The sequence below is a fragment of the Humulus lupulus genome, chromosome 6, assembly GCF_963169125.1.
Source record: "Humulus lupulus chromosome 6, drHumLupu1.1, whole genome shotgun sequence".
Taxonomy (NCBI): domain Eukaryota; kingdom Viridiplantae; phylum Streptophyta; class Magnoliopsida; order Rosales; family Cannabaceae; genus Humulus; species Humulus lupulus.
This window is the reverse complement of record NC_084798.1, coordinates 14,041,544-14,185,722: the sequence shown is the minus strand read 5'-3', so window position 1 is coordinate 14,185,722 and position 144,179 is coordinate 14,041,544. Positions and strand designations below refer to the sequence as shown.

The 144,179-nt window shown below is 36.6% G+C and overlaps 6 protein-coding genes across 13 annotated transcripts in view; 2 read left to right on the top strand and 4 right to left on the bottom strand.

The window, feature by feature from the left end:
* Window positions 1-44,236: 44,236 nt before the first annotated feature.
* Window positions 44,237-75,362, bottom strand: LOC133781702 (uncharacterized). 6 transcript variants are annotated; one of them, XR_009870232.1, is made up of 5 exons: window positions 75,150-75,357; window positions 73,539-73,681; window positions 73,205-73,267; window positions 45,923-45,987; window positions 44,237-44,711 (listed from the first exon to the last, which is right to left on the bottom strand). XR_009870232.1 is itself a non-coding variant. In XM_062220768.1 (5 exons), the coding sequence occupies exons 2-5, from the start codon at window positions 73,665-73,667 to the stop codon at window positions 44,577-44,579; spliced, it is 366 nt and encodes a 121-aa protein (XP_062076752.1). In that variant the 5' UTR covers window positions 73,668-73,681; window positions 75,150-75,362; the 3' UTR covers window positions 44,237-44,576. The 6 variants fall into 6 exon arrangements, 3 of the variants coding, with proteins under 3 accessions (XP_062076752.1, XP_062076754.1, XP_062076753.1); XM_062220768.1 differs by having other exon boundaries at window positions 45,923-45,956; window positions 73,534-73,681; window positions 75,150-75,362; XM_062220770.1 differs by having other exon boundaries at window positions 73,534-73,681; window positions 75,150-75,358.
* A 3,601-nt stretch (window positions 75,363-78,963) lies between these two features.
* Window positions 78,964-80,611, bottom strand: LOC133781701 (probable carbohydrate esterase At4g34215). Its single transcript, XM_062220766.1, has 3 exons — window positions 80,465-80,611; window positions 79,436-80,139; window positions 78,964-79,351 (listed from the first exon to the last, which is right to left on the bottom strand). The coding sequence occupies exons 2-3, from the start codon at window positions 80,000-80,002 to the stop codon at window positions 79,145-79,147; spliced, it is 774 nt and encodes a 257-aa protein (XP_062076750.1). The 5' UTR covers window positions 80,003-80,139; window positions 80,465-80,611; the 3' UTR covers window positions 78,964-79,144.
* Window positions 80,612-91,382: 10,771 nt separating this feature from the next.
* Window positions 91,383-91,775, bottom strand: LOC133784724 (uncharacterized). Its single transcript, XM_062224003.1, has one exon. It carries the CDS (start codon window positions 91,773-91,775, stop codon window positions 91,383-91,385), a length of 393 nt encoding a protein of 130 aa, XP_062079987.1.
* A 15,114-nt stretch (window positions 91,776-106,889) lies between these two features.
* On the top strand, window positions 106,890-115,326 carry LOC133781700 (uncharacterized). Of its 3 annotated transcripts, none has more exons than XM_062220764.1 (3): window positions 106,890-107,091; window positions 113,071-113,226; window positions 113,322-115,326. In XM_062220764.1, exon 3 carries the CDS (start codon window positions 113,593-113,595, stop codon window positions 114,946-114,948), a length of 1,356 nt encoding a protein of 451 aa, XP_062076748.1. In that variant the 5' UTR covers window positions 106,890-107,091; window positions 113,071-113,226; window positions 113,322-113,592; the 3' UTR covers window positions 114,949-115,326. The 3 variants fall into 3 exon arrangements, with proteins under 3 accessions (XP_062076748.1, XP_062076749.1, XP_062076747.1); XM_062220765.1 differs by having other exon boundaries at window positions 113,028-113,226; XM_062220763.1 differs by having other exon boundaries at window positions 112,997-113,226.
* Window positions 115,327-117,779: 2,453 nt separating this feature from the next.
* Window positions 117,780-118,677, bottom strand: LOC133783817 (dirigent protein 22-like). The gene has a single exon (XM_062223435.1). The coding sequence runs from the start codon at window positions 118,547-118,549 to the stop codon at window positions 117,962-117,964; it is 588 nt and encodes a 195-aa protein (XP_062079419.1). The 5' UTR covers window positions 118,550-118,677; the 3' UTR covers window positions 117,780-117,961.
* A 25,447-nt stretch (window positions 118,678-144,124) lies between these two features.
* LOC133783816 (uncharacterized) overlaps window positions 144,125-144,179 on the top strand; it is a 2,418-nt gene continuing 2,363 nt past the window's right edge. The window contains exon 1 of the mRNA XM_062223433.1: window positions 144,125-144,179. This exon is cut by the window's right edge and continues 316 nt beyond it. The gene's annotated coding sequence lies outside the window, so the exon portion shown is untranslated.

Below are 144,179 nucleotides of genomic sequence, written 5' to 3'. Positions count from 1 at the left end.
TTTTTCCATCCAAATTTGGAGAGAAAATTGAAGTGAAAAGTTTTATAATATACTTATAAATTAAAATTACCTATTTGCCCTCATTTATACTTCAAAATAATTTATATAATTTTATTAAATTGTAATTTTACTTTTATCATTTTTTCTTTCATCCCTCCATAGCAAACAATTTAAGAGAAATCAATTTTCTTTTCTTTATCTTCTATTTTCTATCCCTCATTATTTTTCTTTCCTTTCAACCAAACATAGGTTAGTGTATGGTGTCTTGCATAGAAAATATTTGAGAATATTAAATCATATATAAATAACATGAATCACTCTATTAATTGTCAATTGGTTCATTAGATGGAACCTCATTATTCTTAACATGACATGATGAGTCTTAACCCAAACAAGTATTATCCAATCCAAATCAGTCCAAATAGTGAGCCAAATTATAGAAAATAGTAATAATAAAAAAAGAATAAGTAAGCTGCTTGAGATTCCATTAGTGCAAAAAAAAAAAAAAACACTTGAGATCCAAAAATAATTAGCTAAAAAACACTACTTGTAATCTGATAATTCAATATTGATGAGCAACAACAACCACAATCATGAAGATATATTAGAGTATGATGTCAAACATGAGTTAATTTACTTATTTTAAAAACAAAAAAAAAGAAGAGATCAAAGAATGATCTACTCTCAAATAGATTGAGAGTTGTCACTTATAGCGGAGGAAAATCATCGAATACAAACAAACACAACAAAAGTAACATAATTCTTTTGAGTTACTTTCCTAATAACCAATTGATTTTTATATAGAATCCCATAATTTTTAACACACACCTACACACATGGGAAGAAGAGAACATCACTTTGAGCTTCTAGCTCAAATTTTGACTAACTTCAACCATTTTTTGGTTGGGGTGACTAACTCCCCCAAATATTAATCCAAACAACCTTAGATGTATTTCCAATTCAGCTATTGAAATTGTGAATGGTTTAAAAAACGATTCAAACTCACCCAACCGTCGTAAGTAATTTTCTAACTTTTATATATACTTTTTATAATAGAAAAATTAAAATATTAACACCCATATTATTAAATAAAAATATAAATTATCAACTTCTCTTCTCTTTCAAATATATATTTATTTTTATTTAATTTATTATCATTTAAAGAAATCATTTTTTTTTCTTTTAAAAATTCGCTCATGATCAACCTTCTTATCATGCTAGGATGCTTATCAAGATACATAACCAATATTATGTTCCACACTCGTCAAATTTACTTATTAACACACATAACTCCAATAAATAGACTCCTGAAAGGTTACCACCAACCAAGTGGCTTAGCGATAAAGTAGCATGCCCGAGGTCCTACAGGTTAGGGTTTTGAATCTGGGTGACTGCCTCTAACAGTGTGGAGTGACAGTCTAAAGAGTCTTAAATGTGAACACTTTGTGTGCCATCCTAATCACCCTTGGCAAAAGATCTTTTGCCTTAGGATCCCTTTAGCGCTAGTAGTTGGATGGGATCAGGTGACGCACTCTATCGTAGGTGGAGGCGACCTGTTAAGTAGGATCTTGACGAACATTTCTTGGTAGGATTGGAGATCTTATGGTAATGCCCCGAGAGGGGAGCCACACTAGTAGCCCCCCCTCCCCTTTCTTATTCTTCTTCAAAAAAAAAAAAACAAAACAAAAATAAAAGCCTAGTGAAAGGCTAGTCCTCGTATCATTTCCATTTCTCTACTCTTAATAAATTTTGATAAACGCCAATGAAAATGTTATATTATATTATAATAATGTTTTGGGTGACTATATATTATTCTATTAGTGTATTGGGCTAGTTCAATTTAAACTATTCAAACATATGACATAATCAAAATTAGCCTTTACAAATACAACACAATATATATTATACTAGATACAAGCACAACGTCCAATATGCACGTTTGCTTAGTTTTATTTATGAAATTTATTAATTATTTTTATTAAATTTATATTAATGTCATAAATTTTGAAATAAATGTCCTATTTTAATTAAATAAATTATTTATTTATTTTTGTTTAAGTTTATGTTTGTTCTAATTTTTTAATTTGGGAGTGACAATAAGAGATTATATACTATATGTTTAATGTATGTAATATTAAATATTATACGTGGATTTTAAATTTAAGTTTCTTTGCTAGTTTTAAAAAAAACAATTTGTTGCTAATTCATAGTAGATTATATTATATGGTTAATATGATATTATTCTAATAAGTGAGTTTAAGTTTAATTAAATTTTATTTAAGTTATAAAATGTATGATTTTATTATTTTTAAATAAATTTCATTGTAAAATATCTTAAAAATATCATATTTTAATTTGTTTAATTATTTATTATTTTAAAATAATTATCATTGTAAAATATCTAAAAAATAACTTATTTTAATTTGTTTAATTATTTATTATTTTAAATTATTCAAAATATTTTATTTTAATTTTTTTAATTATTTTATTTTATTTAAGTTTAAAGGTTTACAAACTACCGTTAAATATAAGAATATTCTGTTAAATATAAGTATATTCTGTTAAAGTTAACATTAAGAAAATAAAAAAACTCTTAAAATTAAAAAATTTCGTTATCTACACACTTATTATATAAAAGATATATATATATATATAACATTCCTAAATGACAAATTATGCATAGGATTACAAATTTTAAGAATTAATGAAGTGTAATTTCAAACCCAATATCATGCATATTCAATCTTTTCCATTCAGGAAATTAAGTTTAAGATCATCTATAAGAAGAAGGAGACACATATAATTACAGAAGAGGCTTCAAAACATGCTACAACTATGATAAAAATTGGACTACCTTCATACTTGATTTATCCAACATATTTGTCAATGACTATCCTTTCAATCCCTTGTACCCAAGGCTTTGCTGATAACTTTATCAATGGTTGCTTTCCATAACCAATAATCATATTTGTTCATCTATTTCTAATTTTTCCTCCCTCATCAATTCTTCCCAAGTCGGTTTCGCTAAGCGCCTACTAATCAAAACAAAAACCAATCTCTACACCTAAATTTCTTTGTTTGCCTAGCCTTTTGAGACAGCTTAAACACATTAAGCATCAACTGCTTGCCTTTTCAATCTACTTCCTTATCTCCTTATCTTGTATCTCTTCCTCCACCACATCCTCTTTAACCCTTTTGTTCTTCGACCTAATAAACCGACCATCGGTGATCGTTTCCACCTTGCATTTCCCAGTCTCATCCAACTACGTGCATGTTGAATATGGGAAATGTGGCTCATTACAATTCCAGTCATTTTTGTTTAACAAGCAAATTGTTCTTTAGCAATGTTGTTTATAACAGATGTGTTGTTTATATTTGCCATTACTAAGTCAAGCAAGTACTAATAACAAAGCATACAAAGTATATATATATATATATATAATTATTGTTAAATTGACACTCAAAAAACATATAATTACAGAAGAGGCTTCAAAACATGCTACAACTATGATAAAAATTGGACTATCTTCATACTTGATTTATCCAACATATTTGTTAATGACTATCCTTACAATCCCTTGTACCCAAGGCTTTGCTGATAACTTTATCAATGGTTGCTTTCCATAACCAATAATCATATTTGTTCATCTATTTCTAATTTTTCCTCCCTCATCAATTCTTCCTAAGTCGGTTTCGCTAAGCGCCTACTAATCAAAACAAAAACCAATCTTTACACCACTCTCATATACTTAAATTTCTTTGTTTGCCTAGCCTTAAACACATTAAGCATCAACTGCTTACCTTTTCAATCTACTTCCTTATCTCCTTATCTTGTATCTCTTCCTCCACCCCATCTTCTTTAACCCTTTTGTTCTTCGACCTAATAAACCGACCATCGGTGATCGTTTCCACCTTGCATTTCCCAGTCTCATCCAACTACGTGCATGTTGAATATGGGAAATGTGGCTCATTACAATTCCAGTCATTTTTGTTTAACAAGCAAATTGTTCTTTAGCAATGTTGTTTATAACAGATGTGTTGTTTATATTTGCCATTACTAAGCCAAGCAAGTACTAATAACAAAGCATACAAAGAAGACTAAATCAATATTATAGATAAATTTATATATATATAATTATTGTTAAATTGACACTCAAAAAATAAAAATAACCAGATCAATGTTCATGTGAGACAACAAGAAGGACAAAATCTCAAGAATAGCAATTTAAGTTTGTGAAAAGCATAGAAGATAAGCATACATGTCATTTTGAATTGGATTGATTATGTTTGGTTTCGCTAACAGCTTCCACAGGAGGCAGTGTCTGCAAGAAAAAGACGAAAGAGAAACTTAGAAAAGTGCCAACACTAAAGAAGTGACCACATATTGTCCAATGGCTACATTTCAACAAACAATCTAATTTCATTAAGGAAACTAAAGGGACCCAATTTCAAAAGTTGATTCAGCTTCAGAACATTAACTTTAAGTAGTTGAAATAATGCTAGGAAGAGATTAATGTCTTTGAGACATTTTATCAAACACGTTACATGCAATGATTAAATTTGAGATAGTTGGAGAAGAACGAACGAACGAACTTACAAGATCAGGCTTGTAGATATTGTGGACAACAGAGGCCCCGGCAAGAAGAGAGACGACAACGACTACGGACGACATTGCCAGCGAAGGAGTTCCCGTCGGCCGCTTTCCTCCCCCAAATTTGTGATTCATCTCTGCTAACACTCCTGTGGACCAACCAAACAATGGTTATACATTTAATTCAATTATAGAAAAATAACAAAAGATAATTGTTGAAATTGAAATTTCCTTTGCTTTATCAGTTCTTCAGCAACCTGGGGCTACCTGTCTCTAAACTAAAAGCCTTTTATGGCTGAAGATGTTGTCTTTAGATTAAAAGTAAAAAGTCCTCCCTTTAAATAAAAAATGAATATTTTTTTTAGTTTTTTACTCTTGAATAAATACCAAATTTGTTTTATTGTTTTTCGAATTTCTATGCTTCATTTCAACATTAACATTTTTTAAAAAAAGATTTTATAATACTGGAAAAAATATTATTTTATTAGCTATTATTTAAAATAAGAATGTCTCAAAATTTGTTAATAGCTAATATGTTCAAATAAGAAAAAACCATATTTTTATCGCACTAAATTATTTAAAATTTCCTAAAAAAATTAAAAGTGATTTGCTATAATTACAATATATATGTATTGATAAGTTCTTTCATGCCTGAATGTAAAGTAAATTTTACAGTCTTTAAATACATATGGCTTTAAATATATATATGGAAGACTTTTCAATGATTACTACCTCCTACTAACAATTATGATGATGTGGCAACATAGTAACTTAATATAGCAAATTACTAATATGTAAATATTTTTTTTCTACATTAATTTTGAATTTAATTATTTTTTGTTTACCATAATTAATAGTGTTTCCAACTAATGAGAAATACTAGATATATTTAGAAATTGACATGCATTTAAAAAAATAAAAAATTTACAATATTATATTTTCATAATAAATAAACTTTTTTCATCAGTTAATCCTACCAAAAATTTGAAAAAATCAAAATTTACTTTTAGAAATATTAATTAACAACTATCAATATGAACTATTGATCTTAGTTCAATAATTAATATTAAAGTAAATATATATGTTTAGTAACATTGTATGGAAAATATTACTCAATAATATATTCACGTGGATTATAATATTGTATGGAAAATATATAGATTATTTTAATTATTATATTCAAAATTTTAATTAATATGAAAATGTGTAGATATTATACTTAATTAATTATTTAAAAATTACAGTCTATCGTATTAGTAATTAGTGACTTATATTTTTTTCCTTATTAATAAAGCATTCATATATATATATATATTATATTGGATTCAATTATACAAATTACTCCGAAATTTAGAACTTTCTTTTACTAAAACTCAAGAGTTAAGCTCTGATACTAAATTTGTTATAGGTTTTATTTAAGTCAAACTTTCGACAATATTAGTATCATAATTATTTATTGTATTAGATTCATTAATTTGTAAAGTCGTCAATGAATTGGTGGGCCTAGTTATTATACCGTGTTAATTATTGCATGCAGAATATTAAGAAGATATGCTCAGAATGGTAGGAGATTGTTAATTAAAATGAAAATTATGTAGATCCCACTAAGAGTCTCATTTTATTTAGTGGGAAAAATCATGTTAATCTCGAACGAGATGCATTATGAGGCTAACATGTATATTTTTTTTATTGGTTGCTGACATCTTGATGTAGCGTTTAAAAATTAAATATCATTTGGACTATGCGAGTGTTTCGAGTGTGTTTATTTAATTATTTTTATGTTGACTATAAAAAAATAATCAATAAAGTATTTATACCACTATTCTCTTTAATGGCTTTTACGTTGAACTATGAAAAGACAAAAATAATTAAGAAAGTATTTCTAATTAGATAGTATTTTATTTATTATCAATAAAATTGTTAAATTGCTTAATAATGCTACGTATACTTTATTGATTAAAAAATTATCATATTTTACATTTTATAAATATCTTAAAAATTATTGTATTTAAATTTTTAAAAAATATTATTTTATTTTTAGAAATAAAACTCCATTCCAAAACTATTTAAAAATGATAAATATTATTTTGTCTCATGTGTTATGCAAAAGTTAACAATCGAACCCTCTGGTTTGATAAATGATAATTTGGACTATGTGTATTTACAAAATCGAACAAAATAATAGCCTGTGCTCGATTTTGGTCAAACTTTTTTTAAAATATGACCAAAATACCCTGGAATGGCATTGATAAATCCTTCTAACATAAAATTGTGGTGTCCTAACATAATTAGTTCTGAACATATTGAAGAATATCTACACTATTTAGTTCAAAGAAGAGGAAATCAAATTATTTAATGTATCGGTGTATTATTGATGAATGCATATAAATAAGAAATTAAATTAAAAATTGACTTGAAAGAAAGCATTAATATATAATTCATTAGAGTTTTTTATATGTTAATATATAAGAACTGATTCAAATTTTGGTTGGGGAGATGCATTCTTCATTTTTTTTCATAACAATTTCTTGGTTGATCCAAATTTGTACCTATAAGTCTTGTCTTTGCTTTCACTTCCACATGGCTTCCCGGATCCAAAATTCTCATTTTTTCTAATACTAAAATCTTTAAATACATGTTAATTGTTAGAGTATTATAATTTTGTTTAGACATGTGGCCCTTCTTTATTAAAGATGTTAAAAAAATTGTTATAATAATTGTTGGGACTGTTTAACCCAAATTTGGATATGGTGACATGGTATTTGAAGATGATACGTGTCAGTCAACGACATCAAATTTCGAGAGCTGGTCGAGATAAGATATCAACTCAAGTAGGTTTCACTAGCATAAAGAACTCTAGCCTGATTTGCCCAAGGTTGAAAACTCATCAAGTATGTTGCTCGAATAGAAGAAAATTGGTAACATCCTATGAAGTTGCTCGAGGAGATGCCTAACTCAAACGACAAGTCATTTAACCCCGATTATCTGGATTTCACGAGATATTACGAAATATCTCAAGATATTTATGTAACTGATATTTGAATGTATTTTTCCAATATTATTTGAATTTGTAATTAGTTGTAACAAATACACATGATCTCTAAAAATGAACACGCAAGTGTACAAGGTCCAATGAAGTAATATATGTTAAGTAAAGTGTCGATCCCACGAAAACTGCTATTAATTACCAATAATTAACCTCTAATTCTAATTGATTTAAATAATAATTTCAGATTTATAAATAAGATAATTATTACTAAAAATTAAGAAAACTATCAACACTTCAAGAAATGCAGAGATGAAATTTGATTTAATTCAACGGATGTAAAAGTTAGGGCTTTGGTTTCATCAACCATCCACTTATGATTTCTAACCAATTCTCAATATTTCTTAATTCTATTGTGGTATCAGATTACAATTATATATTATAGTCTTGTTAGGATCTATAATTCTCTACAATATATTATTTCCTACGTTTCTGTGGTAAATCAATATATTGCAGGCTTTAAACACATATTCCCTAAACTACACAATTCATAGAAGTACTTTCGTCTAATATAAAATTATGATTATTTACCTATAGCATAATTATCCTTCTCTTTTCAGAGTATAGGTTAAAATAATATAAATATGCAAATGATGATCAAGCATTCACAAGCATTAAGCATAAGATAAATAATCCACAGCAGAAGAAAGGAATTCAGGAAAATTTCATTAAGAAATCAAAAGTTTCAAGAAGAATCCACTAATGCCCTAATAACAAGATTAGTTCAAAGCAAACATAATGGAATCAATCAAATTAAATATAAACATAAACTCCAGAAAAAAAAAATACAGAAGAAGTTAAGAAATCAAACTCTAGGTCTTCAATGTTCTCCTCAGTCTCTAATAACTTCTCCACACCTCTAATCATGAATGAATGCCCCAATTAACTCCTAAAACGTATTTAAAATAAAAAACCTAAAATATCTAACAATTTTTCCCTTCTGCAGGCCACGTACAGACACACGCGCCGCGGCCCTAGCATTCAAGTACCGCGGCGTGCCTCTTTGGATTTGCGCAGCCTGCTCTCTGTTTTCAGCAAGCGCCGCGACCCTTCCTACATGCGCCACGGCCCTTCAAAACTTCAGAAAATGGCCCTCTCTGCTTTCTTCTTGCGCTGCAGCTCTTCATTCAAGCACCGCAACCTCTCTAATTTTTCCAAAAACTTGTTCCCGAACTCCAAAACGAACAATTATCTCCGCAAATGAAGCTTCAACTTTCTTCTTGTCAACTTTTAGCATAAATTTCCCAATTTAAGCTGATTTTCCAGTCATTTCCCAAACTTCACGTTTCCTTCTCCTATTTCCTACAAACATACAAAACACAAGCATAATGCCGCATAACACTCCACCAAAATGACTCAAACTTACCCTAAACACATGTTAAAAACTATGCTAAAAACAGACTCATCAACACACCACAAGTGTAGGGCCTAGATCATATTTTGTAGGGCTCATAGCCCACTAAGAGAATCTATAAATAGGGATCTCTCACTGTCATTATTTTCATAAGCTCAATACGCACTTTACATGCAAATCACTGTCGAATTGTATTCTTTCTCGGGCTTGGGAAACTCAGTTGAATCTTGTTCTTCTTGATCTTGAGTCTGAGACTTTCTTGATTAACTCTTAGGTCGAACCACTATAAATTCATTGTGTCTTTTATGTAATTTCATTCGTTTAATTAATTCTTGTCGTTTATATTGACTAAATATCGCTGACCAAAACACTGATCAACAAAGAGCATTCATGTATTTCAATAGTCTATGTCATAAAAAATTAATTGTGATAAATTATTGAATAACAAAAGAATATTTAATCATATTTTTTGTTTCTTAATAAGGTATCAAAGTCATTTGATCAACCATTTTTTTTTCGTTGACTCCTTTCGTATTTTGATGGTGTCTATGTCGTTTTCTCTTATTTCGATTACTCATCCAATTTTGGACAAGCTTGATGACCAAAACATTCTCCTCTGTAAACAACACATCTATGATGTTATCCATGTTCACATGCTTCAAAGCTATGTTGGTAGTTCTATTGCACCAAATAAGGTTTCTTTATGACGCTAATGCTTAGCTTGGTAAGATTAATCTTGTATTACTTAGTTGGAATCACAATGGTCAACTTATTTTTTCTTGATTACTTTCTTTTATGACTTGGTTTGTCATGTGTGCAATCTTCTATATTAAATCTGGTTTATGCTCGAAATTTATTGAACTTCAATTTGACTTACCAATAAAAAGTATCCAATCAAATTGGAACAATACAAAACTTTTTATTGAATTTCTTAATCAAATAAAGTTGTTTGCAAACCTTTTTATCCTACCACCCATGAACAAAAAATGGGATATTCGATTAACAAAGTTCAGTTTGAGGTTGATATTTAGGCTGCTAAATTACTAGACTTTGAGTTTTGGCAAGGTCATGTGCCAGAGATAGGTGAAGCCCAAGACAAATAAAGAAAAAAAAAAATTAATTTTTATACATAAAATGATATTTTTCTAAAATTTAAGAATTTTTTTTAAGTAAAAAATTATATTTTTCTAAAATTTGGGGGCCATTAGAGTTAGGGCCCTAGATTTGGACCTAGCCCACCTATACTCTTGCACGACCTTAAATTTTGGTTAGTAGAATAAATATAATTTTTTAAAATATTATATTGTATAAGTTGATGATATGCTTATTACTACCAAAAACAAGTCTAAAATATGTTTTTTTTAAGAAAAAATATTAAAAAAATTAGTAAAATGGTCCTTACTTGTAATTTATATTTATTACTTATTTTAAATAACAAGTAATTTTTTACAAATATTTTATTTGAGAATTCTTATATGTGATATTGATCTATCCATATATAAGCTTTACTTTCTTCGTATTTTTTTTTTAATTTAATATACGAATATTACAATTTCTTAACATTATATTACATTAGTATTTTGAATGGAACATTTTTTTTTTTTGAGAATGAAACATTTTCAATATTTCTATACATTATGGTGAATAAATTTTTCTTGAGGGTGTATAAAATAATTAAAAAAAACAAATTAAGTCATGATAAACTTAAATTTTTTACAAAATAAAAAATAATGAATTAATTGATTTAGTGTTAAAATTCAAACACTTGATTACTTCTTTTTTCAAATATTAAATTGTAATAACGAAAAATTAGATGATATAAAAATATTTTTAAAAAAGTACTTTCAGAAATGTCATCCACAAATTGCTATGTTTCAATTAGAAAAAAATATTATTTTTTTTATAATTAAAATAAGACTTTTGATTTTAACATTACCATTTATACATAATCATAAAAATATATTTGACACTTACATTTCCATTATAAAAGGGATTATAAATAGACCTCACATCATTATAAATATTACAATTTAAATTATTCAAAATAAAATATTATATTTTATAAATATATTGTAAAAAAATATAAACAAATACAATAACAACACGATAAAAGGCAAGAACGGTGTAGTCATAAGGGTGACCTTGAGGAGGTAATTCCTCACAGGTTCGAATCCCCACTGAGCCAATATTCCGTAAGGGGCCACTGGGGCTTTCTCCGGCTGAAGCGATGTGGCGGGTCCAATGGAGTGTGGCAACATCAAAAATTGGTGCGCCTCCGGGCTTTGTCGACATCGTTCAAGTGGTGGTAATACCGCTTGGCACCAGGGCCTCCAGGGATTAGTGGAGGTGGGGCCCCTGATACCCTGGGTATCAAAAAAAAAAAAAAGGTGGGGAGCTTGAGCCCCCAATTTTTTTAAATTATTTATATATTTTATATATTAAATTAATAAAAAATATATTTTAATATAAATTTTTTAAAAAAATTAGCAATCAAGCCCCCCAATTTTTTTTACTTACAGTTTGCCCCCCAAAAAAATTTCTGCCTCCGTCCCTGAATTAAAAGGTACAACAAAAATAACACAACACAAACATGTTATGTACAATAAATGTTACTAATTGTCTCTCTAAATCAACATTGAATGAGTACCCATCAACCAACACAATAATCTATACTAAACATGACTTTTTTTTTTTGAAAAAAGAAGGAATTTTATTAGCAACTGTCCTTCAAAATAACATCAAGAATAGCAGGAGGGAAATCACCTCCCCTAAAAGTACAGTCAGCAACATGACAGGAAGCTCTAGCAAGAACATGAGCAACACTGTTCGCAGACCGCTTAACAAATAAAATTTTTATATTCTTTACATCATTCCACAAACCCTTACACTCAGTAATTAGACTCCCAAAATAAGAGTCCATAGAAATTGAACTACGAAGGGCCTGAACAACCGTGAGGCAATCAGTCTCAATAGTCACCTTATCCCAAGCTTTCTTCTTGATCCAGCTTAAGGCCTCACGCATCCCCATAGCTTCTACTAGTTCAGGAGACACCACCCCGTTCCGACAACATGATATAGCTTCCAGGGTATGACCCTGATCATTCCTAGCCACACAAGCAAAACTATATGATGATGATTCAGAAAACAGTGCTGCATCAACATTAATCTTGATAGTACCAGCAGCCGGCCTACTCCAAATAGCAGCTCCATCTTCCTCAGTCAAAAATGCTACAGTTGGCACCTCAAATTTATCTTGAGCTTTAGTCCATTGATATAGTGTGTTTTTAGCCAAATTTGTCACAGTTGCCACCCTAGCAACTTTTCCGTTCCACACACAATCATTTCTCACCCTCCAAAGGGCCCAACATGTCATAGCTACAATTTTCCTCTGCTCATCATCCAAGGTGTAGAATAAAGACTCCAACCAAGCAGAGAAAGACCCTTCCACACTAGTGCACACACCGATGCCTGTACGAGCCCAACTGGCTCGCGCAAAGGGGCATTCCACTAAGCAATGGTTGATAGATTCCCTACTAACCTGGCACACCGGACATGTAGGGTCGATATCCACATGTTTAAGACGAAGATGAACCTTAGTGGGCAGACAATTAGAAGATGCTCTCCATAGCAAATCTTTAACTTTTGGGGGTACCCGAAGCTTCCATAGATTGTTCCAAAAACTCGATCTGTCGATCCGAGACCCATCATCCTTGATCTGCTGCAAATATCGATATGCGCTCTTCACAGTATGTCGACCTGAGGACTCAATAACATGACTTGGTTGCACAACTCAATAACCATAAATAAATCTTACTAAATAACAAATTACTACTTCAAAAAGCAAGCATGTGACAATAAAAGCCATTAAGACGAGTGACCAAGAACCAAATAATTCAAACAAATAGACTTAATCCAAGAGCAACAAAATGAAACTTAAATCGAAGAAACAAAACAAACAACCGAAAATTGCATGACGATCCCCATGATAGTAACTAGATCCATCTTTCGACAACCAAGGCATATCTTAACCACCCTCACAAAGGAGAGCCGCCCCTTCTCCACTGCCCGCCACCATTTCAACCACCCTTCTCGTTGCTACACTTTGTCAGAGTCTATAAGCCCACGAGTCACAACCCATCAGATAGGCGGCGACCCACCCAACAAACCACAATCCACAAGAATGAATCCCAGAACCATGCATCTCTACCACCACCATAGGCGAACCATGTTATGCCTAGGGTGGGCTCTCATTTTAAAAAAAAAAAGTTTAATATATTATTTATAATTTAATATCTTGACATTTATTTTTATATCCTTTAAAATTTTGCAATTTAATTATTTTTATATATATTTTGACATTTACATCCTTTTAAATTTTACAATAATTTAATTTTTTTATGTATATTTTTCTATTTATGCTCTTTTATTTATTTTTTAAAATTTTCGCCCTAGGTGAATAAATTTTTTGAGTCCGCCACTGACCACCACCAACTAAATCTAGAGTGTCGTGGAGGAACTAGGCGCACAACCAATGTCAGGCTAGGATTCTTAGACGAAGAAAGAAGAAAACCAATTAAGTTACCAAAGGAGCATTATAATGGAGTAACAGTACACTAGGTTTACATCAAGCAATGCTATAAACCATGGTCCTTTAGACTAGAGCACCACAAACATTCATAGAGACACGACGACAATGCCCCAACTGAGAAGAAAATAAAACCCTTAGGGCTTTTCTCCGAGGAAGTTAAAAATTTATACATTGTTATTATATTTGGATAGAAGAAATCTAATCTATTTGTAATATTTTTTTCATTTCAATTTATATTTATTATAATAGTGACCCCCAATAGCGGTATGCTACCTACTTGTGGTGCAATCCAATATCGAGTCTCACTTATTTGAATTTAATAAATATTATGAGGTATCGCTAACCAATCATGAGGTGTCACCTCATGTGGTGTTAGACTTCTTAAGGTGCCAAATAACCACACTCCATAAAAAAAACATATAATCTTTATCTATAACTAGAAATAATATAGGTAAAACATAAGCAATAAGATCAGAATCAAACTACAAAAGAGACACTTTTAAGTTTGTCTCCCCATATCTAGCTTAGCTCCCTAGCTAGAGTAGTGTTTACAACTATGTCTTCACCATGAAAGAGATATGCTAACAACTTGATTTTTAACTTTATATATGCAAGATAAGATAAGAGAATGAGACCAACTTGATTTGTTACCTCATCTTCTCCCCAATATATCTCAAAAAAGAGAGAATCCAGATGAGTCTATGAAAGGAAATAAAATATTATGACATATTTTACCTCAATGGAAAATTCGAACAACTTTTCAAAATCAAAATATAAAAGCACAGTTAAGTAATTACATAGTTCTTGGCCTACATTAGGACCAAAACAGAATTAGAAACAAAATGAAACTAAACTAAAGATTTTCTCTCTATTTACCATAATTAAACCTTTCTAATCATCTTCTTCTCTTGGAGAAGACCATGAAAAACTCTCCATGATCTTCTTTCTTTTATTACTAACTCACATTCCCACATAACCAAACAAAACCCAGTAACCAAAGTCTATTACTTCCATGAAAAGGGAATATGTGAACGGTAAGCATTTAAAAGGGTCTTTCCCATGATAGTAGACTAGTACTACTTTTACTTCCACGTAAATTAATATTGTAAAATAGAATAAAGAAGATTTGGAGTCATTTCAGAACGAAAAAGGATAAAGATGGTGTATCTTTTTGTCTATGGGCAGGTATAGTCAAAATTGACTTGGTCTTAGATGAAAAGAAAGGACTGCTTCACTTTTCGGGAATAGATAGATCGATTTGGTGATACAAAGTAATAGGACACAACTACTCTTCATCATTTTCTTAAATTCAAATTCAATCAGCATAGAAAGATGTATGACTTATTCAATTGCTTAGTTACGAAATTCAATCAGTAAACTTTTCTTTTCAGGTCAAACCAAACCCGCCAAATGCAAGCCCGCCCATCTTTGCCCTGTCTTTAAAACTTTCGAGCAGGGCCGAAACAAGTAGAACTCGCCGTATTTACATCCTTAGCAGTAACTATGCACAAGAGAAAGCGAGTGGTAGAAAGGAAGAAAGATGTGGGGATAGGAAAAAACTCTTTACTTTTAACTTTACTGTAAAACTATTTTCTCTTAAGAATATATTTCTAATTAGAGATGTTAACGAGTCAAGAAATACATTTTTTGTCCTTGTCCCTATCCTCGTGATCTTGTTTCATATTCTATCTCTGCCCCTATCCTTTTGTATTCCTCGCATGAGGTGGAATGTGGAATTCCCGCTAGGAGGGAATCCCCATAAAACTTGGTTTAGTTAAGTAAAAAGATATGATAATTTTATATCTAAAAATAGAAAAATACCAGTTTAGCCATTGTGTTTTGTTCGAATACTCGATCGACCCATGTATTTTATTAAATAACAATTCAGACTTTGTATTTTGCAAAACATATCAAAATAATACATTGAGCATAATTTTGGTCAAAATATTTTCAAATATAACCAAAATACTCTTACTTTTATAAATAAATTAATTGAATACAAAAGAAAAACAACTAAAACCCTAAATTACTTAATTAAATACAAAAGAAAAACAAGTAAAACCCTAAATTAAATTATATTAATTAATTAAAAATTTAAATTTTTTTAAAACTTAATTAATTACAAATAGAAAAATATAAAAGAAACAATAGACATTTATTTTTTCTCTCTCCTATATCTTCGCTTTCATCTGGTTCTCTCTCTCTCCTCCGTTCCCTTTATCCCTGAACAATTACCCCAAAACCTAGCATCTTCACCATCATCTTTTCTACCTATAAGAAACCCATTTTGTCTCTATACCAAAATGCCCATATCTCTCTTCGTTAGTCAACAACAATGGTTGGGCGAGGACCACGTAGTTGACCCCGTGGACTGGATCTGGGCAAAAAGGTGATGACGATAAGGGTTGGGCGAGATTTTATGGTTGAAATGTAACACCCTGGATAGCCAAGACCGCTACATTGTGTGATTATAAAGGTGCAAGACTCGCTAATCAAGTCATTTTAATCAAACATGTCATTAATTGAGGTGTTCTAGGGTTAAAAGATATTTTGGCCTCAAAAGATACATTTTATAAAGCATAAACCATTTACAGCAGGGATCCCCAAAAAATTTCAGTGTTTACAAGCTGATTTACAAAAGTTCGAAAGTCAAAGACAACATTGGCCCTACTAAGGAAAAACAGGTGATTCTGGTCCTCCCGTCCCTGTAACTTCCTCAACCGTGGCAGTTGAGCGGCCTGACATGTACATTCACCCTGCAGAGCTCTCCAATTAGGACTGATCGATCTTGCCTTTGCCTTTACCTGCACCACGCAGCACCCGTGAGCCAAGGCCCAGCAAGAAAACAACATACACAACATATACAATATTATCAAACAAATATTCTAATAAGCATGTTCAAATATTCAATCCATAGCATATAAGCATACTTCAAGGTACAAATAACCTCATCTATACTTAGATTACTCAACAATCTCATTAATCACATTCGTGGCCAAATATAATAATCAATTAACAAAAATACTAGGGCCGACACCTTAGGTCGCACCCTCTGTTTAACCCACTGACTCCGGCCCGCTTAAACGAGCTCAGTGCATAATGAGCTGTCCTCGGATGCTAGTGTCCGAGTCGTGCCAATTGCACAAGTTAACCGTGGCACGCTTAAGCCGTTGGTTTACAATTTACATGGCATAATACCATTCTTTCAATCATAAATATTAGGTAGCCCTTAGTCCCGTTCAAATATTCAACCGGGTGTAGTTTTCTTACATTTGGCTTTCAAATGAACAAGTTATGGGTGATGCTCCTTGAGTGCGATCCGATCCCTGAGCCCTAGCTTAGCACCTAGTCACAACCATGATAAAGGATACCATTAACAATCTTAAATGAGTTTCCAAACCAAGTTATAGTCCCCGGAACATTGAACTTCACCAAATATGGTAAAAGATTCAATCCCGAGCACCTTAGGTTAAATTCCCAAGCCTAAAATCTCAAAATCTCAAAATCCCTTAAGGGCCCCGGCATAGGCCACCCATGCCGCAGCATGGCCCTAGACAGAGCCCTCCTAAGGCACAAAAACAGGTAAGGGTCGCGGCCCTACATGGACCATGCCGCGGTCCGCCCCCCTTCCTCAGCACATCTCAGCTTCCAAGGGCCGCGGCTCACCAAGAACTATGTCGCGGCCCGACCCTTCGAACCCAGAAAAACCCACCATTTTCAACCTCTAAACCTCACTTTAGGCCATCCCAAAGCTCCCAACTCAAAACCAATTAATAACAACATCATTAGAATGATTTAAACAACATATTTCAACTAAGAATCCAGCCTAACACTCACCAAAATCCCTTTCCCAATTTCTAAAATTTCAAACCCAAAAACTCAAAACCAGCCATGGAAACTCTAAAATTCAACCATCAAACTTTGAATTGAACCTTACCTCAGCTGTAGAATCGTTTCTCCAAGGATCCCCTGGCCTATCTTCAGAGTTTTAAGCCTCAACTCCACCTTGAATATCAAAATCACAACTATTACAAACTCATCCATTTTTCTTGAATTTCTAACCTCAGAAATGAAAATTAATGCTTACCTTGGCTCTAATTCAACCCTTGATTAGTTCCTTGAACTAATCCTCTGGTTCAGCCCTTCAATTCCCCCAAGTTTCAGTTAATTCCCCCCTTGAAAATCAGGGTTTTTCCTTTGCTAAGAGAGAGAAGGAGAGAAAGGTCGGTTTAAACTTGTGTCTACTGTTTTCTAAGTCTTTCCAAGTATATCCCTAGGTCTCTCCTTAAGTTATCAGACTAATCCCAAAGCTCGGGGTACTGGAAACGTCCCCGAGGGCAAAATAGTAAAATTCCCAAGTATTCCCGCTTAAACATCCTAACCTCAAATATATCTCAAATTATTTATTTTCATCACCCGATAGTCTAAATCACTACCCGATACCTAAAATACCCCTGACTTGTCCAAAGTCAATTATAATGCCCCGTTGTGACTTTTCCCGCTATCTAGTCCTAGGATCGCCTCGAGTCGCTGGCTACAGAATTATCCACATAATAATGTGGTTCTCATATATATAACATATTTATTTCATATTATCACATAATATCATCAATTATCATATAATATCATTTAAGCACTATTAATCACATAATTTCACATTCAAATAAGTACTTTTCATTTTAATCCCATTTATGTCCTCCCAGAACACTAATCAAGGCCCTTAAGCCTTATTAGCGAATTTGGGTTCGTTACATGAAATCTATGTCATTTATCTCTATCTTCAGCCACAGATGGAGGTCAACTGGGATGAAGCTGCCACCAAGGTCAAGCTTTCAGAACAAAGATCTACCACTGGTTAGGGGTGAACACGGGTCGGGTTTTCGGGTGCACTGGGTTTAGGTTTTGAGAATTTTGGGTGGGGAAATGTGGTACCGAAGTTGCCCGAATTTTTCTAATTTTTGGGTAATTTTGGGTTTCGGGTTAGGTTGGGCTGAAAATGGATTTTGGGCCGTTTATGGGTCTTGGTTACAAATTTTTTAAAAATACTATTTTTTGACACTTATTTATTTTAAATTTTGACATGTTTTCTTGCCAAAAAAAGATAGAAAAATTACAAATAAAAATATAAATTATTTTTAACAAGCTTTTTTATTTCATTAAAAAATTATGAAAAATGCATAATTTCTAAAGTCTAAATTCTAAAGGTTTGATTAGTTGATTTTATAAGAAAAATCACGAAACATAAGTTAAAGAAATGAAATGTTGTGATTTTAATACATTTCAATAAACAAACTACAAAAGAAATATAGTAAAAAATATAAACTTAAACATATTTAAATTTATTTTTTTAAATATATATGTTCGGATTTGGGTTACACCCATATGCATTACATTTTAGAACCCAAACTTGACCTGACACCTGTCGGGTTCGGATCGGGTGAGACCCAAATTAGACGTGTTTTGTGAAAAAATGGATCTTCGGGTTGTGGGTTGAGCAGGTTGTGCGGGTTTTCGGGTTTTGCAGGTCAAATGTTCACCCCTACCACTAGTCACCATCAAAACACCATGGAAGGCAGAGGAAGTGCTTGCCGAAGCCGTGAGACTTAAGCCTTGCAATCTATTGTCTTCTTAGTGGGCAACCATTCTTTTCAATGTAGAAACCAAGGTATCTTCTCCTTTTAATTAGTTCTCTTTCAGATCTGCTATTGTTTTTATTGATCTTAGTAGACAATCGTGATCTCTCTTACCTATGGTTTTGGTGCAGCATTTCCCAAGCTCAAAAACTTGAATCTTGTGATTGGTTTTCTGGAGTTAGGGCCATCTGCGAGAGAAAGATGATTTGAATTTGATTTTTTTTATTAGATTTTATAATTAATTCTATTAATGTTTAAGTTTATGGATTAAAGATACATTTGGTTTAAGTTTAATTTTTATTTTTGTATGTTATATTTATTTCAAAAAATATAATTAATTAAAATATAATTTTTCTATTATTTTTAAAATTTATATCAATTTTTTATTGATTTTAAATTTAATAATATTTTACTTTAAATTATTAAATTAACTAATTCATGAAAACAAGGGCATTTTAGTTGCATTGAAAAATTGTTTGACCAAAATTAGGCTCAAGGTCTTTTTTTGATATATTTTGCAAAACACAAGGTGTGAATTGTCATTTAACAAAACAGATGAACCGATCAAGTATTCAGGCAAAACACAAGAACCAAACTGATATTTTCCCATAAAAAAACATACAATTATAATCTAAACTAAATAAATTATACATATATTTCACGATCCAAATAATAAATATTATCTCAAAATAAAACGAAAATTCTTATCAATTATCACCATATTCATACTTTAGAATCTAATTTACTATATATAAACATAATTAATTATTAATAATTTATATTAAATATTAAAAAATAATAAATAGGACCCTACACGTAATGCCATCCCCGCCCCGTCCCCGCCCTCACCCCGAAATAATCCATGTCCTTCCCTTGTTAGGGTGGCGAAAAATTGCCATCCATAGATGTAATCCTCCACTCTTCTTTTGTCACTTGATTGTAATTGCAAAAATTTCTTTAATTTCGTATCTCTCAATTAAATCTAAAAAATTACCACTACATTTATTCAAATTTTTTAGATTTTATATTATTTCATCTTTGTTATACCCAGATTTCGAGCCTTGAGAATTGTGATCTCGAAAGCTGGATTCGTCAGGTGTAAGCTCGCAATATCTAGAATACGTGTTCGCGACCTAGGCGCCGAACTTTCAAAATAGATGGCAACCTCGAAATGACGGTCTCGAAGCCTTTGCAAGCTCGGAAGACAGAACATCGTGATACGTCATTGTCGTGTGACCTCGGATCAAGTGGCCCGAGCTTGGCTTAAGTGTGAGCTCGGTATTTCATTCTGAGTTGATTTTGAGAAAATAATACAACTCGAAAGTCACTCAGAGACCTGGGATGGTACGATGTTGACGATGTTGATTGCCAACTTCGAACATCTTAGTGAGTCACTTGGAGAGACGCGGTCTACATTTATTGTTGTAACTTCCCTATAATAAGGGGATATTTATTAGTCAATTATACGCCCCCTGGTCTTCAGGGGACGTTTCCTTGAATATAGGAGTTACAGGCTTTTAAAGCCATTAAATTTATTAATGTAAAATATAACTTCCCAGGACGTGTGGGATGGTATTATGAGACTTCCTCTATAAATAGAGAAGTCATGCACCTTTGTAAAGGACCGAAATTTTGTGATCTTGAAAGAAACTCTGGAGAATTCATCCTTGAAGAATTTCCAGAAATTTCCTAAGTTCTAATAACAAAGACTCGTGGACTAGGCAGAGTTAACTGCTGAACCACGTAAAAAATCCTCCTTGTTTTATTGTATTTTCTGGCCCTAAATATTTACTGTTTACGTGCTCTACATTTCAAGTTGACGAAAAACGACGTCAACAATCTTAAAAGAAATCCCATATTGAGATTTCACTATGAATTCAAGCCAATATATGCAAGATTCCACATGGTAATTTGTATAAAAGTCGTGCATATCACTCTTTTGCTGGACAAAACCTGACAAACATGTCACAATTGAACCTTACCAAAAGTGTAAACAAGGAAGACCTAATGTAGCACTTGAAAAGATAAAATAAATCCTTCACTAACTAAATCAAATCTTTTATTTTTTGAACTTCATATGCTTCTTCTGGAAGTTCTATTTCTAAAAATTCTCTACAAATTTTTTTTACATTAGCTTTTTTTCTAAAATCTTGTCTAGTAACAGGTTTGCCATCGATTGACAAACCTGTTATATAGATAGCATCTTCCGAACTAAATATTAATCTATCACTACCTACATTAAAACTAAACGTATCACAATCAAATAAAGCAGAAAAGGCCGACAAAAAGTGAAGAGAGATCCGAGTACTATCTACGGATTTCAATACATTCATTAAATACCTAAAACTAGTTTTCTCAACGATTCTTTGTACTCTAGTATCTAGCGGCCAATCGTGGATTATATTGGGATGCTGCACTGCTTTACTCTACAAAAAATAAACATTATTATTATTATTATTAAGAATAACAATACCATACCAGCAATATATAGTCCGAAGCACTCATTTCTTCACACCAATCAAGAGATGCGAACGGCAATGTGCAGAGAGAGAGAGGGAGGCAAAGGGAAGGGAAGAGACGAACTGCTCGGGAAGAGATCACTGAAATTTTTTAATAAAAGTTCTTAAAATCTTCAATCATACCACATTGTACTATAAGCTACTATAAGACATCACTGAAATTTTTTACTAGAAGTAAAATGATAATAGAAATCGCATATGGATTTTTCAAAAGATAAACAAAAATGATAATAGAAAGTTACGAACCTAGGTTTTGCGATTGAACAGAGTGAACCTAGGTCTTGCTCATGTATCTCTGGTTGCCGTCGATGCCGGCACTGCTTGGGAAGAGAAGGAATCGGCAGAGAGAAAGACGAACGGAAATGTGCAGAGAGAGAGACGAACGTCAATGTGCAGAGAAGGAATCGGCAGAGAGAAGGAGAGGAGAGGGAAAGTCAAAAGAAAATATAATAATCGGCAGAGAGAAAGAGAGGAGAGGGAAAGTCTAAAGAAATTCAAAATAAAATATAATTATAGGGAAAGTCAAAAGAAATTCATTGTTTAAAAAATGATACGTGGTAGAGAGTGAGTCAAGTATACATAAATAAGTATACAGAAAACAAAGAACACCCCTGGTGGCTTACTTCAATATTATTTTTAAAAATGATACGTGGCAGAGAGTGAGTAAATGGATAAACATGTTTTTTTTTTGACTTATTTTTTGTTTTTTTAGTTTATATTGGGATTTCTTCATTAGAGCGACCGCGCCAGTACAGGGCGCAACCGCTCTCACAGATAGCCAGGTTTCATTACGCTATCAGAGTGACCGCTCCATAGGGGGCGCGACCGCGCTCACAGATATCCAGGCTAAAAGAGTGCATTAGAGCGACCGCGCCAAGAGTTTTAAAAACAACCAAACACGATTTTTTTTACCCTTTCTTCAATTTTCTTCTCTTCTCTTTCAATTTTTTCTCTTCTTCTCAGTTTTCACTCCCCTTCCCCGAGCTTCACACCAAGGTCACAGCAAGGTATGTTTTCTTAATCAATCTCTCTTATTTGCAAACGATAAATGTAGAACTTGCCACTTTAAACAAAAGATTAAGTACACCCCCGGTGGTATACTTTAATATTAAGATTATTATTTTTTCCCCTGTGGTTTAGTCAAAGTTTAGTGCGGACTTTGATTTTGCTGTTAAATAACCGTATAATAGTGTAGAATTTGCCACATTAAGCATTAAATAATGTATACCCCCGTCTATGTCTCTTGTTTTGAAATATAGAAATTTGAGTATAAGCCTTTTTAAAGAACATCCCCGGCGACATACTATCATATTAAGCTTATTATTTTTTCACTTGCTTTAGTCAAAGTTTAGAATTCAAGCTAAATAAGTGCGGATTTTGATTTCACTATTAAATGTTGTTATTTCTGAAATTATACTCCACCACACATATAACAATACTATATTAAGTTCCATAATTAATACATTAATATAAATCAAATTGGCCCTTCAAGCGACTAGTGTAGAACTTGCTACTTTAAACGATACATGAGGTACACCCCCGTCAATATACTGTGTTTTAAAGTATACATAAACAAGTATACAGAAAACATTGTTGATTTCGCAGTTAAATTACCGTATAATTTAGTATAGATCTTGCCGCAGCACATTTATCCGGAAGCTCTCACAGCGTCAAGGCAAAGAATCACTCCTTTTGATTAACGTCCTTCAAAGAGCGTATTCTATTCGGTATATCTCCTTCCTTGACTCTTAGCTGGTGATAACCAGAACGTAGGTCAATCTTCGAGAACACTGCCTTACCCTGCAATTGATCGAACAGATCATCAATCCTCGGTAAGGGATACCTGTTCTTGATCGTTAGTTTGTTCAATTCTCTATAATCGATACACATCCTTAGAGAGCCGTCCTTCTTCTTCACAAACAAAATCGGCGCACCCCACAGCGAAAAGCTCGGCCTAATGAAACCCAGATCAAGCAACTCCTGCAATTTTATCTTCAACTCCTTTAACTTAGCAGGAGCCATCCTGTACGGCGCTTTAGACACTGGCTCGGTTCCCGGTGCTAGCTCGATGACGAACTCAATCACACGATGCAGCGGCAACCCCGGTAACTCCTCTGGAAATACGTCCAGGAACTCGCAGACTACACGGGTGTCCTCTGGTTTAACTGGAACGACCTGAGTGGTATCAACCACGCTGGCTAAGAATCCAATGCAGCCCTGACGCATCAATTCTCTAGCTCTCAACGCTGAAATCATTGGCAATCTTGGCCCGTGCCCAGAACCAACAAAGACAAACGGTTCCTCGCCCTCGGGCTTGAAGGTAACCATCTTCCGTCTGCAATCCTGCTAGCAACAAAGGAATGCGTAGCACCCAAATCAATCAAAACATGATAATAAGTCCCAGCACTGAGAAGCTGGCCTGTGACCACCGATGGTAACGCCTCAGCCTCGCCTTGCGTCAGCGTGAACACATGAGTCGGGATCAGACTGTCAGACTGCTTCGGTTCCTCTCTCTGGCCCTTGGGGCAATCCCTCTTCAGGTGACCGACCTCTCTGCAGGAAAAGCAAGCCCAAGCCCTGCACTCACCTAGATGGTGCCTCTTGCATCTGGGACACTCAGGATAGGTCTTCCCGGAATCACGGCCACTCTGTAGTCCCCCAGGGTTACCTCGGGACCTCTTGTTGGAACTGGGACTCTGAATAGAGTCTCAACTCTTCCTCTTGGAATCTCCAGGGCCTCCGCCCTTACTTGAACCTGCAGCTGGAGGAGCTGATCTCCTGAAGTCTCTCCTGGCGGCATCCTCTCGCCAAATCTGGTTCTCCGAACTCTCAGCTATCAACGCCCTCTTAACAACCTGGGCATAGGTGGCAGTCCTCTAAGGTAAAGTGATGCGCACATTACGCGGCACTCAATCCCGTATCAAATCTCTCCTTTGCTCCAGAAATCCTCAAGAAATTGATGAAGGAAGCTTAAACCGACCTTAGAAGACTCTCTCTGTTTTTCTCCCTTTCTTTTTCCTTCCTTTTTCTTCTTTTCTCTCTTTCAGACTTCTACACTTCTCTACACTTCCCACTAGCATAAAGTCTCAGTAATTCCATCCTTAGAAAGCCAAATGACCCTAATGCCCTCCCCTTTATTCCTAACCCTATAATCCACTTAAGGGCATTCTAGTCATTTTACCCAATTCCCGCTAACTCCTCGAGTGTCTCTAATATTTCTCGCTTAATTCCCGATACCTAATTAGTCACCAATAATATTCCTCAATGTCAAGATAGACTCCAGTATATTCGCTAAATTTCCATTTATACCTCGAAGCTCACCCCGAGCTGGGTATAAATCCCCGCTATGACTTTTTCGCTACTTTGCTCACTAGGATCGTCTCGAGTCACAGATCACCGATATATCCACATAATAATGTGGTCTCGACAACTATCACATATATCAAAGCAGTCATGCCCATAATGGCCAAAATTACGATTATGGCCTTCTAATCTAATCAGGGCCTACATACATACTAATACACATAGTCATGCATCTCAAATATTCAAATAGTCATATAACATGCTTTAAATCATAATCATGCATCTTACTCATTAAAACCACACATAACTCCCATTATGCCCTCCAGGCACACTAATCAAGGCCCTTAAGCCTTATTAGCGAACCTGGGTCGTTACACAAATACCTCTTTCTGTGTTTTAGTTAATTCCATCTCTAAGTGTGTAAATGCTTTCTCCAAGGCATGATATCTCCCAACTGCATCAGAAATTCTATTGCGGATGCCTTTTAACTTTTCAACCATGGTAGAGAGCTCCTTCTCAGCACTTGCAATAGCTTCTGCAGACACACCAAGGGGAACCGGTTCTTCTTGCTCTTTAATGCATTCCTACAACATATCAATTGTCATCACCATATCCTGTAATAGTAATGAAAAAACTTTAACTAAAATGTACATCAATAAAACACGAACTTGTTCCACTTTATGAGCATCCAATTCTTCACTCAAAATCAATCACACATGTTCTGAGCATATCCTCCAATACCTGGACCGTCCTCTCAGACTGTCCATCAGTCTGAGGATGAAAGGCTGTACTGAACTTCAGCTGGGTCCCCAAATCCTTCTGCAAACCGCCCTAAAACTTGGAAGTGAAAATAGGATCCCGGTCTGACACTATAGACTTAGGAACCCCATGGAGACGTACGATCTCCCTCACATACAACTCAGCATATTGATCCACAGTATATGTTGACCTCACTGGAAGGAAATGGGCTGACTTGGTGTATCTATCCACTATCACCCACACCGAGTCATGAAGTCCTACTGTCCTGGGTAAACCTCCCACAAAATCCCTAAACCCTAAACCCTAAACTTCTTAAACTTAGCGTACAACTGATGCTCCCTCAACCTCTGAAGAACTTATCGAAGATGAAACTCGTGCTCTGCCTCTGAACTGGAATACACCAAGATGTCGTCGATGAAAACAATAACGAACTGATCCATAAAATCCTTGAACACCCTATTCATTAAATCCATAAAGGCTGCTGGGGCATTGGTCAAACCAAAAGACATGACCAAGAACTCATAGTGCCCATACCGCGTTCGGAAGGCCGTCTTAGGTATGTCCTCATCCTTGATCCTTAGCTGGTGATAACCAGATCGAAGATCAATCTTTGAGAACATCGTCTTACCCTACAGCTGATCGAACAAGTCATCAATCCTCGGTAGGGGGTACTTATTCTTATTGGTTAACTTGTTCAATTCTCGATAGTCAATACACATCCTCAAAGTCCCGTCCTTCTTCTTAACAAACAAAACTGGAGCACCCCATGGCGAGTAGCTAGGTCTGATGAACCCCAAATCTAGAAGCTCCTGCAGCTGTATCTTTAATTCTTTCAATTCCGCCGGTGCCATTCTATATGGTGCCCTTGACACTGGTTCTGTCCCTGGTGCCAACTCAATAACAAACTGAATCTCTCTACGCGGTGGCAACCCCAGCAAATCCTCAAGAAACACATCCAAGAACTCGCAAACCAATCTGGTGTCCTCCGGTCCTACTGGTGAAACTCTGGTGGTATCCACCACACTAGCCAGAAAACCTATACAACCACCCTGTAACAAGTCTCTGGCTCTCAATGCAGATATTCTGGGTACGCGGGGTCCATGCACCGCTCCTACAAAAACAAAGGGATCCTCGCCCTCTGGCTCAAAAGTTACCATCTTCTTCCTACAGACGATGGTAGCTCCATATCTAACCAGCCAATCCATACCTAAAATCATATCAAAGTCCTCCATACTCAACTCAATCAAATCTACTGATAACTCCCTACCATCAACTATCATTGGCAGTGCTCTAATCCACCTCCTAGATACTACCAGTTCTCCTGTAGGCAATATAGTCCCAAACCCTGAAGCACTATACTCACTAGGTCTACACAGTCTATCAATCACCTTATCAGATACAAATGAATGCGTAGCACCAGAATCAATCAAAACAGTAAAGGGAGTGCCAACACTAGAAAGCTGACATGTCACTACCGAGGGACTAGCCTCGGCCTCCGCCTGCGTCAGGGTGAACACTCGAGCTGGAGTCAAGCTGTCCACCTTTCCTGTCTCTCCCTTCTTCACTGTCGGGCAATCCTTCCTGAGGTGTCCCACCACCCCGCACACATAGCAGGCCTTAGCCCGACACTCGCCTGGATGGCGTCTCTTGCACCTTGTGCACTCTGAATAAGTCCTCCACGAATCACCGCCTCCCTGACGGCCACCCTGAGTACCCCGACCTCTCCTATCAGGACCAGGAGCGATCAGAGCATCAAGAGTCTTTCTCTTCAAGTCACTGGGGCCTCCGCCCCTACCAGAACCAGAATATGGAGGCACCGCCCTGCGGCCCTCCCTTCTCACAGCACTCTCCCTCCATATCTTATTCTCCGCTTCCTCAGCGGTAAGAGCCTTCTCCACAGCCTGGGCATAAGTTGTCCCTCCAGGAACTGTGGTAATTCTTACATATCGGGCTATCATAGCATTCAGCCTTCTAATAAATTTGTCCTGCCTAGCTGCATCAGTAGGCACAAGATCTGGTGCGAACTTCGCAAGTCTGTCGAATTTCAGGGCATATTCTGTAACTGTCATACCATCCTGAACCAGCCCCACGAACTCATTCACTTTCGCTGCCCTGATGGCAACATTATAATACTTCTGATTAAACAGGTCCTTAAACCCTTCCCAAGTCAATGCAGCAATATCTCTAGTCTGTGATGCCACCTCCCACCAGATTCGGGCATCATCCCTCAGCATATAAGTGGCACAGACCACCCTGTCATGTCCTTCCACTCTCATAAAATCAAGTATGGTAGTGATCATAGTCATCCACTGCTCGGCCTTCAGTGGATCTGGTCCTCCCTCAAAGATCGGGGGCTGTTGCTTTCTGAACCGCTCATACAACGGTTCCCACTTGTTCCCAACATCAACTGGTTGTACCACATGTACCATTGCCGGTGGCACAACAGGGGCAACACTCCCAGATGGAGCCTGCTGCAGAATTCGAATCTGTTCATCTTGGCTCTGAAGCCGGGCCTGCATGTCGGCCATTAACTGCTGCCAGTTCTCAGGGACTGGCGGAGGGGTCGGGCCCTGGTCATCATCTCTAGCCCCAGACCTACCGGCTAGTCGTGTGGATTTCCTTGAACGCATAACTATTCAAGTCAATCTGCAATCAACGACTCGGCAATTAGGCTATGATGACAGGGTAATAATCCTTTCATAATCCATCATAGGAACTCCAATCATTCACAAGCAATCAAAGTATAGCAATTTATCCAAATATTCATTCACATGCACAGCAGTGCTAATAAGCACGCCTCAATAACATCATGCAATAGTCAAGGGCCAGGCCCTATCAGTATCTCATGCTCCTTATTCATCAAATAGATATCAGCAATTATGTCTCACTCAAATCACTTAAGCACATAATCATGTATACACAATTACCAAATCCTGAGTTGAGCTTGTCTCTTGCGGCGAATGTACATATCCAGTCAGTCTTCAGGACCCATAAACCTAGGACACTCTGATACCAAGTTGTAACGCCTTGGATAGCCAAGACCGTTACACTGTGTGTTTATAAAGTGCCAGCCTTGCTAATTAAGTCATTTAATTAAAAATGTGTTATGAAACTATAAAGAAGCTAGGGTTAAAATGTTTTGGTCTCAAAAGCCACATTTTCATCAAGAAACATCATCTGTTTACACGGGATCCCAAAAATATTAAGTTCAAAGACCGTTTACAAAAGACACAAGGTTTATATACAATATCAAGCCATACTAAGGCAAAACAGACAGTTAGGCAGTCCCTGTCCTGACCCACTCCTCGACCATGGCGATCGAACATCTGGCTATGCACATTTAACCCCGCAGCTCTCCACCTCAGGATTGGTCCAATTTGCCCTTGACTTTACCTGCACCATGTAGCACCCGTGAGCTAAGGCCCAGCAAGAAAACACAACAACAGTGCATAAGCAACCAACAGAAAAATCAGCATCCCATACAACATCACATAATCAAGTATTCAACAAGCTAAACATATCAACTCATATCATATATCAATTCACAAATGATAACTAAGGCTAGCGCTCTCAGGCTGCTCCCTCCGTTATCCCACTGACTCCGGCCCGCTTAAACCGAGCTCAATGAATATTAAGCTGTCCTCGGCTACCAGTGGCCAAGCTGCGCCCTATGCGCAAATATAATGTACGGCACTCTTAGGCCGCTTTTACATGTCCCATGGCGTAATACCATCCTTGACACGATACAAGTATCGGGAGCACTTAGTCCCATCACAAACATATAACCGGGTGCAGTTCTCTTACCTTTCAATTCACTAGCTTTGATCCCTCGACTCCTTGAGCACGATCCCCCTCGAGCCCTAGCGCCCACCTAAACACAATCATGGGCCAAAGTCATCATCAATCCTCAAGTTCAAAACCTGGCCTCGGGGCCAATCCCGAGCCCCCGGGAAGTCTTAGTTCCACCAAACAAGGTGGTGGAATCAAACCCCAAATCCTAGGTCAAAAGCCCTTGCAAACAACCCTAAAATCCCCTTCAGAAGACAGGGTAGCGCTACAGCGCTCATGGGAGGGCGCTACAGCGCTACAAACAGAAGCAAAACCCCATCAACAAGCTTGCCTAGCGCTATAGCGCCCAAAGGCTAGCGCTGTAGCGCTAGTGTAATGACCCAACTACTCTAGACTATGGACCATTAATGAAAACTTAAGCATAGACACTAATCCCTAATAATACTTACAAGTGAAATAATCATACTTTATTAAAAACTTGTAAAAACAAATGTTAAACTTACATAAACTCAAAGCAGGATATGGGATCCCATTGTTTTAAAAAGTAAAAACATAACTTAATTGTAATAAAAATGAGATTACATAAATAGGTGCGGAAAAAATACACATAAACCATAAAACCAAGACTTCATCCTCGAAAATCGAAACTCTTGACTCCTTGAATCCATTCCGCCTCAATACACATTCCCCAAGCATCCACGAACCTTTCCTGCCACTATAGCTATTTTCCTGCACATATAAACATAAAAGGAATGAGCCTAATGCCCAGCAAGGAAAATCTAACATATAGCCATAAACATAAAAATCCATAATGCAACATAAAAACATACTATAACACTTATGTCACATACATACTATAATGGCCATTATTACTTGGGGTCCCATAAACTAAACAAGTCATATGCCCATTAGATTAGTGGGGTCTTGCTAGCTAAGCAAGTCATATGCCCATAATCTATTTGGGGCTTGTTAGTTGTATAGGTCATATGCCCAAGTCTAGAAGCATACTTAACATAGCATTTTTCATAACACATTCATAAGATAACATATAAATCATATAACACATATATCCTATCCTATTTTCCTTACCAAAATAACCGGGATATGAGAATTGATTTGGGACCTTGGAACACTCCTAAAAACCATTTAAAATATGGTGAGTATATTGAAGAAAAGGGATGAAAGTGAAGAAGGAACTATACTATCAAAATATACTTACCAAAAACCTTGTGCTTAAGAACTTGGATTTCCTAACCAAGAATAAGAATAAGGTTAGAATGAGTAGAAGACTACAAGAATTTTTAAAGAACATAATACAGAAATGGACTAGAGTTTGGGATACCTTGAGTACTTCTATGATCAATCTAAACCTTGAACCGAAATGTGAATAGAACCTTACTTCCCCAAGTGTTTGATAAGCTTATAGTGATCAAGCTTATAATTCCCAACCCAAGTGTTTACACTCTCACACTTACCTAGCAACTTGCAGCCTCTGAACTTAGAGTAATAGATGAATAAATGGCTGGGTACTAGGTCCTATTTATAGAGTTTAGGAATGAAAAGATCTTCATTTAACTTGAAAAAAAATAATGGATTTTTAAGTGAAAATAATTTGAATTATCGTTCAGCAGAGGCTGAAGACTCGTTCAAAAAGATGCTGGACTTATCAAGATGTTGAAGGTTTGAATGGAGAACGTTTTTGAAAACTTTCAAAATATGCTGAGAGAGGCGATATATCGCCCCCTGTAGGCGATATATAGCCTGGGCTAGTATGCTCGAGGCAATCGTGCAATGTTTCGTATTTTTCGTATCTTCGTGCTGCGATATATCGCCCCCTATAGCTGCGATATATCGGCATACGCTGAATATTTAAACACGAAATTACACATATTTAGCTTAATTTGAATTGAGTAAACAGCCTTGACTAAGCCCTCTAACGTTTTCAAAGCTGCTGACTGACCTTAGAGTATTTAAATTTTAACCTTAATAAATTAAATCCTCAAAATACTTAATCATTAATAAACCTATACATAACATGTAATATTATCTAATTGGTTCTTATCTAAACCTTATAGTATATTAAATATTATCCTCAATATCAGTCATATTAATCAAACCTTAGGTTAAAATTAATATTCCTAAACTATAGGTTAAACTTAGAAAATCTACAAGTACTACTATGAGTGTCCAAATAAATCCCGGTCTAAACCAAAAATCCATAATCATAGAGATAATGCTATTATTACTATTATACTACTATCTAGCTTAGCTAAGTAAAGTTCTTGGACTCTACAGCTAGTCACAGGCAGACTAACACCAGTTTTTCCCTCCTGCGATTTCCTCGAACAAACTTCAACCACAACTCCTCCAAATCTTTCCTAAACTCAAAAACAACCTTATGACCATACTCCACTCATCCCAAGCACCACAAATACCTAGAACTCAAGCACATGCATCCCCAAACTCAAAATTCACCATAGCCACTTCCAGACAATGAAACTCAGCAGAAACCGGTTGAACAACAAAGTTAGAGCTTAGAATTTATACCTTTGATGGGATTTCGACCACAAGTTGCCTCTAAACTTCCTTGACTTGTTCCTCCTCAGCCTTAGGCCTGAATTCCCTAAAGTTTCCATCCAATTCAACTTAAACACCATAGCTCAAAAACCAGAAACAGAAGCTGAAGAACTCTAAAGTCTTACCTCAAGTGTTAGTGACCTCTTGCTAAACCTCTGCCAATTCCTCAACCCTAGCTTAGGATCCTTGATGTTCAATCTATCCCAGCTCTCCTCTGAGCTTTGCTCCAGAAATCCGCAAGAAATTGATGAAGGAAGCTTAAACCGACCTTAGAAGACTCTCTCTGTTTTTCTCCCTTTTCTTTTCCTTCCTTTTTCTTCTTTTCTCTCTTTCAGACTTCTACACTTCTCTACACTTCCCACTAGCATAAAGTCTCAGTAATTCCATCCTTAGAAAGCCAAATGACCCTAATGCCCTCCCCTTTATTCCTAACCCTATAGTCCACTTAAGGGCATTCTAGTCATTTTACCCAATTCTCGCTAACTCCTCGAGTGTCTTTAATATTTCCCGCTTAATTCCCGATACCTAATTAGTCACCAATAATATTCCTCAACTTCAAGATAGACTCCAGTATATTCGCTAAATTCCCATTTATACCCCTAAGCTCACCCCGAGCTGGGTATAAATCCCCGCCATGACTTTTTCGCTACTTTGCTCACTAGGATCGTCTCGAGTCACAGATCACCGATATATCCACATAATAATGTGGTCTCGACAACTATCACATATATCAAAGCAGTCATGCCCATAATGGCCAAAATTACGATTATGGCCTTCTAATCTAATCAGGGCCTACATACATACTAATACACATAGTCATGCATCTCAAATATTCAAATAGTCATATAACATGCTTTAAATCATAATCATGCATCTTACTCATTAAAACCACACATAACTCCCATTATGCCCTCCAGGCACACTAATCAAGGCCCTTAAGCCTTATTAGCGAATCTGGGTCGTTACACAAATACCTCTTTTTGTGTTTTAGTTAATTCCATCTCTAAGTGTGTAAATGCTTTCTCCAAGGCATGATATCTCCCAACTGCATCATAAATTCTATTGCGGATGCCTTTTAACTTTTCAACCATGGTAGAGAGCTCCTTCTCAGCACTTGCAATTAGCTTCTGCAGACGCACCAAGGGGAACCGGTTCTTCTTGCTCTTTAATGCATTCCTACAACATACCAATTGTCATCACCATATCCTGTAATAGTAATGAAAAAACTTTAACTAAAATGTACATCAATAAAACACGAACTTGTTCCACTTTATGAGCATCCAATTCTTCAAGCTTGCTCATTTCAAGATCACTTTGAATTTTTGTGATGCTCTGAGTTTTTGTTTCAATAGCTCCCAATATGTCTTCCATCTGCTTTTGAGCATCTTCAAAAGCCAACTTTGACTAAAGAAAGGGAAAAAAAATAAGCTTAACATCATTGTATGCCGCCGGGAGTGTACTTTGAAACGGCTTATACCTAATGTCTTTATTTCAAAATTTGACTAAACCACATAAAACAAAGTAATAATCTTAATATCAAAGTAAACTACCGGGGGCCTTCTTTGTTTTATGTATGCTAATTTATGTATAATTTAAAATTCAGTACATGGACGAGGTAAACCTAATGTTTTGTTTAAAGTTGCAAGTTCTACACTAAATTATACAGTAATTTATCAGCGAAACTCCTGATTTCTGTTGCGCTTTTTGGCCTTGGCCAATCTCTAACCGCCTCAATCTTCGCAGGATCAACCATGATACCATCTCTACCCACGATATGCCCGAGAAAAGTCACCTGCGACAACCAGAATTCACACTTCTTGAACTTCGCATACAACCGGTGGTCTCTTAATCTCTGAAGCACCAAATGCAAGTGATGCTCGTGTTCTGACTCAGTCCGAGAATAAACCAGAATATCGTCGATAAAGACGATCACAAACTAGTCTAAGAAGTCATTGAACACTCGGTTCATCAGGTCCATAAACGCCGCCGGGGCATTAGTCAAACCGAACGACATCACTAAAAACTCATAGTGACCGTACCTCGTACGAAACGCTGTCTTCGGTATATCGCTCTCTTTGACCCTTAACTGGTGATAACCAGAGCGTAGGTCAATCTTCGAGAACACTGCCTTACCCTGCAATTGATCGAACAGATCATCAATCCTCGGTAAGGGATACTTGTTCTTGATCGTCAGTTTGTTCAGTTCTCTATAATCGATACACATCCTTAGAGGGAGCCAGATCAAGTAATTCCTGCAACTGTATCTTCAACTCCTTTAACTCAGCAGGAGCCATCCTGTACGGCGCTTTAGACACTGGCTCGATTCCCGGTGTTAGCTCGATAACGAACTCAATCTCACGGTGCGGCGGCAATCCCGGTAACTCTTCTGGAAACACGTCCAGGTACTTGCAGACTACACGGGTGTCCTCTGGTTTAACTGGCACGACCTGAGTGGTATCAATCACACTGGCTAAGAATCCAATGCAGCCCTGACGCATCAATTCTCTAGCCCTCAATGCTGAAATCGTTGGCAACCTTGGCCCGTGCCCAGAAACACTCGGGATAAGTCTTCTCGGAATCACGACCACTCTGACGTCCCCCAGAGTTACCTCGGAACCTCTTGTTCGAAATGGGACTCTGAACAGAGTCTGAACTCTTCCTCTTAGAATCACCAGGGCCTCCGCCCTTACCTGAACCTGCAGCTAAATTCCCATTTATACCCCTAAGCTCAATCCCGTAACAAATCTCTCCCTCCTGACCGCATCAGTCGGCACCAGATCAGTGGCAAACTTGGCCAAACGGTCGAACTTCAGTGTATACTCTGTCACTGACAAGTTCCCCTGAGTCAACCTCGTGAACTCATTCACCTTGGCCTGTCGAACCGCCTCATTGTAATACTTCACATTGAACAGCTCAAAAAATTCCTCCCAGCTGAGGGCATTCACATTCCTGGTTTGGGCAATGACATCCCACCAGGTTCTCGCATCTTCGCGGAACATGTAAGTGGCACACTTCACTTTATCCTGGCCAACCAGCCCCATAAAATTCAGTATGATTGTAATCATACTCATCCACTGCTCTGCCTTGGTGGGATCTGGGCCACCCTCGAAAACTGTCGGCTGTTGCTTCCGAAACCTCTCATACATAGGTTCCAATTTGTTGCCACTGGCCTCAGGTACCTGATGTACCACTGGTACCACTGCCTGGGGTACCTCCGGTGTTGGAGCCACTACGACTGGAGCCTGCTGCTGCAGCAGGAGGCGCATATCCTGAGGCGCCGCGGCGCTTGAGCAGAGTACCCAATTTCAGCATTCTGGTTCATGCGGGCTGCGGCACTGATGAACAGCGCCGCGGCTCGGCCTCCCGAACCCAGATTTTCTGCCATTTTCAAGCATAAAACTCTGCCCAAACACCCTTAAACGACCCCCAAACATTACATGGCAATAAAAACAGCCTAATAGTCCAGAAAATGCAGCTCAAACTCAATCTCAAAATTAATTTCAAAACCCCCAACTACCAACACAAACCAGCCAGAAAATCCTTGGAAACCACTAAGGAAAATTCATAGAAGCTTACCTTCAAGCTTAAGAACGAGATGACGTCCCTTGTTCTATGATTCTCCTCTGATTTCCTTGACTAAAATCCTTCCAAACAATAGCAAGAAAATCCTTCTCCAGCAGCTTAAAGAGAAGCCAAAAAAATGCTTTGTACGGTTTGTGTAAAATGAGAATAAAAGCCTCCTTAATTGTTTTTCTCTTTCCTTAATAATCAGCCAAGGTGACTCAATGGGCAGCTATCCTTCAAAGTGCCATTTGTCAACATAAACAGCCCACACACATGCCATGTGTCACAATGGTGTGACACCATGCAGGGCCATGTGTCCAAATGTTAGGGAGCCACGTGTCGCACTCTAGACGTGCCATGTGTCCCGAGCCCCCAAGGCTAAAAATGGAACTTTCCACCCCGAGTCCCTTTAAGCCTTTAGTGTTATAAAATATCTCCGTTTAACTCAAACGGGGATCCAAAGCCTTGTAAAAACCCCAAAACTCATTTCTACACCCGAGTCGGGTTTTTACTTTAAACTGTGACTAGATTCGCATTAACGCTCTAATTCTCAATCAATTAAACTCACGTCATCACGTGGTCTCGAGGTAAGACTAATTCATGCACCCTATTATGAAAATACGCCCTTGGCAGCCAAATTATGAAAATACCCCTGTAATGACACCGGGCCCACACGCATGCAACAATTATCATATAATAATATAATCCGAGTAAACATGCATGTAACATTTGATTAGCTTAATTAAACTGATATTCCACAATAGAAAAATAAAATGGAACGAATTTACCGAACAAAATTTTCTGGCTGAGTCGCGGACAAAGTCGCTCTCTTTAAGACGTTTCGCGGCTCTGCCCTAAGTGTGCATGGCAGTCTATCAACCACGCCGTCCCCAGGATAAAACAGCCCTCTGTACGAATCCTCCCTGCACCGAGAGGATCGTTCTTGTACACCCTTTATAAAATTGCTCTCTGAGAAATTTCGTAGAAGAAAACTCTCTGTATTTTTGTTCATCTATTTCCAAAATGGTTCTATCTTATTTATACACAGAGAAATCCCCAAAACGGTCAAAAACGTTGTTTCTTAATAAATCAGAGGAGGATTAAGGATTAAACGGCTAAAAACGTTTATCATTAAGTAAAAAAAATAAAACCGTTTTTGGTATTATTAAAATGAACGTTTTAAAATTAATTTAATTAATAAAATGATATAAACGTTTAGATACCTTTGTTTAAAAAATAAAACGTTAACACCACACCACCCACCCGCCAACCAGCTCAGCTCGGCTCGGTCGGACGGACGGCGGCGGCGGCGCGCGCGCGTGTGTGGTGGTCAAGTGTGTGAGTCCTCACCCATTCGCACAAAACTGGGTACCCCTTGGGGCACACCCCAAGTCATTGCATTTGCAATATATATACACTCCAAGAAGAGTGTTCCAAATCCATGTGGGACTTTTCCCATATCACACACAAATGTATCAATTTTTAATAATTCATAACAAAAGGTTCCAACAATCCCCCACTTGAATTTTTAAAAATATTTTCTTGAGCAATTTCAGAATCTATAAGATTGTGCATAAACAAATGTATCTTTCGATTTGAACATTTGCGTAGTGAATACGATTTAGATTATACTAGAGTGACACGTAGTCTTGAACTCTATTTCTAACATCGTACCACGCACCAACCTTTCAAGGGTGTAATCAAAACAGCCTGTGCGTTTATGGCCATGCACGTCTATCCCAGTATAGTGAATGCTCTAGAAATTTTGCCCAAATTCCATAGGAAGCGGCCCCACTTCCACATTCACGTAGGTGAGTCTATCAAGAGTACTCCTGTAGCTCGGTACTCCACTCCACATAGAGTATAGATCTCATTAAGAGTTTCTATTAACTCATCCTCTCATCGCTTCAGGAATTCATGCTTCTATTTGCTTTAATGGAAATAGCATGATTCAACTCATATCACTTCACAACTTGTTATTACCCATTGAACCTAGTTCTTGGGATCTCCAGTCTTTAGGTTGGGTTACCATCATGAGTGATTCATCATTCTAAGGGCAATAGTCCCATTCCCTTCGATGTTTTATGGAATTTCTCTCTAGCTAATCCTTTCGTCAAAGGATCTGCTAGGTTATCATCAGTGCGTACATGATCCACTCTAATAGCTCCTGTTGAGAGAAACTCTCTAACAGTACTATGCTTACGACGTATCTGTCGTCTCTTACCATTGTAATAACGGTTCTGAATTTTTGCAATAACCGCGGTACTATCGCAGTGGATCAACACAGCTGGTATCGGTTTTTCCCATAAAGGGATCTCAGCTAGCAGGCTTCTCAGCCAACCTGCTTCTTCACTAGCTGTAGCTAGTGCTATCATTTCTGACTCCATGGTGGACTGTGCCAAAATAGTCTGTTTCTTTGATTTCCAAGAAACAGCTCCACCAGCTATACTAAAGATATAGCCACTTGTTGCTTTGGAGTCATCAGACAGAGAGTTCCAGTCTGCATCACTATAACCTTCGAGAACAGCTGGAAACTTCTGATAATGTAATCCAAGGTTCATGGTTCTCTTGAGGTATCTCATGACCCTTTCAATAGCATGCCAATGCTCTATACTAGGTCTGCTAGTAAACCTGCACAATAATCCCACGACATAGGCAATGTCGGGTCTCGTACAATCAGTGGCATATCGAAGACTGCCAATGATGCTCGCATAGTCAGATTGTCTTACACCGTCACCAGTGTTCTTAAATAACTTTACACTTGGATCATATGGTGTGCAAGCAGGTTTACAATCAAAGTAATTATATTTCTTTAGAATCTTCTCAATATAGTGAGATTGATCCAGAGAAATTCCCTTTTCGGACCTAGTAATCTTAATACCAAGGATTACATTCGCTTCTCCGAGGTCCTTCATATTAAAGTTAGCACACAACAGAGATTTCACAACATTAACAGCATGGATATTCGAACCAAATATGAGCAAGTCATCCACATATAGACATACAATAGTGCAAATGTCATTATCAGATTTATAATAAATGCATTTGTCACTTTCATTCACTTTAAATCCATGTGAGATAACTAAATTGTCAAATTTCTCATGCCATTGCTTAGGTGCCTGCTTAAGACCATACAGAGATTTATCTAACTTGCAAACCTTATGTTCCTAGCCATGGATCACAAACCCTTCCGGTTGATCCATATAGATCTCTTCTTCCAATTCACCATTCAAAAAAGCAGTCTTAACATCCATTTGGTGTACAACTAGATTGTGTATGGCAGCTAGGGAAATCAAAACTCTAATGGATGTTATCCTCGTAACAGGTGAAAAGGTGTCAAAGAAATCTATGTTTTATCTCTGCCTAAAACCCTTGGCTACCAAACGAGCCTTGTATTTTTCAACAGTACCATCGGGTTTCAATTTCTTTTTCAAGATCCACTTACAACCTATAGGCTTACAACCAGGAGGTAAATCAACTAAGTGCCACGTTTTGTTAGACTCAAGAGACTCCATCTCATCATTTATTGCTTCTTGCCAAAGGTCAGCATCTAAAGAGCACAAGGCTTCTTGGAGGTTAGCAGGATCCTCCTCTAATGTATAGACACAGAAATCAGAACCATAATCTTTAGCAACTCTAGTTCTTTTACTTCTCCTAGGTTCTGATTCTCTATCCTCAATATGTTCATTATTCCTAATCACAGGAATGTTGCTAGTAGATGCGCCCCCACTATTTCTCAATTTAAAAGGGAATCTATGTTCATAAAAATCAGCATCATTTGATTCCACAATAACATGCGCATTTAGATCATAGAACCTATATGCTTTACTATTAACTGCATATTCGATAAACACACATTCATAGGCTCTACTTGCTAGTTTAATTCTCTTAGGATCAGGAATACGAACATAAGCCAGACAACCCCAAGTTCTAAAATAAGACAGGTTAGGTTGCCTATTTTTCAAGATCTCATAAGGTGAAACTTTACTTTTAGACTTAGGAACTCTATTCAGCACATAACAAACAGTCAAAAGAATTTCACCCCACCAATGAGATGCAGCACCAGAATTCAATAAAATAGCCACAACAGATTCAGTAAAAGTTCGATTCTTCCTTTCAGCTTTACCGTTCATTTCAGGTGAATATGGTGCAGTGGTTTCGTGTACAATGCCATGAGAATTATAAAACTCAATAAACATGTTTGAATCATATTCAGTTCCTCTATCACTACGAAACCTTTTAATTTTCTTATTGAATTGATTCTCAATTTCAGTCACAAATAATTTGAACATGTCAAGCGCATCACTTTTATTTTTCATCAAGTACACATAAGTAAAGTCAGAGCAATCATCAATAAAAGTGATAAAATAACGTTTACCATTCCTAGTTAACGTTCCGTCAAGTTCACAAATATCTGAATGAATTAAATCTAGTGGCTCAGATTCTCTAGTAACAGATTTATGAGGAGTCTTAGTTATTTTTGCTTGACTACAAAAATCACATTTTTCAAAATCATTTTCTGACATAGGAATCAGTCCTATGTTACTCATGTTCTTAATAATGCGCTTATTAACATGACAAAGTCTAGCATGCCAACCATTAAAATCACACAACATATAAGCAGAAGGAGAAACTTTATTGGATTCAACATTTAACTTAAACATACCATCAGTAGCATAACCCTTCCCAACAAAAATACCATTCTTAGTGATGGTGTACAAATCAGCCCCAATAGTTTGAGTAAACCCAGCCTTATTAAGCAGAAAACCAGAAACCAGATTCTTTCTCATCTCAGGAGTATGCATTACATCTTTCAGTAATAAAGTCTTTCCTGAGGTAAACTTAAGCTCCACATTTCCCATCCCAGCAACAATAGTGGTGTGGAAATCTCCCAACAGCACTTTCTTATCATCAGCAGCAGTGTATGTTTTAAACATAGCACGGTCATAGCAGACATGGCGAGAAGCGCCAGTGTCTACCCACCACCCATCTGATCCACCAATAAGGTTGATCTCAGAAATCATAGCTATAAAAGCTTCTTCAGTCAAGTTAGCCTGCGAAGCAATGCTTGGCTTGTTCCTACACTTACGTGCCATATGACCTGGCTTGTTACAAACGTAACAAAGGAATTGTCCAGAGTCATTCTGTTTAGGTGGGGGCTGCTGCCTTCCATGTTGGTTCCTGTTATGGTTCCAATTCTGATTGTTGTTTCGAGGATTGTGCTGGTTGTTGCGGTTGGAATTTGAATTCGCGTTGCGGTTGGAATTTGAATTCGAGTTGCGGTTCTGATTCTTAAAGGTTTTGCCATTTGGCTTCAGAACCGCAGGTGTGGGCTTCTTAGGGATGCTGTTAGAGACAACAAGCACCTCTTCTTTCTGGTCTTGTTTCCTTGCTTCCTCCTCGATTCGAAGGCGGGTGATCAAACTTTCTAAGGAAAATTCCTTAGTCTTATGCCTGAGAACATTTTTAAAGTCCTTCCAGGAAGGAGGTAATTTGTCAATTAAAACAGCAAAGTGCCATTTGTCAATTAAAGTAATTATGTGTGTGGGCTGTTTATGTTGACAAATGCTACTGAGTTGGGTTTGAGTGCCATCTTGTATCCTACAGTACTTCCTTATTCCACGAGCTTGGTTCCACTCAGTAAGTGACACACTCTCATACTACCTTTTCTATAATTTGGGTTGGCTTTAGCAATCTGAGTAGCAGTTGTAATGCATCATCTATTAGTTGATATCATTGTCTAGACAATTTGTGAAGATGGCTTTTAATGGTTCATTGAGGTAATCGAGATTAGCTTTTGTTAAACATGTCTTCTATTAAAAAAAGTCAACAAAAAACTCAACGACTTCTTTTTATTATGTTGTCATTTTTCTTTCCAAGCCAACAAAAACAAACAAATAAATTATAATATTAAAACAAGAGCATGTCGTTTTGATCAATGCTCTTCCATGAGCTTGGTTCCACTCAGTAAGTGACACACTCTCATACTACCTTTTGTTTTGTGGCACACATGCTTAGAAATCTTAACAGGAATTAACTAACACCCATGTTTTTTTGGGGTAGTTTAGAAATCTTAACAGGAATTAACAACCAAAGTTTAGAATTCAAACTAAATGAAGTATTTTTGAAATGATGTATTAGTATTCTTTTACGTGATATTAAATAAGTGCGGATTTTGATTTTGTTGTTAAATGTTGTTATTTCCGAAATGATACTCCACCACACATATACAAACAATACTATCTTAAGTTCCATCATTAATACATTAAAATAAATTAAAATGGCCCTTCAAGCGACTAGTGTAGAACTTGCTACTTTAAACGAAACATGAGGTAAACCCCCGTCCACATACTGTGTTTTAAAGTATACATAAACAAGTATACGGAAAACAAGGAACACCCCTGGTAGTTTACTTTGATAATTAAGATTATTTTTTGTTTCCCTGTGGTTTAGTCAAAGTTTAGTGCGGACTTTGATTTCGCTGATAAATTATCGTATAATTTAGTGTAGAACTTGCAACTTTAAACAAAACATTAGGTTTACCCCGTCCATATACTGAGTTTTAAAGTATACATAAATTAGTATACAGAAAACACAGAACACCCCCGGTAATGTACTTTGATAGTAAGATTATTAGTTTGTTTCCTGTGGTTTAGTCAAATTTTAAAATAAAGACATTAAGTATAACCCGCTTCACAGTATGCTCCCGGCGGTATACCTCGATATTAAGCTTATTATTTTTTTCCCTTGCTTTAGTCAAAGTTTAGAATTCAAACTAAATGTAGTATTTTTGAAATGATGTATTATTATTCTTTTACGTGATATTAAATAAGTGCGGATTTTGATTTCGTTGTTAAATGTTGTTATTTCCGAAATGATACTCCACCACACATATACAAACAATACTATCTTAAGTTCCATCATTAATACATTAATATAAATTAAAATGGCCCTTCAATCGATAAGTGTAGAACTTGCCACTTTAAACAAAAGATTAAGTACACCCCGTCCATATTCTGTGTTTCAAAGTATACATAAACAAGTATACAGAAAACATAGAACACCGCCGGTGGTTTACTTTGATAATTAAGATTATTTTTTGTTTCCTTGTGGTTTAGTCAAAGTTTAGTGCGGACTTTGATTTCGTTGATAAATTACCGTATAACTTAGTGTAGAACTTGCAACTTTAAACAAAACATTAGGTTTACCCCGTCCATATACTGAGTTTTAAAGTATACATAAATTAGTATACAGAAAACATATAACAGCCCCGGTAGCGTACTTTTAAGATTATTAGTTTGTTTCCTGTGGTTTATCAAATTTTAAAATAAAGACATTAAGTATAACCCGCTTCACAGTATGCTCCCGGCGGCATACCTCGATATTAAGCTTATTATTTTTTTCCCTTGTTTTAGGCAAAGTTTAGAATTCAAACTAAATGCAGTATTATTGAAATGATGTATTATTATTCTTTTACGTGATATTAAATAAGTGTGGATTTTGATTTCGTTGTTAAATGTTGTTATTTCCGAAATGATACTCCACCACACATATACAAACAATACTATCTTAAGTTTCATCATTAATACATTAATATAAATTAAAATGGCCCTTCAAGCGATAAGTGTAGAACTTGCCACTTTAAACAAAAGATTAAGTACACACCCGTCAGTATACATAAACAAGTATACAACAAACATAGAACACCGCCGGTGGATTACTTTGATAATTAGGATTATTTTTTGTTTCCCTATGGTTTAGTCAAAGTTTAGTGCGGACTTTGATTTCGCTGATAAATTATCGTATAATTTAGTGTAGAACTTGCAACTTTAAACAAAACATTAGGTTTACCCCGTCCATATACTGAGTTTTAAAGTATACATAAATTAGTATACAGTAAACACAGAACACCCCCGGTAATGTACTTTGATAGTAAGATTATTAGTTTGTTTCCTGTGGTTTAGTCAAATTTTAAAATAAAGACATTAAGTATAACCCGCTTCACAGTATGCTCCCGGCGGCATACCTCGATATTAAGCTTATTATTTTTTTCCCTTGCTTTAGTCAAAGTTTAGAATTCAAACTAAATGCAGTATTTTTTAAATGATGTATTATTATTCTTTTACGTGATATTAAATAAGTGCGGATTTTGATTTCGTTGTTAAATGTTGTTATTTCCGAAATGATACTCCACCACACATATACAAACAATACTATCTTAAGTTCCATCATTAATACATTAATATAAATTAAAATGGCCCTTCAAGCGATAAGTATAGAACTTGCCACTTTAAACAAAAGATTAAGTACACCTCCGTCAGTATACATAAACAAGAATACAGAAAACAAAGAACACCCCCGGTGGTGTACTTTGATAATTAAGATTATTTTTTGTTTCCTTGTGGTTTAGTCAAAGTTTAGTGCGGACTTTGATTTCGCTGATAAATTACCGTATAATTTAGTGTAGAACTTGCAACTTTAAACAAAACATTAGGTTTACCCCATCCATATACTGAGTTTTAAAGTATACATAAATAAGTTATTCAATGTAATAGTAATAGAAATGGAATAAGAATAGTACACCGTTATGGTAATGATATAACTGCTCCAAAGCACCAACATTGGAGCATCAACAATTGAGTTGTTTTTGAGTAGTTATATTCCAAAAGATTAATATTTCTTCTAATAAATCATTATAGTATTGATATAACTACTCCAAAGCATCAACAATTGAGTTGTTGTGGAGTAGTTATATTCCAAAAGATTAATATTTCATCTAATACAAAAAAAAAAAAAAAACATTGGCAGTTCAAATTTACATATAAAAAGAAAAACATATAAAAAAAAATAGTCTTAAACAATTGAAGTTGTTTGCATAGCATTACGCAACTGGCGATGCGCTTTAAGATATTGATCCGAGTCGAATTTTTCTGGCGATACACTACTTTTGACCATAGGAGGAATGATCAACAACCTCAACAGCATAGCCTGTAACAAAGGATAGGAATTAATTGATACATACCATTCAAACAAGAAAATAAACTGAAATATATGAAATCTCATTTTTATATAATCTTATTGATTGAGATTTGAGAACTAATTAATGAGGGACAAATTTAGAGATGTTGTGTGTTATTTTTTGCAATATTTAAAATTTTAAAACTTTATTTTAACTATCAGATTTTTAAAAAATCAAATCAAATCCAAGTCCTTTTAATATTTGGCTATCACCCAGAATCAATAAGGAGCTATAAAGGTAAAAGTTCTATATATATAGAAGATTCCATAAATATATATATATGTATGTATAAAGAAAAATGATGAAAACGAAAAGAAAAAAAAGTAAAACAAAACCAAAGAGATCAGAAAATTTAGAGATGGATGGGAAGGTCTTAAAATCAAAGTTTAAGTCTGTTTGTGTGTTTTGTGGGAGTAGTAATGGAAAGAGAGATTGTTACAGAGATGCAGCCATTGAACTGGGCCAAGAGCTGGTTTATACATTGTTTTCTTTTTCTTTTTCTTCTTCTTAATATACTGAATTAATTTCAATGTTTTTGTTTGGTGTAATAATAAAGTTAATAATAATAATAATTATAAACCAAAGAAGATTAACCCTTTAGTGATCAAAAGAAGAACAAGAACAAGACCAACACAAGGCACTTAATAAGTAGCTAGCTAGCAATTATTATAGCTTTTCGGTCACTAAAGGGTTAATATTAAAACAAAAGCAAGAAAAGTGAGAGAGCTTTTTCACCTTCAGCCGTTGGAAGAGTAACGCCAGCTTGGGCTTTCCATTGGATTAATGGTGACAACAAGAAGAAGAACAGAATAAACAGTGACAGAACAGTAACACATATATATATATATATGTGGCTGCTGCAGGTATCAAGAAGGTTGGAGCTTGTGTATGGTGGAGGCAGGGTTGGGCTAATGGGTTTGGTTTCTCAGGCTGTTCATCGTGGTGGAGGCAATGTCCTCGGGTATATATATATATATATATATATATAGTTTTCTAGCAAGGGTTTCACATCAAATATATACATATATATGTGTTTATATATATATATCTTTCAGTATTTGACTTGTGTCCCATATGTATGTCATTTGTTGTTATTTCTTTGTGTCACAGGATCAGTATTTGACCAATGTAGCTACTAGTTTTAAAAACTGTATAGCAGTGAGAGGAGAGGGGATCATACCTGGATTTGAGGTCGGTTCCTCAACAGCAAGTTGCTGAGGCTCATCATAAGTTGTTGTAGTTAGACTTAGAAAAGTAAACTCAGTAATGTTAGAATTATTGTTACGGACTAATATAATCATAGACATTATTCCATAATCACAACCATTAACTAAAGTGTCTACTAATTACCAATAACCATAATGGGATGGTTTATACTTACTAATTGTATTAGAGGCACATGGTGGCACCCTAATGACTATGTGTTGGCCCATTAAACTATAGTTCACCACTTCATAATATAATGAGCCCAATTAGCCCACTAATACCTCATAAGGTATAAGAGCATAATATATAGGGGACTTTACATATCTCTACACATTGAACTAAATAATTACAGCTTTATTGGAGATAAAAATATATACCAAAAACGTATTAATTATTTTTATATATAACCAATTTGATTTGTACATTTTTTCTTAAATACTCACTAACATACCAACTTTCTTAAAATAACATAATTAAACAACTTATTATTAATTCATATAACTAATTATTTACTTTATTTGATTTTATTATTAATAAAGAAACACCATAGTTATACTACAAGGTTAGTGGAAAATTAAAAAAACAAGTAGTCAGGAGGTGAAGAACTTATTTGGATACTGTTTGGTAGTTGTTTATTGTTTATTTTAAGCATATCTTATTTGTTATAATGGATATAACATACAACTTATTTGGTCTCATTTTTTATTAAGAATATGTTTCTACTATTATTATCTTTTGATACCAAAATGTAGTCTTTGAGACTCTGTTGGATACTAAACAATAGCTTTTGCACGTATGATAACAAATGGTAGTTTATAATGATTAAATGTTGGATACTAATAGATAGTTTTTTTTATGTAATATATATTACTGAGTATATAAATATAAATTTATTGTTGTTAATGGATTTAATCTGATGTAATAAAATAATTGAAATCCCCCATATTACTCACATTCATAAAATCTTTCCTTAAATAAATATATTTACCAAACCACTAAGTATATAATTACATGCATGAAAATTTATTAAGATATAGAATGTTCAAACATTCACTTTCACTTTATGGATACACATAAGTATCTAAAAGTTATTTGGTGTTAAAAAATGAGTTGGATATCATTTAGTAGATAAATATATATAGAATACCATGTAGTATCAAAATGTGTAGATAGAATACCATTTAGTTGGTAAATATATAGAATAGTATGTAGTTTAAATTATGCAATTTTTTTTTGTATGAAACCATATGGTACCATTTAGTATTAAACTATATAAATATTTTAAAATAATGTAAGATTATATACGATACAAAACTCCAAAAATTAGGAATTGAACACTCTCTCTTTCAATATACCAAATCAATCGTGAAATGCAAAGAAAATAAAAAGAAAAATGATTTAGTCTTGTAAAGCAAATCAATTAAATAAGGAAATAGTCTATGTTAAAAAATAAGTAGGTATAATAAATAAGTATATATTATTAGATACATTATTACAAATTGCGATTACGTATACTTGCGTAGCTTAAATTTCGCAACAAATACATTATTAGATAATATATTATATAGTAATAAGTTTTATAAGATACCAACAAGTATCAAACTATATAGAATATTATATAGTATCATTTTATTAATTATGTCATTATGTTCTCAAGAATGGTTAAGCACATAGACTATCAACTATAATGATTATGAAGTGAGTAGTGTATTTTGATACCACTTGGTAGCTCATTTGATTTTTTTAATAGCTCAATTGATGCTTTGGAAATTGAATTTAGATCATATAAATTGGAAATATAATTTCATATTCAAACTAGATTGAAACTACATTATCTACGTCTAATTAAAATCTAGTGATGATCATCTTGAAATATGTATAGATTCAACTTACAACAATACATAAATCCAACACCAAAAAATAATAAATAGTAACAACATGAAAAATAAGATACCAAATAGTATCCAAATAAATAATTCTGGAGATTGAAGTAAATAACATGGTTAAATAGTTCTAAATAAAAATAAACTACTTAGTTGTATCCAAAATAATAATAATATATATTATAACAAATAGAGAAGGATACCAAATAGTATCCCATTTACATTTATTTTGGATTTTCTACGAGTAGTTATAATGATTAGTGTTAAAGAGAAAATCAATTAAATAAAGAAATATATTTTATGTTTGTAATATACCAAATTAGTTGTAGAAGTCAAAAAAGAGACTAAGAGATATGATTGATGAGTCTTAAAAACCAAAACAATTATATAAGGAAATATATTGAATGTTGGTATATGTTAAATGTAATTCTAGTGTTTGTTAAAATATAAATAGGTATAATAAATAAGTAAATAAAATTTGGTTATGTTATTTAGGTTAATAAATATTATAATATGGGTATATTAAAATATCAATGTCTAATTAGTAATTATTTATATTATAAGGTGTGTGAGTGTAAATCTTCCTAATATATATATGTTGTATGGGTGAAAGTTGAGGGTAGAGTAGTATTGTGGTAAGGGTTTGCTATCCATTAGGTCCCTCTTGCATTTTTGCACTTGTTTTGTAGGTGATTTGGAAGATTGCTAAGGGAGGAAATGGCTCAAGAATGGATTGGCAATATGGGAGGTATGCTCTAAATAAATTGTGTTATTGGATTGATTGTAAATAATCTGTTTTGATTGTTAAATGATGTTTACAATCTAACAATTGGTATCATTAGCAAGGTCATTTGAGTTTTAGGGCTTGATTTTAGACAAAAAAACCCAATTTTTCAAAATCTGATTTTTTCACAAAATTTTCGAAATCATGATATATTAATGTGGGAAATCGGGTTTGATAATGTGTGTTGGGTTTCAACAATGTTTTTAGACAAAAATTTCGTGTGTATTGCTATGAAACCGAGCTTTTCATAGAGCTCAAAAATGATGGAAACCCATTTTCGGATTTCATGTTGTTTTGACACTTTGGTTGGGAGATGGGGAGAATGGAGATGCTAGGGCCGTCGGCGACGAAGAGGGGAAGAAAACCCATGTTACAGTGGCCAAAATGGTGGCCGGAGAAGGTGGTTCCAGTCGGGTCGGACCCGCGGGACGAACCGGGTCGAACGCGACCCGTATGCCCAATTTTCAGAGGTCAGGGACGACGAAAAACGACACATTATTTTGCCTCTGTCAGGAAAAAACGACATGTCGTTTTTCAAAAACTACATGTCGTACGGGCTTTTAAAAAAAAAACAAACACCATTTTGGGCGCGTGGGGCGCGTGTGTGGTCGCTTTTGGGCCAATTTTTACCATTTTCACTCATTTTTTAATACCATATTTTGTATATGTTTATGCAGAAGATTAATTCATGAATTTGATTTCATAAATGTATTTATATTTAATCTTTTGTGGCATAAATCTTATTATATATTGTCAACAATTATTGTTTATTTTCTTGCCTATCGTAAGAATAAACATGTAAATTGTTTGGTGAAGAGGAACATTTAAATAATTATTTATTTAAATTTTGTGTTTTTCCTCCAAAGTTACATTAAGGTCCATATGAGTAATTAATTATCCTATCGATAATAATTATTTGGTAAGGATGCTTAATATAGTGAAGGAAGTCTATTGAATTTTATGAACCACAATTTGTCTATCCTCTAGATAGTAAATTCAAGTATTTGGTTATAATGCTTAATAGATTGTTCTTACTTGTGAATGAGTTCTATCTTTTGTTTATTTAAGAACTCTAGCATACATAATGATCATTTGCTATTTTTTGTGATCATTTATGAGAAAAGAGCACAAATGACATGATTTTGTTATAATATGCATTTAATAGTTATTGTTCTTGTTTCTCATTCAACACTAAGCTATCCTAGAACCTCCGCCGTCCTGACATTGAATGCAACCAACCACAAGCAGTGGGTTGAGTCTATCACGATGAACTTGACTTTCATGAAAGTGGACTTGGCCTTGAGAATTGATGAACCATCTAAGCCTGTTGATGATGCTACTGAGAAGGATAAGAAATTCTATGAGGACTGGGAACACTCCAATCGTTGTTGCTTGATGCTCATGAGATATCATATGGATGAATCCATTCGTGATAGTATTCCTAAGTCCGAAAATGCGAAGGATTTTCTTGCTGCCATTTAGGAAAAGTACCAAAAATTCTCAAAGAATGAGAAGAATGAACACTTGAACATGCTCCATCACACTATTTATGATGGTTCAAGTGACATCAGGGCTCATATTGACAAGCTCATGAGCTATTATCACAGACTTAAGGCCATGGGCATGGACCTTGGTGAGGATTACATGGTGTGATTGGTGATGGAGACTATTCCATCTCAGTTTGATGCGATATCAAGCTATAATGCTCAGAAAGAGCAATGGACTGTTGGGGAGATGTCTGCTATTCTTGCCAAGGAAGAGGAGGACATGAGAAAAGGTAGGGCAAGAAGTATCTCCATGGTGACTGTTATCCCCATTTCCTGTCAGGGTTTTGGGCCCTCGCCCCGGCCCACGGTCAGAGGGACCGGTTCGGTATTTGGGCATAGTCCGCGGACTACGGACTGGGCCTGTGTAGAAGGGTCCGGGACGTCCCTCCGGGTTCATGTTCAGCTTGAACGGTCCCGGCACTGTCCGGAGTGCCCCGGACCATCGCGGCCATCGCGTCCCGGTCCTGGGCCCAGAATGGTCCGGGCCCGAAGTAAACGCAGCGGGCCAAAGGTAAACGAACCTGGACCGCTTCATCCCCAGGCTATGGGTCAGGCGTCCAGGACACTGAAGCCGCCTCATTTCGCGTGGGTCTTGTCCCCCCACTTTTCACCTGCAGAAAGGGTCACCTTGGGATTATCTGCTGGCGTGTCAGGACTGCGCAGCCAAGTACTCTGACCGGTCTTGTCCCCTGAATCGGCCTCATGATTCGAAGTGGTCAGAGCCAAAGTGCCGTTTTGTCGGGAGAATGCTTGCATCTCAGGGCAACTAATTGGGCCTAAGCTGGTTCGGGTTTGGTGTTCTGTATATCTTTTTAGCTCGGGCCTCCACTAGGAAGGCCCCTTGTGCACATTCCCCAGATGGGTCCGGGTCAGGCCCGGCCCAAACCTGATGTCCCCCTCGTCCTATAAATATAAGTTGTAATGCAACGTAGAAGGGGGAGAAGGCAGAAACTCTGCTCAAATACAGTTAAACAACTCCATTGTAAAAGCTTATCCTAGCTCTAATACAGACTTATATACAGACTCGTTGACTAAGGCTAGTTAACGCCCCAACCACATAAAAATCTTGTGTCGATCTTCCATTCTCATTATTATTATCAGTAAACATCCTTCTATAAGATAGTGGCCGAAAATCTCGGTTAACAGTTTGGTGCTTTCATTGAGAGCTGAAGGAAGCTAGCGCCGACGTCAGGCCTCTGCTACGATGGTGAACACGCGTCACACCACCTTCGACCCTACCAACCCATAGCAGGGTAACGGAGGCCCACTGCCTTCTCAGAACGTTCCTCAGGACCCGCTTGAAGACGTGTCTCTTCAGACATCTCACCAAGACGAGTCGCAAGACTACGAGGGTGAGGCAGAATACGAAGTAGAAAACGAAGAGTACTACGAGGAGAACGAATGGGAGTATCACGATGAAGCCGCGGACCCCGAAGTCCCTCTCGACGGTCAGCAAGACTCGGAGGTGACTAGGCTGAGGCAGCAGATCCTAGACCAGGAGGCCAGGATGGCCGACCAGGCGGAGGCGCACCGCCGGGTGCAAGAGTCTCTACAAGCCCTGCAAGCTCTGATGGCCGCGCAGGGCCCGGCAGCCAACCCCACAGCTGGCCCGCAACCAGAAACGCAACAACCCGCTCCCCAAGCGCAAGCCGGGGGCCCCAGGGGTGCCAGTCCGATCCGTCCGCCAGAGCATCTCCCCGACGCGGCTCCGAAAGTCCCGGACAAAGAACGACGGACGACTCGGAAAAAGACTACCCCCGTCAATAAAGTCGAGGCACATTCACAGTCGTTACCCAGGAAAGAGAAGGTGCGCCCTGTCCCAGGACGAGGCCACCCTTTCGATCCGCAGGGGGTACGGCCGCAAGACGGTCAGCCTCGGCCCGCCCCAAGGGCGAACGGGAGGGAAAAGTCTTTGCGCCCGAGTGCCTCGGTCAACAAGAACCATCGGGAATGATCCCGCCGCGAGGATCGTAACGCTCTCAGCTCCGGGGACGACACTTCCCGGGTAGATTTGCGTGACGGACTAAATGCCCGGAAAGAGCGGGCCCGCAAGCAAAAAATCCTTCCTCGAAACGGCGACCTCAGGAACGACATAAACGACAGGCGGAACGAGAGAATCCCCCTGGAGGACGGCGCGGCCAGGCAGCTCATGGAGCAAATGGCAGCATTAAAAAAGGTTACCGACCGCTTGGTCCGCAAGCAAGATGGCGCGGACACCGACTCTGACGAAGAGGACAAGGAGCCGTGTGCAAGACATATCCTGGACGCCGCATTGCCCAAGGGGTTCAAGATGCCGAGTCTCGCCGCCTACACTGGAAGCACGGATCCTAGGGATCATCTGTCCCGGTACAACCGACTCATGACCGTGGCTCATGTCAGCGACGACGGCAAGTGCCTCTGCTTCTCCATCACGTTGGGCGGTCCCGCCGAAGAGTGGTGGAAAAGGCTTAAACCGAGGTCCATCCAAACATGGTCCGGGCTACAGTCGGCTTTCCGAAAGCAATTCGTGGCCGCCATGAGGATGGACATGCAAATCAGTGCCCTCGCCAATATTAAGCAAATGCCCGCGGAAACATTGAGGGCCTACATGCAGCGCTTCACTGAAGAAGCCTCAAAGACAAAGGTCGATGACGGACAGCGCCTGGTGGCACTACAGTCTGGAATCCGGGCCGGGTCCCCGCTCTGGGACGACATGCAGCGCAATAAAGCCGCCACTCTATAAGAGTTTATTAGGAGTGCCCAAGGATTCATCAACTGGGAGGAGGCTCAGATCCAGGCCTTTGGATGGCCCTCGGCTCCTCATCCAGTCCCTCAGACGATTCCAGGAGGTGCGGGACATTTCCCCGCACAGTCCTACGCAACGCCCCCCATTGCCCCGGGGGCGGTTGTCGCGCCCGGCGTTAGTTACGCGCCTACGGTGTACGGTCCTGTCGCTTCGGGATACGCCCCGACCCAATCAACGCATTTCTCCGGGTATGGCGTCGCGCCAGCAGGGCATAGTATGGCCCCCGTCGTGGCCCAACAATCCCAAACCGGAGTAACCGAGGCGAGCGTGAATCCCTCCCGTGGTAAGCGGGCCGGCAAAGGCCAGAACCGGCCCGAGTTGGCCAAAAAAGGGAAGAGGGGCTATGAGCCCCAGTATTCAGAATACACTAACTTGGTGGATACCCGGGAAAACATCTACCTGGCTACAGAAAGAGTGGTCTACTACCGGAAACCTATCCCCATGTTTAGGGGGGGGAGGAACCCCAGAGACACCAGCAAACGGTGCGCCTATCACAAAGATGTGGGCCACACCACCGACGAGTGTCGGCAGCTCAAAGATGAAATTGAAAACCTCATCAAGTTGGGACACCTCCATCAGTGGGTAAGAATGCCCGTAAGCGTCCCGGGCATGACAGCTAACCCCGCGCAGTCTACAGCGCCGACAACTCCCCGTGCATACCCGCCCCAGGGGGGGTATGCGCCGGGGCTCCCGGCACAGGCCCCTCAGGGGGCCATCGCCACGCAGGCCCCCGGTCCTGGAATGCCCTATCCTTCCGGGGCAGCGCCCCCTCGAGTGGACGGGCACGTGTCGACCATATCAGGCGGACCCCACCTAGGAGGACCTTCGAAGAATGATCAAAAGCGCTATCTGAGCGAGCTGGACTATGACCAAGAAGTTTGCGCCCTCGTCCAGGCCCCCGCTCAGCGCCCCAAATTGATGAACCTCCCCATCACATTCACGGAAGACGATGCCCGTAACGTCCATTTCCCGCACCACGACCCACTGGTCATAGATGCTCAAATTGCCAACAAGATGGTGTCTCGAGTGTTGGTGGATGACGGAAGCTCCGTCAACTTGTTGTTCAAATCCGCCTTTGCCGCCATTGGCCTGACGGAGGCTGATCTGGCGTCGTGCCCGACCCAAATCTACGGCTTCAACGGAGACGCACTCCTCCCCATGGGAAAGGTCCAGCTGCCTGTAACTCTGGGGGACGCATTGCAGTAATCGTTCAAGTTCTGCACCTTTGTGGTGGTGGATTGCCCGACCGCTTACAACGCCATCTTTGGCCGGCCCGCCCTGGTCGAGTTCGGGGCCATCACCTCCATCCGCCATCTATGCATGAAGTTCCTGTGCAGCAACGGAGGGATTGGGACGGTCCGCAGAGACCAGAAAAGTGCGCGGAAGTGTTACCATATCTCTGCCCGTCCCGTTTGTATGGTCCGGGATGAGCCCGTCGAGCCGGCACTCCGCCCGCCCGAGCAAGCTGTCTAGGACGAGGACGATCTGGACCCACGGTTGGGAGAGGAACGCACCCTTGAGCCAATGGACGAAATAGAAGAGGTATGCATCAGCGAGTCCGACCCTGCCAGGGTCATCCAAGTGGGAAAGAGCCTGCCGGAAGACATTCGGGCCGCCATTATCGCCTAAGTCAGGGAAAACCAGGATCTTCTGGCATGGTCCCACTCCAATATGACCGGGATCGACCGCAATATCATATGCCACGCGTTGAGTATTGACCCAAACGCGACCCCGGTCCGCCAGAAGCGCAGACCTTTGGGGACGGAAAGGGCCGAAGCCCTCAAACTGGAGGTAGAGAAGCTGTCTTCCATTAACTTCATCCGCGAAGCCGTGTACCCCGTATGGCTGGCCAACCCGGTCTTGGTGCCGAAGCCTAACGGGACATGGAGGACCTGCATCGACTTCACGGACCTCAACAAAGCATGTCCGAAGGACTGTTTCCCGCTCCCCCGGATAGACCAAATGGTGGATGCTACGTCCGGTTACGAGATCTTGAGTTTCATGGACGCCTACTCGGGCTACAACCAGATATCCATGCACGTGGCAGATCAGGAGCACACCAGTTTCCAAACTGACAAGGGCATCTACTGCTATGTCGTCATGCCTTTCGGACTCAAGAATGTCGGAGCAACCTACCAGAGCCTCGTCAATCGAATGTTTAGGGCCCAGCAGGGGCGAAACATGGAAGTATACATCGACGATATGCTGGTCAAATCCAAGACGTCGCGGGAACATTCAAACGATTTGGCGGAGGCTTTCGCGGTTATCCGGAAGTACGGGATGAAGCTGAACCCTAAGAAGTGCACCTTCGGCGTCGCATCCGGGAAGTTCCTGGGCTTTATCGTGAGTTCCCGAGGAATTGAAGCCAACCCCGAGAAGATCAAGGCCCTGATCAACATGGCCTCTCCCCGGAAGCACAAGGACGTTCAAAGCCTGACGGGGCGAGTGGCCGCCCTAAGCCGTTTTGTCTCCAAGGCCACGGACAAGTGCGTCCCTTTTTTCAACGTCCTCCGGGGAAGCCAGCGGTTCGAATGGTCACCCGAGTGCGAAGAAGCCTTCCAGAAGCTGAAAGAGCACTTAGCCAAGGCCCCCATCCTGGCGAAGCCAGTCGAAGGAGAGCCTTTGTACTTATACCTGGCCGTAACCGAGCACGCCATCAGCGCCGCGTTGGTGCGCGAAGAGGAGAGGACTCAACTCCCGGTGTACTACGTGAGCAAGCGATTACTAGACGCCGAATCTAGATACCCACTAATCGAGAAGCTGACTTTCTGTCTGCTGACGGCATCCCGGAAGCTTCGACCTTATTTCCAGGCCCACACGATAAAGGTCTTAACCAACCACCCCCTGCGGCAGGTGTTGCAGAAACCTGAGGCGTCGGGGAGACTCCTGAAATGGGCCATGGAGCTTAGCCAATTTGATATATCTTACGTGCCCCGGGTGGCCATTAAGGGACAGGCCCTGACCGACTTCATCGTCGAATGTTCCGGGGTCACCCCAGAAGAGAGTGCCCCCGCAGCCTGCATTTCTCCCGTTTGGAAAGTCTTCGTGGACGGAGCATCGAACGAGAACGGGGCCGGCGCCGGGATCATCCTGGTATCCCCGCAGGGGGACCAGCTACAAAACGCCCTCCGTTTCCAGTTCAAAGTGTCGAACAACGAGGCGGAGCATGAGGCCGTTATAGCCGGCTTGCGTCTGGCCCGAGAAGTAGGGGCGGCGAACCTCGAAATATACAGCGATTCTCAGCTGGTAGTAAGACAGATTTCGGGGGAGTATCAAACCAAGGGAGAACGAATGGCGGCATACGTAACCCAAGCGAGGGAGATGCTCCAAGCGTTCACGGCGCATTCCATCCGCCAGATACCCCGAGAGAAGAACGTCTTCGCGGACACATTAGCGAAGCTAGCAACCGACGCAGAGGCTGAGTTGGCCGGGCTGGTCCCCGTCCCAAGCATAGGGACTCCGACCGTCCATGCCGTCGATCACTCCAATTCATGGATGGGGCCGCTGATCCGCTACCTGTCCACCGGGGAGGTTCCGAACGAGCGAGCCGCGGCCAGGAAGCTCCTGTACCAGGCCCACCGATACGTCATGATGGACGGGAAAATTTATCGCCGGGGACTGTCTATGCCTTACCTCAGGTGCGTGTCCGGGACTGAGCTGGGCGCCATCATGCCTGAGGTCCACGAAGGCTTTTGCGGAGATCACACAGCCGGACCCAGTTTGTCCAAGAAGATTCTGCGCCAAGGATACTTCTGGCCCACCATGAAAAGGGACTGCATAGACTACGTCCGCAGGTGCGAACAATGCCAGAGGTACGCGAAGATCCCTCGGGCCTCCCCAACAGAGATAACCTTGATGAACAGTCCCTGGCCCTTTGCAGTGTGGGGGATCGATCTTGTGGGATCCCTCCCAATCGGGAGAGGAGGGGTGAAGTATGCCATTGTGGCGGTAGACTATTTCACGAAATGGGTTGAGGCGGAGCCTATGAACACGATCACGTCCAAGAAGGCCTTAGATTTCGTCGTTAACAACATAGTGTGTCGGTATGGCCTCCCCTACAAAATCGTGTCTGACAACGGGAAACAATTTGACAGCCTCCACTTCACGGATTTCTGCGAGAGGCACGGTATAGTGAAGAGTTTCTCTGCCGTGGCCAGGCCCCAGGCGAACGGACAGGCCAAAGCCGTGAACAAAATCCTAAAAGGGACACTGAAGAAAAAGCTTCAGGCCTGTAAGAGCAAGTGGCCCGAAGAGCTCCCCCGCGTGTTGTGGGCCTACCGGACAACCGAACGGACATCAACCGGGCACACCCCATACTCAATGACGTACGGATGCGAAGCCGTCATCCCAATTGAAACGACCATCCCGTCCCATCGTCGCGACACGTATGATCCCACCCAGAACCACGCCTTACTCCAAGAATCTCTGGACCTTATCGAGGAAATCCGGGAAGAGTCGCAAGTGCAGTTAAAGATGTACCAGGGCAAGATCGCTCGGCACTTCAACTCCAGAGTCAAGAGCCGTAAGTTCGAAACCGGCGATCTGGTCCTGCGGAGGGTCTTCCCTGCCACTCAGGATCCGGGGGTAGGGGTTCTGGGCCCCAATTGGGAAGGGCCGTATGAGATCCAGCAAGAGATCTGCCCCGGAACATACCGCTTGAAGCGGCTCGATGGTTCCAAGGTTCCGCGAGCCTGGAACGCAGAACACCTCCGTAAATACTACCAGTAGCCCAAGGGCTCGTCCCAGTTTAATGTTTACGCTGTAACATGTACGCCTCAGGGCTAATTCCCTCTTTTAGAACAATGAAAATGACGTGTGCAAAACGTCATAAAGGGCTATTATTTCCATGAAAATGTGTGCCTCAGGGCTATTATCTCAAGTGACCCCAGACCAGTCTCTGCTCACTTGCGGGGGGTGTCATCCCAGGCGCAAAAATAAAAAAGGGGACCGAGCCCAAGGCCGGTCCCACCCCGGACGAACAATGTCCGGGGGTATGGAAAAGAGGACCGAGCCCAAGGCCGGTCCCACCCCGGACGAACGATATCCGGGAGTATAAAAATAAGAGGACCGTGCCCAAGGTTGGTCCCACCCCGGACAAACGACGTCCGGGGGTATAAATAAAAGGGAACCGAGCCCAAGGCCGGTCCCACCCCGGACGAACGATATCCGGGAGTATAAAAATAAGAGGACCGTGCCCAAGGCCGGTCCCACCCCGGACGAACGACGTCCGGGGTATAAATAAAAGGGAACCGAGCCCAAGGCCGGTCCCACCCCGGACGAACGACGTCCGGAGGTATAAATAAAAGGGAATCGAGCCCAAGGCCGGTCCCACCTCGCACGAACGATATCCGGGAGTATAAAAATAAGAGGACCGTGCCCAAGGCCGGTCCCACCCCGGACGAACGACGTCCGGGGGTATAAATAAAAGGGAACCGAGCCCAAGGCCGGTCCCACCCCGGACGAACGACGTCCGGGGGTATAAATAAAAGGGAACCGAGCCCAAGGCCGGTCCCACCCCAGACGAACGATGTCCGGGAGTATAAAAATAAGAGGACCGAGCCCAAGGCCGGTCCCACCCCGGACGAACGACGTCCGGGGATATAAGAATAAGAGGACCGAGCCCAAGGCCGGTCCCACCCCGGGCGGACGACGTTTGGGGGATGAAAAAGGGGAACCGAGCCCAAGGCTGGGTCCACCCCGGACGAACGATGTCCGGGAGCAAAAATAAGAGGACCGAGCCCGAGGCCGGTCCCACCCCGGACGAACGATGTCCGGGGGTATAGAATTAAAAGGATCGGACCAGGGCCTGTCCCGCCCCGGGCGAACAGCGTCCGACCCGAAGAAACTGGTCTTCGGGTTCGGAGTGCAAAAGCATCCGACCGACCCTAGGCGCTCCGGGGCAAACAAAAGCACAAGGGCCCCGAGCAGCGCCGGGGCTAGTCGTTGGGTCCAGTCCCGGCCGTTGGAACCAGGACAAAACCCCCTGCAATCAGTTAGTCGCGACAACAACTGCTTACTGAGTGGTGAAGGGAAAAATCTCTTAAAAACCAAAGGAAGAAACAGTGTTTAAAATTTGATTACAAGCTAAACACATTAACAAAAGAACAAGGCCGAGACAAGGGCCTACAGCGCGTCCGCCTGGAGGTCCGCATCCTCCCTCTCCTTGGCCTCATACTCGGCACGCTTCGAGTCGGGATCGGGGAAGACAAGGAGGTTCATGTTCTTGTCCTTGCACCAGCCCATATAAATGGCCTCGTTAAAGGTGACATCCACCAAGTTGTCGGCCTCCTCCTTCTCCCGACGGGTGGTTTCGTGTGCCGCCTTCTCCTGAAGAAGGGAGTCGCCCAGCTCAAGGACACGGGCTTTCAGGATCCGGATCTCCTCCTTGTCCAGGACGAATTGTGCCGCGGCCGTCTCTTCTTGGACAACCTTCGTCAGCAACCTTTGTCGTCCGGGACAACTCCTCTTCCACCCCAGTCTTGGCACGGCTAATTTCCTCGCGCTCCGCCTTCGCGCGGGCCAACTCTTCTTGGAGGCGAGCTGTCTCCTTGCTGAGATTTTCCTTGACGGCCTCCCTCTGGTTCACGGCCGCCTCTATTTCCAGCTTGGCCGTCTCCATCTTGAGGGCAAGCTCGGCCATCAAGTCGGCACTCCTTTGAGATAACAAGGCAACCTAGAGCAAACGAAAGTTAGAAAAAGAAGTCACCACCAACGAATGACTAAAGGACATGAGTTGAAAGTTACCGCGGTAGCCTGGTGGCGGAGAGCCTGAGAGGTGAACAGCCCGTCCGGATTGGCTATCGTGGCGTACCTCTTCAGCTGGAGGTTAGACATAGTGCTCCCGACCTGATCGAGTAGATCAGCGGCCATGGGGGCAATGTCCTGGCCCAGCTTGGGGCGGAAGCCCATCTCAGCAGATAGCCGATCCACGATCGGCTGAGGAGCGCTGAACTCGGCGGGACGATCCGAAAACTCGACCTGACGACCGATCATCAGGGCCTTGTAAGCATCGTCTCTCCAGCATTGGCCGCTCTCCCAGGTCCGGTTGACCAGCCGGGACTGCTCGTCCCGCAGAGTGGACTCCCCCTCCTCGAGAAGGGTTGGGCGGAGGGGAAGGACAGGCGGAGCAGGGATCTCCTTCGCGGTTACCCTACTCTCCCCGTGTGACTCCTCGGCTGTCTCTGACAACGTCGTCCGAGGCCTCTTCCCGAGTTTGCCCTCCCAGGCATCATCTCCGGGGCCTCTCTTCCCAGAGCTCCGGCTTGCGGCTTCGCCCGCTTCCAAATCAATTACCGGGGGCTGGTCCGAAAGACCGTCTGCGGCAGGCTCCATGGCCCGGAATGGTACCATGGCCAGTGCCTCGCCTGGGCCGGGCGTTGTCCTGGGTTTTTCACTGGTTGGGGGTAGCTCCGGGCCGGCCACGACATTTGACCTCCTGGCCGCCTTCAAGGCTGATCTTTCCTTGATGAGCCTCCTCATCTCGCTGTCCGGGTCAGACATGTTGGAATCCTTTGCAAAAATACAGGAAAACGAAGTTAGTATGATAAGCCAAACGGGAAAGCACAACAGTAAGACGAAAGTATAGCCCGGGACAAACCCTCGTCTAGGCCCCGGGCGAGACTCAATTCCCTTAAAGCAAATGAGTGTATCCGGTCTCCTACGTCGTCCGGGATTAGAAACCCCCCGTACTGGAGGAACCCGGACAGGAACATTAGGGTTTCTGATCCTACAGGGATGGGAGATGAAGGCCTCATCTCCCCATCAGCCCCAAACGCGGGGCCCGGCGGCTCTAGCCTATCCCTAGCTAAGTCCCCAACTTGAGGGGCATAAATTAAGACTAAAGGGGAGTTACCTCGCCCCGATACGCTAGCCCCGGGAGTCCCAACGTTTGGTAGGGCATCTTCGAAAAGCTCTTCCGAGGTGGCCTCTTCCACCGGGAGCTGATTCTTCTTACGCTGGGCTGCGGTGGCCCGCGCCGCTCTCACCACCTCGGCGATGTGGTCAAGGGCTAGCTGCTCCTCGGCCTCGACGTTCTTCTCAAACGGGATGCCCCGGAGGCTAGGGGCAACAATGGTCTGGGTGGCCGCGAGTAACCCTACTAGCCGAAGTCGATTCGATGCCCAGCCCCGTCTCCAGGAGCTGCATCATCCGGTAGTTCCGGAACAGGTTGGGCGTTACGTCCATCTCCCACCTGTTGCCTTTGGGCGCATTGGAGCCGGGAGTGACTACAGGAGCCCTATTAACCTCCTCTTCGGAGTGAAGTGTGACGCCCGTGGCCATGATTGACGATCTGGGAACAAAGAAGGAAAGGCCAAGCAGTCAGTACCTGAACCCAATAGAGTCGGTCGAGGTACAGGGAGTCTCCTAAGGACTGCTCGGAGTCCCGACGGATCAGGCCCGGGACCCCGAAAAGCCACGGGACCCTGATCGGGAGGAAATGTTACTACGGTCCATCCCTTGTCTAGGGATCATCCGAAACGGTGCCACCCAAACCGGGCAGCCTTCCTAGCAAATTCTAAAGCACGGAGCCTAGGTGCATGCGTCTAGAAAGCCTAGGTTCACAAAGTTGACAATAGAATCAGAAGATACTTACTGTGTGGTGTCGACGGCTGAAGCTGGCGGTTGTCCGATCGTAAGGACGGCAGGACCTCGTTCTTGAAGTGGCACAGCCGGTGCAGCAGTTCGTTGGCGGGGCAAGTCCGAGAAGCACCGTCAGGTTGCAGAACGAAAGTTGAAGCCCTGGGAAACAGGCGGTGGCGCAGAACTAGTAAACGGCGAAGTATTTCGTCGGCGAGGTTGGACATGCAAAGCTCTGGCGAGCGTTCTGGTTTTTCTTTTTCTTAAGCTGGTTCGGAAGTGGAAAAGTGTCGAATGTCTGTAGTCTGAGTCTTTATATCAGCCCCCAAATCCTGGCCCCCGATCCAACGGTCAGATGCCTCTTCATCCGACGGCCGAGGATCGCGCAGAGGACATTTATGAGCTCTTTTTTGGTCTGGATCCTCAGCACCTCCAATCCGACGGTTCAGGAGTGGTGGATGTCAAAGGACGCCCCATCCTACGGTCCACCCCATTCCAAGGAAATTAATGATGACTCTCCCCGTGCGGATGGGACGCCTCGTGACGTGCGCTGACACCCTAGCCCAGGCCTAGCAGACTTTGGGAGGCCTAGGCGACTCTTCGAGGCCCTTGCAACAGTCACGTGGCGACACGTGTGTCGCTATTCTTGAAGCAGGCCAAGGGTAAACGTCCCCGGGGTACATCAAATGGTCCGAGCTGGGTAACCTGCCCCAGCCACGGCCTTCCCGCGAGCCTCCTGGCCCTGGCAGAAATTGGGGAGGCAACTTGGCAAGAACCGCGAGGGTGGTGCAATCCTCCCCCCGGCTAGCCGGGGTGAAGGCTTGGGGGGTAAATGTTATCCCCATTTCCTGTCAGGGTTTTGGGCCCTCGCCCCGGCCCACGGTCAGAGGGACCGGTTCGGTATTTGGGCCTAGTCCGCGGACTACGGACTGGGCCTGTGTAGAAGGGTCCGGGACGTCCCTCCGGGTTCATGTTCAGCTTGAACGGTCCTGACACTGTCCGGAGTGCCCTGGACCATCACGGCCATCGCGTCCCAGTCCCGGGCCCAGAATGGTCCGGGCCCGAAGTAAACGCAGCGGGCCAAAGGTAAACGAACCTGGACCGCTTCATCCCCAGGCTATGGGTCAGGCGTCCAGGACACTGAAGCCGCCTCATTTCGCGTGGGTCTTGTCCCCCCACTTTTCACCTGCAGAAAGGGTCACCTTGGGATTATCTGCTGGCGTGTCAGGACTGCGCAGCCAAGTACTCTGACCGGTCTTGTCCCCTGAATCGGCCTCGTGATTCGAAGTGGTCAGAGCCAAAGTGTCGTTTTGTCGGGAGAATGCTTGCATCTCAGGGCAACTAATTGGGCCTGAGCTGGTTCGGGTTTGGTGTTCTGTATATCTTTTTAGCTCGGGCCTCCACTAGGAAGGCCCCTTGTGCACATTCCCCAGATGGGTCCGGGTCAGGCCCGGCCCAAACCTGATGTCCCCCTCGTCCTATAAATATAAGTTGTAATGCAACGTAGAAGGGGGAGAAGGCAGAAACTCTGCTCAAATACAGTTAAACAACTCCATTGTAAAAGCTTATCCTAGCTCTAATACAGACTTATATACAGACTCGTGGACTAAGGCTAGTTAACGCCCCAACCACGTAAAAATCTTGTGTCGATCTTCCATTCTCATTACTATTATCAGTAAACATCATTCTTTAAGATAGTTGCTGAAAATCTCGGTTAACAGTGACGAACCCAAACAATCCTCACAAGAGAAAGTTCACTTCCAATAACTTTGGTAACCAAAGACCTCCCAAGAAAAAAGCACTTAGTCCTAAAGGGAATGGACAGTCCAGCTCATCCTCTAATGGTCATAAGAATGAGTTTTTCAAAGGGAAGTGCAACTTTTGCCAGAATTTTGGGCACAAGAAAGCTGATTGTAGAAAGCTCACCTAGAGAAGAAAGGTAATTGTCTTGTGATGGTTTGTTTAGAATCCAATATTATTGATGTGCCCTCAAATTATTGGTGGTTAGATACTGGAACCACAATTCATGTTACGAATTCCTTGCAGGCAGTGACAAGTCGAAGAAGACCAATTAGTCTGGAGCAGAATGTGTACATGGGAGACGATACAAAAGTCCAAATCGAATTTTTGGGGACAGTTAGATTGTAGTTGAATACAGGACATTTTTTGGAGTTACGGGATGTTGCTTACATATCCTCTTTTAGAAGGAATTTGATTTTTGTATCTATTTTGGATAGGCTTGGATATAGTTTTCTTTTTGGAACTGGAAAACTCACTTTGTATCGTGACTCTCTTTTGGTTGGAAATGGAACTTTATGTGGAAATTTATATAAACTTGATTTGCATAATGTTGCTTTTGTTTCTTCTACTTCTTGTCTTAATGCTGTTGGAGGCTCTAAACGTGCAAGATTAGATTTGAAATCTTCTATGTTGTGGCACAAACGTTTAGGTCATATCTCTAAGGACAGAATGGAAAGGTTGATCAAAGATGGGGTACTTCAAGAACTGGATTTTTCAGATTTCACTGCCTGCGTTGATTGTATTAAAGGAAAGTTAACTGCCAAGGTTAGAAATAGCAAGTCAGGCAGATGCACAGATGTATTGGAGCTTATTCATACTGATATTTGTGGGCCTTTTGTTCCGCCTGCTATGGGTGGTTATAAATACTTTATCACCTTCATTGATGACTTTTCCCGGTATGGCCATGTTGAGCTCATTCGTGAAAAATCTGAATCTTTAGATGCGTTTAAGATTTTTAAGACGAAAGTTGAGCTTCAAAAGGAGAAGAAGATCAAGGCAGTTAATTATGATAGAGGTGGAGAGTATTATGGACGTTATGATGAAAGTGGAAGGAACCTTGGGCCTTTCGCTAGGTACTTACAGGAATGTAGCATTGATGCAAGATAAACAATGCCAGGAACACCCCAACAGAATGGAATTGCTGAAAGGAGAAATCACACTCTTCTTGACATGGTGCGATGTATGTTGATTCATTCTAGTTTGCCTGAGTTTTTATGGGGTGAGGCATTAAAGACTGTAGCTTATATATTTAATCAAGTGCCCAGCAAGTCTGTCCCAAAGACGCCTTATGAGCTATGGTCAAGTAAGAAACCAAGCTTGCGTCATTTTCATGTTTGGGGTTGCAAAGCAGAAGTGAGGCCCTATAATCCACAGTCTAAGAAACTTGATCCGAAGACAATTAGTGACTTTTGTGGGCTACACCATTGGATCAAGGGGTTCCAGATTTTATTGCCCATCTCACACCACCAGGGTTATAGAATCAGATAGGACTGTCTATTTTGAGGATGAATTTGGTTCAAGTCAAGGGTCAAGAGAAATTGTTTTCAGGGAATAACGCATTTTTGTCCCTGTACCTGTCGCTTCCGTTCCTATTGATGACCCTGTGATTGAACAGATTTCGGTAGAAACTCATGATGAACCTCAAAATCAAGAACAAGGTGAAAATCTTGATATTGGGAATGATGAAGCTATGGTGAGAAGATCACAAAGAACCCACAGGTCTGCTATTCCTGATGTCTGCCTTGTCTATTTGCAGGAACATGAGTTTGATGTAGGAGATAATTCTGAGCTAGTCACTTATGAAGAAGCCATGAGTAGTCCTAAATCTATGTTGTGGATGGATGCAATGAAAGAAGAATTGAGTTCTATGTCACAAAATGAAATTTGGGAGTTGGTAGAACTACCCAAAGGTTGCAGACTCATTGGATGCAAATGGGTGTATAAGATCAAACATGACTCGAATGGGCAAGTGGAAAGGTATAAGGCTAGGCTTGTGGCTAAAGGCTATAGCCAGAGAAAATGTATTGATTTCAAAGAAACATTTTCACCTGTTTCCACCAAAGATTCGTTGCGAATCATTATGGCTATAATTGCTCATTTTGATCTAGAACTCAATCAAATGGATGTGAGGATCACCTTCTTGAATGGAGATTTATTTGAAGATGTTTACATGACTCAACCTATTGGTTTTGAGAAGTCTGGCAAAGAACACATGGTTTGCAAGCTCAAAAAGTCTATCTATGGGCTTAAACAAGCATCAAGGCAGTGGTATCTCAAGTTCGATATGATTGTCACTGCAAATGGCTTCAAGGAGAATGTAGTAGATCAATGTATATACATGAAGGTCAGTGGGAGCAGCTTTATTTTTCTAGTATTGTATGTTGACGACATCTTGCTTGCATCTAATAATTCTGATCTGTTGTCTGAGACAAAACAACTTTTGTTTAGCCATTTTAATATGAAGGATCTTGGTGAGGCTTCCTATGTGCTTGGGATTCAGATTCTTCGGGATAGAGCTAATGGTATTCTTCGTTTGTCTCAGAAGACTTACATTGATCGGATCTTAAAAAGATTCAATATGCATGCATGTTCTCCTGGGAAGGCACCAATAGTGAAGGGTGACAAGTTCTCAAAGGCTCAATGTCCACAAAATGATAAAAAAAGAGATGAAATGAAAGTCGTTCCTTATGTGTCACTGGTTGGTAGCTTGATGTAAGCTCAAGTATGCACACGCCCTGATATTGCTTTTGTTGTCGGCGTGTTGGGTAGATACTTGAGTGATTCTGGTCTTAGCCATTGGAAAGCGGCTAAGAAAGTCATGAGGTATCTTCAGGGTACAAAGGATCATATGTTGACTTATCGGCGAGCTGACACTCTTGATATAGTTGAGTTCAGTGACGCCGATTATGCAAGATGCGTGGATGATAAAAATTCCACTTCAGGCTACATTTATATGATGACTGGAGGAACTGTTTCATGGAAAAGTGTCAAGCAGACACTCACAGCTTCTTCTACGATGGAGGCAGAATATATGAGGTGTTATGAGGCTACTTGTCAAGCAATATGGCTGCGGAATTTCATTTCAGCATTGAATGTTGTAAACTCTATTTCGAGGCCGCTGAAATTGTATTGTGACAACTCCGCAGCAGTAGCTTTCTCTAAGAACACTAGGAGTACTTCTCGCTCAAAGCATATTGATATAAAGTACTATTTTGTTAAAGAGAAAGTCGCTGAGTCCCTCATTTCTATTGAGTACACGCCTACCACCAGCATGTTAGCAGACCCACTAACGAAAGGCTTACCTGTATGTGTGTTTTTAGAGCACATTGCCCGAATGGGATTGTCACGAGCCTAGCTTGTTGAGCTCAGTGGGAGTTTTGTTATTTATGTATTGAACATGCTAGTATTTTGTATGGATTGCTTATAGCTTGGGAAAGAGGTGCCTGATCTTGACTATCCACCAATTTCGTACAAGAGAAAGGAAAAATCGGGTGATAGTGAAAAAGATTGGTCAAAGGACAAATATTACATACCCTATGTTTCCCTTTGGAATTTTAGAAAAACTCTCTTGTTATGGCCAGGTAAGTAATGCTTAATTTGATATGGTAATTTTCTCTATTTTATCTTTCTAATAATTATTAAAGTTATGTAATTTTTTATTGTATTCTTTTTTACTTTCAAATGATGCAACAGCCACCGCAACCCCAACACCCCCAATCCCAGTCTTAAGGACTTATTGTAGACATCGTCGTCACATTGCAATCCCGATGTCACCCACACCACCACTTCATCATGGTGGCACTCCAGATGATGCAACAGCCCTTGATCATGGTGGCACTCCTGATGTCCCTATGTTTGCTGCATCTGGCCCTCACACCCTTGATGCCACTCACCATGATGACAACGGTGGCACTCCTGATGTCCCTGTGTTTGATGCATCTAGCCCTCACACCCCTGATGCCACTCACCATGATGACACGTGTTTGGCTGAATCAAGAAGGTTCGCTCCCACACTGAGAGGTAAGAAACGTATGCGTCGTCCACTGACACATCCATTTCCAACTCTCCCAGCCAAAAGGCCAGTGGTAGTACCCAAAAGATTTTCGCCGTATAAGGGCGGTACTGCCTTGAAGGATAGAAATGAAAAGCTAAACAGACCTCACTGAAGAGGGTTTCTTTTTTTTTTGTCGAATCAGGAGACTGTACCCCACCGTTAGTAAACTTATTTATTTTATTAGTGATGGCACTTTGAGACTTTTTTTTAGAGGTGCTATGCACGTGTGTAATTATAAATATAGTAATATAATTGTAGAAAAATCTTGATATAATAATATAAATATAATTATGGAAAAATCTTAATATTTTTTAGAATTGTTTTGTGTTAATTGTTATGAAATCACCTGACAAAAAAATTATTATAAAATCTATTAATATAATTTCAAATCATTATTAAAATAAATTCATGCAAAAACAACAACTACAAATCTATCCTTATGATATTTTAAAGGAAAAATGTAAATAATTAATCAACAAAAATAGAAAATATGGATATTTGATCTAAATACAAGTATTATTATATATTCATGTATAAATATTTTAAATTGAAAATACAATGTCATCTTGAGCATTTAATCGCATTTAGAGAGTTTTTGCATGGTACTCTCTAAAGAAATCAAGAAAAGCAAATAGATTTTTATTATGTGTTGCTTATGATGAAATATAGGGTTTGCTGAAGACAGGAGCGTTTTGCTGCAGCATTTTCAAAAAAAAAAAAAGGAGGAAATATCAGCTCAAAGAGGAGTGCATGTGGCATCACTTATCCAGCTGTAAAAGGAGGCTGGTGTGGCACAAAGTGGGTCCAGATATTATATCAGCAACTTTTAAGTGAGTGGGTCACGTGTGAGAGTAAAAGGAGGGGTAAAATTGGGAAATAAAAAGAAGGAAAAGAAGAGGGTTGTACCCTAGCTAATTAAGGGGAGAGCAGCCTCCATTTTGGATAGAGACTTCAGCCATAAGTTGTCTGCAGAAAAATAGAGAGAAAAACGCCAGAAAAAAAAGGAGGTTCAAGGAAGAAAGAGGAAAAACAAAGAAGCTCAAGCATCATTTTGGTTTTGTTTTTCTCTTCTTCCTAAACTCTATTGTATTAATTTCTGAGTTGAATTCTAAACTGAATATTATGGGCTGTTTTAATTGTGAATTAATGTTGATGAATTCAGCCATAAACTAATTTCTTAGTGGCTTGAATTGTTGATGAACCCTATGTTATAATCTATCACTTTCTTACACTTTATTTTAGTGAAACCTCCCTTGATCATTCAAGTGTGCTTATATTAATTTCTTGTTGTTGTTTGGCCAGCAATGGCAAGTTATTTAATTATGTTTAATGCTGGAAATATTAAATATAATAGGAAAAACTTCGATGACACAAGTCATAATCTAGGTTAGGTTATGTTAGTAATTAATATAGGGATATGTTAATTACCTTGTGTAACATTTTAGAATTAAAATATGATTGGCATTTTTAAATCTGATTTTGCATAGGAATATGTTTAATTAGGTAGAAGAATTAATGTCATAAAATTTGGGAAAGTTTTATGTGTTCAACGAACTTTTTGTTATCCTGAGAGTTTTGCTAGAAAATTGCTGCAGCAATATATCCGCAATGTGTTCAGGAAAAATAATATAGGGGGATTCAATGATTCAAGTCCATTTTGCAATCCATATATTTCTCTCAATTTTCTTGTTCAGTTCACTTTCAGTAATTTTAATTTCTTTTTGTTAGGTTAATTTGGAAAATCAAAGCAATTTAATTTGGTTACTAGTGTAATTGTTTAGTAATTAACTTTTGCATTTAGCTTTAATTTGCAGTCCCTGTGGAGACGATCTTGAATACTTACTACTTTATTACTTGTTTTGTAACTGTGTACACTTGCACATTTTAATCAAATTAATTTTCACAACATCTCTCATCCTCTTCTTCTTTTCTCTCTTTCTTTCCTATCACACACATGACCCACAACAACCTAAATCTGTCACTCAACACCCTAGGTGTATTGCTATTGGTGAGAATGCCCATAGTCCAATGACCTCACAGCCGAGTGATTAACAAAGCAACGACGCACTATCACCCTATGTTTGGCAGAAGAAAAAAGTGGAAGGATAGAAAAGTTTGGAGAGAAAAAAGAAACAAGAAAAAAAAAACATATTTGGTTGGAAAGAAAAGAGAGTTGAAGAGAAAAATGGGTGAAAAAAAAAGTGAGTGAACCCCACCAAAATATTTCCATCCAAATTTGGTGAGAAAATTGAAGTGAAAAGTTTTATAATATACTTATAAATTAAAATTACCTATTTGCCCTCATTTATACTTCAAAATAATTTATATAATTTTATTAAATTGTAATTTTACTTTTATCATTTTTTCTTTCATCCCTCTATAGCAAACAATTTAAGAGAAATCAATTTTCTTTTCTTTATCTTCTATTTTCTATCCCTCATTATTTTTCTTTCCTTTCAACCAAACATAGGTTAGTGTATGGTGTCTTGCATAGAAAATATTTGAGAATATTAAATCATATATAAATAACATGAATCACTCTATTAATTGTCAATTGGTTCATTAGATGGAACCTCATTATTCTTAACATGACATCATGAGTCTTAACCCAAACAAGTATTATCCAATCCAAATCGGTCCAAATAGTGAGCCAAATTATAGAAAATAGTAATAAGAAAAAAAGAATAAGTAAGCTGCTTGAGATTCCATTAGTGCAAAAAAAAAAAACCTTAAGATCCAAAAATAATTAGCTAAAAAAGACTACTTGTAATCCGATAATTCAATATTGATGAGCAACAATAACCACTATCATGAAGATATATTAGAGTATGATGTCAAACATGAGTTAAATTACTTTTTTTTTTTTTAAAAAAAAAAAAGAAGAGATCAAAGAATGATCTACTCTCAAATAGATTGAGAGTTGTCACTTATGGCGGAGGAAAATCATCGAATACAAACAAACACAACAAAAGTAACATAATTCTTTTGAGTTACTTTCCTAATAACCAATTGATTTTTATATAGAATCCCATAATTTTTAACACACACCTACACACATGGGAAGAAGAGAACGTCACTTTGAGCTTCTAGCTCAAATTTTGACTAACTTCAACCATTTTTTGGTTGGGATGACTAACTCCCCCAAATATTAATCCAAACAACCTTAGTTGTATTTCCAATTCAGCTATTGAAATTGTGAATGGTTTAAAAAACGATTCAAACTCACCCAACCGTCGTAAGTAATTTTCTAACTTTTATATATGCTTTTTATAATAGAAAAATTAAAATATTAACACCCATATTATTAAATAAAAATATAAATTATCAACTTCTCTTCTCTTTCAAATATATTTTTATTTTTATTTAATTTATTATCATTTAAAGAAATAATTTTTTTTTTCTCTTAAAATTTCGCTCATGATCAACCTTCTTATCATGCTAGGATGCTTACCAAGATACATAACCAATATTATGTTCCTCACTCGTCAAATTTACTTATTAACACACATAACTCCAATAAATAGACTCCTGAAAGGTTACCACCAACCAAGTGGCTTAGTGATAAAGTAGCATGCCTGAGGTCCTAGAGGTTAGGGTTTTGAATTTGGGTGACTGCCTCTAACAGTGTGGAGTGACAGTCTAAAGAGTCTTAAATGTGAACACTTTATGTGCCATCCTAATCACCCTTGGCAAAAGATCTTTTGCCTCAGGATCCCTTTAGCGCTAGTAGTTGGATGGGATCAAGTGACGCACCCTATCGTAGGTGGAGGCGACCCGTTAAGTAGGATCTTGACGAACATTTCTTGGTAGGATTGGAGATCTTATGGTAATGTCCCAAGAGGGGAGCCACACTAGTAGCCCCTCCTCCCCTTTCTTCTTCTTCAAAAAACAAAAAACAAAACAAAAATAAAAGCCTAGTGAAAGGCTAGTCCTCATATCATTTCCATTTCTCTACTCTTAATAAATTTAGATAAACGCCAATGAAAATGTTATATTATTTTATAATAATGTTTTGGGTGACTATATATTATTCTATTAGTGTATTGGGCTAGTTCAATTTAAACTATTCAGACATATGACATAATCAAAATTAGCCTTTACAAATACAACACTATATATATATACTAGATACAAGCATAACGTTCAATATGCACGTTTGTTTAGTTTTATTTATGAAATTTATTAATTATTTTTATTAAATTTATATTAATGTCATAAATTTTGAAATAAATATCCTATTTTAATTAAATAAATTATTTATTTATTTTTGTTAAAGTTTATGTTTGGTCTAGTTTTTTAATTTGGGAGTGACAATGAGAGATTATATACTATATGTTTAATGTAATATTAAATATTATACGTGGATTTTAAATTTAAGTTTCTTTGCTAGTTTTAAAAAAAAAAAAAATTGTTGCTAATTCATAGTAGATTATATTATATGGTTAATATGATATTATTCTAATAAGTGAGTTTAAGTTTAATTAAATTTTATTTAAGTTATAAAACGTATGATTTTATTATTTTTAAATAAATTTCATTGTAAAATATCTTAAAAATATCATATTTTAATTTGTTTAATTATTTATTATTTTAAAATAATTATCATTGTAAAATATCTAAAAGATATCTTATTTTAATTTGTTTAATTATTTATTATTTTAAATTATTCAAAATATTTTATTTTAATTTTTTTAATTATTTATTTTATTTTATTTTATTTTATTTAAGTTTAAAGATTTACAAACTACCGTTAAATATAATAATATTATGTTAAATATAAGTATATTCTATTAAAGTTAACATTAAGAAAATAAAAAAACTCTTAAAACTAACAATTCCGTTATCTACACACTTATTATATAGAATATATATATATATATAACATTCCTAAATGACAAATTATGCATAGGATTACAAATTTAAGAATTAATGAAGTGTAATTTCAAACCCAATATCATGCTTATTCATTCTTTTCCATTCAGGAAATTAAGTTTAAGATCATCTATAAGAAGAAGGAGACACATATAATTACAGAAGAGGCTTCAAAACATGCTACAAATATGATAAAAATTGGACTATCTTCATACTTGATTTATCCAACATATTTGTCAATGACTATCCTTACAATCCCTTGTACCCAAGGTTTTGCTGATAACTTTATCATTGGTTGCTTTCCATAACCAATAATCTTATTTGTTCATCTATTTCTAAATTTTCCTCCCTAATCAATTCTTCCCAGGTCGGTTTCGCTAAGCGCCTACTAATCAAAACAAAAACCAATCTTTACACCACTCTCATATACGTAAATTTCTTTGTTTGCCTAGCCTTTTGAGACAGCTTAAACACATTAAGCATCAACTGCTTGCCTTTTCTATCTACTTCCTTATCTCCTTATCTTGTATCTCTTCCTCCACCCCATCCTCTTTAACCCTTTTGTTCTTCGACCTAATAAACCGACCATCGGTGATCGTTTCCACCTTGCATTTCCCAGTCTCATCCAACTACGTGCATGTTGAATATGGGAAATGTGGCTCATTACAATTCCAGTCATTTTTGTTTAACAAGCAAATTGTTCTTTAGCAATGTTGTTTATAACAGATGTGTTGTCTATATTTGCCATTACTAAGCCAAGCAAGTACTAATAACAAAGCATACAAAGAAGACTAAATCAATATTATAGATAAATTTATATATATATATAATTATTGTTAAATTGACACTCAAAAAATAAAAATAACCAGATCAACGTTCATGTGAGACAACAAGAAGGACAAAATCTCAAGAATAGCAATTTAAGTTTGTGAAAAGCATAGAAGATAAGCATACATGTCATTTTGAATTGGATTGATTATGTTTGGTTTCGCTAACAGCTTCCACAGGAGGCAGTGTCTGCAAGAAAAAGACCAAAGAGAAACTTAGAAAAGTGCCAACACTAAAGAAGTGACCACATACTGTCCAATGGCTACATTTCAACAAACAATCTAATTTCATTAAGGAAACTAAAGGGACCCAATTTCAAAAGTTGATTCAGCTTCAGAACATTAACTTTAAGTAGTCGAAATAATGCTAGGAAGAGATTAATGTCTTTGAGACATTTTATCAAACACGTTACATGCAATGATTAAATTTGAGATAGTTGGAGAAGAACGAACGACCTTACAAGATCAGGCTTGTAGATGTTGTGGACAACAGAGGCCCCGGCAAGAAGAGAGACGACAACGACTACGGACGACATTGCCAGCGAAGGAGTTCCCGTCGGCCGCTTTCCTCCCCCAAATTTGTGATTCATCTCTGCTAACACTCCTGTGGACCAACCAAACAATGGTTATACATTTAATTCAATTATAGAGAAATAACAAAAGATAATTGTTGAAATTGAAATTTCCTTTGCTTTATCAGTTCTTCAGCAAGCTGGGGCTACCTGTCTCTAAACTAAAAGTCTTATATGGCTGAAGATGGTCGTCTTTAGATTAAAAGGAAAAAGTTACTCCCTTTGAATAAATAAATGAGTATTGATATGTGCATGCATCAAAAAATTATAAAATTATAGATAGTCACCTACCACTGCTTTTTAAAATAGTGAATCTCAGTTTTAATAAATGTAATAATAAATGTAATGAATATGTTAAACTGTCATGTGAGTATAATATTTGGGTATATATTTTTTGTGCACATATATCATTACTCTTAAATAAATACCAGATTTGTTTTATTGTTTTTCAAATTTTATATGCTTCATTTCAATATTAACATTTTTTAAAAAAAGATTTTATAGTACTGGAAAAAATACTATTTTATTAGCTATTATTTAAAATAAAAATGTCTCAAAATTTGTAAATAGCTAATCTGTTAAAATAAGAAAAAATATATATTTTCATTACATTAAATTATTTAAAATTTTTTAAAAAAATTTGATATAATTACAATATATATATATATGAATTTATAAGTTCTTTAAATATATATATAGAAGATTTTTCAATAGTTACTACTCATAGATGGTACTAACAATTATAATGATGTGACAACATAATAACTTGTTATAACAAGCCACCAACATATAAATATTTTTTTTCTATATTAATTTCGAATTTAGTTATTTTTTGTTTGCCATAATTATTAGTGACTAGCTATATTTAAAAATTGACAGGCATTTAAAAAAATAAAAAAATTACAATATTATAATTTTATAATAAATATACTTTTTTCATCCAGTAATCTTCTAAAAATTTAAAAACATCAAAATTTATTTTTAGAAATATTAATTAACTATAAATAGTAGTAAAGTAGTCATTAAAAGTAAAACATGTGATGGACATGGGTTAATATATATATATATCATCTATAATTAAGACATGGGTTTCTCAGCTCTCTTTCCTCCTCCATGATCGATTCCATTTCCATTATCATTATCATCATCAAACAAGCGTTTAATTTTAATCAGGCCACAATAATTTCAACATCTCATACATATTTTAACTAAAAGAAATTGAAATTGCATTATGAACTACTGCTTTTCCAAAACACAGCATCATACGATATGAATGTCCATATACAAAGAAGCAAAAAAAAACTATACCTCAGCAAACAGAAAGCAGAAAACGGAGAGCAAAACATATATAATTTTCACAAATTGACTATCAAGAATATTGCTTTTTTTTAAAATTAAAATCCACCCAGTGGAGTGGGTGAGCGTATTAAGCTTCAAGAAATCAAAAACAGAAAAGTTAATTCAAAATACTCTCAAAACAAATTACGACATTTTAGTAACCGTGTCCGTGCGTGTGCGTCGAGGTGAGACCCGTCTCGCGCCGGAGAGAGACAGAGGCGAGAGATGGGACGGGGAGAGAGACGCTGGCTGGTCACTTTGATCTGCTCAGAGCTTCAGAGTTTCCCCAAATGGAGTGGAGACAGAGAAGACTACACAAATCTTTTTCACCTTTTTTTTAGGGATTCTTATGCACTTTGTAGTATAATTAAGTTTTTTTTTAAAAAAAAGAAATTAAATTTCGTATAGTATCCAACACTATCATTTTGTTTTGGCCTCGTAATATTTTAAATTAAAATATATTCAACGGTGTATTAAATTAACTAATAACAATATGATATATATAGTTCCCTTAACAATACTCTTGTTTTGAGTAGTTGTGTTGCTTAGAAAAGTATAGAGGTAATATGAAACTCTTGTGTACAAAAAGGTTCACTTTACCCTTGAAATACATGTAGGGCCTACAAAAATTATTAACTTTAATCTCTTAAAATTTGAACCAAATATAGGAAGGGATTTAGATACTCATTCTCACATTTACTTTACCACATACCAAACACCACCTTAGAGGTGTTTGTTTTGAGTAGTTGAGTTACCTTAGAAAGTGTAGATGGACTTAGGATGGAGGGAATATTAAACTTTAATGTACAAAATGATTCACTTTACCCTTAAAATACATGTGGGACCCATACAAATTATTAACTTTACTTCTTAAAATTTGAACTAAACATAAGAAGAGTTTTAGATTCTCATTCTCACATTTACTTTACCCCATATCAAACACATTAGGGATAATCTAAATCTCTTCCTATATTCAAATTTTAATAGGGTAAAATTAATAATTTATGTGGGCGTTACATATATTTTAAGGGTAAATTGAATACTTTTGTATACAAGTGTTTAATATTACTTCCATCCTAAGTCCATCTACACTTTCTAAGGCAACTTAACTACTCAAAACAAACATCATCATTACATATATAGGCAAATCATGGTGACTCAGTTTGTGTTCCATCAAACACTTCTTCTGTGTAATTAGTAATTAGGTAATGTTTGGTTGAAAGAAATAAAATGAGAATGATAATGAAAATGAAAATGAGATAGAATAATACTGTAAATAATGTTTGATTTATTTTTGAAATAATGTGAGAATAAGTTGGAATAAGCGATATATAGACAAAAATACTCCTACTTCAATTTTTTGTGTTTATATTTTTAAAATATTCAAAATTTCTGTAAAATTAAAATTAGTATTATTTTAGATACTTTGAATTAATTTTTTTTATATAATTAAAAATTATTATTTAAGTTATAATAGACTAAAAGTACTTTCTCATCTAGATTTTGTAAATATTTTTAAATATATTAACAAAATGATGGGACTTACATAAATAAATAAAAAAAACATACACATTAATAAAGTCAGGGAATTTAATTTGGGGAAAGTATGATATTAGTTTTACTTTTATTTTATTTTTATCGTGTCCTTAGTAATGAAAAATTCATTCATTATGTATCCGATTGGAATAATAATTCTTACAATTGATATAATTAAGATTACTATAGAAAAGTATTCCAAGAGTTTTAATGACCAAACAAACAATTGAACTAATGTTTGATTCCGTTTTCATCTTGTTTCAGGCCAACCAAACATGTTGTTTGCGGTGCATATGGTATGATATTTTTTTATTTTATTAGATCGCACTATATATGCAATTTGAATCATTTTCAAATTACAATCACACCGTGTATGATTTCACATCGCACCATATCGTGATATGCAATGCAACATAAGTTTTTTACAACTACTATCAAATAATTTGACAAAATTCAAATTGAACATTCATAACAACAATTAAGTTCTGATTGACAAAACTTTTAAAAGTCATTTTGGGATATAAAATAACTTTTTAATATAATAGTTGAATGTACCCGTGATTTTAGTTTTTAACTTTAGAAAGCTCATTAGGAAGAAAACACTCTATGCAGCTTTTTAAGGAAGAGATTTTAAAAAGTTCAAAGTCCAAAATTAAAAGATCGGCCAACCAAACCCTTAAACATAAATAATATAACATTAAATTTGATTAATATAACAAAAGTTTCAAATTTCAACAATACAATTAAAATTTTAAGTTTCAGGTTGAACAATACAACCAAAATTTGATACAAAGAAAGTTTAAAATTAAAATTCCTACATAATAATAAAATTCATAGCAAAGCAAGACAACTAAAAAATTTAGCAATTCTAAAAATTTAGGTTTAAAACTGAAAAATTTATATATATAAATATTGATAATTAAATAGCAATATTTCTAGCACTCATAATTTCATAACTAATATCATAAATAATGAAAATAACTAAATCTATCAACGCAAAATATAAGGTTTTTTTTTACATAATATTTTTATTAATTTTCTATTTGGTAATTCAATTTATGAAAAAAAAACATTAAGTTCTTAAGTGTTAATAATGGTAACAACTAAGCTACTACTCCAAAAAAAATTAATTATTAATAATTTCTTATATTTTATACACTCAACAAAATTTATTAATCATAGTGCAAAACTAAAGTTTAGAAATATGACATGTTTAAGTGGTAATAATTCTCATAGAATGACATTACCCTTAAAATTTTTATTTATTTTTTATTTTTATTTGTTATATTTAAAAATTAAAAAACATGTTTACCCCTTAAATAATTTTTTTAAAGAATGATTTAGTCAATTTAAGTATTTCGATTACGTTTCCATTATATAAACGAAATAAATAATTATGATTTTCTTTCCAGTTAGCTTTAGTAAACAACATAGTACAATTACTAATTCTAATTTTTCTATATTTTTTTCTCATTTATTTCTTCATTAATTTCACCTTAATGATACGATTTGAAAAAATGGAAAACCTAACTAATATAAAATCAACTTTCGGAACCTAAGTATTACAAAATATAAAAAATGAGACTGCAACTAAGAGCATCTCCAACCCATTACCCCATTATGGTGTTGCACCAACACCAAAACTAAAGAATCTTAGCACCATATTTTTTTTCCATTCCAACCACAACACCAAAAGTTACACCAAAAAATATATTATTTATTATTGTATTATTTTTTAATAAAATAAAATATTCTTTTTATTATTATATTATTTTATTTGATTTTAATATTAGAATGTAAGTTTGTAATATTTTAATTATCTTTTGTATATTTAATCAATTTCAATTTCAATTTTATTTTCATACAGTGTAGAGTAAGAATTTTTACACAAATTAAAATAAATTATATAAAAAATTAATTATGAAATATTTGAAATCTTATTTAAAAAATTAAATTATGTGTATTTATAATTTAAAAAACCCAACATAAAATATAGACCCAAATAATACTCATATTTATATATATATATAAAAGATATAAATATATTTATATTTGAAAAAAAAAAAAAAATTGCCGTGTGAACAGTGCACGGCATATATGCCGTGTCATTGTTCACACACGCCTAAATGATGTTAGTGATCCCGTCTGGTTGGAGGAGTTTTAGCCCACCAACCCCATATATATGGGGTTATACCGTCTGGTTGCTCATGCTCTAAAAAAAAACTAAATTATCCTAATAGATAGTAATAATATAAATCCTAAAAATCTAATGAACTATTTTGAATATCTATAACCCTCCTAAATAAATATTTCTTTTTGTTCCGGATCACATATTGATTTATTTTATCACACAAAATAACACATAAACTATAGTGAGGATAATGGAATTAAAAAAATAATGACAATACCGCATTAAATTAAAATCAATCAAAGCTCCAAGGGCATCCAACAAAGCTTTTATCTCAAAACACCCAAATCATAGTAAATCTTATTCTTGAAGAGGATAGAATATGGGGCCATACATGAAATATGATAATCTGGAGATTTTAGTCAGAAAATAGGGTAATAATCAAAGAAGTAGAAAAAACAAACAAATCCCAAAAATACAAATGTAAAAAGTGTTATTGAGATGGCCCAAAGTTACAGAGATAAGCTTGAGCCAGCTTATGGCCCAACTCAACCTGAGCCTCAGTGGTTAAGTGTAAATTATCAAATTTCAGCTCCAATCCCTTTGCATCAACACACACAACATTTGCCACCTTCATGTTCAGTTGCACTTCTCTTAATTTCTCCAAAAATCTCTCATCCAACCCTGAATTTATTGCTACCTGTAAAATTAAATTAATAAAAATTTATCTAATCATTTATAATTTAAAGAGAATTGTTCCATACAAATATGGTTGATTACTTACCTGAATGATTGGAAGTGAAGGCAAAGAAAGATCATCTCGAACATTTTGAATAAGCTCTTCCATTTTCCCCTGGTATGTTGCAACATCATCCTCGGACGATGTGTCACTCTCTCCTTGGTACCACAACAACGCTCGAATCTCGCCCCCGCTCTTCACGCTCTCTTTCGCCCTCTTTATCATATTTTTGTAGAGGCGCTCCTCACGCCCCCACTCCTTGATGGCCGTCCCACCCACAGCGCAGGGCACCAGCCCTAGCGGGCCAATTGGGGCTAGACGAGCTCGCACAGCGTTGGCGAATGCCATTCCCGGCCCAACCCCACAAGTCTTTTTGGTGTCGATGTCTTTGTGGACAGGCTCGTGCGCGATTTCCCAATGGAGCTTGGCGCTCAGGCGGAGGATGCCATGGTTGGGTCGACACTCCGGTGGAACTATGCTGTCCCAGTGGTGATGTTTGTCGACTCCGCCGCGACCTGACATATTGCTCTGACCGGATAAGATGAAGATTTGCTTATTTGGGCTGTTGATTTCTAGGTTTTGGTTGTCTGAGATAGATGCTTCGGTGGACATGGCTACAATCGAGGATAGTTTTGGTGGTGAGTTTTACTCGAATGTTTGAGTTTCGGGCTCGTGTCTGAACTCAAATCTCTAGTGGTTGGAAACGCTTGTTGAGAGTTTCTTTTTCAAAAAATTCAGGTTAACAAGAACTGAAATAAAAGGAAGAAGAGAGGGGAATTAGACACAATACCCACGTTAAGAAAACTCCATCCATTTTTAACCACATTTTAAAACCTAAAAGAAGAAATTGAAGTTGCTATTATGAACTACTGCTTTTCCAAAACATAGCATTATGTGAATGTTCATATACAAAGAAACAAAACAAACCACACAAGAACTATTCTTCAGCAAACAGATAACAGAACATATTACTTCAACTATATAATTTTTCACAGTATTAAGCTTCAAGAAATCAAATACAGAAAAGTTATTTCTAAATATACTAAAAAAAACAAATCAGGACATTTCAGTTACCGTGTCCGTGTGTGGTCGAGATGAGAGTCGTCCCGCGCCGGACAGAGAGAAGGTGGTTGGTTACTTTGATCTGATCTGGTGAGAGCTTCAGTATTTCACAATATGTGGTCGGTCACTTTATTTATTATTTTTTAAAAAAAAAAATTAAGTTTTATTTAAAAATAAATAAATAATTGATAAGTTTAACTTATACAAATATATATGTGAAAAAAACTTCCAAAAAATATGTAAACAAAAAAAAATATGTGGTAAGAAATTTAAGAAAAAAAACTGCGTTTAAAAAAATTCAATATTTGGTGTAATTTCATCGATTTAATGTTTCTACTGTTATATGTAAAATTTGGACTTATAGTGTAAGCATTACGAAACATATTTGAATAAAACAATAATAAAGATTTAATAACTATTTATAGAAAGAAATTAGGGAAGTGGACAATACATAGAGGGGGAATTCTCCTATATAGATTTTATTTTAAGTTTTATTGGTAGAACTGTCAGTATATTTTATCTGTGAATAATTTTCGACGCGATTTTTTTATGCTATGTATATTGTAGCTATTTAGAGCATCTTGCAAATTTTTAGAAAATTCTGAATATTTTACAATACCGAAAACTTGGATCAAACATGTTGTTTCACGCGTGACTAATTTTTTTTATGCGCGTGGAAAACATGTTTGAACTTAGTTTTCGATACTGTAAACTATTTGAAATTTTCTAAAAATTTACAGGATACTCTAAATAACTACAATATACACCATCATAAAAAAAATCGCGCCAAAAACTGTTAACGGGTCGAGAAACACTAAAAGCCCTACCAATAAAACTTAAAGTGAAGTCCCTATAAAAAAATTGACCGATATATATATTTAATAACTATTTTTTAGCCAAGCTTCTTTTGTAAATGTTAATGTTAAGTTTTAGTTCTTGCTGTTTGTTGTCAAAAATTATGTATTTTGTCTTGTCTAGGTTTCGATCTGTTTTATCTCAATATTATAAAGGGTTAATACTGTTTTGACAGGTTAGTTGTTAGTTAAAATAATAATGATCTTTTTCAGCTGGCAGTCCGCGTGATAAGCTGTTGTCACTTGATTCTGTCATTTCTATATATAGATCATTGTGCTAAACAGAGCGACTAACTCTTTGAGAGTTATTGTAGATCTTGTTTCTTGGACTTTTCTTTGTGATGCAGAGATAAGTGTGGAGAAGAAGCTGGTGATCTACTTGGGCTTTTGAAGAGGAGCAGCTAAAGCTTGGTACAGACATTCACTGAAGGGAGTTCGGTCGATTCTTTGAAGGGAGTTCGAAGAAAGTTCTCTGTCAAGTTTTTACTGTAGATCTTAATTGGTTACTAATTGATGTACATAGATTGATTTGATTGTGCTTTCAATCTATATTCTGTATTTCTGATTGTAAGTTGTTTTTGTAAACTTTGTTTGAAAGATTTCAGTTCTATAATAAATCTTCTTGAAAGATTACAAGTGTTTCATGTTCGATCAATAATTGAATTCATTCAATATAAGGTTCTTTGATTACTGTAAGTAATTTAAAATAATCATTAGAGTAGCAAACCCACTTTCAGTAACATACATTTAAGATTTGAAGAAGATATTTAAGCATATGCAAATACTAATAACCAAGAATGGGATTGACCTTTTTGGTCCAGAAAATCTCAAGGGTTTATCTCAAGAACACCCCATGTGAATCTGAATATTCTCCAAATAGAGTGCATTATTACTTTACTTGTAAAGCCACTCCTTTTAAAATAATCAACAGTGACAACTCCCAAATAGTATTGCTTGCAGAATCTAATTTTACTCGATCAGAATCCCAATAACTCTTTCTGGCCAATAATAAAATTCCAATACCACCCCCATAGGTCTAGGGTGTTGTTGTATATGTCATACCCTAAGATAGGACAAGCTAACAACAACACAACCTCCATTATTTTCCCAACTCAGTGCTAAAAACCAGACCACATTGCATAAGTCCAAAAAAAGAGGACACAATTTTGTACTGTGTTACATTATGTATCTCTAGCTACCATCCATATATTCACACTTCAAAAAACACTCACCAAACCAAACAACTTTCCTTTCCCAATGGCTCATTACTCAGCTCCAAGATCAGGAAGAACCACACCAAGCTATTTCACACCCTCAGATCAGTGGTTTCTAATGGCAGCCACAATATTTGTATGTGGATTTCTTGGTTATGTTGTTTACGACGCGATCATGGTCACTGCCTCGGAGCTACTGCAGCGGCTGCTGGTGATTTCTCCTTTGGTTTTGGTCATAGTTGTTCATTGGCTCTCCTCAGGCAGCCAGCTTAGTATCCCCATTCCAGGGTCTGAGCCTGGTGCCATACACAGAGCCGGAGGCTCACCTTGGGGACTGGCCTTTTTGCTTCTCATGCTTTTCTTTCTTATATCTTATCAACCAACCTTGAATGGTCTCATTTTCTAGTGCTTAAACATATATTCTTGTGTGTCTCGAGATTATATATATATATGTGTGTGTGTGTGTGTGTGTGGATGATGATGTGTGTTTCATTAGTGCTAATCTATTTTGTCTTAGTGACTAATGTAAAGTGGTATCTTTTAGCTTTGTACTTGTTTAAGTTGTAATGATCTTGGGACAAGGAAAGAAAGTCCTTTTTATTTCACTGTAATAGTATATACTTGTTTGGTAATGTGATTTATTATTGTTATTATTATGAAGAAAAAAAAACTAGTTTCGTTGCTTTAAAAAAAAAAATTAATATGATGACATTTTTTTCTTTTTTCAAATTTAACCCAAGAGATCCCACAATTTAACATTAATTTAGCTTTTATTAACCAATGAACCCCTAGATATAGCATTTTCTTTTTTCTATTAAAAGTATACACATATTTTCATCTTTAAAATTCCTTTAATCTGCTTTCTGGTTTCTTATGTTTTAAGTAAAAGTTATTATATGAACTCGTTTATTATTAAACTAATATATGGAGATTAGTTGTGTAGGCATGTTTTAGAAGCTGATCACAAATATATTTTAGTTTACTATAAAATTGCAATACCCTTGTGAGTGGAAATTAAGAAGAATAGGTGAAAAGAAAGAAATTAAATAAATAAAGAAAATTATGAATGAATATATATAGGACAATTTTTATATAGGAGCTTCACTTTAAGCTTTACTGGTGGGGCTCTTAGTGTTTTTTACCCGTGAACAGTTTTCAGCGCGATTTTTTTTATGACCGTGTATATTGTAACTATTTAGAGCATCCTGCAAATTTCTGAATAGTTTACAGTACCGAAAACTAGATTCAAACATGTTGTTGCACGCGTGACTAATTTTTTTTATGCTCGTGGAAAGCAACATGTTTGAACCTAGTTTTCGGTACTGTAAACTATTCAGAGTTTTATGAAAAGTTGCAGACTTCACTTTAAGCCCTACCAGTGTGGCTCTTCAGTGATCTCGACCCGTGAACAGTTTTTGACACGATTTTTTTTATGATCGTGTATATTGTAATTGTTTAGAGCATCCTGCAAATTTTTAGAAAATTCCGAATAGTTTATAGTACCGAAAACTAGGTTCAAACATGTTGTTGCATGTGTGACTAATTTTTTTTATGCGCGTAGAAAGCAATATATTTGAACCTAGTTTTTGGTACTGTAAACTATTCAAAAAAATTTGAAAATTTACAGAATGCTCTAAACAACTACAATAAACATGGTCATAAATGAAAAATTGCACTGAAAACTGACTCATAAGTCGAGAATACTAAATAGCCCCACCAATCAAACTTAAAGGGAGGGAAGGCGTATATATTTGCTTGTTCTTGGTTTGTATCATTATTGTTCTTGGTTTGTATCATTATTGGAGGGAAAGTTGGACACTAGTCACATGGATTTAGTCGTATTATCCTATGAAAAATCACATGCAAGTTGAAAGCATAAACTGGAAAAGAACAAAGTAAAGAAACTAAAGTTTATTGGAGGTAGTATGGAGGAGGGTTTTTGTTTTTTCATTTATTTTTCTCAGTTTGAAATTTATTATTGTTGCAATAAAATTCTTATTGTGTTGTTTCCACGTATGTCTGATTGTGACTAGTAATTATTATTGTACCACAAAAATTAAAATTTATTAAATTGATAAAAAAAAAACTAAATACAAATTCACAATTAAAATACACAGATTTTGACCTATTCATTTATACCACATCCATACTTTGTAAGAAAAAAAAATTCATATAGACTTGAGCACTACAAATTCTTCAAATAAAAGTTACCTGCCTCAATAATATAATCACTTTGGCATAAGGAGAAGCAAATTTCGGAGATTATAATTGAAAGTCAAGAAAGCAAAATATACCAAATTGTTGTTACTTAAATAATCAAAGACTTGATATAACTAAGTTAAAACAATCAATGACTAAACTGTTAAACTTAAATAGTTACAAGTAACTAAATTTGCCTTTTTTTTAAGTATACAACCAAAGAGTATTCTTAGAGGACTAAACTTGAGGAATATTGCTATAAGAACTAAATTTAGTGTAATTTAATATCTGGTCTCACGTGTTTCAACTTAAATTAGAGAATATGGGACTTCGTATTAAATTAGACACTAACAATATGTTGTGTCAAGTATTGTTGGACCCCATAGAGTACCTTTTAGCCATATTTAAACTTAGAGATCTTGAGGCCAAGATAAAATAATGATATTTTCTAGTTAATATATATAGTTGGGTAATTTTGTAAATTTTAGAATTTTTTAATATGTAAAAAATGTATATTTTAAATTTTAAGACTATTTTTACCTTACTTAATATTTGATTTAGGTACAAATTTTTGTACTAGTGCCCTATTTGATACTTAAGCGAATCATACCTTATCCTCATGAGTAAAATACTCACGCACTACTATAAATATAACTTTTCACGTCAACAGAAAGTGTCAGTTAAAGATGTTGATCGACGTCTTATGCACACGAGGATTATAGGTGTCAAACCTAAATTGATGCAATATATACATATATATATATATATATATATTTGCATTTTAGGTTTGGCATCAGTTATGGGTTGAGGCCAATAACCAACACTAGAGGCAACAGTCATGGATTGACGCCTAATCCCATTTACTAACCCTAGCCCTCTCCACTCTTCTCTCTCTGTTTCTCATTCTCCCTGTCACCTTTCACTATTCAGCCACCCTCTGTACTCTACTTTCTTTCTCACTCTCTCTCTTCGCTTCTCACTCACCCTTTCCATGTCTATCTATGCCTCTCATTCTCCATTTTTGCTTATCATTTTGTCTCCTCCCACTCTCCTGCTGTAACGCCACAAATTCCCTAATGTGGCTTAGTGCCTGGATTAGGGGATCGGGAGGCAATAGTTGAATTAATTGAATGCTTATGTGTTATGATCATGTTATTATGTGAATTGTATTATGATATGATTATGCTTGCATGTTATAGTGTATTAAATATGCATGTGGGCCCGTTTCTTATTAGAATGATATTTTCGTAATTTTGACATGTTGATGGTATAATAGTAAATATGTGTGATATATGATTGTGACCACATTATTATGTGGATATAATTGAGTTACTCGGCACGAGGTGATCCTAGGGAGCAAGTTAGCGGTTTAGTCATAACGGGGTTAAATATCTGGCTCGGGGTGAGCTCAGGGGTAATTTGGTAATTTAGCGCATTACCAGGATTTATTGGGTAATGAGAAATTATTTAGTAACTACTTGAGGATATTGGAGATAACGGGAATTTGTGAGACATTAATTATAATTAACGGGGAAAAGTGGCAAATGGCGGATTTGCCCTTGTGAGCAATAGAGAAAAGCTAATGGGCTAAAAGGTAATTTGGTAATTTCTAGCCTAAGGAGGGAATACACTCAGATAGTCCAGAAGCTAGTGGAATGGTTAGAACACTTTCAGCACCCTCCGCTCTCTCTCTCTCTCTCTCTCTCTCTCTCTCGTTTTTCTCTCTATCTCTTGAAGCCTTGGGGGGTCTTTGTTGAATTTTGAGGAGGAAAGACTCAAAACTTGGAGGATTGAAGCTAGGGTTGAAGTGGAAAAACATTACGGTCGTGATTCTCTTTAAGGTAAGGTATTGCTTATTTTCTTGGCAAATCCCTGTTGTGGTTTAAGTTTTAGCAGAGTTTTAAACCAATGATTGGGTTTTAATTTGGGTTAGGTGTGTTGTACTACTTATGATGTGTTATTTGGGGTTTTAAACTCATTTGGGACTTTAAGACAAGTTTGGGACAAGATTTGGGAGCTTTGGCTTGGGGAAAAATGGTGGAAAAACCCAGTTTTTCTGGGTTAGCATAGGGGCGACGCAACGCTCTTCTTCCGAGCCGCGGCGCTGGGATGATCCAGGGCAAGGGGCCCTGGCTGTGTGCCGCGGTGCCTGTAAGTCTATGTCGCGGCGCTAGGCCATTTTCAAGGGCCTTCATTTTTCATTTTTAGGGCATAGGCTCAGGGGCTCGGGGGACGATTTCACCACCCCGTGTGGGGGAATTGGAGGTCCCGAGAGCACAGAATTGGTCCCAGGGTTCAATTATGGAATCGAATAGTAATGAGAATTTTATTATGGGTTGTGACTAGGTTACCGCTAAGGTTTGAGAGAGGATCATTCTCGGGAGTCGTACTTGCTTGCCTAATTGCTTACACTCGAACCAAAGATAAGAAAACTGTACCCGATGCGTGAGATGCGTGATTAGGGCTTAGCCCTGTTGTCGAATATATTATGATTAGGGCTCAACCCCTTTGTCAAATGTATTATGATTAGGGCTTGGCCCCACTGTCAGATGTATTATGATTAAGGCTTAACCCAACTATCAAATGTAATATGATTGGGGCTTGGCTCAACTGTTAAATGTATCATGATTAGGGCTTGGCCCAACTGCCAAATGTAATATGATTGGGGCTTGGCCCAACTATTAAATGTAAACATGATTAGGGCTCGAGCCTAGCTAATGAGCATGATTATAATTATGCATGTGTATACCTATGTAAGTACATTGTAATGTGTTGTATCTGTGTATGATGAATGTATTATATGTATGTCTGTTCCTGACTGGGAGGCTCGGCTTATAAGTCGGAAGTCTGTCTATTACACCAAACCAAAAGCTCGACCTGCAAGTCAAGGGTTTATTTGATTAAAAAGGGGCTCAACTTATAAGCCGATGGACTAAAAGAGCTCGACTTATAAGCCGAGGGACTAAAAGGGCTCGGCTTATGAGTCGAGGGTTCCCAAGGCTCGACTTATGAGTCAAGGGTTCACAATGCTCGACTTATGAGTCGAGGGTTCACAAGGCCTGGCTTATGAGTCGAGGGATTACAAGGCCCGACTTATAAGTCGAGGGTTTACAAGGCCGACTTATAAGTCGAGGGTTCACAAAGCTCGACTTATAAGTGAAGGGTTCACAAGGCTCGAATTATGAGTTGAGGGTTTGCAAGGCTCGGCTTATAAATCATGATCGACATTATGCGCGCTGAGCGCATGCCGTTATGGCTAGGCCACCCTGGGAATGCATCATGCACTGACTGGCTTGGATGCCATAGGAATAAGTGGAAGTGCGACACGCACTTGTGTGACCCTATGGTCACTTACTTGTATAGTGGGTATACTTAGTTTCAGTTATTACTGTTAAGCATGTTGTTATATTCTGTTGACTATCTGTGTGACAGTCAGAATCTTGTGATCCGTAAGGGGAAAGACTGGGTAAAGCTGTGCAATCCCACACCGCCTGGGGAAGGTCAAGTGTGATGATTCTAAGGCTGTGTAGGTATGAGACTACACAGTTAAAGATGTATTAAATAAATTGATGGGTACTACCTATATCAATAAGATGCATCTTCTTTTCGGTAGCCTATCACTTGAGAACTCCAAAGTTAAGCGTGCTTGACCTGGAGTAATCTCAAGATGGGTGACCTCCTGTGAAGTTTTCCCAAGAAGCATGCGAGTGAGGACAAAGCACACTGGAAAGATTCGTGTTGGTTTGTAGGGCCAGTTATCATTCCAGGAAGCAACCATAATGACGTGGGGCATTACAGCAGTGGAGTCAGATAGTGAAATTATTGCATCATCAGTTATTGAAATACTAGTAGTGTCTGCCCCATTTGCATCCGTGGCAAGAATTAGCGGCATGGATGCAGTATTAGGTAGCGAAGTGTTGCTACTACACATGAATATGACCTATGTATGACCAATAAAATATGTTTATGACCTAGAGTTTGATTATGGTCTATAATATATTATGATCTTATATGATTAGTATAAATATGTTTTGTTACAAACTTATGATATGATTGCTTGTTTGCATTTTCCTTACTGGACTTAGTAGCTCACTCCTTATGGTGTTATTGTGCAGATGATTGAGGGTAGAATGGTTGGCGGCGAGTGGGACCTAAAAAGTTGTAGTGGTGTATTCGTGAGGATCATGTAGCTGCTGGAATGATCAAGGGCCTATGATTTTGATTATGAAGCATTTTTTTTAGTTCTTTATGTCGAATGTTGCTTACTTAATTTTGTTAAAGACCTTATTTATTTTGTAAAAACATGAAATCCTTTTGCTTTATAGTATTTTCTTAAATAAAAAAGATAACATTTATATTTATAATTCAACGTTATGTTCTCGGTAATAAAAAAAATTAGGGTGTTATATCTATATAGTATTATATTAGATATTAACTTGTATTTACATATAAATATATAACATTTGAATAAAAATCAATATCTAGTATTATATAAAAATAAGTTATATAATACAATCTAATATAATTCAATAATATAATATGAGATACCAACACACTCTTGGTAACTTATTGTTACAACCTACTTAACATATATATACTGTATAATATTACAAATCTTTATACAAGAATACTAAAATAAAACTTTTATTTAAACTTTATCTCTTTAATTCTAGAAAACAACCAGAAAGCTTTAAGAATTTTTATTGTCCTTCTTATACTTTTATTAATAATAGTGTTTGTGTGTGTGTTTGTATCAAATTACTATAATTTTCGTGCCAAGTCAATAAATTCATTTTAATGTCCGTACTCTGACCAGGTGGATACAATAATGCCAAAATGGTCACGTGCCACTGACTCTTCTGACACGTGCAATGAGATGCCTCTGTGCTTTCCCTGACTATTCAATAATTTGGTTTTAAAGCATTTTTCTTTCCTTGGAGAACTAACTGTTCTGTGTGTCTGTGTGTCCTTTCTTTATTTTACTTATGAATAAATTTATGGAAAAAATAAATTTTATAAAATGACAATAAATTAAATTTTAATTTTATTTTTAAAATATATATTTTTTGTTTGATTCTAAACAAAAGCATAAAATTATTAATTTATTTTTTCATCTTAAAATCTGAATTCTAACCCAGTGTGAAAATATTTCCCTTAAATTGTAAGTTCCTCTGAGTCAACATACTTTTTGTCAAATAAATAAAGCTGTAAAAAACTACAGAAACTAGTTGAAAGTAGGGACAAATTATATTTTGATATTCTTTTATAAGAAAGAGCAGAGAGAAAAAAATATGATAGTATAAATTATGAGTATATATATATTGTTAGAAAAAGTTGACTAAGTCAATTTAGTGAATGAAATGTAAGTGTGTTAATCTTACTTTTTTAATTAAGTTTTATAGAAGGTCTTAATTAAACTTACACGAGTATATATCTTCTTTTTAAGAATAATATATATACTTAATATAATATTTCTAATTTATATTTTAGAGTTTTTAGGTTTTTTTTTTTTTTAGTGTGAAGGAATTCGGATATATTACTTAATTTGTCAAAAGTAATTTAATAGTGAGTCAAGTTACTTGTTCTCCATTGTATCTTAAAAGATAAACACCGGAAATCTTCTAACACCAACGAGAGACAATCCTCTAACACAAACGAAAGGCGGTGAATATTGTTTATTATAATTGCTTGTTAAATTAATTATAATTGTTAGTTATATTATAATTATAAATTGTTTTATTATAATTATAATAATATTATTATTTATAATTGTTAATTAAATTATAATTATAAATTATTTATTTATAGTTATAATATTATTGTGTATTTTTATATTTTATTATTCAAAATGTTATATTAGAAATGTTTATTAATACATATATTTATATCATGTGCAAATCCACATGGGTTAAAGTTTTATTGAAGACCATCAATGGTGTAATATACTTAGTATGTTCAGTATCTTTTTGCTTGTCCCTGTGGACCTATCAAAAAATTCTTCATTGGATGTTGATTTGGCCACTCACTTAAAAGTTTTTTCCAGATGCCATAAATAAATAAATTTAATATAATAACACATATAAAAGATAATAAGCACTTTTCTCAGCGCCAAGTTTCTTTATTTATTTTTTCTTTTCTTTATAATATATTTTTATATATATTTATCGCTTTTTACAGTTCCCATGTTATTATGAGAAAGAAACAATTATACAAGGTCATGGTTATGATATTTTGCTTTGCCATGATTGGAGAAAAGCTTTAAAGACCAAAGAAAAAGCTTTATTAGTCCAGGTGTACCACTACTGCCGATTCACCCCATATTCAAACCCCAAAAGAGAACTATTATCAGTATATACTAAAAACTAGAAAAATGATATCATGACATTATTATATAAATATATAATTGATATGTAAATAAACATATAATTCGTTTAATTTCATTACATACACAAAATCATTACAAAAGACCATATACATATAATAACTTTGATCATATTATCCAAAAAAAAAAAAAAAACTAAAAACAAAAGGCATAAATGTAATGATTAGCTAGTCTTGTATGAAAAAAAAAAAAAAGAAAGAACAAGCCAAGCTAACCCTGGAAAAAAGATATTATCATCATCATCTCATGCATGATCATGATCATGATTATCATGGTCTTGATCATCTACTTATCAATGGAAACCAACGTTCATGGAAAGAAGATTGGTATGAGATCATGAGCAAGAGAAACACAAGCAAAATCCCAACTCCCCACGGCGATCCACCGGCCCTATGAAGCGAGTCTTGCTCGGGGAACGGTATGAGGAAGGGGAGGCCGCCGCTCGAGAGGCAATGAACGGTGAGGAGAAGAAGAAGAGGAACAAGCATCAAGAAGAGCTTGACTTGAAAGATCAAGTCCTCAAACTTGTTCTCATAGTTTATGTACCATGAAAACCCTAGCATGAAGAAAAGGATGAGAATGAAGGAGCATAGTGGGAGAGGGATTGAGAAGTAATCCCAATAAGAGGTGTGGTAGTAATTGTAATTGTTATTGTTGGTGTTGTAACTATACATGTTTGTTTTGAGGGTTTTGGGGGTTTTGAATTGGTGTTTATATGAAGGGGTTTTTTTTTTTAGTGGAGGAGATGAGAGAACTGTTTTTGTTAAAGTAGTGTTTTCTAGAATGAACTTGGTTTTTCTTGGAGAGAAAAGGTTGGTATGCATATGGGGTTATATAGGGGGCCATGTGGAATATAATTAGTTAATTACTTAATTGGGGTTTGAGTGGCAATATTGGTGAACTTTTGCTCTTGTGATATGTGTAAAAGTGCTCTATTATTTGACCCTACAAAGACTTTTGAGTAAACCAAAGAAGTTAAAAAGGATTAATTAATTAGATAAAGAAGTTCTTTCTTTATTTATTTCACTCTTTTTTTCCTGATCGTTGTAAATTAATAGATGTTGCATACATATTTGTGTAGCTAATAAAATATGGGTTTATACTTTTTTGGATCTGTGTATTGTCTCATTACCTGTTTGGACCCTGTGTTTTGATAAATTATTTTTTGGACCCCATGTTTTGTAAAATGGTTAAAATAGAACCCTAAACTCAATTTTGATGAAGAAAAAATTGAATATAACAACACAGTTTTTAAGCAGAATGATTTTATTTTTGTTCTGAATTGTTAGTTTGGTAAATTATTTGTGATTTTAGTTGAGAAAACATTGACCAAAATCGGGTTTAGGGTTCTATTTTAACCATTTTACAAAATATAGGATCCAAAAAGTAATTTTTCAAAACACATGGTCCAAACAGGTAATGAGACAAAATACATGGTCCAAAAAAGTATAAACCCATAAAATATTTATCTATATATAATTATATTTTGAGCTCTCTAAGCCCTAATTAATTATCTTTGTGCCCTTCTTATCATATATTTACCTATAATTAGGAAATAGAAAAATGCATGCAATCTCAGCAAATTTGAAAAGCATTTGAAAGAGTACTATTATTATTTTAAGACAAACAACAATGTATCTAAACAAAAACATTTTTTTATTAGAAATTATATAAAGAAATAATAAGTACACAGAGAACATAGATAATATATACTGTTGTGATTTAAATGAAAGAGATGATGAATTTGAATTATCAAAGGATTTAATATGTGATAATGACTGTACGGATTACAATTAAAAGTTATTATCCGTTGGGAGTGTGAATTTAGTGTTTTCTTTTTTTATTGAGTGTAATTTTTATTTTATTTTATTTTTATCAGGTACACTGTAAAACTTGTGCTGAATTAATTATTTAATAAAGAAATGAAAAGAAGAATGTGCATTGCTAGTAATAGGTCAAAATTTTGCATATCAAAGTACTCAAAATTTTATTTATAGGTAAACTTAAATAATGGAACTTCCCACTCTTTTTACGCTATAACTCTCTTCATTTTTAGCATTTTTTTCTCCCATTAAATTATTATTATTTTTGAGAAAAACCCATTAATAATAGTTATTTAAGTAATCCTTTTGTGTGTGACAAAAATAGATCATAATTTTAAAAATAATTAGGCAGACAACCTTTTTCATCATCTTTTAAGTGCATATTAATTTGTTTCATGATCTATCTAATCTAGTACATTTTTCCTATTACACTTTTGAAAACCAGAAATATTCCATGCATATACATATAGGGTAAGAAAAAAATTCCTTTACAAAACAATTTATTCCATATGAACAATGCACTAAGAAAATTTCCAATACTAGCAATTTGAATTAATTATATCAAAGGAAACTTTTTAAGTCATTACAAAAAATCTTAGTTTTAGCCACAATAAAATTAATTTCTGACTAAAGAAAAATCATCTTACCTATATCATTACTAAAAGTATTAGTCACAAAAATCATAATTTGTTGTCACTAAATGTATTTTTAGTCACGACAAACTTTATCGCTAAAAGTAATATGTTGTGACTAAAAATATATTAATGACAACTTGTGATTAAGTATGACTTTTTAGTCCCATAAAATTTTTTGTTGTGATTAAAAATAATATTTAATCACATAAAATATATATTGTGATTAAAATGTTATCACTAAAAAATACATTTATTTATTTTTGTAGTGAGTAGAAAGAAAAAGAAATGGGATATAGAGACAGAGATAGGGATTGGGTACTTTGGGGGTTTTGATATGTGTAGCTTTACTTGCATTATAGAGATTCTCCTTAGTAGTGTAAACAATATCTATTGGGATAATTCCAAGTGACGGTGAGGAGTAATCAACACTTAATGGTCAAGATTCTTTGTTCTATATTTTTCAGCCAATGGAAGGCTGCCACGTACGACCGACCATAGACATTATCATGGGAAGATGAGAATTGAGAAGAATAATGAAGAAAGAAAGAAAAAAAACAAAAGACTTTGGTTTTCATTTTAGGGAAGGCAAATACAGAATATGCCATCGGGAAAGTTGGACATAGAAATGGTGGTCCATGTGTTTTCTTTCCCTTCTCTAATAGCTTTATTCATATTTGGCAAATTACTAATTTGTCCCTTCAGTATTATTTTTTTAAAAAGTGAAGATTGAAAAAAATACAAGTGTTTGTGGAGAGATCGGTTTCATTCAAGAAAGTTCTTTGTCTAACTTAAGTGTATGCAAATTCAAAACACGAGCTGCAACATGAGCCGTTAATAAACGCGACCAACATGAGAAAACTGTCTTAGAAAAATTAGACAAAAAAGCTCATAGAACAACTAATATACAATTGAAGAAGAAATATGAGAACTATAGCAAATAGTCTCACCAGCAAAGATACTTTGATTGATTGTCTTATAAATCTCCTCAAAATAAAAAAAGAATTGATAAGTTAACAAACTAAATAAATCTATATAAAAAAAGGTATTTGCGGCATAAATACCATATGTTTTCAATTTTACACTTATATACTATATCTTTTTTTTTCGACGGATTAAATACCAAACGTTATGATTTGGTCAATTTCGTCACTACCACTCTGTTAAATGGGAAAAAAAAATGCACGTGTCACAGATCTGAATAAATCTCGTTTTTTTTTGTCAAAAACTAATAAAATAAAATTAAAACATAAAACAAAAACCGAAAACTCAAAAACCTGAAACCCATTCCTTAAAAAACAAACCATTTTCTTCGGGTCAAATCATTCCTTCAAAGCTGAAACCCATTCCTTCAAAAACTCAAATTCTCCCCTCTCTCTCTCTTCGGGTCAACACCAGGGGACACACAAACCATTTTCGACAGCCATTACGAGAGGAAGAGGAAGAGGAAGACGAAGAGTCACCAATGCATATTCGGCACCTTCCTGGGGAGGAACCCCCTTAGTATGGTAAGATAATTTTCTCTTTGTTATATATGTGATAAAATAGTTTTTGTTGCTTTTTATGGGGTTTAGTCTGTAAAGTGTTTGGTGTGGGTGACTTTTGATTTTAGTTTGGTGTATTACTAATTTGGCGTGGGGTACTGGTTGTTGGAAGTATGTGTAGGTTGACATGTGCATTGACTGTGATAGTATCTATTTGGAATATTTTTGACTGAGTAAAAAGGAAAAGAAATGGGTATTGTAATGCTTTGGGACATGAGATTTTGTCACTATTTGACTAAAATAATGCATTTTTTACTTAAGCTAAAACAGAGCATTATAAAAACAAAATATGCACTTAACTATAAATAATCAATGTATTTTTTTTCTTTGTTGGCAGATTTGAAGTTTGAGTTATTCACAATTAGTGTGCATCATGGTGGGAGGTTGTTCATTCATTTTTGTTACACCCAGATTTCGAGCTTTAAGAATTGTGATCTCGAAAGCTGGATTCGTCAGAAATGGACTCGTAATGTCTAGAACACGTGTCCGCGACCTAGGCACCGAGCCTACAAAGCAGGGGCAACTTCGAGGATGGTAGCCTCGAAACCCTCACAAGCTCGAAAGACAGACATCGAAGTACGTCTATTCTCGGATGACCTCGGATTAGGGGTTCCGAGCCTGACATAAGTATGAGCTCGAAGCCACATGATCTCGGGAAATGCTATAGCTCAAAAGTCATTAAGAGACTTGGGTGAACACGGCACTGACAATATGGGTTGATAACTTTGAATATCTTAGTGAATCATTTAGGAGAGACGCAGTCTGCATTCATTGTTGTAAATTCCCTATAATCAAAGGATATTTATTATTCAGTTATATGCTCCCTGATCTTCAGGTGACGTTTCCTTGTATATAGGATTACAGGTTTTTAATGCCATTAAATTCCCGAAATGTGTGGGATAGTATTCAGAAATCTTCTCTATAAATAGAGAAGACATGCTCCATTGTAAATGACCGAATTTTTGTGATTGTGGGAGAAAACTCTGGAGAATTCATTCTTGAGGAATTTCCAGAGATCATCTTAAAGTTATAATAACAAAGACTCATGGACTAGGCAGAGTTAATTGCTGAACCACGTAAAAAATCCCATTTGTTTTATTGTATTCTTCTGGCCATAACTATTTATTGTTTTCGTGCTCTTATTTCACTGTTGGCGAAAAGCGGCGTCAACAATTTTGATGAGAAAAAATATGAAGGGGGGAGATTGATTATTTTGATTACTGTGATTGGGAATGTTTCAGCAGGTATGATTTGGAGAAAATTGCAATGGATATTGGGTATGAGCTGCCTGTTGGTTTTTGGTGGAGGCCATATGGGAACTTTGTACGCAAATGTGCCATGTTAATTTCAGATGAAGATATTAGGGTAATGATCTTTGATAATGAAAATAAGGAGGTATAGGGTGGTTGATATCTTCTTGGTCTTGCTTGACAAGGATTATGTGGCTCCTGCTGTCAGTTACTATGAAACTGTCACTCTGCCAAAATGTAGAATTGAAGAGTTACCAGATGATGTTGAAGTGGATGTGGATGTTGTAGTAAATGCAGAGGGTTTTCTTGAGGGATTTGTCATTGATGGTAGTGAAGAGGATGTGGATGTGGGTGATGTTGAACAGGTAGATGCTGCTCCTGATTTGGTTGTTTTAAACAGTGATGAAGAAGAAGAGTTACCCTTCCCACCCCAAGCCCATAAACCCAACTTCAAAGCCCATAAAACAGAGTTACCCTTCCCATCCCAAGCCCAAGTACCACCTCAAACTCATGAAACAGAAGAACCCTTCCTACCCCAAGCCCAAGTACCATATCAAGAAGACCAAGTAGCACATGAATTAGAAGATAACACTACGACTGAGACTAAAAGAAAAGGCAAGCAGCCCCTCAGGAAGTGTAACAAGAAGAGGAGAAAGGGAAAGAGGAAGGTTGAGAAAAATGATGATTTTATGTTAGAAGAGGAAGATTATGTTGATGATGGTGAACATAAAAAGGATTTAGAGAATACAACCGATCCAAGAAAGTGGTGGTCTTCAGTGACAGAGCATTGTAATGAGCAAGATTATGTTGATTCTGTAGGAGTAATATCTGAGGATGATCTCAACAGACTGTGTAGTGATGATGAGCACACTGTTAGAAAGAGTAAGAGTGAATACAACCCTGCTAACAAGTTTGAGAAATTTGAGTTCAAGCTTGGGATGGAATTTCCTACTATGGAGCATCTAAGGGAGGCTTTGAAAGATCAATTTATTAACAGTAATAGAACATACAAGTTTGTTTTCAATGACAGATCGAGAATGAAAGCCACATGTAAGGGTGAATGTTGTGATTGGTTTATTTATGGAAGAGTTCAAGGTAATGATAAAAAGACTGTTAGGATAAACAATTACAAGTCAGAACACCACTGTGGGATAGTGTTCAACAACAAACTTGTGACAGGCACATGGTTAGCCATGCATTTCTTGGAGCAGTTCAGACTTAATCCAAACATGGACTACAATGGATTCATGGGAATGACCTAGAAAACAAAATTTAGCAATGTTTCACAAACCATTTTCTACAGGGCTAAGGCTTATGCAAGAAATCTGTTGGAGGGTTCGATGAAGGATCAATATTTAATCCTTGATGACTACTGCAGGCAGGTAATGGAGACAAACCCAGGTAGCACAACTTTATTTAAAACTAACCTTGTTGATGGCCAAAGAGTATTTGATAGGGTTTATATTTTCTTGAAGGCTTGTAAGGATGGGTTCAATAAGGGTTATAGGCCTTTGCTAGGACTGGATGGATGTTTCTTGAAAGGCTATTGCAGGGGTATTTTATTGGTTGCTGTAGGTATAGACCCAAACAACTCACAATTTCCAGTGGCATATGCAATTGTTGAGAAGGAGAACACTGAAACTTGGACTTGGTTTCTGAATTTAATAGTTGAGGATCTTGGCATTGAAAACCCAAGTATTTTCACAATGATGAGTGACCGACAAAAGGGTTTGGAAAAAGCTTTGGCTGACATTATGATTGGAAGTGAGGCATTTGCACTCCAACTTCAAAAAAGAACATCCTGGTTTGATATTAAAACGAATGTTATGGGGCTGTGCACGGGCAACTACACCTGTGGAGTTTACTCGAAGAATGAATGCTGTGAAAGAAGTAGATGAGAATGCTTACAAATGGTTGCTGAAAAAGGACCCTAAAGAATGGAGCAAATCACATTTTAGAGAAGCTGTGAAGTGTGATATATGTCTTAACAATCTTTGTGAAACCTTTAACTCAGCTATCATGCCTACAAGAGACAAGGCAATTGTAACACTGTTAGAGAATGTCTGATTCTGGCTTATGTGCAGATTCAACACCAAAAGGGAAGAAGTTAAGAAATGGGTAAATCCAGTTAGTAGAAGGATCTTTGCGATTATTGAGAAACACAAGAAAATGGCCATGGAATGTTACTCAACAATGGCTGGAAATGCTCGGTTTTCAGTAACATATAAAGGAACAGAAACTTTTGTGGTTGATTTGGTGAAGAAAGTGTATACTTGTAGGGCTTTCCAATTATCTGGCATACCATGTCCCCATGCTTTAACTTCTATATGGGCATCAGAATTGAACCATTATGATTATGTTGATGACTGGTATAAAAAAGATGCATACATGGCTGCATATGCTGGGATAATTAAGCCCATGCCTAGTTCAGATAAGTGCCCTCAAATTGGCCTAAACCCCATACTCCCATCTCCAGAGCAAGTCCTACCTGGAAGACCAAAGAAAAAGAGAAACAGAAGCAATGATGAGCCTCCACTAGGTGCTACAACACTTTCAAGGAAGGGTCAAGCTAATCACTGCAGTAGATGTAAGCAGACTGGGCATTCTAAGAAGACTTGCCAAAATGAAGTTGTTAAGGAGGCACACTCTTATCTACTATCATGAATTTTTTATATGCTATGTTATTGGTTGTGATATTACTGAAAACTAATTGATATGTTAATGATTGTGATATGTTGCAACTCAAAGTTACTAAGAAGAGAGGTAGACCATTTATGACTATTCCACTTCCTGAGACAGTGAAGAGGAATGAGAGGAGAAAGAGACAAAAGGCAAAGGAACAGGCCTCTGGATCTCAGCAGCAACAAGGATGAATTTTAGACCTGCTCTACAACAACTCATTTTGTAATGTTGGTTTTTGTGTAGAAGAGGGGATGGAACAAGTCATTTGTGTAGAACATATCTTTTTTGTACATGTGTAGAGCAGCTTCTTTTGTTTAAATATTTAGGGTGGATGGATAAATGAGCAACTCCCTATACTTTACTGTTTTATGGCTAACTATATTGGATATCTTATATTAAATGTGTTGCAGACCAAAATTAATGCTATATTGTTGGTCTATTTCAAAATTTTACTTGTTTATTTACTGGTTTGTGACTTAAAACTATAAGAATTTTGTACAAGTACAAGATCTTTTTACTGGTTTATGTCTAGTTTATGGCTTTTGAATTACTAAACAGGGACATGATAATGGCACTCAAATTGACTTAATTAATGATGCATCAGCTATTTACTGGTTTATGGCTTATTTACTGGTGCAAAATCATGCAAAATACCAGTTGCAACAACAATTAAAAAGGCAACTTGCAAAAACATTTTGGATTCAAAATAAATAAAATTTCATTGATGCAAAATACTAGCTACAAATTCCATTTTTATTGTCAATATACATACAGTCATTGATTCAAATTACAAGTTCAATTCTTAACCAAACAGACACAACAACAACAAATATAGACATCATCAATATTAATTTGAAATTTTTACAAATCCAGACAAGACCAGCCCCATTTTCATTAGCTTGGTCTCTCAAATAGCAAGTTCCACATGTCATTGGTCCCATAATTTGGTCTTCATTTTCCAAAGTCTGCAATGGTTCTTTGATATTGATAATCTCGTGCTCCTACTCCCTAATTCTTCTCAACAGCCCCGGTATGACTTTTTTGGATCTTTCGCAAATTTCAGGGTCAACCCAATGAAAAAATTACACCCACCTGCTGACTGGAAATTCAACAAAAAGAAAATGAAAAAGGCAACAAAGAACCTACGATTAAACAAAAAAAATGAAAAAAAAAATTAAGGTACAACGATCTTACCTTCATCTTCCAGCAAGCAATGAACCTTCTTCCAGAATTAGCACCTGTCCATGACGTCCTTTGAACCCATGGTTCCCCACAATGACAAGTGTTAGGACCCCTAGATTTTGAAAAATCTTTCTTCCTCCCAGAGTTACTGCCAGCACTTACTCTTTACCAATTGCTTCGAGGGCTTACGTGAGAAGAAGAGGAAGCATCTCCCATTGTCGATTTCAAGCTACACCGTCGAAAATGGTTTGTGTCCCCTGGTGTTGACCCGAAGAGAGAGAGAGGGAGAATTTAAGTGTTTGATTTTTGGGGTTTCTGTTTTTGAAGGATTGAGTTTTAGTTTTTATTTTATTTTAATTTTGTTTTATTAGTTTTTGACAAAAAAAAAAAAGCGAGATTTATTCAGATCTGTGACACGTGTCTTTTTTTCCCACTTAACAGAGTGGTAGTGACGGAATTAACCAAATCATAACGTTTGGTATTTAATCCGTCGAAAAAAAAGATGTGGTATATAAGTGTATAAAACTGAAACATATGGTATTTATGCTACAAATACCCCTAAAAAAAGTAAATAAAAGTAAAATTACAAAAACAACTTACTCTTCTAACCGAAGGGAAGTTTGCTCGGTTAATGTAAAACGATTTAAATAAATTGAACAATAAAAGTGAGTATTAACTAAAAAGATTCTTTTTGTAACTATTATAACTTAACAAAATTAAGCCAAAAATTAGCACAAGAGACATCATATAGCTAAGCCAAGCCAAAGTTAGATACATAACAAGCCAACCCAAAGTTTGGCACAATATCTACTACGTAAAATCAACGTGCAATGCACATTTATTTATTTTTATTTAAAATATATTATAAAAAATGACATATTCATATTAAAAAAATAACCAAAACATTGTCTATAGTTTTTAAAATAAAAATAAAATAGTTTTTAACGACCCAAAAATGCTAATAGAGTTTAGTGCCTTGATTAGCGTGCCGGGAGAGCATAATTGGATATGTGTGTGATTAATTGATTAAATGCGTGAATATGTGGCATGCATGATATATATGATGATATGAACATATTTATATGCATGCTTATAATTATTAGATATGCATGTGGGCCCATTATTGTTTATAAGGGCATATTTGTAATTTTGGTCATTAATGGCATAAATGTGACTATATGTGCTAAATGATTGAGACCACATTATTGTGTGGATATATTCGTTGTATACGGTTTGAGGCGATCTTAGTGAGCAGATTAGCAAAATTAGTCACAGTAGAGTTTAATACTCGGATCGGGCTTAGCCTAGGGGTATTTTGGGAACTTGGAGAATATTTTGGGGTTTATTAGGGAATGAGTAAGTATTTAGTAATTAGTTGGGCATGACGTGATTAACTGGCAATTTGTAGGATGACTCGATGAATTAGTGAGAAATAGGGGCAAAATGACCATTTTGCCCTTAAGGGCAAATAAGAGGCTAAGATAATAGCAATGGCAGTATGATCTTTGCTTAGGTAAGGGATAACTTAGTGGGAATTCTAGTCTTACTAAGCAATAGTTTATTTTGTATTGGTGTGTCTTTATGGAGAGTAAAAAGTTGACTTACCCACCCAAGTATTCATCAATATCTCCCAGAATCTTATAATGTCAAATAGATACCAATTGTTAATTAATTTGTGTTGTCCATATTTTCCACCAAGAACACGTGACATTGTCAAATGGGCTTCATGAACTCTTAGGAGAGGCCCGAGATCAACCACGACCCAGTGAATAATGAGCAACCAAATCCATAAAGGCCCGAACCCATCATAGGTCCAATAACTGGCGAATAACCCAAGTATAACAAGAACCCAGACCTGAGATGTAAGCCCGGACCAACTTCATGAATGCACACAACCACCATCCTTCGAAACGTTGATTGTGTTGGTGGACAGTCCAGTCCAAGGGGTGGATCCCTCTATGTGGGATCCAGATGGAGATTCCGAGTCCATCCTCACATTTCAACTCGCTATCAGGATATCCCCTTTGGTCCGTCATCACTAACTGATGTTTGCCTTGGTAAATGAACCAAGACCGTATAATCTGGTAGAACAAGACCAATCCGTCATCCAGCTGACGTGTCCCTGAGAAATCTGGCAGTTGGTCTCCTCAACTAACCTGCAAAAGGGATACGCATGGAATGTACAATGTTCCTAGGGATCGGTACTGCCACTACTCTGACAGATCCTGTCCTCAAGATCCCCCTCACGACCCATTCGCACTAGTCCGTATCAACGTACAAGGAACAACTGTAGTGCTCAACCACGCTTGAGCCGGCCTAATGGGCCCAGATTAAACATTCTGTAGTCACATTCTCCACTTGTATCATAACTCTATTAGAGGGTAATTATGCTTATATCTTTATTGGGCCCAGATTAGTTCGACCCAAACTACATGGCCACCTATAAATAAAGTGAGTAGTAGATTGTAGGAGGGATACGACTTTTCATGCATGCAAAAACACTGCTGAACTTGCTGAATTCCTCCATTGTTAAACTCTCTAAAGCTCAATACAATTGACTCGTGGACTAAGACTCATTAACGCCCCACCACATAAAAGCTTTGGTCTTGTTTATTTCTTTTCTTTCTTATTAGCTCTGATTTCTTAACATATTTATAGTTTCCTCAAAACTCGGTAAACAATTAGCATGATTTAGTTAGTGCCAATTTTGGTCATTGGTTTTTTTTCTTTATTTAAGTGGCTCAACTATTAATGTGCTTAGTTTCTATTTAGGTAGGAAGGACGTGTTCTTATTTTTTATATCTCAGTAGTAAAGCTACACATGTGGAGCTGGAGCATGTAAAACTATGATAGTTTAAAACTTGAGCTTAATATAGAATTTAAAGATAAAGCTAGGTTAAAATGTGACGCAAAATCACTGTTTTAGTGTAGTGCATCTTCCCACTTAAAAGAGAAGTACTCTTAAGTAGAATATCTATTATTAAAATAATATAAATTTAAATTTAATTTCCTAACTAAAAAGAACAATAAATTGTTATCCTATTTAAACTAACTCATAACAATTTACATTTATGTAGTGTGTGGTTGCAAAACAAAAATAGAATGATAATAGTAATAAAAATGAAATTTTGATTCTTTTGTTTGGTTGAGATTTTTGGATAAGTAACTAAATAAATATTATTATGTTTTGTATAGTATAGAATGAAAAAAAATTTATATTATTTTGACCAAATTATCATTTTTATTCTAAACCATAATTTTTTGATTAAATTATTATTATTTTTTAATTTATACCAAATTATCATTTTTATTCTAAACCATATTTTTTTTTATTAAATTACCTTTATATACAAAAATATTTTATAAAAAGAAGTACAATAAAATATTATTAATACTTAAAAATTGTACTTAATTGAATGAAAGTTTTTATTTTATTAAAAAATTATAAAATTTAATTTAATTTTAAATCTTAATAAGATATATATATATATATATAGGACAATTATTTTATAGGAGCTTCAATTTAAGCCCTACCGGTGAGGCTCTCAGTGTTCTTAACCTTTGAACAATTTTCGGCGCTATTTTTTTTATGACCGTGTAGATTGTAGTAATTTAGAGCATCAATGCGATTCTCAGAAAATTCTGAATAGTTTACAGTACCGAAAACTAGGTACAAACATGTTGTTGCATGCATGACTAATTTTTTTTATGCGCGTGGAAAGCAACATATTTGAACTTAGTTTTCGGTACAATAAACTATTCAGAATTTTCTGAAAATTTGCAGGATACTCTAAATAGCTATAATGTACACGGTCATAAAAGAAAATTACGCCGAAAACTGTTCACGGGTCAAGAACACTGAGAATCCCACCGGTAAGGCTTAAAGTGAAACCCCTCTAAAAAAAAATTGTCTTATATATATGCATCAATTTTAATAATTTGCAATTAATGTTATAACTTAAAATTTTAACATGATCTTTAAAAGGAAGTATATGTTATATATAAATGTATAATTTAAGCATATAATACATATATATACAATATTTTTCTTATTTAAAATATATAAATTTATAAGTTATATATACACACAAATTTGTAGAAAAAATAATATAATATCATTTCAAGTTTAATGTATATATATATACCTTTATCATCACATTTCATTAAAAATAATAATTATAATATATTTATATATACAAAAGAATAACTTATTTCAAATGTAATAAAAATGATGTAAAAATAAATAAGAGTCATAAATGTAATTAAAATAAGAATTACACTTTTTTGATAATATAAAATTATATAATAATATAAAGAATAAAATAAAATAATTTTTTACTCAAGTGTAATAACAATTCTATTAAATTGTGTAATAACAATTTCATAATAAAACCTTATCCTATTTAAATTTATCAAACAAACAATGAAATGAAATAAAAAGGTATTACCTTACATCTCCTCAAACCAAATACAACCTTAAATCCCTAAAATATTTCCTCTCAAGTTTTACACCAACTATTCTCATTTAAATGCCATGACCGAAACTACCTTAGAAATACCCTAAAAAAAAACTACCTTTGAAATAATATAGGAAAATACACATTATTCAATCACCTCTTACAGAATATATATTATTCAATGGATATGGGGAAAACTAAAATACAATCCTATTGTTAATTACTAAAAATATAAATAAATAGAAAGATGTAGAAGAAGAAGATTACAAACTCAAAACAATAAAAATAAGAAGAACAAAAAAAATTAAATAAGAACAATAGAAAAAATACAAACTCTCACACAAACAAAGTGTAAAGTAGTGGAGATCACACAAACAAAGTGTAGAGTAGTGGAGATCAACAACTTGACCAATGTTCAAAACCTTTGTCCAAAAACTTATTTATCAATTTTCTCTAAACACTAAGGAATCTCACAAAAAAAATAACTCTTTAGAATGATCAAATCCTCTTTGGTGTATTTTCCAACCAAGTATTTTGTGGATAAAAAATTGTGTGCCTTGCAAGTGAGCATTGAACTCTTATTTATAGAATTTTAAGACACCATTTGAATTTCAAATTTCATTAACCTCATTGGCTGTTATCAATGTTTATATAATTAAAATGAACTTTTGAGAGTTACTTGGGATGTTAAAATTGTTAAAATTGGAAAAATGAGATTTGGCTGGTAGCACCCTAAACCGAACCCAGGGGCATTCACGGCCACGATCGCAGGTTTCTGTCTCCTAGGTCGCGGCCTGAGATGTTAGTGGCTGCGGGCAGTGGCCTGTTTCAGCCTCCCAATTTTTTAGTTTTTTTCCAAAACGTCTCAAACTATTTCCCACTTGATTTTGTAACCTCCATACACATAATGTGAGTTAAAATCACATCTTCAACAACCATATCGCATTATGGTTTTGTGAAATTCAATCTCAAATGTGTAACTCTCAATTTACACATTATCGGATAATATTTGAGAGTTACTAATTTACAACTGATTTTGTAACTCCAAATATATTATACATGGACACACACAAATCTAATTTTATATATAACTCTCAATATTTTGTTATTATATTATATAAAATAATATATCATCACCTACTAATATCTATAAACAACAAGTCAAATTCTTTTTGATACACTCCAACCGAATTTCTTCAAGATATTAAAAGATATCTTGTTCTAATATCTTTAATGATCATCAAGTTTAAATTCAAAACTTTAAGTAACTCTTTATTTGAATTTAACTATGGGCTAGATATTTGATCTATTATATACATACTTATCTTTACTTTATCTAGAACATAACTCAAAATTAGTTACTATAGCAAAAATCTGCAACTAATATCCTATCATCACATGTATATCTCCCTTTTAAAAACATATACCTAGTCAAATATCTAATCAAAATTTTAAAATACTCAAATCTATGACAGCCGTATCAGTTTTTTTTTTTAAATTAAAATAATAACAAATCAACTTTCTTCTACATGTCTACGAATAAATAACAATATCACCCCATTATCTTTTTATTTAAGGGAGCTAAAGAATTAACCCTAGTTAACTCTAAACTCAAATCTTAACTCAATCATGGTAAATTTCTTAGGGAAATTTCATGATATATGCTTGATAATTTAGTGAAATTTTTTAATATACTAACATAAGTTATTATTACAAATATATGATTTTCAATTTTTTGGACAAAAATACTCATAACATTCAAACACCACTTTTCTCTCTCAGTTCGAATTCTTTCTCTCTCTAATGTCTCTCACTCTTTTTCTCTTTCTAATCTTGTAGATATCGAAAAAATGCCAAAACTTTTAAAAAATTATCTGAAACGTATATTTGAGTGAAAAAAATATAAACCTCTAAAATTTTCGTCAAATTTCAGTGCAGAACATCGAAATTGCATCGAAAAAGCATTATTTTGGTCAAAAATCAAGTTTTCATGATTGAATCGCAAAAACATTAAAACACCATCGATTTTACATCAAAATTGCATTAATTTTGTATCGAAATAACGTATTTTTTAATTAGTGCCCACCCTACCAAATATAAGTTTTTTAATTTTAATTTTTATATGGTATAATTGAATTTAAATTAAAAAAATAAATTTAAGTTTTGTTCTTATATGTTAATTAAATTAAATAAAACTTAAATTGGTAAAGTGTAAATTAAAATCCCTAACAGTATTACAACTTTCATCTCCTCTTCTCTATGTTCTCTCTCCCCGACAACACAGCACGCTTCCGGCCTCTCCCTCTTCTCCCCGACGCCGGCACCACGCAGCAGCTCGCCGGCGCACCCAGGAGTTCCTCCACCTTCAGACTCCTGCGGGCGGTCCTTCTCCACACCGATCCGAGCAGCTTCTCCTCCAGGTCAGTTCTCTCACGCACGGATGTTGATTTTTATTTTGTTTGTTTGTTTATAATCTGATATTTTCAACTGTTATCGAATTGATATTTTGAACTCTGTAAATGTTGCTTGCTGCTCGTTATGTTGAATAAAAATCTGTCTGAAAATGGAGTGGTCTTGATTGAAGAGAACCCAATACAAGTGTTTGAAAACAGAGAAAATGAAAAAAAGAGAGCAAATGAATGTTTAATCAGACTTAGTAATTTCAAGATTGGAGTTTTGGTATTCAAACTCTGCTTTTTGTAGGAACAAAATTGAGTACAACTTTTTAGTTTTTACAGGTAATTTATCCTGGAAAAAGTGCAGAAAAATTTGTTGAAGATGTTTATATTTCTGTTGCATATATTTTAGAGAAAGAAGATATAAATAAAATAATAAAAGTGTATTATTGTTCAAGTGGTTGTGTAGGTCTGCTAAATAATAGTTTATTTTGTTTCTGGAGAGTAAAATATTGACTCACCTACCTAAGTATTGATCAATGCCTCCCATAATCTTATAATGTCAAATGGATAAAATTGTTAATTATTGATTAATTAAACAAGCAAGTTGGGTTGAAATGGATGTATGCTCTTTTTACAACCTTTGAACCTAATAATACATGCATGTTGTAATTAGGGCCGTTTTTGGTCATTTAGCCTTTTTTTTTCCCTTATTTAAATGGCTCAACATTGAATGTTTTTAGTTTCTTTTTAGGAAGGGTGTGTTCTTACTTTTTATATCTTTCTAGTAAAGTAGCATGTGGAGCATGTAAAAATGTAACTGTTTTGAAACTGTCAGCTTAATATAGAATTTAAAGATAAAAGCTTTTTTTGAAGCATATTATAGCACTTTTAAAAGTTAGCTCAATACACTCATTAAATATATTTCATTTCCAAATCACATCATAATATTTCAATAGGCATTTCCAAATCACATCATAATATTTTAAAAAAATTTAGATCTATTTATAAGTCTTCCATTTTTATTCTCCATGCAAAAGAACTTTAAAAAAATTAGGTCTATATATATTTTAACATGTATAATGTTTAGAGATGAAATAATGAAAATAAATAATTATATTGGTATGTTAATTATAAGACTGCAAGTAGGATGTTGGTTTTCAAGAGTTTGTTTCATTTGAATCATGTTTTGCTACCTTATATCTGTTTATCCTCACAAAGTTGAGTAAGAAAACATATAAGTGAAAATATATGTGTATATATATATAAATAATCATTTTTAATATTTGAAACATTAATGGTGCAAAATCAAGATGAAAAGCTAAAGTTTATTATTATCTTAATAAAAATCAAGATTTAAATAATGATAGAACTGGCACAAAATTTGTTTACTGAAAGATTGAGAAGGAATTTAGAAAATAAACATGACAATGAGTGAGACAGTAAGGGAACAAATATTGAAGCACAACATACTAAGTATGCTAGAGCATGCCATGTATTTATAGGTAAACAAGTACAATGTATTTATAGGTAAACAAGTACAAGAGGATTCAAGAATGTTAGTACACGGAATCAAGATTACAATGGATAAAACACTTAACGGAAAATACACAATGGAAAGACAAACTTAAACTAGAGAGCTAATGGGACCTAAGTACTAAGTAACAACACCGTTAGAGGTCTGTTTAACATCCCCTCTTGGCAAGACAATCAGTTTGCTACGTAGCAGAAGAAACCTGGAAGATGTAAGGTTCTTGGTGAGTATGTCGTCTAGCTGATCATCCTCAGATGAGACATATCGAACATACAACTCTTTGTGGAGGACCATGTCTCTTACGAAGTGGAGGTCGATTTGAACATGCTTTGTACGAGCATGGAACAAAGGCTGTGGCGGATTGGTTGTTGCACCAGATGATAGGGGAAGCCGATATGTAAAGCTGTAGTTTACAGAAAACGTTATAGATCCAAGCTAATTTTGTAGCAACATTAGCTAGAGCACGGTATTTAGACTCTGTGCTACTACGTGATACAACTCGCTGTTTTGAGGATTGCCAGGAAATACCGTTGTCACCTAGAAAAGTGCTATAGCCGCTTGTGCTTTTACGAACATTAGGATAGAGTTCCCAGTTAGCAACAATAATTGCGGAGAGGTGAAGTGAATCAAGATGCATGAAGAGTGATTCCATGTGTGAGAGTGCTTTTGAGATATTGAACTATTCTCTTGACGATAAGCCAATGGTCTTGTGTAGGTTGATGCATATATTGGCAAGCTCGATTAACTGAGAAGGATATCTTCGATCTGGTTAGAGTGACATACTGTAAGGCACCAACAAGACTCCAAAATGGAGTGAGATCATCAAGAGGGATGCCATCTGATTTTGAGAGAAGTTTCCCATGAGCTATAGGAGTAGTGACAGCCTTACAGTCAAGCATATCGGCTTTGGCAAGTAAATCTTTGATGTATTTTGTTTGGCTAAAGTGCAACTGTCTAGGAAGTAAATCTTTGATGTATTTTGTTTGGCTTAAGTGCAACTGTCCAGGAAGATGAGTAACTTCAAGACCCAAGAAATAAGATAATGAGCCAAGATCACATATGGAGACGGATGCTTGGATTGAGTTGATGAACTTATGAACTTGACTAAGTGAGCTGCCAATTACTATGATGTCATCCGCATAAACAAAGACTAATATGGAATCTACATTAGAATGAAGGAAAAATAGTGAGTTTTTAGCTTCAGAGTTGGAAAATCCACAATTAAAGAGTGTAGAACTTAGTTTGTGAAACCAAGCCTGCGGGGCTTGTTTGAGGTTGTATAAGGCCTTGTCAAGTTTTCAAATATGAGTAGGTATAGCGGGGTCTTCAAATCTTGCTGGTTGTATCATATACGCATCTTCTTCGAGATCGCCATTAAGGAATGTGTTATGAACATCTAGGCGTCGTAATGGCCATTGTTTTGACAAAGCTAGTGTTAAAATAGTGTGGATGGTGCTAGTTTTTACTACTGGACTAAATGTTTCATGGTAGTCAACTCCCACAGTTTGATTGAAGCCTTTGGCAACCAACCGGGCTTTATATCGATCAAGACAGTCATCAAGGTGATACTTCAGTTTAAATATCCATTTTCACCATATAACATATAACTGTGTGTGCTGATGTTGCTGGAACAAGATGCTAAGTCTTGTTCCGAGCATGCTTCATAGCACCCAACAAGTTTGGATCTTTGGCAGCTTGTTTGAAAGATGTGAGAAAATGGAGGCAGCGAGGTATGTCTTTGGTTGAAAAAAACTCCACATTTCAATCTTTTCAACATATAATGTGTATTAGTGTATGTTGGAATGTGATAATTCTTGAAGCAGGAGGAGGAGCTGCTGTTGAAGAGGTTGTGGTGTCCTGCAGGTTAGTAGGCAAGATAGAATTACAAGATGGTTGTGAGAGATGCTGTGGTGATGATGCAGATGTGGTTTAAGTGATGATGAGTGATGTGCTGGTGGTGATGTAGATGTGGATGCGTGGGATTGTGTGTGCAGGTTGTGTAGTGTTGGAATTACTGCGAGGAAACATATCTGATATTATGGCAGGTGTAGGAGATAAGGACTCCAAGGAAGAGAGGAATAGTGGTTATAGAGAATGAAGATTTGCTATAGAGAAAGGACCCTTCAGAAAAAATTACATGTCGTGCAATGTAAATTTGCCATTAGGTTTATCAAGACAATTATAACCTTTATGTTTGTTTTGTACTATATCCTAGAACCAGACAAGGAATGAAACAGAATTGGAGCTCATGTTTTGTGTTAGGTTGAATGTAGGGAAAGTAGAGGCAACCAAACATTCATAGAATAGAGTGGTGAGGTGTTCTGTTGTGTAGATTTTGATATGGGGATTTGAATTTGAGTACAGGAGTGGAAAGTTTATTGATTGAGAAACTGCTGTGCGGAAAGCATATACCCAATATTCTAGAGGAATGGAGGAATAGACTGCCATTTCAACCACATGTGTATGCTTTCTTTCCACTCTCCCATTTTGTTGAGAGGTATATGGTCACAACTGAGATAGGTGTACTATTTGATTGTAATGCTGAAATGGTTGTCAATTAAGATTTTAAATGATTGAAAAGCTTGAATGGCTTGTCCTTTGGTTTGTAATGAATAAATCCAGGTGAGCTTAGAGTAGTCATCCATAGATAGAATAAAGTAACTAGAGTTATCATAAACTTGGACTGTTGTTGGTCCCCAACTCTCCGAGTGGATTAATTCAAGATCTGAGTTAACATGCAATTCAGAGTAAGGAAAGGGTAGTCTATGACTTTTGGCTATTTGGCAAGATGAACAAATGTAGCATTGGTATTTAGCTTGAACATTACATTGTCTTAAGACAAGATTAAGAATATGAGAATTGGCATAGGCTAATCTTGCATGCCATGCTGCACGTAAAGAATCAATAGCACGAGTAACAAAAGAATAAGCAGATGGTGAAGAATTAGAGTTGAGAAGTTGTGAAATGCATTGAGATGTGTACAATCCTTTATCAAGTCTGCCTTGGTGTAGTGTTTTCTTCGACAGAAGGTCCTTGACAAGAAAATAAGACGAGTGAAATTCTATCAATACTTTGTTATCTAAACATAATTTTGAAACACTTAAGATTAGCAGCCATGTTAGGAACATAATAAACATTCTTTAATTTAAAAGATTGACATAAAGAATTTAAAGAACTTGAACCTATAGAGTGAATTTGTAATTTGTTACCATTTCCCACAGTTGATCATTCTCATTAAAGGGCCGTGGATTGTCAATGAATGAGAAATTTAAAGTGATCTGGGGTGAGGCTCTTGAGTCAAGAAGCCAAGCATCTCCTATTCTCTGTATAAAAAAGAATAAAGATATAATAGTGAAGTCAATAGTGTATTATAAAAGTTAGATGTAAAGTAGAAAAAATAGAATTTTTGTGATGTAGTTTAAATAGATTAAAGAAGCCATTGGAAGTGCTTTAAGACTCATAATTCTTTTAATCCTTAAATTAAATCCTTGATATCATCATATGGTGCAAGTTCTGATTGTTATTTTATCAACGATACATTTTAAAAAATACCAAAATCAATGGAGTGCAAATGTGCATAATGCATGTGTTTCTCAATCTCATAAAGCCCCAATCCTTTTTATTAAAAGGGTAAGTAGACATGAATAATGTAAAACCATTAGCTTTTCAATAGTTTCTATATATGTGAAGTAGGAACCTGAAAAGAATGCTATTCTGATAAAAGATGTGATAATGTCCATCATTGCCTAATATAAATATGAAAATAAGTAATTTTGACCAAGACTACTGCTGAATAAATTTAATCTATTGTCACAAAGAGTTCAAATAGCTATTCAATTTTGCACAAAAGGCCTCAAATGTTATACTTATACCATTTTAATTTCAGAAACTAAACAACAAATATATGTCATGCTGATAAAAATTAATTCAGGAATATATCTAAAACTATATGTGCCACTATATAGAAAAAAGCGAAATCAAACCCATAAAATGAAATCAAAGATAAAAAGAAGAAAGAAATTAAACAAAAATGGTATTTTTACTTGGGATATAGTTACTGCTTTTATTGTTTCAATAGAGAAGGAAATTGAGAAAAACATAATTGGGAGGTAGAGATGCAAAGAGGTAAATTATGGAAAATTTAGGTTGGAGTAAAGTAAGATAATTATTAAAGCTTGAACAATATTGCATATGAGAATGATTTGTGGATGTGAGATATAATATTTAAAAAAATTATATTTGTAATTAACTTATATAATCTAAAGTGATCAAAATATCATTAAATAGATGTGAGATATTATTCTTACTACTAATATTGTTTCTGTAATGTTTATATACTGATATTGATTGGTTTTATCAGTTTTGTTTTTGTACTGAATATTTTTATGGAATTAGTGTTACTGTTTTTCTGAATTTCTTGTCCAAGAATGGCGAAGGAGGATTTAAGGGTTTACAATTCCATGACTCAGCTGAAGGAGATCTTTGATGCTGCCCAAAAAGGAGTAAAAAGTACTGAACTTGAAAAGCATCGGCTTTCTTCCATCCCAAACTGAGTTCAGAGTATCAAATATCTTTCTCTGCTTAGTTTTAGTCTTAAATCTTCATTATGGTGTGAATCGTTATAGGTAAGCTCAAAGAACGGTGCATTTTGGTTTATGTTTCTATTTTTGGAACTTTGGTTATCATCTGTTGTATTGAACTTTTCCTTTTAACTTTCTAGGACAACGCCTGTTAAAAATCCCAGAACTCGTAAACCTTGGAGTGGATCTTATTGGGTTACTTTGATTTTGGTTGAAATATCCAGTTTTTCCATCACTGAAATTAGGGTCTGCAGGTCATGAGCGGTTGTTGGGTACTATGGAAATTTCATTTTTCCAATTACTTTTTGTTTGGTTGGTAAGAAAATATGGGACAGGTAGATTTGACTTCTCATGTTGTCTGATTGATTACATGGTCTAGGAACTGTGTTTGGTTTTGGGATTGAGCGTCCTATGATGGATAGTTCAGGTTTGGGAGGTGGGTTTTTGTCAGGTCCAAATGGGGGGTTACTAGACTTGGAGTCATCCATTCATAGACACCAAACAAGCCAGTTGGGTCATTCCTCATTAGCACATCCACATCCAATGAATATGATAGGTGGTGTTGAAAGTGAACACCATCCCATTACGCTTATGGAAGTGAAAGGGTCGACATCGAAAGGCATTTCAGTGCTCGGGAAAGGGAAAGCAGTTGCCCCGATGACCAGTAGTCATAGTTATAACATAAGTGAAGAAGATGAACCGAGTTATATGGAAGATGGGAGTGGTGAGAACTATGATGGAGCCAAGGGGAAAAAGGGCTCTCCGTGGCAGCGAATGAAGTGGACAGATAATGTAGTTAAGCTTCTTATTGCTGTGGTTGCTTGTGTGGGTGATGATGGAATGATTGCAGGTGGGGAGGGGCCTAAGAGAAAATCTGGCAATTTACAGAAGAAGGGTAAGTGGAAAACAGTTTCTAAGATAATGATAAAAAAAGGTTGTCACGTGTCCCCTCAACAGTGTGAAGACAAGTTTAATGACTTGAACAAAAGGTATAAAAGATTGAATGACATTCTTGGGAGGGGAACGAGTTGTAGAGTGGTGGAGAACCCTGCTCTCATGGACTCAATGCCTCACCTTTCAGCTAAGGCGAAGGATGATGTTAAAAAGATACTGAGCTCAAAACACTTATTTTACAAGGAAATGTGTGCTTATCATAATGGGCAAATGATACCTGATTGTCACGATATTGATTTACAAGGTTGTTCCTTACCTCTCAGGGGCTCAAAAGACAGTAATCCATCTGAGGAGGAAGAAGCTGAGGAAAATCATGATAGTGAGGAAGATGATTTGGACAATGAAGATGACCATAACCACGACAACGGTGGGGAGAGGATGAGAGATTTTGGTGACAGGAAGGTGAACGACGATGATGGCCATTTCTGGACATCACCTCAGGAAAGTTTTGAAGGTGAAATGGCGGGGTTTTTTCAAGATCCCACAAAGTCATTGTGGGAGCGTAGGGAGTGGGTTGAGAAACAAACGTTGCATCTCCAAGAGCAAAGAGTCAATTTCCATGCTGAAGCCCTTGAGCTTGAGAAGCAGCGTTTTAGGTGGCTGAGATACTGCAGCAAGAAAGACAGAGAGTTGGAACGATTGAGGCTGGAGAATGAGAGAATGAAATTAGAGAACGAGCGAAAAGTACTGCAACTGAAGCAGAAGGAACTGGAATTAGATTTGAGGAGGCCAGAAGCTTTTATAGAGCATTCCCCTCTTGGTCACGATAGAGTGCCAGGGAGAGATCAGATTGATCTCGGTAGGCATCAGTAGATTCTGAGCACAACTTGCAATGTGCAGTTTGCATCATGTTCGAGATCATACACGTTGGAGATTTCTTGCTAAAGCATAGGGCACACTAATCATGTAAAGTGTGAGTTTTTGTTCTATGGATTGGTGATATTCTGCTTTTGTTGTTGACCATTCTGTTGTAAATTCAAAAGGTTAGCTTAACACTTGTTGAAGTCTTCAAGCTATCATTATGACTGGTCATATTATTTTTTCTTAACAAGCTTGAACTTGTATTGTTTTTTATATCATCTATTTAATAAGTTAATGGTGCGAAATTTTTGAGAACAATAATCTTCAGGGACTGATATAAATTTTTTGTTGCACTCGTTCAACACTAAATAAGACTGATTACATCAATCATGACTATTGCATATTTTGTTTTTTGGTGGTTTTTTGTTTGGGATATAGAGCTTGGTTCTACTGATTACTGCATGGTATGAATGTGAGCATTTTATACAGTGAGAAGATTCATAAATTACAATCGCTAGTGCTTTAAACTGTATCGCTTTGACTGATTACATTAATGAAGATTCATGTTGAATTGATATGTGCATCAAAATATTGCACTAATTGATATGATATTGTATTTTAAAGCAGTGTATCCTTTTATTTAATGAAACGGTTAATTTTGGACCACCAAAACAACCACCACTTGATTCAACCACCTAATTTGAGAGAATTACATGTTCGACTTGAAATTTAAATTTTGTAAATAGTAATATAACAAATATGTTATCTTTAAACTATAAATACACAAATCACATTTAAACTAGCATTTTCAATTCTAAAAAAACATCCTAGTTTATTTATTTACAAGCACACAAATCACAACTAAACTAACAATTTGAATGCTTTTGTTAAAAAATTTGGACCAACAAATCACCAAGCACTTGATTTGAGAGAAACACATGTTAGACTTGAAAATTTAAATTTAAAAAAAAATAATAGAACAAATATGTTACCTTTAAACTATAAACACACAAATCACATTCAAACTAACCTTTTCAATTCTCTTCTTAAAATATTTTGATAGTCATAGGCAACACCAACTATATCCTTCTAATGAATATTATGCTATTTTTATATAACTCACTCTCTTTTTTTTATTACGATTTGTTTATCCTTTTTTTTTTATTGCATACAAAATATATAATTTTAAACTTTCTTAATTAAATACATGCTCCTTCTTTTTATTAACATAATTTATATTAATCATAAATTACCAAATAATCATAAAATATATATGGACAATATAACATCTTCATATATAATATTACGTACCATATAATAAAATCTTTATGTATTATTACGTACATTATAAAATTATATAATATATATATGTAAAGATATATATAGCTTTAATACTACGTATAGTATTTACCAAACTGTTAAAACAATGACCAAAAACAATGATATTAAGAAACTAATCTCCTCATTTTAAAAATTGTAGAGATTAGACCCCTTTACATTGTTGATTACCTAAATTACCTATTTCTATCATTTTATTTATTTATTTATGAGCGTATGACTTTAATATAGTAGTATATGCATATTAGTTTTGTTTAATTAGTTTTTATTTTAAAGTTATATTGATTTTTTAAGTTTTTTTATGAGTTGTTAGTATATTATTTTCCAACTAGTGTATATGTCTTATTATACATAATGATAATACATAATTTTGTATCATGGTATATACATTTAATGACACTATATAATTTTGTTAGCATAATATATACATTTTTGAGTAATAATTTTGTAAGTTTTGTTGATATATTATTTTTCAACTCAATATATGGATTTTGTGGTATAATATATCATTCAACAACACATAAAAACGAAAAAAAAAATCAAAGTAGCTTTAAAATAAAAACTAATTAAACAAAACTAATATACATATATCATAATATTAAAATATTTAGAATAAAATAGTAATTTACTAAAAGGCATATTTGTTAATATGTAATATTAAAAATGTGGTTAGACTATTTTACTACAAAATTAAAAACATGAACATTTACTTGCTTTCAGATATCATTAAATGTCATTTTGTAACCAACCTCTATATATATAAAAAAACTCATTAAAATTACCCAACAATCTGAAACTCAAAAATCAAAAAACGAAAAATTGAAGATGCTTGGGCTATAGAGATTTGGAGGCTTAGAATGAGTGCAACGTTTTCTAAGCTGGCGTAGCTTGGTTCAAGAGGAAACTGTTGAAAAAAAAAAACAATGCTTAAAAACCAATTCCAAATTCTTGGAGTGAAAATGTAAACAAAATTAGGAATCATTAATTTATTATGAGGTACATATTTCGGCTACACATTATAACTCATATATTTTGTATGTATGGAAGTTTGCTGGTAAATTAAATAATAATAACTCAAGTTTTATAAATGATTTAATATATGTTAAAAACTAAAGTGAAAAAAGATATTAGAAAAACAAAACTTAATAAGTGAAATAAATATAACATATACTTGTAACTAAAGTTAATTGTCAAATATTCTACTATTTACAGGCATATCATTGTTTAATGAAAAGGTTATAAGTGAGGCATTTGACAAATCAACAACAATTTCTAGACTACAATACAAGTATACCATAAGAGGTAATCTATTATCATATATAATCTAATACAACAACGATAAAAGGCATCCCAAAAATTAAGAAATAATATATAATAAAAATTAGCTAGATATATATAATTCCATAATTCCCACACCAAACAATTATATATGAAAACAATTATTTGGTACATTGTCTAATCTACAGCAATAGTTAATAAATAACATTTGAAGTTAAACCAGATCATCATAAGGAAATTTAAAAATAATATAATCGATACAATTATATATCATACATTTTTTATTTGGTGGGGTGTCAAATCTCACCTAAAAAGAAATAATTAACCACCACACAAACACAAGTCACATACAACATGAATGATCATCATGATCAAGATCAAGATCAAGATCAAGATCATATGATAATAATCAATAGTGCAAAACATAAACATTGTACTCAACAATGGCATCTCCACTAGAAGGAGTGAACTGCTGAGTCCTGGCCTGAACATAACCTCTAGCAAACCTAAAAAGGCCACTCCCTCCAATCACAGGCATCTCTCTCACCTTAGAAAACACAGTGTTCCTCCCAAGAACAGTGATGGTACTTCCATTATATTTGCCTTCACTAAAAGCAAAATTCATGGCCATAATAAGGCCAACCTCTTGCTGAGATGCACTACCATAAAACCCTTGTGCCTTTCCCACTAGCTTGGAGCTCAGCTCAGGCCCTTCGGTCAGCGGATCGTCGATCATCGCCACCATGCCAAATTTCGTCGAGGAGTAGTTCGCTTGAGGGGGGATGACCAACACTGAGCTTGGCTTCTTACCGCTCACTATGTCATGCCAATAGAACCGGAAGTGAGTGAGCTTTTCTTGCTTGAGGTTTAGTGTGTTAGGGTCTAGGGTTTTGGCAAAGCTGTTGTTTTGTTCTTCTTTGATGATTAGGGCAATGCTTAAAATGCATAGTGAAGAGATGAATAAGATAGTGAATAAATAGAAGTGACAATCTGCCATGGGATAGGAGATCAGACAATTAATGCAAAAATGTTGATGATGATCTTTATATATGTAACATATAATATAATGTTTCTTTCACTTTTGCAATGGTGTATATTTATATGTAGTGGGAAAAATTGATGTGGTTCTAGAGATATTGTTGGTGTGATGTGCTATTGATATATTCATTGTCAATCATCATTGAAGTAACGAACCAAAAGAATAATAAAGAGTAGGACAGGTGGGAGGTAGGCATCAATCCTTACCTAATATATAATTTGTCACCCAGACAATTGCAATCAATTAAAATAAGATGACTAGTAAAGAGATGTGAAAATATATATACATGTATATAATATATGAGTCACTGCAAACAAAATTGGTAAATTTTAGTGATAATGTTTTAGTGCGGATATATATTTTGTGTGATTAAATATCACTTTTAGTAACAACAAAAAATTATTTGTGACTAAAAAGTCATACTTAATCATAAGTTGTCACTATTGTAGTTTTAGTCACAACCTATTATTTTTAGTGATAAAGTTTATTGTGACTAAAAATACATTTAGTGACAACAAATTATGATTTTTGTGACTAATACTTTTAACCACGGACTTTTTAGTGATGACATAAATAAGATGGATTTTTTTTAGTTACAAATTTTTTTTTTTGACTAAAACTAAGATTTTTTGTAGTGTACAAAAACTATTTAGTCACATTGTTAACTAAAATAAAAAATTAAAAGAAAATCTTCGGTGAAATTTTCACTTTCTAAGTAGTTATATTTGTAGTCCTTTCTTGACGATAAAACTCTTTTCCTTGAATGATTTGGTGCCATTATTTACTTGGTCTAAATAATTTAAATTTTATAAAATATAATATGAAATGAAAATAAAGCATTTAAAATTTAATTCCACAATTATTGACCAAAAAATAAGTAAAAGATTTAGCTTTAATTTAACTCGACCATTATTTCTAAAATCTATAAAAAAAAACTTAAAATCCAAAAGTAACTATTTTTCTCTTTCTCATTCAACACACTTGAAACAGCGACTACATGGTATTTGATGATGGAACAATAGGAGCTAGTAAGAATAGTTATCACTACAAGAAAAAAATCATTTTAGTGTTGGTTTTGCATTGACACCGATGCTATTAATTATATTTAGCTATTAATAGAATTGGTTTTAAACCGATGCTAATGGATTGATTAATAAAAAAGAAGAAGAAGAAGAAGATTTAAGAAGACGACCCAAAATTAAAAAGCTCAAAGCCATTTTACCTAATCCTAACTTATTTTTCTCTCATTTGAAAATGAGTTTTATATGGCTTTTTTAATAAAGTTTACAAAAATATAATTTTTTTTTCAAAAAATAAACTTGTTGTATGGATTTTTTATTTTTTTTAAAGAATTTTCAATTTTATGCATTTATTTTACCATATTTTTGTATAAAAGTTGTTTTATGCCATAGTTTTACTCTTAATCAAGTTTTATTAAATTGGAAGTATATTTTTGTAATTTGATTATTATTTTTTAGCTCAATTAATTTTTTTATATTAATATTTTATTATATTGGTTGTTTTGCAAAGTTTTTTTTAATAGGAATTGTGTTTATTAGATTTTTTTATTTATTATAAACATTTTTTTCCTTTATTTTAGATTTTATGTTTTTTTTCAAAGTCTGGGTAATGTAACGAGTTACTTGATTGATTACTCTTTCACGGTTCCAAATATGTAAAAAAAAAAAATCCTAGATCTAGGTTAAATAACATGTTATCATGTGCGGTAACTAGTTACCCTGAGAGGAGTAACATTTTGTAATGAGAGGGGTTACCAGTTACCATAAGAGGGGTGACGAGTTGCTTATATTAAATATGAAAAAAAAACATCAAATTTGAAGGGAAAAAAAGACCTGATCTAATCTTATAAGAAATTACAAATTATTAAAAAAAAAAGTATTGAAGAAAAAGAAGAATACTACTTCATTAAAAAAGGAAGAAGAAGTAACTATAATTTTAGTAACACAGGTAACCAGTTATCAAGGGAAAAAAAGACCTGATATGATCTTATAAGCAATTATAAATTATTTTAAAAAAAGTATTGAAGAAAAAGAAGAAGAACAATTCATTTAAAAGGGAAGAAGAAGAAGTAACTATAATTTTAGTAACATAGGTAACCGGTTACCATAAAGAACCCAGAAAAATACCCACAAATCAAAATGTGAAGGTAACTAGTTAACATAAAGAACCCAGAAATATACACACATACCAGAACATAAAGGTAACCAGTTACCTATTACAGATCTAAAGATAGAAAAAAAAAAAAAAAAGATCTAAAGAAAACAAACAAGATTTGATCTACATCATAAGAAGAAGAAAGTATATTTATAATAATATGAGTGGTTGTTTACCTAACTTAATTTTGTTTACAAGTTAGCTCCAAATCTAGAAAAAAAAAAGGAAAAAGTTTAGACCTAGAAAAAAAAATCAAATCTGAAAATTGAAAAAAATAGTAAGAATAGTTGGTCGGAGCTTTAGGAGATTGTTGTTGCCAAATGTGCAGGTGGCCAGAGTTTTGATTATTTTGTTGAGGTGGAGATCATTGTCGGGTTTCTTTTGATGAGTTGCCGGATGTGCAGGAGGTGGAGATCGTCGAAGAGTCCAAGAATTCTCTTGCCTGAGGGGAGGTCGGTTCGTTGTTGTTCTTTATCAGATCTTTAGGATGTCGCCGAAGTTGGAAGTGGGTTGCGCTGGAGCTGGAAGTGGTTGCACCGGAGGTGGAAGTTCTTGATCGTGTTTTTGGAGAAGCTCTTGTATTGGAATGCAAATTACAATAGTACTCCTGTTTTACTGATGTGTTTTGGTTTTAAATTTAGTTTCTGTAACGCCCTGGTTATCCAAGACCGTTACTCTGTGTGTTTAAAATAGTTCTTAACTCGTTAAGCAAGTCATTTGGACTTAAATATGTAATTAAAACTAAACCCAGGTTAGGTATTAAAATTTTGGTTGATGAAGTAATCATTTTTCATCAAAAGAGTTTAGTTTATACACGGGATCCCAAAAGAGTTTATAAACTAATACAGATACCAAATATATACAAAGGCAGGCCTAGGCGGTAAAATCAGGGTTCAACCCTAGTTCCAGCAAGTGATCTCGCCCGTGGTGGTCAAGCAGGCCACATATGTACACAACGCCCCCGAAGCCCTCCAACTCATGGCTGGTCCTGCTTACCTTTGCCCTTACCTACACATAGAGAACCCGTGAGCCAAGACTCAGCAAGAAAACCTCACAGGGCATAATAATATTCTCAAATAATTAAAATCAATAAACACATGCTTTACAGATATCAGATACATCACATCACCTATATGTCAATCACTTAAATGACCATTCCCATAATCCAAGATTCACAGTCATATCGATTCAATAATCATATTATCATTCAATTTAAGCTATATCAAGCAAGTCCTCATTACCAGCACCATAAGTACGGTCAATGCCTAGTAAAGTGCGTCTCCCAACACTAAGATTTAGGGTGATAACTGCAATATTCGCATCATCAGTACCATACGTACGATCGATGCCTAGTAAAGTGCGTCTCCCGGCACTAAGATAAGCGACCCAATCAAGTGAGATGCGTACTTAGGCACTTAGGCCTCTATTCATGCTGGGCGAGTAGGGACTGCACCCTCAAACTAATCTCGCCTTCACGACCTGCTTTTTGCACGCTTTTCCGTTCAGCCTCATCCTCATTACGATGGTCGTATATCAGTTATACCATACATTCACAAGTAATTCAAAGCTAATGAGCATACCAACTAAGATCTCTATGTGCATATATTAGTTTTCTTACCTTAGGTCCTGTGTTGCAAATAGTACGACCTCAAGTGCGATCCTTTTTCCTGAGCCATGTGAAAACCCTAGACACAGCATAAGTATACACTCATCACGAATCAAACGAAGATCTCGAGTTCCAATCCAAACCCTAACTCTTGGAACCATTGTTCCCAGTTATCAGGGCTTTAAAACTTCCCCCGGGCTCCCAAAACAGATTCCCGAGACCCCAAGCCTTATTCCTAAAATTCAGGAAACCATCAATTCGGGGCACCTGGCACGGTCGTGCTCTACCTAGTGCGGTCGCGCCCCTAGACTCGAATCCCAAATTCAAATTCAAATACCTTGGAATCTGGGACCCTAGCGCGGTCGTGCCACAACCTAGTGCAGTCGCGCTAGGTCGCTAGAAACCCAAAACGAGCCCAAAATCAAAGTGTTCTTCCCCAAATCAAACTTGCGACTTTCCCCTGCAAACCCAGATCCAAAAATCAAGCTAAACAGACTTTCTAGCAGAATTTTGACCATATTCCATCCCCAAATTAATAGCAAAACCACCCCCAACATCAAATTACCCAAAACTTAAACAAAACACACCAAAATCATAATTTGCAAACTTTTGGGTTTGAGCTTAAACCTTTCCTCAAATTCGAGATTCCCAAGCCAAATCCCAAGTTCTCAGTTGAAACTCAAGCTTCAAAATAGCTAACACTAGCATTCCACCATCAATAGCACCACAAAATTCCCTAAAAACATCCAAATTCCTAGAATTTGCCTTAATCCTCAAAACTTAGAAAAACACCAAGAACACCAAAACAAAGTGCTTACCTTGCTATGATTTTGAATTCCCTATAAGGAATGGATTTCTAACAGCTCCCAATACTCTTGTCTGCTACTAACTTGCTCAAAGAATTGCCTCAAAATCCCAAGGATCCCCTTCCAATTCAAGCTTCTTTCTTGGAGTGAGTTTGTGAGAAGAAGAACAAAGAAGAGAAAATGCCTTAGGGAAGAACGTGGGTAAGAGGTGGCTGCCATCACTTAGCCATTTCACTTACCATTTTACCCTTGCCCTTGACAAACCCTTAAACAACTCTCAAGGGCGTTTTGGTCGTTTGGCATTAAATTTCCCTACTAAACCTCAAATTGTACCTTAATTTCCCAATTAAATCCATTACACCCAAATACTCACCAATTTAATTCCCAATACTCAAATAATCCAAGTATTTTACCAAATTACCAAAATACCCCTAAGCTCACCCCGAGCCAGGTATTTAATCCCATTGAGACTTTTCCGCTAAACTGCTCACTAGGACCGCCTCGTGCCGAGTATCACAAATATACCCACATTACCATGTGGCTCAATCATACAGCACATATAATTATAGATATACCAACAATGGGTTAAAATTACAAAAATGCTATTTTTTTTTACCAGAAACGGGTCTATACGCACATTTAATACACATAAACATGCATAATCACTCGTATTATAATATAACTCATGTAATTCACATAATCACATAATTATTAAATAATATCACATATAATTCTGGTTATGCCTTCCCGACACCCTAATCAAGGCTTTAAGCCTTATCAGGAATTTTGGGACGTTACAATTTCAAAATTTAGTTAGTTAGCAATTGTGTTTCCCATAATTTAAAAAAAAAGCCCATACAAATTAAGAAAAGTATAATCCCCATAATTTTGCATAATAATAGTAAAAAAACCATATTTATGAAAAATTTCCTTTGAAAATACCCTAGCTAGCCATTCTCATTCTCTCTCATCTCACCATCATTCCCTCTTAAACTTTCTCTCCCATTTTCTTTGAAGGCACAACGCTGCCCTCATTCTCTTATTTCTCACTCTTTCCTTCTCTAAAGTTTGAAGTATTCCACACATCCCTCCCTCTCATTCTCTCCCCCCTCCTAAATCACACTGCCAACGATAATGAAGACGAGGTAGAGGCACGATGACAACGAAGGCCAGGCGAAGCCTATGGGGGTCCAAAACTTGGGGTTGGGATCGCGCATTGATTTGGTGCGTTGAATCTCTCAAATCTATTTTTTTTTACTGGTTTGTAGGCAGTGGTAGTGGTTATTGACATTGGTCATGGTGGTGGTGGTGGTCATGGTCATCAATGGAGGGAGACGGGCTGTTGCCTGGCTCATAAGGCTCGGGCTGTGTTCAAGGCTCAAGGTATTATATATTTTTGGATTGCTATTATATTCATTTGTTTTTGTAAATTATGGGTTTGATATTGTATTCATTTTCTAGGGCTTCTCTGTTATGATTTGAGTTTGTATTTTCTAGGTTTATTGTGTTTGTGAATTATGAATATACTAAGTTTTACCTTAAACTTTGTAAGTTCTGGATTTATTGAATTTGGTTGTGTTTTTATAGATTTGCATTTGATTATGCATTTAATACTATAAATTAGATTTAAGTTTACTTCTGGGTTTGATTAATGAATTGAATGTAAAATGAAAATGTGATTTTCTTTTTTAAAAATATAATAGGAGCGACAATGCAAAACCGACACCACCAATAACGTCGGTTTAGAATTGTCGCTAATGCCCATACCAATCGCGATACCTGAATATGCGTTGATTAGAAAACTGACGCAAATTAATGGCAAAAGTTTCGGTTATGTATAAACGAAAAATCCAAATTTTTAGTAGTGTGTGGAACAACTGGAGTTGAGGCAGAATTGGTATGTGTCCATGTAAGGAAACAAGCAAGGTTTGAACGACTGGAGCTATAAGGATAGAAACTAAAGTTGTAGCTGGACGACGACATGATCGATTGAACCTCTTTTTTATTTCCCTTTTTCGAACACGCGTGGAAAACTAGAATATCAAATTCTCTGTTTTCGACATTATAAACTATTCTGAATTTTTCAAAAATTTTACAGGAAAGATGTCATAACTACAACGAACACCGCCAAGAAAAAAAATACACCGATATGTGTTTTTGGGGCAGAAGTTGACCAAGAAGTTGAAATGTTGCTAGCACTTCTCTTTTAAATATAGTTTGATTTTTTAATCTTTTAAAATGGTTTATTTTTTTATTTGTTTTTTAAGGTTGGAATTATTTTTTGAAAAGAGTTAAATAAAAATGATTGATTTTGACCAATTATATGTTGCTATGTAGGTGCCTGGGCCACAGACATAAAGACCTATACATAATGAATGCAACAAATCATTGATGACAGAAGTTATTTTCACCATAAAAAAAATGGATATTAAAGTGAAATCTTTAGCATAACTTATGTATTTTTGTCGCAGATATCCAAAATTAAATTGTGATTTACATATATAGTTGTTAAACGTTTTTAGTTATTTTTGTTTTTTTCATAAACTTTTATTTTATATTTTACATTTTTTATTATTTTATTTTTCTAAATATACTTTTAATGAGTTTTGAAATATTCAATAAATGCTTATTTGTAGCTTGCTTATAGCATGCTTGTTCTTACAAATTAGGTAGGCATGTGTTAACATGCAAGCATAGTGCATGTGGCTGTTCGCTTAGATCAAGTCATCATGTGCTAATAGAGAAGTTATTCTACATCCGTTCGCACAAGAGAAGTTCTTCTACCTCTGTTTGCACAAGGCAAGTTCTTTTACCTCTATGCGAACAAGATAAGCCATCACATGCTAACAGGAGATGTTGGTCGCCCAGTAACACGATCTTGTTCCTGTTCGCTTATAGTTGCCTGAGGAATGCTAATAAAGATGCCTAATCACGACCTAATCGGTAACCCTTGTTAAGTTCATGCTTGTTCACTCTTAACAGGCTATCTACGCTAACAAAATTAGCAACAGATGACAGATTCACAATTTATTGAAGTGCAAATGTATTTATATAAGAGATTTTTACATAAAATTCTCATTTTCGCTAAAAATTACATTTTTACGGTTGAACATTTTTTTTCTTCAATTTTACGGCTTTAAGGAAATTTTTACATTTTTACGGTTTTGTGTTTTTTTGTGTGTGTTGTTTTTAGGTTTTTTTAGGGTTAATATTTAGTTGATTTTATATATAAATATATATATTGTTTTTTTTGTTGATCCAGTGAGTTATTTTCAAGTTACATTTAGTTGTTTTTCCTAAAAACCGCATTTTCGTAATTATGAAAATTTAAAAATTGTATTTTTGAAAACTTGAGTGCGTATTTTTGAAAAAAAAAATAAGGAATTGTAAAAAAGTAAAAAAGACAAAAAAAATGTGTATTTAAGAAAAAAAATCTCTTTATATAATTATAACGTTGTATGTATTATTTATAAGCTAAGCCCAATAACTTAAGCCCACAACTCATATGTAGCCTTGAACTCCTTACTATAAATAAGAGGATATGATAACCAAGCAGGGGGAAATGATTCATAATGTAGAAACTTCATTCTTGTATAATCAGTCCTTATGTAATGTAAAAGTGAAGGAAGACTGTAAAACATCCAACAACGTAAGTTTGTTGAAATTATAGTTCTTCAAGCTTAAATATTAATAAAAGTGACTAAGTAAATATATGTCATCTTTTTTGGGTCAAACCATTATAAACATGGTGTTATATTTATTTCTTTTAAATCTTAATTGTTGATTCCATGCTTTTGTGTTCTCAAGTTGATGAAAAATCAAGTCAACAATAAGTATATGAGATTTATTATAATATCTAAACAACAATTAAACTTTAATTTTTTTTAACATAGTTGCAAAAAATAATTATTAATATAATTTGTAACAATTTCAATAATTATATTATAAATTATTAAAAAATTAATTTTTTTAACATTCACAGTAAATAAATCACAAAATTATGTTATTGATTGTTTAGATTTTTTATATATAAAAAATAACTCCAAAATTTTAAGTTGGAGACCTAGTTATATACAAAATGAAGTATAGGTTGAGAATATTTACCATAGAAGTCTTAGTTTTTACCATAAAATTTGGATGATAAAGTAAAAAAATACTAACATTGCTAGCTTTTATTAGTTGGTAGGAGATTTAAATTTAAAAAAAAAATTAAGAATAATGACCTGAGTGTAGAAGACGAGTTAAAGTTGGAGATTTTACTGCAGATAAACCTTTAATAAATTAAAATAAACTAGTTTAGTAGTTTTGTAGTAAAAACTTTACATAATAATAATAATAATAATAATAATTATTATTATTATTATTAAGTACAACAACATTAAAACAAAGAGTCTTGTTATTTGGTACCTTAAAGTGCCTAACACCATATAATTCAAGCATCCAACGAGTGCGAAGTGAACGAGATTTTTTTCTCCAAATGAGCAATTGACAGATCAACCCCATCAATGGCTATCAACCAATGATCTTCCAATAATAATTGGGAAATTATAATCCCATTATTCAAATAAGAAATAAGGAAAATAAAAATAATGACCAGCTAAGTTCAAGAGATCCGACCACATAGGCCAAGATACCATGAAACAATTTAAGGGTCAATAGAGATTGGGTCCACCAAGATATTATCCATAACCAGATGACAACTGACCGGCCACTAACAACCCAAGGTAAACACACCAACCAGGATAATCTCCACCAAAAATACCACTATATATTTTAAAATATTTGAATTTGAATTTATATTAACATAATTATTAAATATCTAGTCTTGTATTATATATTATTATAATAATGATATTATATAACATTTAAATTTATATTAATATAATTATTATATTTGTAGTCTTATATTAAATATTATTATAATAATGATATTTTATAACATTTAAATTTGAATATAAATTTATATTAATATAATTAATAAATATCCATTTTTGATTAGTTTTAAAAGTATATTCCGCTACATATTTAGAATGTTCTATAAAATATTTAGAACATTCCTTTAAAGTTAACAAAACAAACTGTTAAAACTAAAAAAATTCGTTATATACACACTTTTTATATAGAAGAGATATATTTTTTGTATGTATAAAATTTTATTTAAATACATAAAACTACTTAAATGAAATCAGCTTCCAAAACAATCTACATCCAAAATTTTATATATTTTATTAATTTTAACATAATATTCTAAATAATTTAGGCGAATATACTTTTAAAAATAATTAAAAATAAACATTTATTATTATATTAATATAAATTCAAATTTTATAAAATATTTAATATATAATTATGATTTTTATAAATTTTTATTATAAATATTTAGTAATTATATAATAGCATAAATTTAAATATTATAAAATATCATTATTACGATAATATTTAATACAAAACTAGATATTTAATAATTATATTAATAAAAATTTAAATATTACAAAATATCATTTTTATAATAGTATATAATACATAATATCTTAATTTTAATTAAAAAAATTATCATTTATATTTAAAAAGAAAATATGTTATTTTTTTATTACTTAATCTAACTTATATAAATATATGTTCATATCAAATGACAACAAATAGTATAAATACATTACATGTAAAGACTGTGTATGTATAAATAGTATGATTGTGTAACTACATAAGAAATTAAAATAACATTTCTCTTTTATCAAGAATAAGAAAAATTATTATCAAATCATTGATGTGTGATTTGAATAATATCATAAATGTATATTGTACCTTAAATACGATATTTTGTGATCTAAAAAGTTATCATATTATTATTATTATTTAAAAAAATCATAAACAATGTTTTAGTTAATTTTTTTTAAATGTTTATGTCATTATTTTATATATGTATATTGTTTATTTATTTAAAATTTATATGACAATGAAAATACTTAATAAAAATAATCAATAAATTTTCTAAATAAAACTTTAGTATATAATATAAATAAATATATGTATATAAATATGAATATATTTAATTGTGAAAGTTCCATATATTAATCTAATAGAGTTTAATGAATTAAAAATAATGTATGTCATAATTGAATTTATTCATTTATATAATTGATCTTTTACTTCAAGAAAACGTTTTATAATAAATTAAACACCAAATTAAATCTTAATTAAATATTAAAAAAAAAGAATAATTATAAAACACCGTAGTTGGTTGGTGGTGCTAGCGATTCCAAAGTTGTGCAAATATACAATTGTTATCCAATAAATTCGCATTAGTGACGTGGCAAGTGATCCCTGGACACGTGGCTGACACCTGGAAATGTTCGGCTAGAGTATCGACCAGAAGATGTGCTGAAGGTAGTAAACGGCCCAGTCCTACCTGCGACCAGGCTGGTCGGTAGTTCCGCATACACGGCAACATTAATGGGAAGATCTTTGTAATCCCGAATTTATCTCACTCAATTTCCTGAGTACCCGATTATTCAGGGGAGAATATCTGTAACAATCTTTTGTAATCCCCCTTGAGCCTATAAATAACAAGAGATAGCTCAAGGGAGGGACTTTTGGCTTTTGAATCATTTGAGACTATAATTATTTTCCTAGGAATATTGTACTGTTCTTCAGAGGTTAGTGAAACTCATTGAACCCTAGTTCTTTGATCACTCTTCTGATTCTTATATCAATATCAGTCTAAGTGGACGTAGGTCATTACCAGATCTTGGGGCCGAACCACTATAAAAATTCTTGTGTGATTTACTGTTTTTGCCATACGTTCTTCTCTATACATTCATTCATATCAATCACATTTTGACTCTGTGTCAGTTGGCCAAATCTTGGGTCAACATTCTGGTGCTTTCATTGAGAGATTGATTTATTGCTGTTAAGAAAACTAATGGCGAAAGCAGGAAAGAAAACTGGGCAGGCGACCGCCGCTGCACTGTCGAACCCTCCTCCTCCTGCAAGCATAGCGGAGGATGAGCCGCAACTGGATTTTGAAGAGGAGGAAATGGATGATGCAACGTTGAAGAGCACCCTGGGCGCGTTGCAGGAAGAGCTGGCTAGCCTGAAGGCCAGTCAGGAGACTGCCGCTAAAGTTATGGCACGGCAGCAGCAGGAGATTGAATGGAAGCGCGCTGAGTTGAGCGAAAGGCAGGCGGAGGTGGACCGCCGCCAGAATGAAGCCATGGCAGCCCTCGAGGCAGCCTTGCTGTTGGCTAGAAATCAGGCCGCACCTGCCTCGCAACCTGACCAACCTGCGAATGGGCCACCTCAGAAAGGTCCCAATCCTAGCCCACCAATTCATCCTTCAAGTTCGCAAAGGCCCGAACAGCCTCAGATGCCCCATGACGATGTTCTGCTGGACCCTGAGGTGCAGCCGCTCCCAAGCTGCTTGGGGTAATCCCCCGCAACAGAGGCAGAACAGGGCCGAGCATCAGCCTCGCAGCCCTGGACGCCGTAGGGATAATGGGCTGAACCTACCGAACAGAGGTCAATACCCTCCTGGTAACAGGAGGGACTCAGAGTTAGGCTCTGCGGTCTGGGGGCCCCCACAGCATAATTATGCACGGGGACACCACGACCAGCGCAGGCCACCCTCTAACGCTAGGGATGGTTCAGCCAGAAACGGGCATCGGGGGAACAATCGATCTCACCATAGCCAATCGAGGTTTAGAGATGGCCATGGGTACAATGAAGCCGATTCAGGCAAAGGAAATGCCGGTGGAAGGAGTGAAGAAAAAGGTAAAGGCAGGAGCCAGGTACCTCAGGATGACCGACCTAATAGGCAGGATGCTGGGGGGCAGCCCAGACAAAATAATGTCTTCAACCGGCTCGGAGGTAGCGAGCAGCGGAGAAGAGAAGAGGACCTGAGAGATATACTCAACGATCGCCGCGAGCAGCACGGTGAGAACGTCCCCCCCCAACAACAGAGGCCACAACGATTCCTGCCGCTGTACAGGCCCAGATAGACGCCCTCAACCAAGCAGTGCAACAGCTGGTCAGGGGAAGGACATCCTACATCGACCATGATAGGAGGAAAGGCACTCCTTTTGTACAAAGGATAGCTAATGCCGAGACCCCGAGCAAATTCAAAATGCCTACACTCCTAAACTTTGACGGGTATGGGGACCCAGTGTCCCATGTCAACAAGTTTGAAATCCAGATGGACATTCAGAAAGTGTCCGAAGACGCTTAGTGCAGGATCTTCCCTGCAACACTTTCTGAAGCAGCGCAGGAGTGGTTCTTTAAGTTCCCGCCTGCAAGCATAGTTTCCTGGGAAATGTTCGTAAGGGAGTTCTACGGACAGTTCTATGCAGGTCGTGTGCATCCGACCGAAGCAAACCAGTTAGTCAAAATCCGCCAGCAGGATGGGGAATCACTGAAGGATTACATCCAGCGCTTTATGCGAGCAGCAGCTGGGGCGAAGACGGTCGGAGACGAAGGAAAAATGATGGCTATAACTGCAGGAGTGAAACGCCGTTCGCCTCTCTGGAAGAGCCTTCGTAAAGACGGGGTTAGAACACCCAAGCGTTCTTGGACCGAGCTGATCGTTACATCAAGCTCGAAGAGGCCATTGCCGATGATGGAAAGCCCTCAAGCAAGGACAAGAAAGCTGCCAAACCCGCCAATGGGTCCAAACCCAATGGCAACGGCAAAGGCAACGAGAACGGTAACGGCAATGGTAAAAATGGTGGAAAACGGCCGCACAATGAGCCTTCCACCTCCGACAATAAACGAGCCAAGGGTAATCGTTATGAACCTAGGTTCACTAACTACACTGCCCTCGTGGAGTCTCGGGGAGAGGTTTACCAGGCCACAAGCTCTAGTGTGCCTTACAAGAAACCTGGACCCGTTCGAAAGGACATTTCGAAATGAGACACTACCAAGTTCTGTCGTTACCATAACGACTACGAACATGACACTAATGAATGCAACCAGTTAAAAGACGAAATCGAGTTCCTTATTAGACAAGGACACTTGAGAAGGTACGTACGGGCCTCGGGAAATTCCCAACGAGAAGCTCCAGGTGGCAACGAGCAGGCGTCCACACGCCAACGCTCTCCACCATTACAGCCTGCCCCCGTGGCTGGAATACTCTTAACCATCTGTGGAGGCCCGCACCTCGCGGGAAATAGCGGAAAGGCCAGAGAACGATATGCTCGGACTCTGCGCCACGACCAGGACATCGAGATGATGAATGTGGAGGACCGTGCACCAAAAAAGGCTCGGTCAGAGGAAGGTGAGATAACCTTCTCTGATGGCGATGCCCAGCACGTCCGGTTCCCACATTCCGATCCGCTGGTCGTGGACATCCAGATGGCCAATATGATGGTGAAAAGGGTACTAGTCGATACAGGAAGTTCAGTGAACATCCTGTATAAGTCAACACTGGAACGCATGAAATTGTCCGTAAAGGACTTAGAGCCCTGCAATCAAACGATATACGGCTTCTCTGGAGAAGGACTCGCCCCAGCCGGAATGATCAAACTCCCAGTAACGACGGGTACAGCGCCTGCAACAAGGACATTACTCGCCACTTTTGTAGTGGTCGATTGTCCTTCGGCGTACAACGCCGTTATTGGAAGGCCCATACTGGTTGATCTACGGGCCGTCATCTCTATGTGGCACCTAACCATGAAGTTCCTAATAGACACGGGGGTAGGACGCGTTTTAGGAAACCAAAGGGGAGCCAGGGAGTGCTACAACGCCTCGATCACAAAGGCGAAAAGTGGAACGTCGAGGAGCACTACCCCAGACCGATTGCAGATGGCAGTTGATGTGTAAGCCCAATCAGGTGGTGAAGTCACCAAATAGGGTGTTGCCCAAAGTGAGGATGGAGATTTGGATCCTTGCTTTGGGGATTTTGAAGAGAATGTTGGACCCGTCGAGGACCTGGAGGAGGTCCAACTCGACAAAAAAGACCCGACCAGAGTCGTGAAGGTTGGGAAAAACTTAGAGCCTACCACGAAGCATGCACTGGTGGAATTCTTGCGAAAGAACCAGGAAGTTTTCGCCTGGTCGCACAAAGACATGGTTAGGATAGATCCTGCGGTAATCAGCCACGTCCTGAACATAGATAAAACTTTTCCACCCGTGCAACAAAAGAGAAGGCTGCTCGATAAAGATAAATCAAGAGCCTTGAAAGAAGAAGTCGAAAGACTTAAGGAGAATGGGTTTATCAGGGTGGCGTTTTATCCATCGTGTGTCTCAAATCCGGTACTGGTCCCCAAGCCTAACGGCAAGTGGCGGACCTGTGTGGATTTTACAGACCTCAATAAAGCCTGCCAAAAAGATTGCTTCCCACTCCCAAGGATCGACCAGCTGGTCGATGCGACTGCAGGACATGAGATCCTCTCGTTCATGGATGCATATTCAGGCTACAACCAGATTAGCATGCATCCCCCTGACGAGGATCACACCAGCTTTCAGACCGATACGGGCTTATACTGTTACAAAGTCATGCCCTTCGGACTGAAAAATGCAGGTGCGACTTACCAACGGCTAGTCAACCACATGTTTAAGGAGCTGATCGGTGCAAACATGGAGGTATATGTGGATGACATGCTGGTAAAGTCTAAGAAGGCAGAAGGACATGCGAGGGATCTACAAGAGTGCTTTGATGTGCTAAACAAGTACCATATGAAGTTGAATCCCCTCAAATGTTCCTTTGGAGTCGGATCAGGGAAGTTTTTGGGGTTTATAGTAAATTCAAGAGGAATCGAGGCCAACCCTGACAAGATAAAAGCCCTGATCGACATGAAGTCGCCGGAGAGGATCAAGGATGTACAAAGTTTGACCGGAAGGATCGCTGCCCTAAGTAGATTCATCTCGAAATCAACTGACAAATGTGTCCCTTTCTTCAATCTACTCAGGGGCAATAAGAAGTTTGAATGGACGGGAGACTGCGAGCAAGCATTCCAGGCCTTGAAAGCTCATATGGTGCAACCTCCCATCTTGTCAAAACCAATCGAAGGAGAAACTTTGTTTATTTATCTGGCGATTACCGAAGTTGCTGCTAGTGCGGTACTTGTACGGGAGGAAGAAGGCGTACAAAAAGCAGTCTACTATGTCAGCAAGAGGCTGATCGGTGCAGAATTAAGATATCCGCCAATCGAAAGGTTAGCATATTGCTTAATACTAGCCTCTAGGAAGTTGCGTCCTTACTTCCAAGCCCATCCTATCACAGTTCTAACCGACCAGCCCCTTCGGCAAGTCCTCCAAAAACCTGAGGCGGCTGGGCGATTGTTAAAATGGGCAGTCGAACTAGGGCAGTTCGATATAACTTATTCACCGCGAGCAGCAATAAAGGGACAAGTCTTGGCCGATCTTGTTGCGGAGTTCACCGAACTCCCAGACAGTGAGCAGTGCGAACGACCTGAAGCGCCCATGCCTCAAGACAAAACTCCTTCGTGGAAGCTATTCACGGATGGTTCATCCAACGAATCCCACGCTGGAGCGGGAGTGATATTGATAACGCCGGAAGGGCATCGATTTCACTGCGCAATCAGGTTCGACTTCATCGCGTCAAACAATGAAGCAGAATACGAAGCACTCCTCGCTGGATTAAGAATGGCCAAAGATATAAGCATAAAGACGCTTGATATTTACAGTGACTCACAGCTAGTCGTGAATCAAGTCCTGGGAGAATATCAAGCACGAGGCTTAAAGATGATGGCCTACCTGAATAAAACGAAGGATTTGCTAGCCCAGTTTACAAAGTACACCCTCCAGCAAATTCCGCGAGACCAGAATTCAAATGCAGACGCCTTAGCCAAACTCGCGAGCGCAAAGGATGCTGACACTTTGAACATTGTGCCAGTAGAAAGACTGAGTAAGCCGAGCATAGAAGCGGCCGAAGCCAATATGGAGATTCATATAGAGGATACATGGATGGCGCCTTACTTGGAGTATCTGACGAATGGTACACTGCCAGCAGATAGAAACAAAGCCAGAACCCTACAAAGGCGAGCCACTAGGTACATACTGGTCGATGGTGTTATGTACCGAAGAGGATATTCAATGCCACTACTCAGGTGCGTTACACCAGAAAAGGCTAAGGAGCTCATGAAGGAGGTGCATGAAGGCTTTTGCGGGGATCACTCTGGGGGGCAGAGTTTGGCAAAAAAGATTCTAAGGCAAGGCTACTTCTGGCCAACGATGAACGAGGATTCAATGGAGTACGTATGAAAATGTGACAAATGTCAAAGGTTCTCCAAGATCCCACGAGCAGCTCCAAACGAACTAAAGCAGATGCAGAGCACGTGGCCTTTTGCAGTATGGGGGATAGATTTAATTGGATCCCTGCCTACAGGGAAAGGCGGAGTAAAGTATGCCGTTGTGGCAGTTGATTACTTCACCAAATGGGCCGAAGCTGAACCACTCGCAACCATCACGACCAAGAAAGTTCTTGACTTTGTTATCAAGAACATTGTCTGTCGGTATGGTTTGCCCAGAAAGATAGTTTCAGACAATGGGACCCAATTTGACAGCGATTTATTCACCGATTTCTGCGAAAGGCATAGAATTATTAAAAGCTTTTCTTCAGTTGCACACCCCCAAGAAAACGGGCAGGTCGAAGCCGTAAACAAGACTCTTAAAGACACCCTGAAGAAAAGACTTGAAGAAGCTAAAGGAGCGCGGCCAGAGCAGCTGCCTGAAGTCCTATGGTCGTATAGAACGTCCCACCGAACAACAACAGGACATACCCCATTTTCCTTAGCCTATGGATATGAGGCCATGTTGCCTGTCGAGTTAGATCCCCCCTCACACCGGCGCTTAACTTACGACCAGGATCAGAACAGCCAGCTAATGATGGAGTCCCTAGACTCAATCGACGAGATGCGAGAGAAATCTCAACTCCGAGTTGCTGCTTACCAGCAAAAAGTCGCCCGGTACTTTAACTCCAAAGTTAAAGAAAGAAAATTCAACGTCGGTGACTTAGTGCTACGACGAGTTTTTTTAAATACCCACGACCCCACTACTGGAGTACTCGGACCCAATTGGGAAGGACCTTACCAGGTTGAAGAAGTCCTTCATCCAGGCACCTACAAACTTGCACGCTTAAACGGAGATCTCGTTCCCCGCTATTGGAATGGAGAACACCTGCGCAAGTATTATCAGTAAACAACCCTTTTTAAAGGACTGGCTTGTATTAATTTTTTTTCTGAATTTTACAAGTTTTGCAAAGAGGGTTAGCCACGTTGTATGGCTAACTGCTCGTATATGTAAGGTTCTATTATAGAATCACTCGTAAAGACATGTTTAGTCCATTTTTAATACGAGATTATAAGGGACTGTGCGCAGCCAGTCATTCTTGCCAACCATTGTGAATTTACATTCGCAAGTATTTGTTCATTACGTGTGTTGTTTTGCTGTATTACAAGTATCATTTTTTATACGAACAGGGATGTTCAAACATACCATGGTCAAGGCAAGTGACCAAGGACCTAAAGCTCCTCGATCACTTGGGGGGCATATAAGGCACATCGATAGCAAAGCATACTCTCAAGGTATGTAAACACATGAACAAAATGAGTGAAAGCATGCTACAGTACTTAGAGTATTTTTCAAAATTTATGTTTTGTTAAATCATGCCAAAGTACTATGCTAAGTTCGGTCATTCAGACAAATGTTATAATAAATAAGCATATTATAGCATCAAGATTTAAGCTTTTACACCGCAAGCATCGCTGCTTGGATGTAACTGTTCGAGTAAAAGAAAAAAAAGATCTACTGCCCATGCAGCAAAGTTTAAAAAGAAATCATTGTCTTTACATCACGACCCGTGGGTCGTATATCCCAAAAGGAAAGAAAAATAAATGAAAAGTTTTAAGAGGCATTTGGAGCCGGAGGGTCCTGGGCAGCATCCTGGTTGGTCGTGTCCTCGGCAGCTTCTTCTTCTTCACCAGCGACGCTTGGAGAGGCGGGGATTGTAGCTCTTGCCTCCTCTTCGGCTAGCTGGGTAGCGCATCGAGCCAAATCGGCAGTTCTGACTTCCTCTGAAAGGTAGCTAAAGTGAGCACCCTGATTATGTTTCCAGAAATTGTAGAAACATCGGAGTGTCGTCCTCTTGTACTTTTCCAGATTCTTGGAGTTGTCAAGCTCCAACTACTTCACCTTGCCCCCGAGAGTGACAATAGCCTCATCCTTAGACTTGAGTGTCTCCCCCAAATGCTTGATCTCGCGAAGGTGGGTTTGATTGGAGTCTCGGTACTGCTGCCTCAACTTGACTGCTGCATCCTTCGCAGCTTCAGCCTCTGACAGCTTAGTCACCGCCGCATCCCTCTCTCGGACCATGGCCTCCAACTCCTTGGCATGCCTAGCCTCAGCAGCCGAAAGCTCCTCGGCCGCCTTCACCTGGTGCCTCTCGATGGCTTTTGCCTTAGCCTGCTCGAGGTAAGCCTGGGCGCGGTTACGAGCAGTAGTGGCAGACAACAAGGCCTGTAAATAAAGCAAAAAGGAGTTAGAACTTATCATGAGGACTAAAAGACTAAAGCTTGAAATACAAAGAAGTACTTATGCTGGAGATTTCGTTCAGAGTCCTATTCAGGATCTGGTCGACTGGTAGGTCTTCAGCTTCGACCATTGCAGCTCTGACACGGTCGCTTTTGCCGATGCGATCGAGACGATCCCTGGTAGATCGAAGGGCACGGCTCATGAGTTTGGCCCCAAGAGCTTCTTCACGAGTAGGCTGCTCTCTGACAGGCGCAGCTGGAGGATTTGGCGGGGCAGGGGTAGTCTGCTACTCAGAAGGAACTGGAGGAGGGGTAGGAGTTTGCCCAGTTGGCGCGGGACTTTGCCCGGTTGGTGCGTCCTGAGAAGGATCACCTGATCGACCCTTCTTAGCTGGAGGGCCTCAGCTAGATTCACTAGTTCTCTTCTTAGGCCTCCGTTGGAGTTGAGGAACCTCCTCTTCGTCCTCGGCCTGGTACATGTCGAAGATGTTGGGAGTAGACATATCTGCATGCAAGTAAACACAGGAAGTTAATAAGAAAAGAGGCAGGTGAAAATATGTTATACAACTGAAAGGAGGTAACAAAGTAAATACCCGAGCTACAACTACTAGTCGCTACACTATTGACTCTATTAGTCATATACTCATTATCTGGCATAAAGAAGTCTGGCCCTAGATTTGGAGCATATGTAAAGTTACCATCCCCGTCAAACAAGTGACAGGGAATTGGCAAACCATTTAAAAGCGAAATAACTTTACCATTATCGTCAGAGGATTCTCCCAAGTCAACAATAGGCTCTTTGGCCTTTTGTTTCCCCTTGCCTTGGGGAGTAGGAGGCCTTTCTGTGGAAGGGCTACCCGTGGGTTCCCTGATTGTAATCCCCGTTGGCCTCCTCCTCCGAGGAGGCACAGGAGGTTGCTGCTCGGGAACCCCCTCCGCAGTGGCTTCGTCCACCACGGACCCTCTAGTTTCATGGCGAGGAGCCAGGAGGCCAGACAGCCTCAAGTTTGTTTCAGTTATCAGGGTCTTGACACTTTTTGCTGCGTCAGACGTCCTGGCCAGAGTGTTGGACCTCAACACCATGTCTGGTGTTGGGGTCGGACGTAACCAAGGGCCTGAAAAACAGATTACAAGTTTGAGAAAAACGAAAGGAGACACCTTGAGTAAAAGTATCGACCAGTCAAAGACAAGCTCTTACCTCCTCGAGCGAAGGCCAAGTTGTTGGTGGTTATGTCTGGAGTAAGGAAATACTCCTTATTGTAGTGCCCCACATTTGATATATGGGTAGTGCCACTCAGGAACGTCCGGCCGGTCTCCTGGTGGCAGAAGTGGAAGAAGCCCGTCCAGTTGTGCTGTGGGTTAGATTTGAGGTCAAAAAGATAGTTGACCTCGTGGGGCGAAGGTTCTGGCCATTTGTTAAGTTTGTACGGGATATAGAGTGCGTCCAGCATCCTATACCCGTTTGGAGTTATTTGGAAGGGGGCGACACCAAAATAATTGGCCACCCCCACAAAAAAAGGATGAAGAGGGAGATAAGCTCCCGCCTCAATGTGATACCGGGACCAGGCGCTGTTTGCACCTCCGGGGAGGTTAGCCCTCTGGTCTGTGGTAGGACGTATAATAGTAACCCCTGTGAAAGGGAATTTCCTGAAGCAGTTAGCGACCATTCGAGGGGTCACTGAACTGGCTGGGGAAGTATACCACTCGACATCAGGCAGATTCTGATGACGAGGGAGGGCCCTAGTTTGGATATTAGGGTCAGGAACGAGATTTTCTCGACCGCTGGTCGAGGGAACCCCAGCCTGCGAATCAGGCTGGGCAGGAGAATTTGGGTTGCTTTCAAACTCAGATATTTTCTTGCCAGAAGACTTGGAGCGGGCCATTGGAGGAGAAGGATGGGGTCTGGAAGAGGATCGCGAGAAAGGAATCTCGTGGACACGGTCAGCTGGTTGTTCTTCTCCCTCGAGCAGTTGGGCGAGAAGGTCGTCGTCGATGGGCCTTTCACCTCCCCACAAATCTGGCATTAAGGTCTGCATACAGAAGAATGGGGAGGTGAGGATAGAAAATTTTTAAAAGCTTTTTAGAATAACGCTGGTCGAGTATAAAAGTTAAGCTTTTATACAACAACATTCTAACAAAAAGCTAAATCTTTCTACACGAACAGTTTGAAAAACGGATCAGAGGGTGAAAGTAAAAAGTTTTTCTGGAAAAGCTTTTTCAACTCCCCTTAGGGCGGGAGAAATTTATTTTTCAACTAGCCTAAAGATCGAATTTTTACTTCGATTTTACGTCCTAAAAAGCATGATCCTGGATTTTAAACTAACTCGTAACTCTATTTTGCCTACAAAATATTCTGTCTACAAGCATCGCAAACCAGAAACAGAAAAACTCAAACAGTCCACGTTCAGAAGCATGCACCATGAAAGATTCGAAGCATGGGAATTCGAAAACTTACCAAGAAAGTGATCGTGAAGGTGGAAAAAAAGGGTCTTCGGAGGTCAAAGAACTCTCGGACGGGGTCCTGGAAGTGCAGAAGGATTGTCTCCGGAGAAGTTTAAAGCTCTGGTTTTTAGGGTTTCTTGCAAAGACGATGGCGTGCGTAAAAAGAAAAGGACAACTTCGAAGGTCTTAAATAAGTTAGTCTCTGGCATTAAAAAGTATAATCATTTGTTTCCCTTTTTCAAAGTATGGGGAAGTGGGATGGCCGTCAAAATCGTTTCTGGGGAACTGAAAGGACATAATTAGACAGAGGTGGTTACATTTTTCAAGAACACACGAAGGGTTCTGACATGTCAGGTGGGGTTACCGAAGAGTCGTTCGTTCAAAAGTTTATTTACTGTTCGTAGTAAACAAACTTTGGGGGGCAAATGTTATCCAATAAATTCGCATTAGTGACATGGCAAGTGATCCATGGACACGTGGCTGACACATGGAAATGTTCGGCTAGAGTATCGACCAGAAGATGTGCTGAAGGTAGTAAACGGCCCAGTCCTACCTGCGACCAGGCTGGTCGGTAGTTCCACATACACGACAACATTAATGGGAAGATCTTTGTAATCCCGAATTTATCTCACTCAATCTCCTGAGTGCCCGATTATTCAGGGGAGAATATGTGTAACAATCTTTTGTAATCCCCCTTGAGCCTATAAATAACAAGAGATAGCTCAAGGGAGGGACTTTTGGCTTTTGAATCATTTGAGACTATAATTATTTTCTTAGGAATATTGTACTGTTCTTCAGAGGTTAGTGAAACTCATTGAACCCTAGTTCTTTGATCACTCTTCTGATTCTTATATCAATATCAGTCTAAGTGGACGTAGGTCATTACCAGATCTTGGGGCCGAACCACTATAAAAATTCTTGTGTGATTTACTGTTTTTGCCATACGTTATTCTCTATACATTCATTCATATCAATCGCATTTTGACTCCGTGTCAGTTGGCCAAATCTTGGGTCAACAACAATAAACATATTGCCCTAGTTAATTAATGATTACAAGCAATAGTAATTAAGGTTTCAGTAGCAAAAAAACTATTCATTTAAAAACAATACAAAATTGCAAAAAACTCCAACGTCAGAATTACGTTAACAAATTAGGTTGCTTTTTTATTTTTGTAAAAAAAAATTGTAAAATAAATCAAATAAACTAACCTTTGACAAAATAATGTAAAACCTTATTAGACGTTTAGATAGAAATAAATTGACGATATGTTTAAGAAGCTGCAAAGAAGAGAAATAATATGTATATATTTTTGTCAAAAAAATGTATATTATTATATATATAAATATTCCTTCAATATATATAATATTAATTTCAACAATAGACTAAACTATAATTTTTCCATCTTTCATTATAAGAACTCAATATTTATATTTATATATTTATAGCTTCTATAAGGGACGAGCGTAAAAAAAAGTCTTATAATATTCTTCTTACACGTTATTATACTGAAAGCTTGCAATGGCAAACATGACAAAGCCTCAAATTTTCATGTTTTTAAAAAAAATATTATTTTGTTATTATATTAAAAGTAATAAAAAAATATAATGATTGAGCTTCTCCTATATATGATCTTTCATAAATTCTGACTAGGTAAATTTATTTAATTTTGTGTGTATTTTTAGCTGGCTAATCCTTAACAACATATATGCATGTATGTGAATCTCATCACATGGGAAATTTCAATAAATTATGTAACTGGGCATTAGAAAATGATCCAATTGGTCTAAGCTTGGACATGGACACTACTAGCTACAGAATTAATTCTAGCTAAACAACTTGTTTCACTTATTAATTTCTTGGTAGTCATGGCCCAAAAAGTAGTGAACATGTATGATATAAAAAAAATACATGAAGAGTTAGATTTATAGCAAAAAATATAATACTATATGAAGAAACTTGCATATATTGCGTGACCTAGTACATATGTACTACAAATGAGTCAAACTACATGAATTAGATAATAATAATAATAATAATAATAATAATAATAATAATAATAATAATTATTATTATTATTATTATTCACTACAACATTTTATACTTTATATTACATTGAAAAATGACATTTTTTAAGAAGTGTTATTGATAAAGATCTCATACGGAATGTTATTGGGCTGTTTTTATATCACTAAACTAATTGGTACATTGGGCTTTCAATGGAATGTTGAGTATTAGGGCCCGAATAAAACATATACTGCTAATTTTACATCATTTCTTTCTCTCTCTTCAATCACTCTTTCAGTTTCTCCCAAACACTCATCATTCCGCCTGTGATGATCCCCCTGTGATCTCTTTCTTCAATTTCTCTTAATCCCCCTGTGATCTGATTAAATCGCTCATCATTCTTTCTCAATGACTCTCATAAATTCTTGATGAGAAGCTTTGGCACAAGCAACCTAGCCCGACGTTCTTTCTCCTCCAATCAACTCTCTCACGAAGTCTCTCCTATAGAAGTGAGTCCTGAATATTTTCCAACTTTTGATTTGGTTCTGTTTATGTCTTCTATTGATTGAATGATATAGTTTTTAGATTTCTCCATTGGATATTAATCTTATTCTTAGTGGCACCAACCAATAAGTTGAACTAAATTCCTATGTCTTAAACGACTTATAATTTTCACCTCATAAATGTACTCTTTCTTCCCCTGTGTTGATCCTTCAGACACCTTCTTGACCGCGATTTCAGTGTTTGATTCGCTTAAGACGCCCTTGTAGACACCTCCAAAGCCTCCCTCTCCAAGCTTCCCATCTTGGGAAAAGTTGTTTGTTGCCTGGCTTAGTTCGCGGTAAGTAAACCTCTTGGGCCCAGCCCCTCTCTCGAATTCTCCATCGATGGAAACATCATAATTTTCGACCCTTATTATGTTCAAACTCTAATTTTATTATATGTTATTCATTGTCAGCAATCTCAGGTTACTACATGTACACAAGGCTCACACATTAGAGTATATATAGACATTGTCTTCAGCGGAGGTTTTAATAGTTCTAGATCAGTGGATGTTTCATAATCCATTTGGATATTTTAATCACCGAGTTGCTTAGTAGTAATGTTATAGTCTCAAATAAGTGGCCATCTACAGTCAAGTGACTTATTTTCATGTATTGCAGGGTTCTGCATTTCATCTTCTTAGCATTTAATATTTTGGTTATAAAGAGCCTCTCAGCTCTCTCTGGTGGTGATCAATCAATTTTTTCCAAGGAGGAAAATTCCAGTGCTTTTGTACTTGTTGCAAGCCAGGTGATACATTTATCCCAATTAGCTATCTTAAATGTTTAAGGTTCCTTTTTTAAAATCCTTTATTCCACATAAAAAAAAATATACATGTATAAATTATATATAGACATCTGTTTGGTTTTAGAAAATTAGCAAGAGTAATGATCGGCGAGATTCGTTTTGTAGAAAACTTTGCCTGTAATGGTGGCTGTTGTAGAGAAGCTTGGAGGTGCATTTGGTGAGTCTGGTTTGCTGGTTCTTCCTTGTGTTGCAGCACATTTGAACCAGGTTGGTAAACTCATATCCTTCTCATTCCGATTTTCGTTTGTAGCTATAAAATTAATGGTTTTGGTCCATAGATATATATACCTCAAACACTTACCCCGTTCAATATAATAGCACAATAGTTCTAGCATTGTTTCACACAAAAATAAAATAATATTGTAAAAAACGACAACATGAACATTTAATTAACAAGTTTAGGAACCTTGACTAAAATGAGACTTCTAATAATTTAGATATCAACTTAGGAATAAGTAGCAAAACCAACCCTTTTTAACTGTTAATTTAGAATTTTGGTTGATAACAGACATGGTAAAACAGGGGACATTTTTAGTAGGCTGACCAACATTCCCATTAGATGTCTCTTTCAATTGATCTATATAGACATATAAATATATATATATATACATATTTATATATAATAGAGTCAGTCAACAAATATAATGTCTTGACTGAACAATATCTCTCATATTGAATTTAGACAAAAGAAAAAGAAAATGTCACTTTCATTCTAATTATTGCT

What these genes read in the sequence shown, in the direction of transcription:
- LOC133781702 (XM_062220768.1), bottom strand. Translation starts at nt 73,667, where the DNA reads ATGAATCACAAATTTGGGGGAGGAAAGCGGCCGACGGGAACTCCTTCG. An exon ending in TACAAGCCTGATCTTGTAAG is followed by an intron (nt 73,268 to 73,533) that starts GTCGTTCGTTCT and finishes TTTTTCTTGCAG; the next exon opens with ACACTGCCTCCTGTGGAAGC. An exon ending in AATCCAATTCAAAATGACAT is followed by an intron (nt 45,957 to 73,204) that starts GTATGCTTATCT and finishes GATGAGCCTCAG; the next exon opens with CAACTTGCTGTTGAGGAACC.
- LOC133781701 (XM_062220766.1), bottom strand. Translation starts at nt 80,002, where the DNA reads ATGTCCACCGAAGCATCTATCTCAGACAACCAAAACCTAGAAATCAAC. An exon ending in CTTCACTTCCAATCATTCAG is followed by an intron (nt 79,352 to 79,435) that starts GTAAGTAATCAA and finishes TTAATTTTACAG; the next exon opens with GTAGCAATAAATTCAGGGTT.
- LOC133784724 (XM_062224003.1), bottom strand. Translation starts at nt 91,775, where the DNA reads ATGTATAGTTACAACACCAACAATAACAATTACAATTACTACCACACC.
- LOC133781700 (XM_062220764.1), top strand. Translation starts at nt 113,593, where the DNA reads ATGATGGATAGTTCAGGTTTGGGAGGTGGGTTTTTGTCAGGTCCAAAT.
- LOC133783817 (XM_062223435.1), bottom strand. Translation starts at nt 118,549, where the DNA reads ATGGCAGATTGTCACTTCTATTTATTCACTATCTTATTCATCTCTTCA.